General features: G+C 46.5%; 1 protein-coding gene across 2 annotated transcripts; it reads left to right on the top strand.

The window, feature by feature from the left end:
• The first annotated feature begins 40,345 nt into the window (after nucleotides 1–40,345).
• Nucleotides 40,346–106,843, top strand: LOC134969575 (carboxylesterase 5A-like). 2 transcript variants are annotated; one of them, XM_063945619.1, is made up of 13 exons: nucleotides 40,348–40,599; nucleotides 42,792–42,996; nucleotides 43,703–43,841; nucleotides 44,649–44,782; nucleotides 45,628–45,781; nucleotides 46,310–46,420; nucleotides 89,147–89,242; nucleotides 98,778–98,915; nucleotides 98,997–99,074; nucleotides 100,174–100,321; nucleotides 100,484–100,633; nucleotides 106,029–106,101; nucleotides 106,312–106,843. In XM_063945619.1, the coding sequence occupies exons 1-13, from the start codon at nucleotides 40,536–40,538 to the stop codon at nucleotides 106,487–106,489; spliced, it is 1,668 nt and encodes a 555-aa protein (XP_063801689.1). In that variant the 5' UTR covers nucleotides 40,348–40,535; the 3' UTR covers nucleotides 106,490–106,843. The 2 variants fall into 2 exon arrangements, with proteins under 2 accessions (XP_063801690.1, XP_063801689.1); XM_063945620.1 differs by lacking the exon at nucleotides 106,029–106,101 and having other exon boundaries at nucleotides 40,346–40,599; nucleotides 106,312–106,469.
• Nucleotides 106,844–144,179: the final 37,336 nt, after the last annotated feature.

Here is a 144,179-nt window from a genome sequence, read left to right on the forward strand (position 1 = left end):
AGAAGCGTAAACTTACCAATATGCCATTTACCACACGGAGTGGCAAGGAACGGCTGAGGCCCTGGCCTATGTTCATGGCTAGTGGTTCAGCTTCACATGAGGATGGAAGCACTCAGCCTCTCGCTAGAAAAATGAAAAGACTCAAGCTGGCAAAAGCACCGCAAAGAACTGCTTTCTTCGAAATCCCAAATCCACAAGGAGAGTCCAATTGTGTCGGTTGCGATGCCTGACCTTCCCAACACTGGACGTGAAGAGCATGCGCCTTCCACCATTTGCACGCCCCCTGCAAGTGCTGGAAGGAGCACCCGCAGTCCAGTTCCTGATAGTCAGATTGAAGATGTCAGTGTTGAAGTACACCAGAATGAGGAGGATATGGGTGTTGCTGGCGCTGGGGAGGAAATTGACAAGGAGGATTCTGATGGTGAGGTGGTTTGTTTAAGTCAGGCACCCGGGGAGACACCTGTTGTCCGTGGGAGGAATATGGCCGTTGACATGCCTGGTGAAAATACCAAAAAAATCAGCTCTTCGGTGTGGAAGTATTTCAACAGAAATGCGGACAACATTTGTCAAGCCGTGTGTTGCCTTTGTCAAGCTGTAATAAGTAGGGGTAAGGACGTTAACCACCTCGGAACATCCTCCCTTATACGTCACCTGCAGCGCATTCATAATAAGTCAGTGACAAGTTCAAAAACTTTGGGCGACAGCGGAAGCAGTCCACTGACCAGTAAATCCCTTCCTCTTGTAACCAAGCTCACGCAAACCACCCCACCAACTCCCTCAGTGTCAATTTCCTCCTTCCCCAGGAATGCCAATAGTCCTGCAGGCCATGTCACTGGCAATTCTGACGAGTCCTCTCCTGCCTGGGATTCCTCCGATGCATCCTTGCGTGTAACGCCTACTGCTGCTGGCGCTGCTGTTGTTGCTGCTGGGAGTCAATGGTCATCCCAGAGGGGAAGTCGTAAGCCCACTTTTACTACTTCCACCAAGCAATTGACTGTCCAACAGTCCTTTGCGAGGAAGATGAAATATCACAGCAGTCATCCTGTTGCAAAGCGGATAACTGAGGCCTTGACAACTATGTTGGTGTTAGACGTGCGTCCGGTATCCGCCGTTAGTTCACAGGGTACTAGACAATTTCTTGAGGTAGTGTGCCCCCGTTACCAAATACCATCTAGGTTCCACTTCTCTAGGCAGGCGATACCGAGAATGTACACGGACGTCAGAAAAAGACTCACCAGTGTCCTAAAAAATGCAGTTGTACCCAATGTCCACTTAACCACGGACATGTGGACAAGTGGAGCAGGGCAGGGTCAGGACTATATGACTGTGACAGCCCACTGGGTAGATGTATGGACTCCCGCCGCAAGAACAGCAGCGGCGGCACCAGTAGCAGCATCTCGCAAACGCCAACTCTTTCCTAGGCAGGCTACGCTTTGTATCACCGGTTTCCAGAATACGCACACAGCTAAAAACCTCTTACGGCAACTGAAGAAGATCATCGCGGAATGGCTTACCCCAATTGGACTCTCCTGTGGATTTGTGGCATCGGACAACGCCAGCAATATTGTGTGTGCATTAAATATGGGCAAATTCCAGCACGTCCCATGTTTTGCACATACCTTGAATTTGGTGGTGCAGAATTTTTTAAAAAACGACAGGGGCGTGCAAGAGATGCTGTCGGTGGCCAGAAGAATTGCGGGACACTTTCGGCGTACAGGCACCACGTACAGAAGACTGGAGCACCACCAAAAACGCCTGAACCTGCCCTGCCATCATCTGAAGCAAGAAGTGGTAACGAGGTGGAATTCAACCCTATATATGCTTCAGAGGTTGGAGGAGCAGCAAAAGGCCATTCAAGCCTATACAATTGAGCACGATATAGGAGGTGGAATGTACCTGTCTCAAGCGCAGTGGAGAATGATTTCAACGTTGTGCAAGGTTCTGCAACCTTTTGAACTTGCCACACGTGAAGTCAGTTCAGACACTGCCAGCCTGAGTCAGGTCATTCCCCTCATCAGGCTTTTGCAGAAGAAGCTGGAGGCATTGAAGGAGGAGCTAAAAGGGAGCGATTCCGCTAGGCATGTGGGACTTGTGGATGGAGCCCTTAATTCGCTTAACAAGGATTCACGGGTGGTCAATCTGTTGAAATCAGAGCACTACATTTTGGTCACCATGCTCGATCCTAGATTTAAAGCCTACCTTGGATCTCTCTTTCCGGCAGACACAAGTCTGCTGGGGTTCAAAGACCTGCTGGTGACAAAATTGTCAAGTCAAGCGGAACGCGACCTGTCAACATCTCCTCCTTCACATTCTCCCGCAACTGGGGGTGCGAGGAAAAGGCTCAGAATTCCGAGCCCACCCGCTGGCGGTGATGCAGGGCAGTCTGGAGCGACTGCTGATGCTGACATCTGGTCCGGACTGAAGAACCTGACAACGATTACGGACATGTCGTCTACTGTCACTGCATATGATTCTCTCACCATTGAAAGAATGGTGGAGGATTATATGAGTGACCGCATCCAAGTAGGCACGTCAGACAGTCCGTACTTATACTGGCAGGAAAAAGAGGCAATTTGGAGGCCCTTGCACAAACTGGCTTTATTCTACCTAAGTTGCCCTCCCACAAGTGTGTACTCCGAAAGAGTGTTTAGTGCCGCCGCTCACCTTGTCAGCAATCGGCGTACGAGGTTACTTCCAGAAAATGTGGAGAAGATGATGTTCATTAAAATGAATTATAATCAATTCCTCCGTGGAGACATTGACCAGCAGCAATTGCCTCCACAAAGTACACAGGGAGCTGAGATGGTGGATTCCAGTGGGGACGAATTGATAATCTGTGAGGAGCGGGATGTACACGGTGATATATCGGAGGATGATGATGAGGTGGACATCTTGCCTCTGTAGAGCCAGTTTGTGCAAGGAGAGATTAATTGCTTCTTTTTCGGTGGGGGTCCAAACCAACCCGTCATTTCAGTCACAGTCGTGTGGCAGACCCTGTCACTGAAATGATGGGTTGGTTAAAGTGTGCATGTCCTGTTTATACAACATAAGGGTGGGTGGGAGGGCCCAAGGACAATTCCATCTTGCACCTCTTTTTTCTTTCATTTTTATTTGCGTCATGTGCTGTTTGGGGAGTGTTTTTTGGAAGGGCCATCCTGCGTGACACTGCAGTGCCACTCCTAGATGGGCCAGGTGTTTGTGTCGGCCACTAGGGTCGCTTAGCTTACTCACACAGCTACCTCATTGCGCCTCTTTTTTTCTTCTTTGCGTCATGTGCTGTTTGGGGAGTGTTTTTTGGAAGGGCCATCCTGCGTGACACTGCAGTGCCACTCCTAGATGGGCCAGGTGTTTGTGTCGGCCACTAGGGTCGCTTAGCTTACTCACACAGCTACCTCATTGCGCCTCTTTTTTTCTTCTTTGCGTCATGTGCTGTTTGGGGAGTGTTTTTTGGAAGGGCCATCCTGCGTGACACTGCAGTGCCACTCCTAGATGGGCCAGGTGTTTGTGTCGGCCACTAGGGTCGCTTAGCTTACTCACACAGCTACCTCATTGCGCCTCTTTTTTTCTTTGCGTCATGTGCTGTTTGGGGAGGGTTTTTTGGAAGGGCCATCCTGCGTGAGACTGCAGTGCCACTCCTAGATGGGCCAGGTGTTTGTGTCGGCCACTAGGGTCGCTTATCTTACTCACACAGCTACCTCATTGCGCCTCTTTTTTTCTTTGCGTCATGTGCTGTTTGGGGAGTGTTTTTTGGAAGGGCCATCCTGTGTGACACTGCAGTGCCACTCCTAGATGGGCCAGGTGTTTGTGTCGGCCACTAGGGTCGCTTATCTTACACAGCTACCTCATTGCGCCTCTTTTTTTCTTTGCGTCATGTGCTGTTTGGGGAGGGTTTTTTGGAAGGGCCATCCTGCGTGACACTGCAGTGCCACTCCTAGATGGGCCAGGTGTTTGTGTCGGCCACTAGGGTCGCTTAGCTTAGTTATCCAGCGACCTCGGTGCAAATTTTAGGACTAAAAATAATATTGTGAGGTGTGAGGTATTCAGAATAGACTGAAAATGAGTGGAAATTATGGTTTTTGAGGTTAATAATACTTTGGGGTCAAAATGACCCCCAAATTCTATGATTTAAGCTGTTTTTTAGTGTTTTTTGAAAAAAACACCCGAATCCAAAACACACCCGAATCCGACAAAAAAAATTCGGTGAGGTTTTGCCAAAACGCGGTCGAACCCAAAACACGGCCGCGGAACCGAACCCAAAACCAAAACACAAAACCCGAAAAATTTCAAGTGCACATCTCTACCGGAATCCCGACAGCGGGCATACCGACACTTATTCTCCCTCGTGGGGGTCCACGACCCCCCTGGAAAGAGAATAAAATAGCTGTGCCCGCAAGAGGCTCTTTTGCGCTCGCCACACTGTCGGTAAGCCAGCGGTCGGGCTCCGACCGTCGGCATGCCATACTACGCCCCTGTAGGGGGTTGGGTGTATATACTGTACGTGCCCTATATTGACTTGAACTGTAAGTCACTGTTTTTTTGTTTTGTTTATATGTTACGTACTCTGTAATTGTGCGCAGTGGATCCCTTATGGCGCTATATGAATAAAGGATGATAATAATAATAATAATAATAATAAGAAGAAGAAGAAGAAGAAGAAAAAAATAAGATATGCGCAATTGTCTAGATGCAAAATGTGTTATATAATGTAAAAAAATGGATGAATACTATGGGTATAAGAAATATACATGCAATTCCCACTTTGGCCATGGTGATAGATATAGTGGGGAAATGTAATATGACGAGAGAATCAGGATGTGAGAGATTTTGTGAAAGTTTTCCTGTTGCTGTGGGTTTTTTTTTTTAAAGTGGTGATCATTTACATGGCAAAAGCAGGTTGATTTTGCTATGTAAATGATTGCCACTTTAAAAAACAAACAAACAAACAAACAAACAAGCAAACAGGAAAACCCTCACAAAATCTCTCACTTCCTGATTCTCAGACCCTATTACATCTCCCCCCAGTGGCGGAACAAGCAAGCGGTGGGCCCAGGTGCGACAAAATGCTTTGGGGCCCCCCCCCCCCCCATCCAAGTACACCCCGGGGGCAGTGCGCGCCGTAGGCGCGCGCAAAAATACATAGTGGCGTGGCTTCGTGGGGAAGGGGTGTGGCCACAAAATAATACCAACACAGTAGTCTCCATTATTCAAATTACGCCGCACAGTAGCACCACTACACCAGGTAGAGACCCTTTTACACCTTACAGCGAACAGATTCCTCTTTTTACACATTACAGCAGACAGCGTGCCCTTTTTACACATAACGGCAGACAGCGTGCCCTTTTTACACATAACGGCAGACCGCGTGCCCTTGTTACACATTACGGCAGACAGCGTGCCCTTTTTACACATTACGGTAGACAGCGTGCCCTTGTTACACATTACGGCAGACAACGTGCCCTTGTTACACATTACGGCAGACAGCGTCCCCATTTTTACACATTACGGCAGGCAGATTCCTCCTTTTTACACATAGCAGCAGGCAGATTCCCCATTTTTACACATAGCGTCAGGCAGCCCCCCTTTTTTACACATTACGGCAGGCAGATTCCCCATTTTTACACATAGCGTCGGGCAGATTACCCCTTTTTACACATAACGGCAGACCGCGTGCCCTTGTTACACATTACGGCAGACAGCGTGCCCTTTTTACACATTACGGCAGACAGCGTGCCCTTGTTACACATTACGGCAGACAGCGTCCCCATTTTTACACATTACGGCAGGCAGATTCCCCTTTTTACACATAGTGGCAGGCAGTCCCCCCTTTTTACACATTGCGGCAGGTAGTCCCCCCTTTTTACACATTGCGGCAGGCAGTCCCCCCTTTTTACACAGTGCGGCAGGCAGTCCCCCCTTTTTACACATTGCGGCAGGCAGTCCCCCCTTTTTACACATTGCGGCAGGTAGTCCCCCCTTTTTACACATTGCGGCAGGCAGTCCCCCCTTTTTACACATTGCGGCAGGTAGTCCCCCCTTTTTACACATTGCGGCAGGCAGTCCCCCCTTTTTACACAGTGCGGCAGGCAGTCCCCCCTTTTTACACATTGCGGCAGGTAGTCCCCCCTTTTTACACATTGCGGCAGGCAGGCACAAGAAAGAAAGAAGGAAAGAAAAAGAAAGAAAGAAAGAAAGAAAGAAAGAAAGAAAGAAGAATTATACTTACCCTCAGGCTCCTCGGTGCAGCTGCGTCAGACGACGATTCCCGGGCAGTAGAGAATGAGGAGGAGGGAGCCGGAGGACGGAGCCGCAGCAGCGCTTTGTTACTGGTGGAGGCGCTGCTGCTGCTGCCCCTCTGCTTCCCTATAGGCTGTTCTCGGAAGACAGCCTATAGGGAAGCAGAGGAGCAGCAGCAGCAGCGCCTCCACCAGTAACAAAGCGCTGCTGCGGCTCCGTCCTCCGGCTCCCTCCTCCTTCCCCCGTCTGTACCGCTGCTCAGCTCCTATCTCCGGGCGGCTGTGCGCTGCGGGCAGCGGTTGCCTGCAGCGCACAGCGGCATGTAATGAGTCAGTTTGACTCATTACATGCTTGGGCCCCTGGACAGAGGCGGGCCCCAGTGCAGTGCACTGCCTGCACTGCCGGTAGTTCCGCCTCTGTCTCCCCCATAGTCTTTATTAAAGTGAATAAACTTTAATACATTATTAATTGTAATACTTTGCTTTGCAGACATGGCTCCTGAAAAAGATTCCATAACTCAACTTAATGCATACTTGCCTACATCTAGGCTGCTCCCTCTGGGAGGGAGCAGCCAGGTCACAAAGCAGGGGGCGTTGAGGAGGCGGAACGGGGGCGTGGTGACATGAATGCATCATCGTAGCCCTGCCTGCTGCTTCACAATGCCTACATTACCGTAATTGTAAAGCGGAGGGCGGGGCTACAATGACATGATTTAGCACAAATTTTGTCATCACCCCACCCCCTTCTGTCTGACAGTTTGCCGCATAGCCGAGGGAAGCCAGGGGATGAGGTGAGCGGGGGGATGCAGCGGGGGGGGGGGGGGGCAGCATTCCAGGAGACTTGCCCACTTCCCCCGGGGGGGCAGGAGTGCCACACAATTTTCAGGAGCCTCTCGGCTTTTCCTGGAGAGTAGGCAAGTATGACTTAATGCAGCAAATCCAATTTATGGAAGTGTAAGCCACCAGTAGAAAAGTGTATTGGCATACAATTGTGATATTAGTGAATTAGAATGCTTAATATTTGTAGACACTCCCTTACCAATATTCTTTGTAAGTCTGAATCTTCAGTGATGGTCCCTGGGACCAGGGGGATGCTGGTAAGTGGGTGGTCCAGTGTGCAGTGTTCAAGGAGTTGGATATGGGATAAAACAGCACAGCAGTGAACTCACATGTCTCTGTGTCCTTATGACTGGATTTACAAACATATGAACAAAACATGGTGTCAGAAGAAGTTCAACTTGGACTGCTAGTGCTCTCAGAGTGTGAAAGAATCCTGCAGAAGTCTGTAAGGCTGTGATACTCAGTGTCTGCAAAGCCTGCCATGTGCTCCTCTCTTCAAACAGTGAGTAACCATGGATAAACTAGCTCCTCCAACCGGCATGCTGATGTCTGGTAACTTGTCTGAAAACTGGAAAAGATTTAAGCAAAGGTTTAATATATATCTTGCTGCATGTGGAGCTGATACAGAGGCTGACAAAACTAAGGCATCCATTTTCTTCCATGTGATAGGAGAGGATGTGCTGGACATTTATAATAGTTTTCAGTTTGATGAGGGGCAGAATATGGTGCTATCTTCTATAATGCAAAAGTCTGAAGATTACTTTGTGCCAAGGAAAAATGTGACATCTGAAAGATATACGTTTTTCACATGTGATCAGAAGTCTGGAGATGGATTTGATCAATCACTCAGTAAAACCTATGAGTTTGGTGATTTAAAGGATTCACTGATTAGAGATCGTATTGTCTGTGAAATACCTGATAATAGACTCAGAGAGAGATTGCTGAGAGAGCAAGACCTAACACTAGAAAAGGCAGTGACTATGTACAGATCTGCAGAAATAACTAGATTTCAAGCCAAAAAGTACACAAGGAAGCTGATGGTGCTGTACATGTAGTGCAGAAAACAGAGCCAAGCAAACCTCCATTCTCAAGAATGAAGCAGTCTAAGCCACAGTCTAACAAGGAAATGTGTAGTAGATGTGGAAATGCTCACAATCCTAAAATGTGCCCTACTTATGGTAAAACCTGCATGAAATGTGGTAGACTTAATCACTTTGCCAGATGCTGTAAAATGAAAAGTGAAACAACCAAAGTGCATGCTGTTAAACAAACAGAGGAACTCTTTGTGGATTGCATTGAACTTTCCAGTGCAGCTAAGAAAGAATGGATTGTCCCTTTTACTGTGAACGAGATTGTCATTCCCTTTAAGCTTGATACTGGCACGCAGGTGAATTTAATATTGTTTCAAGACTACAAGACTTTTAGAGTAAAACCTAAAATTCATCCAGCCAAAGTGAAAGTTACAGGGTACACTGGGGAGGAAATTCCTGTGAAAGGTACATGCTTAGTGACACTGAAATATAAGGGACAACAGTTTAAAACATCTCTACTGATTGTGGATAAAAATGTGCAACCGATTCTGGGATTAAGTTCCTGTGAGAAGCTAAGCTTGCTAAAGAAAGTTTTTATGGTGACATCACAAGTAGAAGATGACTGCAAATCGATGTTTACAGAATACAGAGACTTGTTTGAAGGTCTAGGTTGTTTACCTGGAGAGCATAAAATAAATATAGACATGCAAGTTTCTTCAGTGATACACCCCTGTAGAAAAGTGCAGTTTGCGCTAAGAGAAAAACTGAAACAAGAGTTAAATTGCATGGAAGCCTTGGGTGCGATACAGAAAGTTGATGAGCCTACTGAATGGGTAAGCTCCTTAGTAATTGTTGAAAAGAAAAATGGACAACTCAAAATATGTCTAGACCCCAGAGATTTAAACAAAGCTATTAAACGAGAACATTTAAAACTACCAACCAGAGATGAAATCATGTCGCAATTTGCGGGAGCAAAATGGTTCAGTACATTGGATGAATCTTCAGGATTCTGGCAAATGATGATGAGGCCAGCTCAAAGCTTTGTACATTTAATACACCAGAAGGTAGATACAGATTTCTTCGACTACCATGTGGAATATTGTCTGCTCCAGAAGTATATCACAAAAATATACACATGATTTTTGAATATATTCCAGGTGTTGAAACAATGATGGATGACATTATTGTCTGGGGATCTACAAAGGTAGAACATGATTCTAGATTGAGACAAGTAATGGAACTTGTCAAGAAAGTGAATCTAAAGCTAAACAAGGACAAATGTGAATTTGGCATGAATACACTTACCTTTATGGGCGACGTGGTCTCGGATCAAGGTGTAAAACCAGACCCAAGGAAAATATCAGCCATAGTGAACATGGAACGTCCTAACAACAAAGACGACATCAGAAGATTCCTAGGAATGATTACTCACTTAGAAAAGTTTATTTCTCAACTCTCTGAATGAACAGCCTCTCTTAGATGGTTGTTGGACAAAGATAACGAGTGGATGTGGTCACATGAACAAGAAGAAAGTTGGCAAAACTTGAAACAGATCATTACAGAGCAACCAGTGCTAAAATTCTTTGATCCTGCGAATAGAATAAGAATTTCAGCAGATGCTTCGCAATTTGGCCTAGGCTCAGTGCTGTTACAAGAACATGAGGATACATGGCAACCAGTAATCTATGCATCAAGAGCACTGACAAGTGCTGAAACAAGGTATGCTCGGATAGAAAAAGAACTTCTAGCGATCACATATGCATGTGAGCGATTTCATCAGTTTGTGTATTGTCAAACATTTACAGTGGAATCTGAGTACAAGCCATTGGTAGCTATCATGACTAAATCATTACATGACTGTCCCATGAGAATTTAACGAATGCTTATCAGACTACAGAAATATGATGTACACTTGCTGTACTGTCCCGGCAAATACATGTACATTGCTGATACACTTTCTCGTGCTGTGGACAAAAGTGAAGGTTCCAAAAGTCTGATGGATGAAGAGATAGAAGCCTATGTTAATTTGATCATAGCTTCTCTACCAGTGTCTCTTGCAAGACAAGAACAGATTAGGAAAGAAACTGAAAGGTTGGCCAGCAGAAAAACATGCGTGCCTGCTGTCTATCCATGATTATTGGATGTACCGCAGTGACCTTACAGTTGTTGATGGTAATATTTACAAAGGCAATAGGTTTGTCATACCTGCACGACTAAGAAAAACTATGCTGTGCAAGATACATGAAAGCCACTTAGGAGAAGAAAAATGTAAGCAGATAGCGCGTGAAGTTATGTATTGGCCAAGAATGAACCAAGACATAGCACAGACTATAGCTACATGTGAATTATGTCTTACGTACAGACCGAAACAATAAGTCGAGCCACTGAGTCCTCACGCAGTGCCAGAGAGACCGTACCAGAAAGTTGGTGCAGATTTGTTTGATTGTAATGGGAAAACGTACATTGTTGTGACTGATTATTACTCTAACTACCCTGAGGTGAAGACACTACATACAACTACTAGTAAAGCCGTAATCAATTGCATGAAGTCAATCTTTGCAAGGTATGGTGTTCCTATGGAAGTGTTCACTGACAATGGGCCTCAGTTTTCCATTGCTGAATTTAGACAATTTGCTGATGAGTGGGAATTTGTGCATACTACGTCTAGTCCCCACTATCCACGCTCAAATGGGTTGGTGGAAAGTTCAGTAAAAACTGTAAAGAGTCTCATGAAAAAAGCTCAAGAAGGTAAAGAAGATTTCTACAAAAGTCTTTTAATCTACCGCAGTACACCTTTACAGAATGGACTTTCTCCTGCACAAATGCTGATGGGAAGGAGGATTAGAGCAAATCTCCCGATACATGATGAACTACTTAATACACATACTGTAACTCAGCATTGATCAGACTGAGTAAGGAACGTCAACAGGCGAAACAGAAACTGTTCCATGACAGGCGAACAAAAAGCTTATCTGATCTAAAATCGGGTGACCAAGTCCGTCTCAGAGATCACGAGAAAGGTATTTGGGTGCAGAAAGGTATTGTGCAAGCACAAGTAGCACCAAGATCTTATACTATACGTACAGAGCACGGAACGGAAGTAAGAAGAAATCGGATGGATTTAAAATCTCAACCTAACCATAATGAAGACAACATGACTGAAGAATACCCTTCATCTGACATGTATGATGATCCTCATAATGGGGAACAAACCAAGATTCTAGAAAGGTCCAACATGGTCGATGAAACACAGACTGTGTATGAAAGACCCAAAAGGGAAATACGCAGACCTGAGAGACTCATTGAAACGTGTTAGATGATGTTCTTAATATGACGTTGTTAATTGTTGCATTGAAGCGTACAGGGCTTATCTTTAAGAAAAGAGGATGTGATGTTAGTGTATTAGAATGCTTAATATTTGTAGACACTCCCTTACTAATGTGTGTAAGCCTGAATCTTCAGTGATGGTCCCTGGGACCAGGGGGATGCTGGGAAGTGGGTGGTCCAGTGTGCAGTGTGCCTGTAGTTGGATATGGAATAAAACAGCACAGCAGTGAACTCACATGTCTCTGTGTCCTTATGACTGGATTTACAAACATATGAACAAAACAATAATCAGCTTGTTGAATTGGCCAAATCCTATCACCCTAATGCCAGTGTTGTGTGGGTGAAGATTAAAATTGCAAAAACTGTTTTCAAAAAGGAGCACAATAACATTTTGGACTTGAAAAGATCAGGTCCAGACACAGACAGCATCTGTACTCCTCACCTGTGATGTAACGACCTAATGACATTTCCATGGGACCAGGAGCTGCCAAGAACATCTCTACACACCTTGGATGAAGATGACGAGGCTTGTACTGAAACCCAGGATGAGACAACAGTAAGCATCTTAAGTAAAGGAAAAATAATGTAATAGAATACACATTCTGAATAAGAACAATTTTAACAGTCTCTTTAAAAATGATTGACAGAACCTACAGGTGTCAATAATGGTGTCAGCAGTGTGTAATGGAGGTCAGTCTACACGATGAATGAGTATAGTGTAAGACGTGCATCCAGGAATGGGTTTAATGCATATTGGGCCTAATTCAGACCTAATCGTAGATGTGCTAAATTTAGCACATCTACGATCAGGCACACATACATGCGGGGGGACGCCCAGCACATGGCCAGTACACCCCACATGTCAGGCCCAACCCCCCTCCCCGCACAAGTACAAAATCATCGCACAGGGACGACGCTTTTGTACTTGAAGAGCAGCTCCCCGGCAGTGCAGCTCCTGTGCGCTGGCAGGGAGCTACCCGTCGCTGTGCTGGTCACAGCGGCTGCGTGTGACGTCACGCAGCCGCCGCGCCCCACCCACGCCTGTGTTGCCCAGACTGTGCCCCCTAAACGGTGGCCAAACGCCGTCGGCCCGCCCCCTCCCGCCCAGCGACTAATTGACAGTCAGAGGCGATCGCAGGGCTGAGACAGCCGTCGGGCTGAGACAGCCATCGGCTGTCTTGCATGCGCAGGTGCACTGCGGCGCCGGCGCTTGCACGGTTCAGACCTGATCGGCTGCTGTGCGAAAACGCTCAGCACCGATCAGGTCTGAATTAGGACCATTGACTCCTATTTATTGTGTAATATACAAGTGTTATTGTGTAATATACAAGTCAGCGACATATCACACTGAGATATCTAAGAATGCAGTCTACGTCCCATTGTAAGAATTCATTCCTTCCTCTTCTGCTCTGCAGGGGGTGGCGAATTTATCCGGCTGTGATTACGATTCTGTGGTAGAATGTTTAAAGAGGAAAATGGAAGATGAGATCCTGGCGATATCTGTAGCGGGTCTACTACGATATTCCCGCGGTGGGGATAGTTTGGTCGCCCGCCTCTGAACCTTTTCTAGCTATCCTTTTTTTAATATTGTGCTTCTTTGTTAATGTGATGCCAGTAGCATCATAGGTCAGTATAGGTCGATAGTGAATTCCCCTCATAAGGGAATGGCACCATGCTATTATATAAGACCCAATCAGTGTGTAGAACATACAGTATGCAGGTATATCGTCTTTTAGAAAATAAGTATCATTTATTTGCACACAGCCACATCTAGTTTTCCCGGTCTGTGTGGACGGCGTCGTTTTACCCAAACCAGTGGAAGAGATATTTGCGTCACACGGAGGCAGCGCTGTCCCCATTATGACTGAGGTGAATGAACAGGAATTTTGTTGGATGATTCTAAGAGTAAAGATTCTGTGTCTAAAACTGTATTTCCAGTACAGGAACAATTGCATAAACTGACCTTGTATGTTTTTGTGGCCAGATGTTAAATCTGACCGGATTTAGGTGAAGGGATGGATAAGGACACCATTGATACAACGTTGTGCTGGCTTCCTCCACTAGTAAGAGTCTTTGTTTTTATTGACCAAAAAAATGTACAAAAAATTGTTAAAATATGTAAACATTAAAGCGGAAATCTTAAGGTCTGCTTATAGGGTAACGGGAAGTTCCCAAAAGTATTACTGAGGGAAAGGATAAGAGGGATAGGACATGCAGGTCCTCTAAGTGACACCACCGTCTGTCGCCCAGGAATCACTTTTCTAAAAGTAGGCCTGGTGACTTGTTTGTTTTGCTTACTAGCAGGGGCGTTGTGTGGGTGGCTCTGGTGGAGTGCGAGCTCCGGGCAACGGAAAAAGTTAGAGGGCATATATAGTGTTTTCATTTAATTTGAAATAAACAAGTAAACAGTTAATTACAACTTCTTTCATAGTGGCTCTACTGTCATGCAAAGCGTGTAAGGGTCTCCACCATGACATAACGTGTATATGGGGCTCTAACATGACGTAACTGAGAAAGGCAAGTCAGATGCTTGGTTGCATAGGGAAAAGAATCAGCAGCAGAAAAAAAAGTAATAATGCCACTGTATAGGCCATTGGTACGGCCTCATCTAGAATACTGTGTTCAATTCTGGAGAACATATCTCCAGAAGGATATAACTACATTAGAGAGCATACAAAGAAGGGCAACTAAAATGATACATGGCCTACATCACAAAACTTACCCAGAAAGTCTAAAATAACTTAACATGTATAGTTTGGAGCAGAGAAGGGAAAGGGGGACATTATAGAAACTTTCAAATATACCAAGGGAGACCAAGGGAGACATTCTTCAAAGGAAGAGAAGTATTAGAACTCAAAGACATACACTGAAAATGGAGGGAGGCAGGTTCAGCGGAAATGTAATGAAAAATTACTTCACAGAAAGGATAGTGGACAAGTGGATTAGCCTCCCATCAGAGGTGGTAGAGGCTAAGACTGTAGAGCAATTTAAACATGCATGGGATAGGCATATGAATATACTTACAAAGAACTAAGGTTCAAAAGGGTTTGAGATTGCCTAAAGAATTTAAAAAAGGGGCAGACTAGATGGGCCAAGTGGTTCTTATCTGCCATCAAATTCTAAATTTCTATGTAACGTGTATAAGGTGCTCTACCATAGCATAATGTGTATAAGGGGCTTTACTATGGTGTAACGTGTATAAGGAGCTTTACCAAGGCGTAACTTGTATAAGGGGCTCTGCCATGGCGTGACATGTATAAGAGATTCTACCATGGTGTAATGGGTATAAGTGGCTCTACTTTAGTGTAACGTATATAAGCAGCTCTACAGTTGCGTACCATGTATAAGCGGCTCTTCTGTGTGGTGTAATGTGTATAAGGGGCTCTACTGTGTGGTGTAACGTGTAGAACGGGCTCTACTGTGTGGGGTAATGTGTATAAGGGGTACTACTGTGTGTTGTAATGTGAATAACGGACACTATTGTGTGGTGTAATGTGAATAACGGACACTACTGTGCGGTGCAATGTGAATTGGTACTATTCTGTGGCCACGCCCCTTCCTCATAAAGCCACACCATTATATTTTTGTTGCACACCTTCGGTGCACACTGTCCCTATTTTAAACATGGGGGGCGACCAAAGGAAACTTTCACCCTGAGCTCCACAAGGTCTAGAACCGGTCCAGGCCTGTAACCAATTTAGGATTTTTAAATATTTTTTCTATTCAAATGTAACATGCCCCATCTGTTTGCCAGGCCCCCAATTCCGTACAGGGGAGGGCGGCGCCAAAACATACCATTGCTCCAGGCACCATGACGCCTTGCTACACCTCTGCTTACTGGAGGTTAATCAGTTGATTAAATACTTCTGAGTGTCCTCATTGTCAATTTTGCATAATTTTATTTTAAACTATATGCCGCTAATGATGGAGGAATACTTTGGTGACACAAGCCTATCTATGTGAGTGGCACTCCATTCCTGAGCAGAGAACATATATTCTGTAGTAAGTCATGCAATTGTGCAAGATATAATAGAAATAATAGTCCCAAAGGATCTCCTATTTGTTACTGTGTGTGCCTGGGTGTGGCTATCTGAGGACTGTCATCTCCAGTGGGAGGGAGATCTGGAGCAGATAGTTTTATGCTTTTATATTAGGAGGAGGTGATTCCGAGGTGGGCGTAGAAGAGTAGCACCTACAACTTTTGTGGCAGCCACTGATGTTGCCTATGGTGTCCTATTGAGATGTCCACTGGCCGCATCGCAAATACGCCAATGTGCGTACAAAGATACACTACTGGCAGATTATCTGCTGAGCCATCGGAAGTTGCACCTGTTTATCAGAAGAACTATGGGGGTCATTCCGACCCGATCGCTCACTGCAGTTTGTCGCAGCGCAGCGATCGGGTCGGAACTGCGCATGCGCCGGTGCCGCAGTGCGCCGGCACATGGCAGTCGTTGGCGCCCAGCGATCGCCTCTGAGACAGAGGTGGTCACTGAGCGGGAGGGGGCTGAACCGCGGTGTTAAGCCGCCGTTTAGTAGGCGTGGCCCGGCCAAAGCAGGCGTGGCCGCACCGTTGGGGGGGCATGGCGCGGCGGCTGAGTGACATCTCACACAGCTGCTGCGGCCAGCAGCAGCGACAGACAACTGTGCGATGCTTTTGTATTTGTGCGGGGGATCCGGCACTGACATGCCCACAACATGCCCGCCATCCCCCTAGTTAGTGCCAAGAAACACCCATCAATCTCCATGCAATTCCAATCTGCATCACCCGGAGGTGACCATTGGGATGTACAGTATGTGCGGTGTGTCTCAGATGTAGGCGCAGAGAGAAACACGGTATTTATCTGTCCATCTCTGAATCATCCCCATTGTATCCAACCAAAAGGAACCCCTATGGGTCTGACCTGGTACTTTGGTCGGCATATGATGTAGATGAAGATTACCCTGCAATCGGCTTAGAGCAGAAAGCAGCTACGAGGCTGATGGGAAACTGGTTCAGATTCTGTACAGAGACCCTCCCTTGGCAGATGTCAGAGGAAGGGGAGACCACAGCTGATGGTGGGGGTGCACAGCTGATGGTGGGGGTGCACAGGTTACCTGCCTTGGATATATTTAGATATAGAAATTTTATCAATGGATTCAAATATTTGTCAGGTTTGGTACAGCTCACAGTATTCCCAGTTATTCAGATTTAGTCTTCACGGGTCACGTCATTTTCCAAAAACAAAACAAAACAAATAGAGAACACTATTAAGAAATCAGACAATAAATTGTCAAAGTCAAACATTTATTGCATACTGTAGTTTCCCAGTACATTTTAACATTTTTAAAGTGTTATTTACCATTAAATATGATTAAACCTTTAATAAAATAATTGTAATATCTTAGTGTTGGGCTTGTGTGACCTGTAAGTGTCACTGTTGCTACTGCTGTCCGGGCAAATTCAATTAGCGGTGAAATCGCTGAAATTTACAGCGATTGCCATTTTTTGCGTCTTTTGTGCTGCAAAAATACCACATGCACGCTCTTGTGATTTGCGTATTCAATTAAAACATTGCAAAATTGGATTACCGCGAAAATTGGTGCAGAAAGTGAAAAGTAAAAAATGGGTAAATTTGCCTGTACCCCCCCAAAAAAGCTAAACTAACATTAGATAACAGTATAGAAGTTTATTATTGGTTATAATAAAAGTATTTTTGGTACTTAAATTGAGTCAAATGGCTGTTATATGCATTTATTTTTTAAATGTAAAAAAGTGATAGAAAGCTATTTTTTTCCAGCAAAATAAGTGCTCTCATTAAATTTGGGGTACAGAAAAACGGGTATAAGTATATACAGTATTTGGGTCATTTTAGGGAACTTTTAATAAAGGGGAAACAGACCGATTACTCCCACCTGCAAGTCTTAAAACACTCATCCCACTCATAAGCACCCCAATATACCTGTCCCATACCTTGTTCCCCAATATCCATCATTTTGCAATTTTTACCCGAAAAATTACACGTCATTATTGGCCAATTAAAAATAATTAAAAACTTTTAAGTGGCAAATTAGTCATTCAGGGGGTTGTTCCAGGGGTTCTGAACCAAATCCCAGCAATTTTAACTTAAATTAGGGATTTCCCACCTGCTCAGAGTTGGCAAATTGAAATTTGTGGTAAAATGACAACTAAACTATTTTCGCGGACATTTGAATAGGTGCGTTTCGCCATTCATGGTAAATTTGCAGTTGAATTGACTTTGCTCCTTAAACTGTGACCAAGGAGACAACTTGTCAAGAGGCGGTTTGGAGGCTGGAAGCAAAAACTGCAGGTTTGGCCTAAATGTCAATTTTTACATCTTCCATTATTTACAAACCCAGTGCTACTGCTACGTGCGTTTGGCGTGTACATCCACCTCTGAGTTCTAACACCATAGAGGTATTACTACAAAATACCTGCATAACCCTTTTTCAATGCCACCTTTTGACATGGAAGACTGTTAGGGGAATATCCAATTATCCCCGGGAAAAAACATTGGGTCCGAAAAACAGCCGCTTTCGGACGTTTTTCGGACTTTTTTCCGATATTTCACCGATTTTTTTTTACAGGCTATCCATATGGATCGCCTGTAAAAAAAAAACCCTTCTCCCGGAAACACACAGGTTCAGTGAAACCTGTGTGTTTTCGTGTGAAACAGCCCCGTTTTCGGACGAAAATGGGGCTGTTTCCGGGGATTCTGCTTCGCCTGCCGGAGGCAGGTGAAACAAAATCCCTGATAAGCCGGCACGTGCTGCGGCTTACCGGGGCTAATTAGCTAGCCCCCGGCGAGACAATTAGCCCCGGTAAATTACCGGGGCTAATTGGATATCCCCCTTAGTGTGCTATTCCCATGTGATATTTTACAAGTACCGCAGAGTGCACCAATATGTGTTTACGTTGTATCAAAATAAAGTGCTCACTTTTATGGCACATCTAGTGAAATCTAACATGGCCTATCTCCATGTGTCTGCTAAGCCGTCTCCCTGTCATTGTCCAGACACATCCGATACATTTTCCAATCATTCCGGCGTGCCGAGATCGCAACTCCGACTCTTTGCACACAAGATCTGGACACTTATGCAGTGCGACTTGGACACGTGCGCAGAAAGATTACATAATAAGAATGAGATGCAGCACAAAATGCTGCAGATAGGTACTACGTCTACAGGACAGTTGTACAAGGTTAAACAAAAAATGAAGGTTCTGTATCACACTCTATCTTCCATCTAGGAAAAGGAAACCAGCACTAACTATGACGTCTGTTTCATACGTACTCTTCCATCTAGGAAAAGAAAACCAACACTAACTCATACGTCCGTTTCATTCACCCATTGTGACTTTTATCAGGGGTTACCAAAACACCACTCTCCACCCCATAGATAGCAGTCAGAGGTGCACCAACCACCATTAAATAAATGTGTCCTGATCGCATGTCTCACCTAGGGAAAACCATTATTCCATATTAAAGTCGCATACACTAGACTGGCAAAAGACGCACTCACTCATGTAAGTCACTAGCTCGGGGACCGATTATTATCATTCTCTATCCACACTTGCCCCTGACTAATCACACATGTGACAGTTGTCACAGCTACTACTGCTGTTATGCTAATGCTGCAGAAAGCGACTTATGTAAATAGACGACCCCTGCTGGCTTATGTGATCCACTGCTGCGTCTTCGGATCCCTCGTGTGAACATTGGCCATCTAAGTAACCCTCAGGTTACTCAGGATGACCGTGTGTTTCTGGTTCCTGGGGACAGTAAATATGCTTCGGAAGACGCAGATACTGCCCTTGGCGCTCCCAGAAAACAAGGCATACACCCATTAGCAGGAACGCTGTCCAGTCCCACCCCGTTACCGCCCCCACACAGCCGTGGCTTAGGGGCATTAAGATAGTGTCAAAGTCGAAAAATATTGCAGAACACACAGCACGTATAAAATACACACACATGCCCACTGCGCGTGCACTTGTTCCGCCGTGCGTGCACATATCCGCAATTTGCGTATTGTCGCTCCCGCGGTCCTGCACGTGGTGTGGGTATTTACGGCGGAGTTTGTGAACGCATGGAGGGCTATCAAAACATTACATATTTAATCCAAATAGTGCACATTGTACACATAGTCCCCCTGCGCCACATCAGCAAATATCAACAGTTTAAATGATTCCAGAACAAAGGGATTCACCTTTGCATGATAGAAGGGGACAGACTAAGGTTATAAGGTGGTGTCTGGTATCCAGCTGTAGGGTATTTTAAGGGTAACATTCCGGTGTTGGTTTGCGGAAGATCGCATGTTCCTGTGGATAGTTATGTGCAGAAGCAGAATATAGATATAAACTGTATTTACTGTATATTATGTATGCGGCGGGAATCCAGAGGAGACCACCCACAAGAACAGTTGAGAAAGACATCGCCCACCTTTTCAAATCAACCTATGACCTCTCCTGTACTGTAAAGATGCATCCCTGTGTCCAATGGACAAAGGGATTACAGTATCCATTGTATTGCTTTTGGAAGACTTGTATAAATAAAGCCTGCTGCAGCCCGGCCACACACAAGACTCTTAACGTTATCTACCTGATAGCGGAGGACCGGACCGGGAGGCGCATGCGAATATTCTCACGTATGTACATTGACTGTAGCCATTTACTCTGTTGTATTGTAGTGCATAATTTGTATTGTTAACCCCCTTTCAGATATATTACTCTGTGGTGTCGGAACCCAGTGATTAACTACAAATCGGTGTTGTGTCCTCTTTTCCCAGCTAGGGTTTAAAGTGTATTACATTGACTAACTGTATAAGGTTTAAAAGTGTATTAATTGGGTGTGTACGCGCTGCGTGTACTTTGTACCCCCAGCGCGGCGTTTATACGCAGAGTCCGTACATGGTACGGGACTCATTACGCAAATAGCGTAAGAGGTACGTAGAGTGCATATTAAGTTTAGCGGCCGCAGTGGCTCCATGGTAAAAGTGTGTTTAAAGGTATAGCTTTATGGTTTAAGATAATATCGACATTATCAATTGGGGGCATCGTCTGGTTTTTCCACATACCCGCAGCCTAGCAGGTTAAAGCAGACTTTATCTATCAGCAAAGGGCGGACAGGTATCCTACGTAAACCTTTTTCTGGCCGCAGGATACACTGGAAACCCTATTTCATTGCTGATTAGATGGCGTCTGCTCTGCATGGTTTGTAGGGATGCTGGTGGGACCCGTAGAGTAAATACGCAAAGCTATTTAAAAAGTCTGTGAATTTCTGTTTGTCGCCAAATGCGCACACAACACAAGCGTACACCTGTACTCTGTATACCTGCTCACATTGTTGCCATAAGTACTGATTACTAGATTAATTTAGACCTGTGCGGAGAAATTTGTTGCTATTTAGTTAAAACATAGAATAAATATTAAGGAAGTAAACATAGAACACAAACACAGTCTGGCCTAGTTAAAAAGGTTTATACGGAAAGAAACTGTGTTGTGTTAAGTGAGCAATTATAGGTAATATCGCTTACATTTATAGAAGTGTGGGATTTGTACTATTGCGGACGTACGGTTTCTGTACACGTGTCTCGGACAAAGGACGGGACTGCATACGCAACGTAAAGACATACACACGGTCGCGTGTTTACGCAACGTGCGTAAGGGTACGACCGCTAAGTACAAATTACACAATAGCATTGTTTAGTGTAGGGGCGGGACAGTAGCCACGCTACATTAGCACAAATTGCTCGGTTTCCAAGATTTAGTTTAAATAAAACCTTTTTTACTGTATTGCCTCTGGTACTAAAGCTGTTTATCTGAATGAAAGATAATTTTCTGTACAGAAAAACCAAAGTGTATTTGAATGAGTGAACGTGAGTGAGCAAACGTAATAAAGGTTTAGTGGACCCAGGGAATTCGGGATCCCGTCGAGTGGTACATCAAGTGAGTGGAGACTTGGTGGCGTGAGTCAGCTGACTCATGTTAGTATAGATTGAAGTACAAAGGAGCAAGGTAGCAGAGCACCGCGGCCCAGGAGGTCAGCGAGGTTTAGAGTACCGCGGCCCAGGGGGTTAGCGAAGGTTTACCCATTTAGTTTTTTTTATATGCTCCGGCTGAGGTTTCGCAGCCTGAAAATCGATTCCAGTGGTCGTACGGCAGATAAGTAACAAGTACCTATACGCTGTGTGATTGGACCGCGCGTTCGTGGGTGCAATATTTAGCGCAACGTGATATCCTTTTTATGAGCTTTGCGTAAAATCGCGGTATCATTAGCGCTGTATATAGCATACGCAAGCGTGATTTGTGTATAATAAAGGTTTAGGGAGTTTTCGCTGGTCTCTCTCAGGAAATCTCCAACAGCTTATATTTACTGGAAAGGGTAAGTTATTCCCAGAAACTTCCAGTAAATAGAGGTTACATAGGGCCCTAAGTTGGGTACATTGCCTTCGCTATCGGCAGTGTATGGTAGTCCTGGCCAACGTGGGCGGTGAGCGAGTGAAGAGCGCTCGGAGAACTTTCACCGTTGCCTTATATTGAGTATTTTGTTTTTTTTGTGGGATTAGCCGAAAGGACAATACCTGCAAAATATGGGGGCCAGTTGCTCAAGTAAGGGACGTTCAACCAGGGTTCAGGTTGACATACCGCTGCCCAGGGGGTCAGCAAGGTTCATAATGTGTGAGAAGCATGGACCACACACAGAAGTTTTGTGCAATGAATGGGAACGTATGACTGCGGGAGATAGGGAACCATTCCCTAAGGTAGTCAGTTTTGAACCAGAGGTATTGCAGAATTTAAGGATTAGGATATGTCTGATAAAATCCCGAAAACAAAGGGTCAGACACACAAATTGTTTAAATTTATGGCAGCAAGAGGGCGATATGCAAAGAGAATTAGCTCACGCAGCAGGTTCCAAACCTAACAGGAAAATGATGGCAACCGCACCACCACCACCGTATATTGTGGGGGAGAAAATGGCTACAGACAATGGCATATTGGTATCCAATAAGAGTATAGATGATAAATGTACTAACGCTAACCCTTGCAAGTTGTATCCCATTTTAAACTTTCCTCAGGACTGTGAGCAAGAAGATGAGCCCAGCACGATATCGGCACTCTCTCTAGAAGCCACCATACAGAATACTCAGGTGGGCACGGCCCAACCAGTAAGAGCAGTAGTAAGGCCCCCTAGTGGAGGGATAAGTGAGGTCGTGTCCACAGGTAAGTACGGCACCATACATTATGCAGAAACAATAGCACCTCAGATTGTGGAGTCAACTCAAAACGACGTAATTAAATTAAATCCTGTCAGGGTGATCGCAGTCCCCAATGGGAAGACTGACGCTCAGGGAGTCACTCCCATCAGGAACATTGCTATGCATTGTCCCTGGTCCCGGACAGAATTGAGGGCAATTATGTCAGAATTTCCCGATCCCAGAAAGGATCTAGTCGCATGCCAGAGGTTCATTAAAGAGTTAGGTAACGCCACCGAACCCACAAACAAAGATTGGCGAACAGTGCTACGAGTATGTTTACCTTCCAATATTGACCCCGCGAAATTCATTACTGATTGTAAATTAGACGCAGAAGTACCTCTCACTGATGAGTACACTCAGGAGAATGTACGACAAATAAATCTGCAATTAGGAGTATATTTCCCTACTGTTGTCAAATGGAATAAATCTTTTCCATAAGACAAAAAGAAGGTGAAATGGCATCTGAATATTTCCACCGAGCACTGCAGGAAATGGCTAGATACACTGGGATCGAGGACATTAAGGACAATGTACATGACAGGGAGGTAGCTGTGTCAGTATTAATGGACGGTTTAAAAGAGACATTAAGAACAAGGGTACAAACCACTCTACCTAACTGGAGAGGTATCTCGGTGGCTGCATTAAGAGAGTCCGCTATCGAGCACGATCGGAACGTCATTAAGCACAGGGAGTCACAGGGGGATAAGCTGATGACAGTAAGTATAAATGCTCTTACAACAAAACCGCATCAGCCAAAACCCCAGACCCCTGATGGTAAGTCACGTGTAGTAGTATGCTATAACTGTCAGAAGGAAGGACATTTTGCACGGAATTGTAGGTATACAAACACACATAAGGTATACCGACCCCCTAGACCAGGATATTAACCACACTATAATACACATAATTGGGATCAGGGATCGCATAGGAGAAGTTATGAGCCACATGCAGGGGAAACAAGGAGGTACCCACCTAGGAGGGACTGGCAGACCTCCGAAAATTCTCAGTTACCCCCCTCACATATTGTAGCTGCCAGTGCGCTGCGGGAGGGTCACAATATACAATAGGGGTTAGGCCACACCTGTAGTCTGCAGCCAGTGAAGTTGATTGCTAGCCTTGGTAGTGAACCTGAGGTCACAGTTGATGTAGCTGGTAGATCATTACCTTTTCTTGTAGATACAGGGGCGGCCAGGTCAGTGTTAAATTCGACGGTAGGTATGAAAACCACGGGTAAAACAATTTCAGCAATGGGAGTAACAGGAATAGTGCAACAGTACCCTTTGAGTAGACCTGCGGAGATTACGATAGGGCCTTTGCAGACCAAGCATTCCTTTTTGCTAGCTGCATCGGCTCCGACTAATCTACTTGGGAGAGATTTATTGTGTAAAATGAGGTGTGTCATATATTGTACTCCTGAGGGTGTCTTCTTGTATATACCCGAGAATCACGTTCAGGAAGTGCAGGATATGTTAGACACCCCACAAAGGCTAATGTCACACTCTGCTGTTATAGACAGGTGTCCATCAAAGGTAGAGGAAATGATCTCACGAATACCGGGATCCCTCTGCACCAAAGATGGACAAGACACTGGATTGATGGCGAATGTAGCTGCAGTAGTAGTGCAAATAAAAGATGGTAGGATAGCTCCAAAAATCCCTTAGTATCCTCTGAAGCCAGAGGTGGAATTAGGAGTGTACCCAGTCATAGAGCGCTTGCTACAACAGGGCATCCTAGTCAGGACGTCCAGCACTGCCAATAGTTCCATCTTCCCTGTGAAAAAGAGTGGGGGGAGGGGTTACAGGCTAGTGCAGGATCTAAGGGGGATAAACAAGATAGTTGAGAGCCAATTCCCCGTAGTGCCAAATCCAGCTGTCATCCTCATGCAAATTCCCCCTACTGCAAAATTTTTCACTGTCATTGACCTCTGTTCTGCCTTCTTTTCGGTACCTCTGCACCCTGACAGCCAATACCTGTTTGCATTTACATACAGGGGAGTACAGTACACCTGGACTCGCCTTCCCCAAGGTTTCATTGACAGCCCAAGTATTTTCTCCCAGGCTTTGCATGACTGTTTACAATCCTTTCAACCTGAGAGCGGATCAGTATTAATACAGTATGTAGATGACTTACTGCTGTGTTCTGATTCACTCGAATCGTCCTTGAAAGACACGAAACAGCTTCTGTTTCACCTTTCTAATACGGGACACAAGGTTTCAAAGGATAAGTTGCAGCTGTGCCAGACCAGGGTAAAATATTTGGGACATTGCTTGACGCAAGGACTTAGACACCTCACCGCTGATAGAATACAGGCGATTCGCGACATGACTCTGCCACAAACCCAGCAACAGATCCGCACCTTTCTTGGAATGTGTGGGTACTGCCGAAACTGGATCCCATGGTTCTCCATACTGGCTTTACCTTTGCAAGAAATGGTCTCTTCGAACAAACCAGATCGGATCTCGCACACAGATGACTCCGAGCTGGCATTTGAGAGACTCAAACAGTGCCTATCACAGGCACCTGCATTAGGCATGCCAGATTATGGGAAACCCTTTGAACTGTATGGTACAGAAAGTGCTGGGTGTGCGGCAGGTGTCCTAACCCAGAGACATGGTGATGCCAGCAGGCCGGTAGCTTACTACAGTGCACAGTTGGACACCGTAGCGCGGTCTATCCCCACATGCTTGCGAAGTGTTGCAGCGATAGCTTTGCTAGTAAGTAAAAGCGAAGACGTAGTGCTAGGACACAACCTGATAATCCATACACCTCATGCAGTGTCAGCCTTACTGAACTCCGCCCAAACAAGACATGTCTCATCGGCACGGTTTACAAAGTGGTAATTAGCACTAATGGCCCCTGTAAACATCACCATAAAGAGATGCAGCGCACTAAATCCTGCAACTTATCTGCCGGGTGTGCCTGGACAGGCACAAAGGGTGGAGGAAGAGAATGATGGTGAAGGAGGATTTAGTGCAGACACTGACACGCACGATTGTATGGAATACCTGAACCAGACTTTCACTGCAAGACCTGACATTAGTGACAACCCACTGGAAGGCGTAGATTTAACTTTTTACACTGACGGTAGTTGCCATAGACAGATGGACTCGGGAGACCTGTGTACTGGATACGCAGTCGTAGATGACAGAGGTATCATAGAAGCTGAACCCCTGGGCCCACCGCACTCAGCACAAGTTGCTGAGCTGGTCGCCCTAACCAGAGCGTGTGAATTGGCCAAGGGTAAGTCAGCCAATATATACACAGATTCTAGGTATGCCTTTGGAATAGTGCATGATTTCGGGGCCCTATGGAGCCTCAGAAATTTCATGACGGCAGCTGGCACACCTGTAGCGCATGCATCCCACATAAAAAGGCTTCTAACAGCGATACAAGAACCAGACAGAGTGGCTGTTATCAAGTGCAAAGCACACACTTACAACCAAGATCCAATCTCACTTGGTAACAGCCGGGCAGACGAAGCTGCTAAATCAGCAGCCAGCACCCCCATACAAACAGATATCACATCACTGATGACATTCAACACAATCAACACACAAAAATTAATTGAAATGCAAAATTTGTGTTCTCCACAGGAAAAGGCGGTCTGGAGGTCAAAGAGGTATGGCCAGGAGTCCTCAGGACTCTGGACAGGTGAACAGGGTAAGCCAGTGGCCCCCAGAGCATATCTTCCAAACTTAGCTGAGGCGGCACACGGTCTGACTCATCTGGGTAAAGAGGGTATGTGTAAGCTGGTGAGAGCCTACTGGTGTGCGCCAGGATTCTCTTCTCATGCGGGTAAGAGAGCAATGACATGTCTTACTTGCTTGAGGAAGAATATTGGAAAGTCAATACTAACAGAACCATCCCTTATCCCTGCGACAGACGGCCCTTTTCAGGTAATACAAATTGATTTCATACAGTTACCACCCTGTAGGAATTAAAAATATGTGTTAGTCTGTATTGATGTGTTTTCCAATTGGGTAGAAGCGTTCCCTGCTGCCACAAATACTGCTACGTTCACTGCAAAGAAAATTGTGCAGGAATTTGTGTGTAGATATGGTATCCCTAGAATAATTGAAAGCGATAGGGGTACCCATTTTACAGGTGAAGTCTTTCAGGTTATGTGCAAACTGATGGGAATTAATAGCAAGCTGCATACTCCGTACCGCCCACAGGCGAGTGCGAAGGTGGAGAGAGTGAACAGCACTATTAAGAACAAGCTGAGCAAAGTGCTGGCTGAAACTGGATTGTTGTGGCCAGAAGCTTTGCCACTAGTATTGTACAGCATCAGAACCACTCCCAGGTCCCCCCTCAACCTATCACCCTTTGAGATTCTTTTTGGTCGACAACCCCATGTAATGATAGACCCCCAGGATGATTTGAAATGCAATAACGAAGTGACTGTAAAATATTTGGTTAAGATGAGCCAGCAGCTGAGGAATCAAAACAGAAATCTAAAGCTGGTGATTCCTGACCTACCGAACAGTAATTGTCATGACATTGAACCTGGGGATTATGTAATGATTCGAAATTTTCTACGCTCAGGTTGCCTCATTGACAGGTGGGAAGGACCGTACCAAGTCTTACTAACCAGCACGACAGCATTAAAGGTTGCCGATAGAGAGACTTGGGTCCACTCGTCCCACTGTAAGAAGGTCGCTGACCCAGAGAGAACCCGTGACAAAGAGCAGAGTGTAGAGAACATCGTATCACTGGAGTGTCTGTTCCGGGAAGGTTGAGAGGCAGGACTGTTGTCACGGCACCTGAGCGCGGAGAACAACAAGACCAGAGGCGGTTGTCGCACCAGTTTTTCTTTTTTTATTATTTTCTCCATCTCCCACTACCCTCCTTCTCTCCTTCCCTTTCTCCCCCTTCTTGTTTCCCTTCTCTTCCCTTAACAAGATGGACTTACCCCAAGAGACTGCGTTCCGTGTTTTCCTGTTAATCCTGTTGTTGACCAGGACAGTCTGTTTCGGTGAGGGTCCCAGAGAGGTCGAGAAAGAATCTGGAATGGGTTCTGATGGCGACGATGGATTTGTAGAATTCCAAGAGCAACACATCACTTGAGCAAAGGCGAGTATCAGAAAACGATCTGGCAGTCAGGGAGCTCGGCGGCACTGTGAAGGGTTATTGGCTGAGGAAAATTGCATTTGTAGGAATTGTGAGAACATAGTCGAGGATGGGTGCATCCAGAGATGTCAGTCCAGCCTTAATATCAACATGGGCCGTCATCCATTGAGTGATTACCACTCACTAGTGGGTAAGGTCTTAAACCAGACAGAATGCCGAGTGTGCAGACAAGTACCTCAAGGTCAGAGCAAGTCAGGATTAGTACCGTACCCTTTAGCAATAGATGAGGTACTTGAATTACGGGGTGGGAGACCGGTGGACAAGAAATTCAATATTTCTAGGCCCCCTAGTTTGAAGCTCCACCAGTATCATGTAGATAGATCCTTAGTGTGTTTCAACATCTCCAATTACCGAAAACCGGGAAATTGGGAGGTGACATGGAATAACCAGACAATGGCCTTTTCACACAGAGCTGATAGGATACCCATAGACTCTGAACTTGTACGCCAAATAGCCAACAGTGGAAGGTATTTTCGGTATAGGTATACTCGAGGAAGCAAGACCATGTGGGTTGGAGAAGTATCACCAGGGTACTGTGCTAATATCATCCAGCCTGATACTTGTACTGAACAGATGGGAGAACTAGGGATTGGGTTTTTCACTTGGAAAGTTTGTAATATGGTAATGTCATATTCTGTCCCATATGTTCTCCCCGATGATGCCTATTTCATATGTGGGAGGAAGGCGTATAAGTGGCTTGCCCCGAACTCAGAGGGATTGTGTTATGTTGGAAGAGTGTTGCCAGAGGTCATGACCATAACCCATGATAAGATGAAAGATGTTCACCGCAGTGCTCAGGCTCCTTATACTCATACTCACTATGAACACATCGTCAAGAGACACCTCATAGATAGGACAGAGCACGTAGCCTCTGATTTGATCCACGAATCCACCGGGATTCAATTCCTTCTCGCATTAGACATCACCCGTACTGCCAGAGGAATTATAAATTATAGGTATATCCATGCGCTAGCGAACTTGATAGATACAGTAATATCACTGAGATGTATGACGACACCTTCAGGTATACTGGCAGGGAGTTACAAGCTTACAAGACAGAACTGATCCAGCACAGGATGGTCCTCAATTATATCACAGCCGTGACGGGTGGGTACTGTGTCACTTTGGCAACTCAATATGGTGTGAAGTGCTGCACGTATATTACAAACAGCACTGACGACCCCACAGAGATTATCGATCAAAAGATGGATGATATATTGCAGTTGAAGTGGGAGTTCCGGAGGAGACACAACGTTATCCTGACCGCTGTGGGTAATGAGCTGACCGGCTGGGTCTCATGGTTGAACCCACGAAATTGGTTCTCAGGATTAGGAGAGTGGGCTCAAAATGTTATTATGAGTGTAGGAAAGTTTCTCCTTTGTATCCTGGGAGTCGTCATAATTATTGGTTTGATATTTAGGTGTGTTCGAATTCTGATGCGGCGCAAGCACGGCACAAAATTGATGAGTTTAAGGAGCGGGGGCATTGTTACAGCAGCAGATTTAATTTATGACCTATCCATAGAGACAGTGTTATGATAAGACATGATTGCAAATGAATTCCATGGCCTGTTTCTTTCACCCGTTTTTCCTTTGTCTCCCCCTCTGCTCAGATACACCGATCCGGAAAAGACATCGACCCTACCCAAGAATGATTATGAAAATGTTATGTGAATGTATTTTAGATATGTGTCTTATCTTCATCTCTACAACCTTCAGTTAATGACACACATAGTCGACAGGTGATATCCACATATACTAGCACTCACATATGTTCCCCCTCCATGTATCATCAACTAAATGTGCACCCCATTTGTTGGAACAAGAACCCGAAAAGAGCTCGGTAGTGTTTGTTGGCCCACTTACAGACCCTTAATACGGGATAAGAAGGATTTAATGTATACTTCGCGATACCTCAAAGCTTTTCTAGAACATATACGGCACGATGATACATGCCCCTCAGACATTGTTTCATACATACATGCTTTTTACTATCCCACTAGGTCATTCATTTCCCGCCTACAACTCTCCTCCCACCATCCAATTGTTTGTAGATATTGTATTGATATTTTTCTGTTTAGTAATTAGATAGTGGCAGTTATTGTTGACTGCCAAAGGGTGGACTGTCAAAGTCGAAAAATATTGCAGAACACACAGCACGTATAAAATACACACACATGTCCACTGCGCGTGCACTTGTTCCGCCGTGCGTGCACATATCTGCAATTTGCGTATGGTCGCTCCCGCGGTCCTGCGCGTGGTGTGGGTATTTACGGCGGAGTTTGTGAACGCATGGAGGGCTATCAAAACATTACATATTTAATCCAAATAGTGCACATTGTGCACATAGGTGGTCATTCCGAGTTGTTCGCTCGCAAGCTGCTTTTAGCAGCTTTGCACACGCTAAGCGGCCGCCTACTGGGAGTGAATCTTAGCATAGTAAAATTGCAAACGAAAGATTAGCAGAATTGCGAATAGACACTTCTTAGCAGTTTCTGAGTAGCTCCACACTTACTTGGCAACTGCGATCAGTTCAGTCAGTTTCGTTCCTGGTTTGACGTCACAAACACACCCAGCGTTTGCCCAGACACTCCCCCGTTTCTTCAGACACTCCCGCGTTCATCCCAGAAACGGCAGCGTTTTTTCGCACACACCCATAAAACGGCCAGTTTCCGCCCAGAAACACCCACTTCCTGACAATCACATTACGATCACCAGAACGAAGAAAAAACCTCGTAATGCCGTGAGTAAAATACCTAACTGCATAGCAAATTTACTTGGCGCAGTCGCAGTGCGAACATTGCGCATGCGCAATTAGCGGAAAATCGCTGCGATGCGAAGAAAATTACCGAGCAAACAACTCGGAATGAGGGCCATAGTCCCCCTACACCACATCAGCAAGTATCAACAGTTTAAATGATTCCAGAACAAAGGGATTCACCTTTGCATGATAGGAGGGGACAGACTAAGGTTATAAGGTGGTGTCTGGTATCCAGCTGTAGGGTATTTTAAGGGTAACATTCCGGTGTTGGTTTGCGGAAGATCGCATGTTCCTGTGGATAGTTATGTGCAGAAGCAGAATATAGATATAAACTGTATTTACTGTATATTATGTATGCGGCGGGAATCCAGAGGAGACCACCCACAAGAACAGTTGAGAAAGACATCGCCCACCTTTTCAAATCAACCTATGACCTCTCCTGTACTGTAAAGATGCATCCCTGTGTCCAATGGACAAAGGGATTACAGTATCCATTGTATTGCTTTTGGAAGACTTGTATAAATAAAGCCTGCTGCAGCCCGGCCACACACAAGACTCTTAACGTTATCTACCTGATAGCGGAGGACCGGACCGGGAGGCGCATGCGAATATTCTCACGTATGTACATTGACTGTAGCCATTTACTCTGTTGTATTGTAGTGCATAATTTGTATTGTTAACCCTCTTTCAGAAATATTACTCTGTGGTGTCGGACCCAGTGATTAACTACAAATCGGTGTTGTGTCCTCTTTTCCCAGCTAGGGTTTAAAGTGTATTACATTGACTAACTGTATAAGGTTTAAAAGTGTATTAATTGGGTGTGTACGCGCTGCGTGTACTTTGTACCCCCAGCGCGGCGTTTGTACGCAGAGTCCGTACATGGTACGGGACTCATTACGCAAATAGCGTAAGAGGTACGTAGAGTGCATATTAAGTTTAGCGGCCGCAGCGGCTCCATGGTAAAAGTGTGTTTAAAGGTATAGCTTTATGGTTTAAGATAATATCGACATTATCAATAGAGACTGGCGTATGTACAGTACAGATCCTTGGCATGCACAGATCTATTCTCTACCCATCGGAGTTGAACACAAACCATCGAAGTTTGCGTACAACTCAGAATCAGGGTGTCTTTCTCAGATGCATGCACATTTATGTCCCTCAACATTGTTATAACTAGAGATGAGCGGGTTCGGTTCTCAGAGAACCAAACCCCCCCGAACTTTGCCTTCCGAGTCCGGATCCGAGCCAGGCTCGGATTTTCCCTCTTGACTCGGAAACCCGAACTCTGCAAAACGTCATCATCCCTCTGTCGGATTCTCGAGGGATTTGGATTCCATATAAGGAGCCGCGCGTCGCGGCCATTTTCACTCCAGTCTCGGAGAGTGAGAGGATGTGTCCTCAGTGTGTTCAGTGTCTGTGTGTTGGGGCGGGAAAGTGGGGTGGCAAGTGTTGTGCTGCTCAGTCCAGTCCAGTGTAGTCACTCAGTGTATTGTGCTGCATCAGTCCAGGCAGTCACAGTGTTGGTGTTCTCTGCTGCCATATATCCAGTGTAGCTGTATAAAGTGGTGCTGTGTTGTGCAGACCAGTGGTAGTGTCCTGTGTCATCAGTAATTCCAGTGACGATATACCCTGCTGCTATATATATCCACTGCTGCAGTATAACAATTATAACAACCTGTTGGGCTGCATCAGACCAGTGGTAGTGTCCTGTGTCATCAGTAATTCCAGTGACGATATACACTGCTGCTATATATATCCACTGCTGCAGTATAAGAATTATAACAACCTGTTGGGCTGCATCAGACCAGTGGTAGTGTCCTGTGCCATCAGTAATTCCAGTGACGATATACGCTGCTGCGATATACACTGCTGCAGTATAAGAATTCTAACAACCTGTTGGGCTGCATCAGACCAGTGGTAGTGTCCTGTGTAATCAGTAATTTCAGTGACGATATACGCTGCTGCTATATATATACACTTCTGCAGTATAAGAATTCTAACAACCTGTTGGGCTGCACCAGACCAGTGGTAGTGTCCTGTGTCATCAGTAATTCCAGTGATGATATATGCTGCTGCTACATATATCCACTGCTGCAGTATAACAATTATAACAACCTGTTGGGCTGCATCAGACCAGTGGTAGTGTCCTGTGTCATCAGTAATTCCAGTGGCGATATACGCTGCTGCTTTATATCCACTGCTGCAGTATAACAATTATAACAACCTGTTAGGTTGCATCAGACCAGTGGTAGTGTTCTGTGTCATCAGTCATTCCAGTCATTCCTGTGACGCATATTGTCTTTTATACCTCACAAAAAATAATGGAGATCAAAAATTTTGAGGAGAAAATAGGGAAAGATCAAGTAGAACCACTTCCTCCTAGTGCTGAAGCTGCTGCCACTAGCCATGACATAGACGATGAAATGCCATCAACATCGTCTGCCAAGGCCGATGCCCAATGTGATAGTAGAGGGCGTGTAAAATCCCAAAAGCCAAAGTTCAGTAAAAAGAACCAAAAAAAGAAATTTAAATCGTCTGAGGAGAAACGTAAACTTGCCAATATGCCATTTACAACACGGAGTGGCAAGGAATGGCTGAGGCCCTGGCCTCTGTTCATGGCTAGTGGTTCAGCTTCACATGACGATGGAAGCCCTCATCCTCCCGCTAGAAAAATTAAAAGAGTTAAGCTGGAAAGAGCACAGAAAAGAACTGTGCGCTCTGAGATGGTATCACAAATCCCCAAGGAGAGTCCAAGTGTGTCGGCGGTTGCGATGCCTGATCTTCCCAACACTGGACGGGAAGAGGTGGCTCCTTCCACCATTTGCACGCCCCCTGCAAGTGCTGGAAGGAGCACCCACAGTCCAATTCCTGATATTCAAATTGAAGATGTCACTGTTGAAGTACACCAGGATGAGGATATGGGTGTTGCTGGCGCTGAGGAGGAAGTTGACAATGAGGATTCTGATGGTGAAGTGGTTTGTTTATGTCAGGCACCGGGGGAGACACCTGTTGTCCTTAGGACGAAGAAGCCCATTGTGATGACTGGGCAAACTACCAAAAAAGCCACCTCTTCGGTGTGGAATTATTTCTCCTCAAATCCGGACAACAGGTGGCAAGCCATCTGTTGCCTCTGTCAATCTGTAATAAGTAGGGGTAAGGATGTTAACCACCTAGGAATATCCTCCCTTATACGTCACCTGATACGCATTCATCAGAAGTCACTGTCAAGTTCAGAAACTTTGGGTAAGAGCGTAAGCAGTCCACTGACACCTAAATCCCTTCTTCCTCCTGTACCCAAGCTCCTGCAAGCCACACCACCAACTCCCTCAACGTCAACTTCCTCAGGCAGGAACGTCCGTAGTCCTGCAGGCCATGTCACTGTCAAGTCTGAGGAGTCCTCTCCTAACCGGGATTCCTCCGTAGGATTCTTGAGTGGTACGCCTGCTGTTGCTGCCCCTTCTGTTGTTGCTGCTGGGAGTCGATCGTCCTCCCAGAGGGGAAGTTAGAAGACCACTTGTACTACTTCCAGTAAGCAATTGACTGTCCAACAGCCCTTTGTGAGGAAGATGAAATATGACAGCAGTCATCCTTTTGCAAAGCAGATAACTGAGGCCTTGACAGCTACGTTGGTGTTAGAGGTGCGTCCGGTATCCACCATTAGTTCAGAGTCACTTAAAGATTTGTTTGAGGTACTGTGTCCCCGGTATCAAATCCCATCGAGGTTACACTTCTCTAGGCAGGCGATACCAAGAATGTATAGAAAAAAGGGGAAAGGGAAATCGGGAATTTTTGGAAACCGCACTGGAAAAACACAATTACCTTTAGTGAGATATTATTGATTAACCAACATTTGGCTCTATCACCATTTAATTGAGCTATGCACTTAGTTGGCGGTGCACCCAGATATTCGGTCCAGAAGACTACAATGAAAGAGAAAAGTCCTCTCTGCAACTGCAGAGAAAACTAAGAAAAAGAAGACCTTATCTTTTTCTGGGGCACGCTTTATGAAATGATTGTTGTAATTAAAAATTAAATCTTTATTAGTCACTATTAAAAATTCCAGGCTTTATCATAATTTGATCCTATCAGGCATAAAGAATTACCAAATATCAAGCGAAGATCTCAATATGAATATCCGTATCCGGGTATCCCTGACATAAATATATCTACCAATAGATGTATTAGGGATATGATCACTTTGTCTCCTCCACCAACAATTGCAATAAAAGTCAAAAAATTGTATAATGTTGGAGTTTGTATGTACTCCCTTTTATTGTGGTCTGTTCAAAATTTGCATAGAACAGATCATGTGATTGTCCTCTCACAATTATGTATATGAGTGGGACACAATACATATGGCTAATTACATAAGGCTTAGACCCGTACCACTGTTAAACATTAATTCTTTGTAAATATAATCTTATTCCACACCACTGTACCGTTATAGTTATTTTGATCAAACACTTATACTTTATTAATTTAATTTACTGTTGTTCCACACCACTGTACCATTGGAATTTAGTTAAATCAAAACTCCAAGAGTGTCCACAGTGTATAACAAATATGGATTTGTTCTCTTATAATAATCAAATTAATTACAATAGGTTACTAACCCTGATGGCATAGATCACAATTGATATGCACCAAATGATTTCATATATATACACACACACATAGAATTTCTAGATCCAGGTATTAAATATTTGGATAAATTCATCTATGTACACATACTTGCTGCAAAACCTATATTTACTGAAAAGCATATATTCCACATGGGAGATTTCCAGATCCAGCTGGTACGTGCCTATCCTAAATTCATCAATGTACACATTTGCTTACAAATCAATATTCACTGGTTAGGATATGACTCTAAATTGATATGAAACTCGTTCCTACTAGGCAGTGTCAAAAAATGAAAGCAATTTCAATTGATTGGTCAATCCTAAACAGTTATAAATGCATAGCTGGTACTTTTCTTGATATTATATTTTGCACATGTAGGTATAGAATAGAGAAAGGGGTAAGCGGGAGTGAAGGGCCTTCTGCTGTCCCGCATCTGTTGCCACATCCAATGCGGGATGAGAGAGGCACCTAATCTCCTACCCCTATCTGAAAATATAGAGAGGAGTCAGCTGCTGCTTTTTCTTATTGCTGCACTGGGAGCCCTGATGTCTGCTGATAATTACAGAGACAGCGCAGGGCGTCCCGGCTGCTGAAATGAGTGAGCATCCTCCTATAGAAAGAAGAAAAAGTAGATACACTGTGGATACAAAATATACAGTAAAAGAGCCGTTTGATCACATATACTTTACATATACAGTGGTGGTACAGCGCAGCTAACAAGTGGGTGCCTGCATCCAATTTCCTACAGCAAGGTGAAAGTAGTAGCCATATCACGGTGGGGAGAAGCGTGATCACCGGCGTCCGTGTCCGTGAAACCGGAAGTCGGAGACGGGCCGGAGCGGAAGTGACGTACGTTTCGCTATCCTAAGCTTGTTCACAGTTGCAACTCCCCACCGTGATATGTGTATCTATGTGTATCTACTTTTTCTTCTTTCTATAGGAGGAGGCTCACTCATTTCAGCAGCCGGGACGCCCTGCGCTGTCTCTGTAATTATCAGCAGACATCAGGGCTCCCAGTGCAGCAATAAGAAAAAGCAGCAGCTGACTCCTCTCTATATTTTCAGATAGGGGTAGGAGATTAGGTGCCTCTCTCATCCCGCATTGGATGTGGCAACAGATGCGGGACAGCAGAAGGCCCTTCACTCCCGCTTACCCCTTTCTCTATTCTATACCTACATGTGCAAAATATAATATCAAGAAAAGTACCAGCTATGCATTTATAACTGTTTAGGATTGACCAATCAATTGAAATTGCTTTCATTTTTTGACACTGCCTAGTAGGAACGAGTTTCATATCAATTTAGAGTCATATCCTAACCAGTGAATATTGATTTGTAAGCAAATGTGTACATTGATGAATTTAGGATAGGCACGTACCAGCTGGATCTGGAAATCTCCCATGTGGAATATATGCTTTTCAGTAAATATAGGTTTTGCAGCAAGTATGTGTACATAGATGAATTTATCCAAATATTTAATAGCTGGATCTGGAAATTCTATGTGTGTGTATATATATGAAATCATTTGGTGCATATCAATTGTGATCTATGCCATCAGGGTTAGTAACCTATTGTAATTAATTTGATTATTATAAGAGAACAAATCCATATTTGTTATACACTGTGGACACTCTTGGAGTTTTGATTTAACTAAATTCCAATGGTACAATGGTGTGGAACAACAGTAAATTAAATTAATAAAGTATAAGTGTTTGATCAAAATAACTATAACGGTACAGTGGTGTGGAATAAGATTATATTTACAAAGAATTAATGTTTAACAGTGGTGCGGGTCTAAGCCTTATGTAATTAGCCATATGTAATGTGTCCCACTCATATACATAATTGTGAGAGGACAATCACATGATCTGTTCTATGCAAATTTTGAACAGACCACAATAAAAGGGAGTACATACAAACTCCAACATTATACAATTTTTTGACTTTTATTGCAATTGTTGGTGGAGGAGACAAATTGATCATATCCCTAATACATCTATTGGTAGATATATTTATGTCAGGGATACCCGGATACGGATATTCATATTGAGATCTTCGCTTGATATTTGGTAATTCTTTATGCCTGATAGGATCAAATTATGATAAAGCCTGGAAATATTAATAGTGACTAATAAAGATTTAATTTTTAATTACAACAATCATTTCATAAAGCGTGCCCCAGAAAAAGATAAGGTCTTCTTTTTCTAAGTTTTCTCTGCAGTTGCAGAGAGGACTTTTCTCTTTCATGATACCGAGAATGTACACAGACGTCAGAAAAAGAGTCACCAGTGTCCTAAAAAATGCAGTTGTATCCAGTGTCCACTTAACCACGGACATGTGGACAAGTGGAACAGGGCAGACTAAGGACTATATGACTGTAACAGCCCACTGCGTAGATGTATTGCCTCCCGCAGCAAGAACAGCAGCGGCGGCACCAGTAGCAGCATCTTGCAACGCCAACTCGTTCCTAGGCAGGCTACGCTTTGTATCACCGCTTTCCATAAGAGGCACACAGCTGACAACCTCTTACGGAAACTGAGGAACATCATCGCAGAATGGCTTACCCCAATTGGACTCTCCTGGGGATTTGTGATATCGGATCACGCTACCAATATTGTGTGTGCATTACAACTGAGCAAATTCCAGCACGTCCCATGTTTTGCATATACAATTAATTTGGTGGTGCAGAATTTTTTGAAAAATGAGAGGGGTGTGCAGGAGATGCTGTCGGTGGCCCAAAAATTGCGGACCACTTTCGGCATTCTGCCACTTTGTGCCGAAGACTGGAGTGCCAGCAAACACTCCTGAATCTGCCCCACCATCAACTGAAGCAAGAGGTGGTAACAAGGTGGAATTCAACACTCTATATGCTTCAGAGGATGGAGGAGCAGCAAAAGGCCATTCAAGCCTATACATCCACCTACAATATAGGCAAAGGAGGGGTAATGCACCTGACTCAAGCACAGTGGAGAATGATTTCCGTCTTGTGCAAGATTCTCCAACCCTTTGAACTTGCCACACGTGAAGTCAGTTCAGACACTGCCAGCCTGAGTCAGGTCATTCCCCTCATCAGGATTTTGCAGAAGCAGCTGGATAAATTGAAGGAGGAGCTAAGACGGAGCGATTCCGCAAAGTATGTGGGACTTGTGGATAGAGCTCTTCATTCGCTTTGCCAGGATTCAAGGATGGTCAATCTGTTGAAATCAGAGCACTACATTTTGGCCACCTTGCTCGATCCTAAGTTTAAAGCCTACGTTTTGTATCTCTCTTTCCAGCATACACAAGTGTGCAGAGGTGCAAAGATCTGCTGGTTAGTAAATTGTCAACTCAAGCGGAACATGACCTGTCAACAGCTCCTCCTTCAATTTCTCCCGCCACTGGGGCTGCAAAGAAAAGGATAACATTTCCTAGCCCACCCACTGGCGGTGATGCAGGGCAGTCAGGAGCGAAAGCTGACATCTGGACCGGACTGAAGGACCTACCAACGATTACTGACATGTCTACTGTCACTGCATATGATTCTGTCACCATTGAAAGAATGGTGGAGGATTATATGAGTGAGAGCATCCAAGTAGGCATGTCAGACAGTCCGTACGTATACTGGCAGGAAAAAGAGGCAATTTGGAGGCCCTTGCACAAACTGGCTTTATTTTACCTAAGTTGCCCCCCATCCAGTGTGTACTCCGAAAGAGTGTTTAGTGCAGCCGGTAACCTTGTCAGCGATCGGCATAGGAGGTTACTTCCACAAAATGTGGAGAAGATGATGTTCATCAAAATTAATTATAAAGTATTCCGGGAAGACCTTTACCAGCAATTGCCTCCAGAAAGTACACAGGAACCTGTGATGGTGGATTCCAGTGGGGACGAATTAATACTCAGTGAGGAGGATGTACATGGTGAAAGGGGTGAGGAATCGGAGGATGATGATGAGGTGGACATCTTGCCTCTGTAGAGCCAGTTTGCGCAAGGAGAGATTGATTGCTTCTTTTTTGGTGGGGGCCCAAACAAACCAGTCATTTCAGCCACAGTCGTGTGGCAGACCCAGTCGCTGAAATGATTGGTTTGTTAAAGTGTGCATGTCCTGTTTATACAACATAAGGGCGGGTGGGAGGGCCCAAGGACAATTCCATCTTGCACCTCTTTTTCTTCTTTGCATCATGTGCTGTTTGGGGACTAGTTTTTTTAAGTGCCATCCTGTCTGTAACTGCAGTGCCACTCCTAGATGGGCCAGGTGTTTGTGCTGCACACTTGTGTCACTTAGCGTGGCCATCCAGCTACCTTATTGCACCTCTTTTTCTTCTTTGCATCATGTGCTGTTTGGGGACTATTTTTTAAATCTGCCATCCTGTCTGCCACTGCAGTGCCACTCCTAGATGGGCCAGGTGTTTGTGCCGCACACTTATGTCGCTAAGCTTAGTCATACAGCCACCTCGGTGCAACTTTTAGGCCTAAAAACAATGTTGTGAGGTGTGAGGTGTTCAGAATAGACTGGAAATGAGTGGAAATGATTGTTATTGAGGTTAATAATACTGTAGGACAGTGGTTCCCAAACTTTCCTGAACCACGGCACACTAGAATATTAGCATTTTCTTCACGGCACCCCTAGGATAAAGTTATTTATTCATAATTTTGGAAAAAAATATTAAATTTAGTAAATTGTGTCTACCTGGCATCCTTAGGGTCAGTTATGGGGTGGTGTACAATTTTGCTTCTAATTGTCCACAAGTTTTATGATTGTCAGACACTAGTTTTGCCTATCACTTTGACTATTAATGATTTGATTTGATCTGGTCTACCAACCCAAGGCACCCCTGCAAGAGCCCCGTGGCACCCCAGGGTGCCTAGGCACACAGTTTGGGAACCACTGCTGTAGGAACAAAATTACCCCCAAATTCTGTGATTTTAGCTTTTTTTTGTTTTTTTCCAAAAAGCATCCAGATCCAAAACCAAAACACGAAAGGGTGGTTTTGTCAAAACCAAGCCAAAACAAAAACACGAAAAAGGAATTAGAACCAAAACACAAAACACGAAAAGTGCCAGCCGCACATCTCAACTTATAACCCTTCTATCCCACCTGTTGCTGCCAATCCAAGCACAAGCCGAGTCCAAAGTCTGACACATTGGTCTCTGCACCCTGACACAATATCAGACCAATGACTTAGCAGCTGGGTGAAATACATATTATTGATCCCACTATCTGCCACAAAGCATCACTGAGACAGCGTTAGTGAGTGACTGTACTGCGCCATTCATCCTCACTGTCAGACTGCTGGTATATAATCTCCTATTATTGTCCCGGGAAGTGATTCTTCTGCTGTGAGAGGCGCGTTCCTGTACACATGGGGTTTCTGATTAGATGCATTTTGCTGTTCTGCATCATCCAGGCAGCCCATGCTGCAGCAGGTAAGGCATACACTCCACATGTGCCCTAGGTTAAACTTATCCTTATTTTAGTGTGTAGTCATATGCAAACGCAGGGGGGTTTTCGGTTGCCCGGAAACCTCTTTCCTCTTGGCAAAGTGGCTCAAATTACAACAATAGCAATGATATATAATACGATTACTAGAGCTGCCGCCACATTATGCAGTTTAAGAGATAGAGCAGAGCTGCTGAACATGCCCAGTGGTCTCAACTTCTTTCTTCTACCAAGTTTGCTGTGTGTGGATCTGAGTCCTTAATCAGTGCACTGGACCAGAGAGTAGCTACCAGGAAGAAGAGACAGAAGTCTTATCATGAGGTGGGAGGATGTGTGCTTAGAAAGTGCAGTACTGGTTGTATTATGTTTAGTATATGTATTTATTATAGTATGTTTAACCTTTTATTTATATTATTTCAATGTTTGATACAGCCTATATAGACCATCTATAGTTTTAAATATTAATACTGTTTTCCATATAGTATCCAGTGTATAAAAAGACCAATGTTTACATTAGTGTCCATGGTTGTTATTAGGTTCTTCCACCGCTCCCCCAGACACCCGCATTTGCTCCAATGTTCCACATAGTGGGAGATTGTGGACTGCATTTGGAAACCCCCCTCTAGAAATCCTGCGTTTGCCACTCTGTGTAGTACAGAACAGGTTACAGCATGCAGTCTAATAAGCAGGGGTATAAGTGAATATTTGATCTGCGTTGCTTTCCCATTAGGGATTTGCTATGTGTTATACATCCAGCAGGAGGCAGTGTTGCTATTGTTGTTTAGAAAGTGAGTTAATGTGTGTCCAAAAGCGCCTCACAAATACAGAAGCTGACAAATACTACATACCTCCCAACATGACCCTCTCCAGGAGGGACAGAATGCTCTGCTTCTGGACTTCCCTCTTAATTTATGATTGCCATCACCTGTGCTGAAACACCTTTTTTATCCAGTAACCTGTTCAACACCGGTGATGGCAATCATACATTAAGAGAAAAGTCCAGAAGCAGAGCATTGTGTCCCTCCTGGAGAGGGCATTGTTGGGAGGTATGATACTATACCAAACCAAAGCTAAAGCAAATATTATTGTATGATGAAAACTATTTGGTGACCGTTTTCTAATAACAAATCTGAGATGGAATTTGTCCCAGCACAGATTTGGCTTCAGCGTTTAAAGGGAAAGCATCAATAACAGTTACATGTAGGGGCCTATGCAATTTATGCCACAAATATAATTTTAAATGACATTATAAAATGCATTCACACACATCTCATCCTGTAACTGCTGAGTATGCAAAATTCATATTTTCTGTAATGTACACAAATTGAGCAAGGTACGCAATTTCCGTAAGCTACGCTAAAGTAGAGATGTGCGACTTATCCTGCACAGGACTATGGTGTATTTTCTACAGTGCATCGCTGTTATTAATCTAGTACATTATCATGCATGTACTAGCAGTATTTACTATATATGTATCAAGGGGCCCAGGCCATGCACTGTCTAATAGTTAGTCAAAGCAATATGGCGGCTGGCCGCAACCCCTCTGGAGACTGGCCACACCTTAAACATGGGCCCCTGCCACTGCATTTCCCCGGTAAGCCCTTAATGCCCCAGTCTGACACTGAATTACAATATGCACTTTTGTTATGCCAGGTGGGTGCCCATTAGATCTTGCCAAAGCGTAGACTGGCAGAAGCCAACCAACAAAGGTGGACTGCTGGGCTGGAGGTAACAGGGGAATCTCACCTGTCAACTCAAGGTTCTACTTTGGGTCGTTACTGAAAGGGTCACATCTCCTGTTAAGATGGTCAGGGACCATACCAGTGATCTCACGCTGAAAGCCTCCAAGGATTTTGACACACTCTAAATCCACAGAATGCAGAAGATGGTTGATATCTTCCATAAGAATCAGTGACAATAACTCTGTTGGGCAGGGTGCTAGTAGCTGGTGAACCTCCGGAAATTTATTAATATGTCGCTCTTATCAAATGCTATACTGAGACTAAAATTCCTGCAGTCTGGCTTATAAATTGATTCCATGCCTGCCACCGGCACAAATTCTCATTCCCACCCGTCTGTACTGATGATGTTGCCTGCTATACGGCATATTTACATTTCTCACATTACACAAAATATCCCCACGAATAAGACTGAAATGACAAATTCTTACCACTTACAGGAGCAGAGGATGACGGGCCACTTGTGAACACAAAGTATGGGAGCCTACGGGGGCGTACGTTGATGGTAAAGAAGACAAATAGAACTGTCCATGGTTTTTTTGGGGTCCCCTTTGCGCAGCCGCCTGTTGGTCCATTAAGATTTCAAAAACCAGAACCTCCTAGGCCCTGGAGCTCGGTCAAAGATGCTTCCAAACATTCCGCTATGTAAGTTCCCAGTTGTTCCAATTGTCTTAGATACTGTATATCTTCAAATCTCTATTTATAAGCTTCAAGTCTAAAATGGGACTATTTTATACGTTGATGTATTTTCTCATCAGCTTCTCATCAATTTTTTCTACAAAATATTGATTTTGCATGAGCAAAGTCTGCTGTTTTTGAATTGAAAATATTATTTATTATCAGGCTTTATTTATAATGTGCTACAAATTTTGTCAGCATTGTATAGAGAAATGTATAAGACAGGGTAAATAAAGTAACAGACAAACACATATACATAATTACACAGTTAAGCATAGTAATGATGTATATTACTTGGCTGAGATAGTGGGCCTAAGGGGTAGGATGAAACAACTGGAGGGATGGCCCTGCTCGCACAAGCTTATGTTCTACAAGTGAAAGGGAAGGAGCGAGGGCATTGGGGGGATACAAGTGGTTAAGGATATGGGATGAGAGACAGGATCTGGCAGAGATCCAGTAGATTACAGAGAATAAGTTGGTTTTGAAGAATCTTTTTAACCATTGGATGTTGCGGGAGAGCCTGATAGAGTGGGAGAGGGTTCCATAGAACAGTGGCAGCAAGGAGAAGTCTTATAGGTGGAGGTGAGAGATGGTAATCAGTGGGGAGGAAAGGCTTACAGGATAATACCTGTCCAAACATACTGTATGACCTTCACACCAATCTCCTTCACAGATGTCCGCAAAGTTTACAAGAACTGCAAGGGATGAAAGATGACTTCAAGGGAAACCTTGAGATACCACCAGTATCAGAGGACTGTCTCTATCTAAATGTCTTCACTCTGGCGGATCGAGAAGAGAATTTAAAACTGCCGGTAAGTGCTCATCTGCTGTATTGTAGAGCAGGGTTTCATTTCTATCTCCTACTGGAATAATGCAGTCACCCCTACAGTACAGTGATGCTGTCTTAACAGCATCCCTGAGACAGTATCCGGTCTCTAGGTCGAGCACACTTAGGTTGACAATGTCTAGGTCAACCACCATTGGTCGACAGTAACTAGGTGGATAGGGTTTCTAGGTCAACAGGGTCTCTAGGTTGACATGTTCTAGGTCGACATGACAGAAGGTCGATGTGAGTTTTTCACGATTGTTTTAATTTTTTAAACTTTTTCATACTGTACGATCCACGTGGACCAAGCAAGCCATGCGAGGTGACACAGTGCACTAATAGGGGTTCCCAGTCACTCTACGGAGAAAACGACACCATTTCTATTTCTAAAAACTCATGTCGACCTACTGTCATGTCGACTTTGTTCATTCGATCTAGAGACCCTGTCAACCTACAAACCCTGTCGACCTACTTACTGTCGACGAACAGCGGTGGACCTAGACACTGTCGACCTAAGTTTGGTCGACCCTATGATCCACACCCCACTGTGACATGGACAATGTCATGATTATCCAGCTCCTGACTTTGTCCATGACTGTTTAATCAAGTTATGTTGTGCTTATTTGGAATATAATAATGATATTCATAGTGACCTGGGTGAGCCATAAGCATTATGTGGTCCTGTATAACGTACAGATAAATAGGTAACAACAGTGACAGGTAATAGGAAAGCCTGTGTTTGTCATTTATCTGTGGTTTGTTGTCTCATCCATGGTGTTATTGTTGTTTTCAGGTGATGGTCTTCATACACCCAGGTGGATTAATAACGGGAAGCTCCATCCAGTTTGAGGCATCTGCCCTGAGTGCCTATGAGAGTGTGGTGGTGGTGACTATCCAGTATAGGCTGGGGCTACTGGGATTCTTCAGGTACCTAATAGAAGAATCCTGCACTGTATAACCATGGATATAATATGTTCCATGCTTTCCCTGGTACTGCACAGCGTTTGTCTTTACAGTGCATACTGATTATTATAATGCAATGTTCCCTTTGGGCATAATGTGTACCTCAGTCTCAGGTATCAGACAGATCAGTTTTCTTGGGGTTTTCATTGTCCCTCTAAATGGGCACTGTAGGGTGCTGTCATGGCTGTAAAGCCTGGTGGAGGGGTGCCCAGTGATACCAGTCCATCACCATGCATTAGCACAGGAGCAGCAATTCTCTGTTTGCCCTTTAATACATCAACCTGAGTTGTTTTTTTCCCCGTTGGCCAATGTTACTTGGAAGTCCTTTAGGAAATATATGTAATCATTAGGGGGCATGGTACCCACATGTACTTCTGGGTCATTCAGGAAAAACACACAACCTACACAATGGACACTGCTGATCTCTTGCTGCCATGTAGTCTTCTTGATTCGGGATTAAGTGAAAGCCAGAATGGTCTGGACTCCGGAACGACGGACCGGACAAGCTACCTGCAGTAACCTTGGCCACTGTGGAGCTCTCTGTGCATGTCTCCCAGCACCGTTTGCTGTGTGACAGCTGTCACATACACAGGGACGGGCACAAAGAGCTCCATAGCAACAAAAGTCGCTGTAGGGAGCCGGTCCGATCCGTCGTTCCGGAGTCCAGACTGCTCCGGCTTTTACCCAATCCCCTTAGATTAAGCTTTATAAGGGTGTATAGCATCTACCATGTGGCGGTACATTTCTGCAAGCTGTTTAATGACCCTTAATAACAGCAATCTCCTACTCACCTCTCATCCATGTCTCAGTACCGGAGATGAAGCGGCACGTGGCAACTATGGACTGTTAGACCAAGTGGCAGCTCTGCAGTGGGTGCAAGAAAACATTAAGGATTTCGGAGGTGACCCCCAGTCTGTCACCATATTCGGCCAGTCTGCAGGAGGAGTCAGCGTCTCTGCTCTGGTGAGTGTTTAGGGCAGATCTATTCTCCATTCCCATTCTCTCCAACTTATGCTGCTCTTAACACTGTTGCTCACTCGCGTCTTCTTCAGACTCTCCATTCCATTGGTCTCCGTGTCTTCTTTCTGCCTCTCTGCCACCTCATCTGGATGTTTCAGCATTTACTCAAATTAAATCATGGGGGCAGCCATTTTGTGGGCTGAACCAATTTTATGCCAATTCAATTCATTACAAACTAAGCTCATTACAAATGATGATTTATGTTAAGGCATTAGAAATCTGAGCACAATAAATAAATTCTGTCTTTTATGGTTTATATTGAAATAATGACTGTTCTTTTATTTACACATTTACCCATCCTCACTCCTATTCCCAGCATAAAATATTTCAGGACAGTCACTATATAATTCTTTGGTTACCCGTTACTGGTCATTATAACCATGTAGAATTAGGTGATATATAGGAACACATAAAATATTACTCATTTAACAAAGCCTGTTTTAATCCTGTCAATATTAATTTTATCTCTAGGTATTATCGCCGTTAGCCAGTGGACTGTTCCACAGAGCCATCGCTGAGAGCGGAGTAGCACTGCTTCCTGGCCTCTACACCAATAAACCCGTAGATGTCTCTATTCAAAATGTGAGTAGTCTGTTACACAACGACGTGAATATATCATACCGGGAAATATTAGTATAAGTGTAGACACAATTGGGTTGAGAAATTCTGAACCAGGGCCTACTGTTTTGAACATTCAGATTTGATTTTTATAGGATTATTGTTTTTTCTTTTCTAATGCAGGGGTGAGGAACCTTTGGTCCTCCAACTGTTGTTGAACTACACATACCAGCATGCCCTGCTACAGTTTCAATGTCATATCTTGATAAGTGTATAACTTGCAACTTTTTGTTCATATAATCATATGTTGCAATGGTTCTATAAGTAAAAGTCTTGTGCTTTATCTTGACCTAAACCACAGCTTCTTTTAATGCCATCAGTAGTCTTGGATTGAAAAAGCAGACAGTGAAACGCGTGCAGTGTTGCCGAGGTGCTAATTACCAGGGCTCAGGTCTGATGGAGGGGCCCATTTCCTCCAACCCTCCACCCCTTACCTGGCAGCAGCAGCTGCAGCTCTTCTTCTCAGCTTCAGTGTGCCAACCCCCAAAAAGTACCTGCGGATAGTCAGGCCTCTCTACTACTCTAAACACATGTTGCATGTTACCTGCGTATGTCCTCAACCTGCCCCCTTTAATCTTACAGTGAATGCTTATGTTTTGAAATATAAATTCACATCGGGGGATATACAGCTGGAGGCAACTGATATTTACTGTATGCCAACAATAATGGACAAAAAGTGGGTGCATTGTACACGCAGTGAGTCTGAGAAATCAGCCAGCAGAAAGAACAATGGAAGCTTCACCATACTTCTCAGGGGTAGTCTTTATAGGATGATGTGTCGTATGCCAACAAACCGTAAATGTGTCGCCAATACTTATAGCTAGAGACCACGAATGTAAATAGAGACCGTTAACAACTGCAGACCGATTAAACGGCTGATGATGATGATAAGAGGAGAGACTGCAGTAGTTTAGTGACCAGCGTTCTATGGGCTACAAAACGGTTCTAGAAGAAAGATTGAAACACTTAATGAAATCTGTAATATCTGAGAAACGTTTCTCTGGAATACTATTACTGGAGAAAACTCCCTTCATCTGTAATCATATACTGTGTCAGCAGGCATTTTATACAAGTGTTACACACTGCAACAAACATTGCCAACAACAAAGCAGAAAGAGCTGGGACCTGCTAGTGAAGGCTTGGAGGGTCACCTGTTGCTGAGTATGGCGGATATTTGCTGGTGTGCCGAGTTGTACACATATGTTTGTTCATGTGTATGGGAGCCCGGGTCAGAGCTAGATTTCATGTTTATGGGAGCCTGGGTCACAGCTAGAGTTCATGTGTATGGGAGCCGGGTCATATCTAGAGTTCATGTTTATGGGAGCCTGGGTCATAGATAGAGTTCATGTGTATGGGAGCCCGGGTCATAGCTAGAGTTCATGTGTAGAGGAGCCGGGTCATATCTAGAGTTCATATTTATGGGAGCCTGGCTCATAACTAGAGTTCATGTGTATGGGAGCCTTGGTCATAGCTAGAGTTCATGTGTATGGAAGCCTGGGTCATAGCTTGAGTTCATGTGTATGGGAACCCAGGTCATATCTAGAGTTCATGTTTATGGGAGCCCGGGTCATATCTAGAGTTCATGTTTATGGGAGCCCGGGTCATAGCTAGAGTTCATGTGTATGGAAGCCTTGGTCATAGCTAGAGTTCAGGTTTATGGAAGCCTGGGTCATAGCTAGAGGTCATGTTTATGGGAGCCCGGGTCATATCTAGAGTTCATGTTTATGGGAACCTGGGTCACAGCTAGAGGTTATATTTATGGGAGCCTGGGTCATAGCTAGAGTTCAGGTTTATCGAAGCCTGGGTCATAGCTAGAGGTCATGTCTATAGGAGACCAGGTCATAGCTAGAGTTCATGTGTATAGCTAGAGGTTATGTTTATGGGAGCCTGGGTCATAGCTAGAGTTCATGTGTATGGAAGCCTGGGTCATAGCTAGAGTTCATGTGTATGGGAGCCTGGGTCATAGCTTGAGTTCATGTTTATGGGAGCCTGGGTCATAGCTAGAGGTTATGTTTATGGCAGCCTGGGTCAGTGCTAAAGTTCATGTTTATGGGAGCCCGGGCCATAGCTAGAGTTCATGTGTATGGGTGCCTTGGTCATAGCTAGAGTTCATGATTATGGAAGCCCGGGTGTTATGATTCCCGTACTCCAGACCAGATGAGATCTTATGGCAGAGGCCTGAGTACTGGAAAGATATGCTGGTTACGGGAGCAGGAAAGCCTAGTAACCCCTGGCGCCCTAACTCCGTTGTCTCGCCCGTGTTATCAGAAATCCCCTGCGAGACTATGGTTGCTTGAGCCCATGGCAGCCGCGTTCGAAGGGCGGATTATGTCTGCCCAACCCCGATGCCCCCTCAGGTCTAAATGGGAGACAAAGGGAAATCCGAGACAGGGTGATAACAAGGGGCCCTCTGACTAAGCAACCAGACCAGGGGTTACAAGCTATCTAACTTAACCAAAAGTATGTGCGGACAAACCGCCAGGGAAAAGGACAACCAAAGATCCACTGATCCGTTACTCCTATCCAGCACCGCTGGATACCAGAGTGGACTAGTGGGAGCGGAATCCTCCGCAAAAGCTCCGGAACACAATAAAACTAAATAATAAATAGTAAGCGGTCAAGCCGCAACACACGGCTACGCCGCGACTCACGAACACCACTGGATGTTAAAGGTGCTCGGTAGGACTCCAGGAAAGATGACAAATTCCGAGTACTGGATCACTGAGGACAGGAACAACCGGATGGAGCAGGACTGGAAACTCTCTGTAGCAGGCACAGCAACAGGAAGCTAACACCGGCGTCTGTGAGAAGTCCTGAGAGTGCTTTTATTTAGAACCCCTCCAATCCGGATCCAGACAGGGTAATGTTAATTATGCCGTGCAGCTGCATGCTGCACGGCCAGGATGCAATTTGACCTGATTCATTAGACCTAGCAACGGGGAACGCGGTCCGACAGTGGCGTCCCCGTTGCTATGGTCAGAGCGGCTCCGTGCGCCCGGCGTCTAGCGTTGCTAGGGAGCCGGCGGCTGTCTGCCTGCGGCGTCCCTAGTTGCTAGGCGCCGGGCCGCACTGACGGGCGGACCCTCGGCGCCTAACAGTACCCCCCCCTTGAGGAGGGGTCAAGGAACCCCTAAGGCCAGGCTTCTGAGGAAATTCTCGAAAAAACGCCCTTTTGAGCCTCGGGGCATGGAGATCCTCATCCAGGACCCAAGACCTTTCCTCTGGACCATAACCTCTCCAATGCACCAAAAAATAAAGCCGACCCCGGGACAACTTGGAATCGAGAACCTTCTCCACTAAGAACTCCTGCTGACCCTGTACGTCTATTGGTGATTTCCCCTGAGAGATCTTGCGAGGAAATTTACTGGACGAAACATAAGGTTTTAACAAGGAGCAATGGAAGGTATTTCCGATCCGTAAAGTTTTTGGTAACCGTAACCGGAAAGCCACTGGATTGACTTTTTTGATAATTTGAAATGGTCCAATAAATTTAGGACCCAATCTGGCTGAGGTTTGTCGAAGTTTAATGTTGCGAGTCGACAACCATACCCTATCTCCAACTTTGAAAGTGCACGGCCGCCGGAGCCTGTCAGAAAAATTTTTCTCCCGAAATGCAGCTTTTCTGAGAGCCAGGTGCACTTTTCTCCAAATGAGTTTGAGATGAGAGGTCAAGGTCAGTGAGGAGACAGAGGAATGTTGAAAAAAGGAATTAGCTCTAGGGTGAAAACCAAAAACTGTAAAAAATGGAGATACATTGGTGGAGGAATGACAGGCATTGTTGTAAGCAAACTCTGCTAACGGAAGAAACTCAGACCAGTCATTTTGGAGTTTGGCCGAGTACAAACGCAAATATTGTTTTAATGATTGATTGACTCGCTCAGTCTGCCCGTTGGATTGGGGATGGTAGCCAGACGTTAAAGATAATTTCATCTTCAATGAGGCACAAAAAGACTTCCAAAATTGTGCAATGAATTGTGGACCCCGATCAGAAACAATATCAGTGGGTAACCCATGGAGTCTGAAAACATGGTGGAGGAACAAGACTGCCAATCCCTGGGCAGATGGCAATCGGGGAAGAGCAATAAAATGGGCCATTTTGCTAAAACGGTCCACTACCACCCATATGACTCGGCATCCGGCTGACAGAGGGAGGTCCACCACAAAATCCATGGAAATATGAGACCATGGCCTAAGAGGAACATTCAAGGGCATAAGTTGACCGATAGGCAAGGAACGGGGAACCTTATGCTGTGCACAGACCTGACAAGAAAAAACAAACTCCTTAATGTCTTTGGAAAGACCAGGCCACCATACCGAGCGGGAAACTAATTCAAAAGTCTTAGCGATCCTTGGATGCCCGGCAACTTTGCTATCGTGAAACTCTGTCAAAACCGTTGCTCTCAAAAACTCGGGGACATAAAGACGACCAGCAGGAGTATTACCAGGAGCTTGATGTTGAAGCTGCTTCAACTGGGTAAATAAATCTTGTGTGAGGCCTGCCCGAATGACTGAAGACGGAAGTATGGGAGTAACAGGACTGTTGTCTTGAACTGGAAGAAAACTGCGTGATAGGGCATCTGCCTTGGTATTCTTGGAACCTGGCCTGAAGGTAATAATGAACTTGAAACGAGTAAAAAATAAAGCCCAACGAGCTTGCCGGGCATTAAGCCGTTTGGCTGATTCAATGTATTGAAGATTTTTGTGATCAGTCAAAACTGAAATGGTATGAGTGGCTCCTTCAAGCCAATGCCTCCACTCCTCAAAAGCCCATTTAATAGCCAGTAATTCCCGGTTACCAACATCGTAGTTGGATTCAGCAGATGAGAATTTCCTGGACATGAAGGCACAAGGATGTAATTCTAGGGAATCCGGATCCTTCTGAGACAGGATAGCCCCTACTCCAACCTCCGAGGCATCGACCTCAACAATGAAAGGCAATTCTGGGTTGGGATGTCTGAGGACAGGGGCTGAGACAAAGGCTTGTTTCAAGGCCTGAAAAGATAACTCCGCATCACGTGACCAGTTGGTAGGATCTGCTCCCTTCTTAGTCAGTGCCACAATGGGAGCAACTAGGTCAGAGAAAGAGTGAATAAATCTTCTATAGTAATTTGCAAACCCTAAAAAGCGCTGAATTGCTTTTAAATTGGTGGGTTGCGCCCAACTAAGGATGGCTTGGAGCTTCTTTGGTTCCATACAGAATCCCCGAGGGGAAATAATGTACCCTAAAAAGGATACCTCCGTGACATGAAATTCACACTTCTCCAGCTTGGCATATAGGTGATTTTCACGTAATTTTTTTAGAACCTGACGCACCTGGGTAACATGTTGTTCTATAGAGTCAGAATATATCAAAATATCGTCTAAGTAGACTACAACGAATTTTCCAAGAAATTCACGGAGCACATCGTTAATGAGATTCTGGAAAACTGCCGGAGCGTTGGACAGGCCGAAAGGCATAACCAGATACTCATAGTGGCCTGACTGAGTACTGAATGCCGTTTTCCACTCATCCCCTGACTTGATTCTGATGAGGTTATATGCTCCTCTCAGGTCAATCTTAGAAAAAATCACCGCCGAACGTAGCTGATCAAAGAGGACAGAAATCAGCGGCAAAGGGTAAGTATTCTTTACAGAGATTTTATTCAAGGCTCTAAAGTCGATTCAAGGTCTGAGTGATCCATCCTTCTTCTCCACGAAGAAGAAGCCTGCACTTAAAGGGGATTTAGATGGCCTGATAAATCCTTTCCCTAGGCTTTCTTTAACATACTCATTCATGGCCACAGTTTCAGGTCCGGACAATGCATATAACCTTCCCTTAGGCAAAGTGGCACCAGGAATTAACTCAATAGAACAATCATAAGGCCTATGGGGAGGCAGAATATCCGCATTGCCCTTGGAAAATACATCAACAAAATCCTGGTATACCACAGGAATGGGTGCGGGAATGACAGCAGCAATTCTGATGGGAAGCGTAATACATTCCTTATTACAGATGGTACCCCATTGTAAGATCTCCCCCAACTGCCAATCAATGATGGGATTATGAAAGGCCAGCCAAGGGTGACCCAGAACCACAGGAACTGCTGGGCAATGGGTAAGGAAAAACTCAATCTTTTCAGAATGCAGAGCTCCTACCGAAAGTAGAACAGAAGGTGTACAGAGAGAAATAACCCCATTGGACAAGGGACTCCCATCTAAACCATGCATGGTGATACACCTACCCAAGGCTAACTGAGGAATACCTAAGGCCTTGGCCCATGTTAAATCCATAAAGTTCCCTGCAGCTCCACTGTCCACAAAAGCCGAGACCGAAGAACAGAGGCTGCCAAAGGAAACTTTAGCTGGAACCAACAGTGAATTATTTGAGGAGATAAGCTGTAGACCAAAGTGAACCCCCTCACAACTCACTTGGTCGAGGCGTTTCCCGACTTGTTCGGACAACTACGGGCAAAATGTCCCTTACCCCCACAGTATAAACAAAGACCAGAATTTTGCCTTCTGGTTCTTTCTTCTGGAGACAGTTTGGAGAGGCCTATCTGCATGGGCTCCTCTATGTCCACAGGAATGGAAAAAACACAAGGAGTAGACCCGACAGATGCTCCTTTTTCAGCCCTCCGCTCTCTGAGACGACGATCAATCTTAATAGAGAGCTCCATGAGTTTATCGAGAGTCTCAGGAGCGGGATACTGAAGGAGACTGTCTTTTATAGACTCGGATAAGCCGAGGCGAAACTGACTGCGCAAGGCTGGGTCATTCCATCCACAGTCGTTCGACCAACGGCGAAACTCTGTACAATAAATCTCTGCGGGATTCCTACCCTGTCTGAGAGCACGCAACTGACTCTCGGCGGATGCCTCTCTATCAGGGTCGTCATACAAAAGCCCTAAGGACCCCAGAAAGGCGTCTACAGACAATAAAGCTGGATCGTCTGTCTTTAAACCAAAAGCCCAGGTCTGAGGATCCCCCTGTAGCAGAGAAATAATAATTCCTACCCGCTGAGATTCCGTACCTGAGGATACTGGTCTTAAACGAAAATACAGTTTACAAGACTCTTTAAAATTAAAAAACTGCTTTCTATCCCCAGAAAAACGGTCAGGCAGATGCATTTTTGGTTCAGGAATGACCCTCGGGGAAGTCCGTAACAGATCTTCCTGTGACCTCACCCGAAGGGACAGATCCTGAACCATCTGAGTAAGCTCTTGGATCTGGCTAACTAAAAGCTGGCCAGGATTTGGCCCAACACCGGTGGGATTCATGAAACTGACAAAATCTCCCAACTGAATAAGGGAAAAAATTAACTCCTGTTAATTTTAAATTTTAGTCTGGCCGGTGTTAATGTTATGATTCCCGTACTCCAGACCAGATGAGATCTTATGGCAGAGGTCTGAGTACTGGAAAGATATGCTGGTTACGGGAGCAGGAAAGCCTAGTAACCCCTGGCGCCCTAACTCCGTTGTCTCGCCCGTGTTATCAGAAATCCCCTGCGAGACTATGGTTGCTTGAGCCCATGGCAGCCGCGTTCGAAGGGCGGATTATGTCTGCCCAACCCCGATGCCCCCTCAGGTCTAAATGGGAGACAAAGGGAAATCCGAGACAGGGTGATAACAAGGGGCCCTCTGACTAAGCAACCAGACCAGGGGTTACAAGCTATCTAACTTAACCAAAAGTATGTGCGGACAAACCGCCAGGGAAAAGGACAACCAAAGATCCACTGATCCGTTACTCCTATCCAGCACCGCTGGATACCAGAGTGGACTAGTGGGAGCGGAATCCTCCGCAAAAGCTCCGGAACACAATAAAACTAAATAATAAATAGTAAGCGGTCAAGCCGCAACACACGGCTACGCCGCGACTCACGAACACCACTGGATGTTAAAGGTGCTCGGTAGGACTCCAGGAAAGATGACAAATTCCGAGTACTGGATCACTGAGGACAGGAACAACCGGATGGAGCAGGACTGGAAACTCTCTGTAACAGGCACAGCAACAGGAAGCTAACACCGGCGTCTGTGAGAAGTCCTGAGAGTGCTTTTATTTAGAACCCCTCCAATCCGGATCCAGACAGGGTAATGTTAATTATGCCGTGCAGCTGCATGCTGCACGGCCAGGATGCAATTTGACCTGATTCATTAGACCTAGTAACGGGGAACGCGGTCCGACAGTGGCGTCCCCGTTGCTATGGTCAGAGCGGCTCCGTGCGCCCGGCGTCTAGCGTTGCTAGGGAGCCGGCGGCTGTCTGCCTGCGGCGTCCCTAGTTGCTAGGCGCCGGGCCGCACTGACGGGCGGACCCTCGGCGCCTAACACCGGGTCATAGCTACAGTTCATGTTTATCTGAGCCCAGGTCATAGCTAAAGTTCATATTTATGGAAGCCCGGGTCAGAGCTAGAGTTCATGTTTATGGGAGCTCGGGTCAGAGCTAGAGTTCATGTTAATGGGAGCTTGAGTCAGAGCTAGAGTTAATGTTTATGGGAGCCTTGGTCATAGCTAGAGTTCATGTTTATGGAAGCCTGGGCCATAGCTAGAGTCCATATTTATGGGAGCCCGAGTCATAGCTAGAGTTCATGTGTATGGAAGCCTGGGTCATAGCTAGAGTTTATCTTTATGGGAGCCTGGGTCAGAGCTAGAGTTCATGTTTATAGGAACCTGGGTCATAGCTAGTGTTCATGTGTATGGGAGCCTGGGTCATAGCTAGAGCTCATGTGTATGGGAGCCCGGGTCATAGCTATAGTTCATGTGCATGGGAGCCCGGGTCAGAGCTAGAGTTCATGTGTATGGGAGCCTGGGTCATAGCTAGATTTCATGTTTATGAGGGCATGGGCCATAGCTAACATTCATGTTTGTGGGAGCCCGGGTCATAGCTATAGTTCATGTGTATGGGAGCCCGGGTCAGGGCTAGAGTTCATGTTTATGGGAGCCCAGGTGATAGCTATAGTTCATGTGTATGGGAGCCTGGGTCATAGCTTGAGTTCATGTTTATGGTAGCCTGGGTCATAGCTAGAGGTTATGTTTATGGCAGCCTGGGTCAGTGCTAGAGTTCATGTTTATGGGAGCTCGGGCCATAGCTAGAGTTCATGTGTATGGGTGCCTTGGTCATAGCTAGAGTTCATGATTATGGAAGCCCGGGTTAGAGCTGCAGTTCATGTTTATGGGAGCCCGGGTCGGAGCTAGAGTTCATGTGTATGGAAGCCCGGGTCATAGCTCGTGTTCATGTTTATGGTAGCCCAGGTCATAGTTAGAGTTCATATTTATGGGAGCCTGGGTCATAGCTAAACTTCATGTGTATGGGAGACAGGGTCAGAGCAAGAGTTCATGTTTATGGGAGCCCGGGTCATAGCGAGAGTTTATGCTTATGGGAGCCCGGTTCATAGCTAGAGTTCATGTTTATCTGAGCCCATGTCATAGCTAAAGTTCATATTTATGGAAGCCCGGGTCAGAGCTAGAGTTCATGTTTATGGGAGCTCGGGTCAGAGCTAGAGTTCATGTTTATGGGAGCTTGGGTCAGAGCTAGAGTTCATGTTAATGGGAGCTTGAGTCAGAGCTAGAGTTAATGTTATTAGGTTCCTGGGTCATAGCTAGAATTCATGTTTATGGGAGCCCAGGTCATAGCTAGAGTTCATGTGTATGGGAGCCTAGGCCATAGCTAGAGGTCATGTTCATGGAAGCCCAGGTCAGAGCTAGAGTTTGTTTATGGGAGCCTGGGCCATAGCTAGCATTCATGATTGTGTGAGCTCGGGTCATAGCTATAGTTCATGTGTTTGGGAGCCCTGGTCAGGGCTAGAGGTCATGTTTATGGGAGCCTATGTCATAGCTAGAGTTCATGTGTATGGGAGCCTGGGCCATAGCTTGACATCATGTTTATGGGAGCCTGGGTTATAGCTAGAGGTTAGGTTTATGGGAGCCTGGGTTATAGCTAGAGTTCATGTGTATGGGAGCCTGGGCGATAGCTAGAGTTCATGTTTTTGGGAGCCTGGGTCAGTGCAAGAATTCATGTTTATGGGAGCCCGTGCCACAGCTAGAGTTCATGTGTATGGGTGCCTTGGTCATAGCTAGAGTTAATGTTTATGGGAGCCCGGGTCAGAGCTGCAGTTCATGTTTATGGGAGCCCGGGTCGGAGCTAGAGTTCATGTGTATGGGAGCCCGGGTCATAGCTCGTGTTCATGTTTATGGTAGCCCAGGTCATAGCTAGAGTTCATGTTTATGGGAGCCTAGGTCATAGCTAGACTTCATGTGTATGGGAGACAGGGTCAGAGCTAGAGTTCATGTTTATGGGAGCCCGGGTCATAGCTAGAGTTCATGTGTATGGGTGCCTTGGTCATAGCTAGAGTTAATGTTTATGGGAGCCCGGGTCAGAGCTGCAGTTCATGTTTATGGGAGCCCGGGTCGGAGCTAGAGTTCATGTGTATGGGAGCCCGGGTCATAGCTCATGTTCATGTTTATGGTAGCCCGGGTCATAGCTCGTGTTCATGTTTATGGTAGCCCAGGTCATAGCTAGAGTTCATGTTTTTGGGAGCCTGGGTCAGTGCAAGAATTCATGTTTATGGGAGCCCGTGCCACAGCTAGAGTTCATGTGTATGGGTGCCTTGGTCATAGCTAGAGTTAATGTTTATGGGAGCCCGGGTCAGAGCTGCAGTTCATGTTTATGGGAGCCCGGGTCGAAGCTAGAGTTCATGTGTATGGGAGCCCGGGTCATAGCTCATGTTTATGGTAGCCCGGGTCATTGCTCGTGTTCATGTTTATGGTAGCCCAGGTCATAGCTAGAGTTCATGTTTATGGGAGCCTAGGTCATAGCTAGACTTCATGTGTATGGGAGACAGGGTCAGAGCTAGAGTTCATGTTTATGGGAGCCCGGGTCATAGCGAGAGTTTATGTTTATGGGAGCCCGGGTCATAGCTAGAGTTCATGTTTATCTGAGCTCAGGTCATAGCTCGAGTTCATGTTTATGGAAGCCCGGGTCAGAACTAGAGTTCAAGTTTATGGGAGCTTAGGTCAGAGCTAGAGTTCATGTTTATGTGAGCCTTGGTCATAGCTAGAGTTCATGTTATTGGGTTCCTGGGGCATAGCTAGAATTCATGTTTATGGGAGCCCAGGTCATAGCTAGCGTTCATGTGTATGGCAGCCTAGGCCATAGCTAGAGTTCATGTTTATGGAAGCCCGGGTCATAGCTAGAGTTCATGTGTATGGAAGCCTTGGCCATAGCTAGAATTCATGTGTATGGGAGCTCGGGTCAGAGCTAGAGTTCAAGTGTATGGGATCCTGGGTCATAGCTAGAGTTCAGGTTTATAGGATCCCAGGTCATAGCTAGAGTTCATGTTTATGGGAGCCCAGGCCATAGCTAGAGTTCATGTGTATGGGAGCATGGGCCATAGCTAGAATTCATGTTTATGGAAGCACGGGTCAGAGCAAGAGTTCATGTTTATGGGAGCCTGGGCCATAGCTAGCATTCATGTGTATGGGAGCCCGGGTCAGGGCTAGAGTTCATGTTTATGGGAGCCTAGGTCATAGTTAGAGTTCATGTGTATGGAAGCCTGGGTCGGGTTAGAGTTCATGTTTATGGGAGCCTAGGTCATAGTTAGAGTTCATGTGTATGGGAGCCTGGGTCATAGCTTGAGATCATGTTTATGGGAGCCAGGGTCATAGCTAGAGGTTAGGTTTATGGGAGCCTGGGTCATAGCTAGAGTTCATGTTTATGGATGCCTTGGTCATAGCTAGAGTTCATGTTTATGGAAGCCTGGGTCAGAGCTACAGTTCATGTTTATGGGAGCCCAGGTCAGAGCTAGAATTCATGTGTATGGGAGCCTGGGTCATAGCTCGAGTTCATGTTTATGGTAGCCCAGGTCATAGCTAGAGTTCATGTGTATGGAAGCCTTGGCCATAGCTAGAATTCATGTGTATGGGAGCCCGGGTCAGAGCTAGCATTCATGTGTATGGGAGCCCGGGTCAGGGCTAGAGTTCATGTTTATGGGAGCCTAGGTCATAGTTAGAGTTCATGTGTATGGGAGCCTGGGTCAGGGTTAGAGTTCATGTTTATGGGAGCCTAGGTCATAGTTAGAGTTCATGTGTATGGGAGCCTTGGTCATAGCTTGAGATCATGTTTATGGGAGCCAGGGTCATAGCTAGAGGTTAGGTTTATGGGAGCCTGGGTCATAGCTAGAGTTCATGTTTATGGGTGCCTTGGTCATAGCTAGAGTTCATGTTTATGGAAGCCTGGGTCAGAGCTACAGTTCATGTTTATGGGAGCCCAGGTCAGAGCTAGAATTCATGTGTATGGGAGCCTGGGTCATAGCTCGAGTTCATGTTTATGGTAGCCCAGGTCATAGCTAGAGTTCATGTGTATGGAAGCCTTGGCCATAGCTAGCATTCATGTGTATGGGAACTCGGGTCAGAGCTAGAGTTCATGTTTATGGGATCCTGGGTCATAGCTAGAGTTCAGGTTTATAGGAGCCCAGGTCATAGCTAGAATTCATGTTTATGGGAGCCCTGGTCATAGCTAGAGTTCATGTTTATGGGAGCCCAGGTCATAGCTAGAGTTCATGTGTATGGGAGCATGGGCCATAGCTAGAATTCAAGTTTATAGAAGCGTGGGTCAGAGCAAGAGTTCATGTTTATGAGAGCCTGGGCCATAGCTAGCATTCATGTTTATGAGAGCCTGGGCCATAGCTAGCATTCATGTTTGTGGGAGCCCGGGTCATAGCTATAGTTCATGTGTATGGGAGCCTGGATCAGGGCTAGAGTTCGTGTTTATGGGAGCCTGTGTCATAGCTAAAGCTCATGTGCAGAGGAGCCTGGCTCATAGCTTGAAATCATGTTTATGGGAGCCTGGGTCATAGCTAGAGGTTAGGCTTATGGGAGCCTGGGTCATAGCTAGATTTCATGTTTATGGGAGTCTGAGTCATACCTAGAGTTCATGTTTATGGGAGCCCTGGTCATAGCTAAAGCTCATGTGCAGAGGAGCCTGGCTCATAGCTTGAAATCATGTTTATGGGAGCCTGGGTCATAGCTAGAGGTTAGGCTTATGGAGCCTGGGTCATAGCTAGATTTCATGTTTATGGGAGTCCGAGTCATAGCTAGAGTTCATGTTTATGGGAGCCCTGGTCATAGCTAAAGCTCATGTTTATGGGATCCCAAGTCAGAGCTAGAGTTCATGTCTATGGGAGCCTTGGTCATAGCTAGAGTTCATGTGTATGGGAGCCTGGGTAAGAGCTAGAGTTCGTGTTTATGGGAGCCTGTGTCATAGCTATAGCTCATGGGGGTCATTCCGAGTTGTTCGCTCGTTATTTTTTTCTCGCAACGGAGCGATTAGTCGCTAATGCGCATGCGCAATGTCCGCAGTGCGACTGCGCCAAGTAAATTTGCTATGCAGTTAGGTATTTTACTCACGGCATTACGAGGTTTTTTCTTCGTTCTGGTGATCGTAATGTGATTGACAGGAAGTGGGTGTTTCTGGGCAAAAACTGGACGTTTTATGGGTGTGTGCGAAAAAACGCTACCGTTTCTGGGAAAAACGCGGGAGTGGCTGGAGAAACGGAGGAGTGTCTGGGCGAACGCTGGGTGTGTTTGTGACGTCAAACCAGGAACGACAAGCACTGAACTGATCGCAGATGCCGAGTAAGTGTGGAGCTACTCAGAAACTGCTAAGAAGTGTCTATTTGCAATTTTGCTAATCTTTCGTTCGCAATTTTGATAAGCTAAGATTCACTCCCAGTAGGCGGCGGCTTAGCGTGTGCAAAGCTGCTAAAAGCAGCTTGCGAGCGAACAACTCGGAATGACCCCATATGTGCAGAGGAGCCTGGCTCATAGCTTGAAATCATGTTTATGGGAACCTGGGTCATAGCTAGAGTTCAGTTTTATAAGAGCCTGGTTCAATGCTAGAGTTCATGTTTATGGGAGTCCGAGTCATAGCCAGAGTTCATGTTTATGCGGGCCTGGATCATAGCTAGAGTTCATGTTTATGGGAGCCCAGATGGTAGCTAGAGTTCATGTGTATGGGAGCCTGGGACATAGCTAGTGTTCATGTATATGGGAGCCCGGGTCATAGCTAGAATTCATGTTTATGGGAGTCTGGTTCAGAGCTAGAGTTCATGTTTATGGAAGCCCGGGTCATAGCTAGAGTTCATGTTCATGGGTTCCTGGGTCATAGCTAGAGTTCATGTTTATGGGAGCCTGGGTCATAGCTAGAGTTCATGTGTATGGGAGCCCGGGTCAGATCTACAGTTCATGTGTATGGGAGCCCGGGTCAGAGCTACAGTTCATGTGTATGGGAGCCCGGGTCATAGCTAGAGTTCATGTGTATGGGAGTCCGGGTCATAACTAGAATTCATGTGTATGGGATCCCGGGTCATAGCTAGAGTTCATGTGGATAAGAACCCAGGTCATAGTTAAAGTTCATGTGTATGGGAGCCTGCGTCAGTGTTAGAGTTCATGTGTAGAGGAGCCTGGGTCATAGCTAGAGTTTATGCGTAAGGGATCCCGGGTCATAGCTAGAGTTCATCTGTATGGAAGCCCGGTTCAGATCAAGAGTTCATATTTATGGAGCATGGGTCATAGCTAGAGTTCATGTGTATGGGAGCCCGAGTCATAGCTAGAGTTCATGTTTATGGGAGCCTTGGTCATAGCTAGAGTTCATGTGTATGGAAGCCTGGGTCATAGCTAGAGTTCATGTGTATGGGAGCATGGGCCATAGCTAGAATTCAAGTTTATAGAAGCATGGGTCAGAGCAAGAGTTCATGTTTATGGGAGCCTGGGCCATAGCTAGCATTCATGTGTATGAGAGCCTGGGCCATAGCTAGCATTCATGTTTGTGGGAGCCCGGGTCATAGCTATAGTTCATGTGTATGGGAGCCTGGGTCAGGGCTAGAGTTCGTGTTTATGGGAGCCTGTGTCATAGCTAAAGCTCATGTGCAGAGGAGCCTGGCTCATAGCTTGAAATCATGTTTATGGGAGCCTGGGTCATAGCTAGAGGTTAGGCTTATGGGAGCCTGGGTCATAGCTAGATTTCATGTTTATGGGAGTCCGAGTCATAGCTAGAGTTCATGTTTATGGGAGCCCTGGTCATAGCTAAAGCTCATGTTTATGGGATCCCAAGTCAGAGCTAGAGTTCATGTCTATGGGAGCCTTGGTCATAGCTAGAGTTCATGTGTATGGGAGCCTGGGTAAGAGCTAGAGTTCTTGTTTATGGGAGCCTGTGTCATAGCTAAAGCTCATGGGGGTCATTCCGAGTTGTTCGCTCGTTATTTTTTTCTCGCAACGGAGCGATTAGTCGCTAATGCGCATGCGCAATGTCCGCAGTGCGACTGCGCCAAGTAAATTTGCTATGCAGTTAGGTATTTTACTCACGGCATTACGAGGTTTTTTCTTCGTTCTGGTGATCGTAATGTGATTGACAGGAAGTGGGTGTTTCTGGGCGGAAACTGGACGTTTTATGGGTGTGTGCGAAAAAACGCTACCGTTTCTGGGAAAAACGCGGGAGTGGCTGGAGAAACGGAGGAGTGTCTGGGCGAACGCTGGGTGTTTTTGTGACGTCAAACCAGGAACGACAAGCACTGAACTGATCGCAGATGCCGAGTAAGTGTGGAGCTACTCAGAAACTGCTAAGAAGTGTCTATTCGCAATTTTGCTAATCTTTCGTTCGCAATTTTGATAAGCTAAGATTCACTCCCAGTAGGCGGCGGCTTAGCGTGTGCAAAGCTGCTAAAAGCAGCTTGCGAGCGAACAACTCGGAATGACCCCCCATGTGCAGAGGAGCCTGGCTCATAGCTTGAAATCATGTTTATGGGAACCTGGGTCATAGCTAGAGTTCAGTTTTATAAGAGCCTGGTTCAATGCTAGAGTTCATGTTTATGGAAGCCCAGATGGTAGCTAGAGTTCATGTGTATGGGAGCCTGGGACATAGCTAGTGTTCATGTATATGGGAGCCCGTGTCATAGCTAGAATTCATGTTTATGGGAGTCTGGTTCAGAGCTAGAGTTCATGTTTATGGAAGCCCGGGTCATAGCTAGAGTTCATGTTCATGGGTTCCTGGGTCATAGCTAGAGTTCATGTTTATGGGAGCCTGGGTCATAGCTAGAGTTCATGTGTATGGGAGTCCGGGTCAGATCTACAGTTCATGTGTATGGGAGCCCGGGTCAGAGCTACAGTTCATGTGTATGGGAGCCCGGGTCATAGCTAGAGTTCATGTGTATGGGAGTCCGGGTCATAACTAGAATTCATGTGTATGGGATCCCGGGTCATAGCTAGAGTTCATGTGGATAAGAACCCAGGTCATAGTTAAAGTTCATGTGTATGGGAGCCTGCGTCAGTGTTAGAGTTCATGTGTAGAGGAGCCTGGGTCATAGCTAGAGTTTATGCGTAAGGGATCCCGGGTCATAGCTAGAGTTCATCTGTATGGAAGCCCGGTTCAGAGCTAGAGTTCATATTTATGGAGCATGGGTCATAGCTAGAGTTCATGTGTATGGGAGCCCGAGTCATAGCTAGAGTTCATGTTTATGGGAGCCTTGGTCATAGCTAGAGTTCATGTGTATGGAAGCCTGGGTCATAGCTAGAGTTCATGTGTATGAGAGCCCAGGTCATAGCTAGAGTTCATGTTTATGGGAGCCTGGGTAATAGATAGATTTCATGTGTATGGGAGCCGGGGTCAGTGCTACAGTTCATGTGTATGGGAGCCCGTGTCGGTGCTACAGTTCATGTGTATGGGAGCCGGTTCATAGCCAGAGTTCAAGTTAATAGGAGCCTGGGTCATAGCTAGATTTCATGTTTATGGGAGCCCGGGTCATAGCTAGAGTTCATGTTTATGGGAGCCCGGGTCAGTGTTCGAGTTCATGTGTAGAGGAGCCCAGGTCATAGCTAGAGTTTATGTGTAAGGTATCCTGGGTCATAGCTAGAGTTCATCTGTATGGGAGCCTGATCCAGAGCTAGAGTTCATTTTTATGAGAGCCTGGGTCATAGCTAGAGTTCATGTTTATGGGTTCCTGGGTCTTAGCTAGAGTTCATGTTTATGGAAGACTGGGTCATAGCTAGAGCTCATGTGTATGGGAGCCCGGGTCAGAGCTACAGTTCATGTGTATGGGAGCCCAGGTCAGTGCTACATATGTATAGAAAATATAAGAACAGTGCCCAATGGTGCGCAGTGGCAGCTAATCAGTGCAGTATCTTCATAGGGGCTATTCCAATCCCCCAAAAACTCGTGATGCAAAAAAAGGAAGAAAGATACTACTTCACCAGCGCCTGCTCCATCTATGGTAGAGCAATCCTCCTCTAATCCTCCATAGGCCTCTCTTATTCAGGAGTTTTCATGTCATAGTTTGCCGGAAAGAGAGGGAAAGGTATATCATAGTGGGATATCATAAAAAACTATTTAACAAGACAACACTTCTAAAATACACAAATGCATATGATTCTCCAATATGAATATTGATACTGTAATGACACAGCATGTGTCACAATGGACATGTGCATAAAATTCTCTCCCATGTCCATTGTGACACATGCTGTGTCATTACAGTATCAATACACATGTGTATTGTGGAGCATAGTACCTCTACAGCCACAACCCCTCCAGCAATTTTGAGAAGTATATGGAAAGAGCTTATTGAGTCTGTCAGGAGTATAATACCAGCGATAATAAATCTTGTATAAAGTCTCTTTGATATTGGTTGCAATAGCTGACAAACGATCTCTCCACCAATGACCCCGTATCTGTATGGAAAGGAATGCAATCCATAACCAACTATAGGAAAACATCAAAGTCCACCGCCATGCACCAAGACCTTGCAGATGAACTGAACCACTTTTATTGCAGGTTCGCAAAAGAAGTCCCCTGCAACCCAAACAATCACCTCTACGATGCCCCGAACACCGACGGCCAACCCCAGGCACTGCAAGTCACCCAAGAAGAGGTGGAGGCATTGTTCAAAAGGGCCAAAACCAGGAAAGCTCCGGGTCCTGACGGAGTGTCACCATCTGCCCTAAGAGCATGTGCGGGTCAGCTCGCCCCCATATTCACCAAGATCTTCAATAAATCGCTGGAGCTACAGAAAGTCCCTTCCTGCCTCAAAAGGTCTACTATAGTTCCGGTCCCCAAGAAACCCACTATCACGAACCTGAATGACTACAGGCCGATAGCACTGACGTCTGTGGTCATGAAAACGTTCGAACGTCTGGTTTTGAATCACCTGAAAACTGTGACTGGCCCCCAACTGGACCCCCTGCAGTTCGCCTATCGCTCGAATCGGTGTGTCGAGGATGCAGTCAACCTGGGCCTGCACTACATTCTACAGCACCTAGGCATTCCCGGTACCTACGCGAGGGTCCTGTTTGTCGATTTCAGCTCGGCCTTCAATACAATCGTCCCCAGCATCCTCCACCCCAAATTACTTCGCCTAGGGGTCCCAGAAGCTACCTGTTCCTGGATAATAGACTTCCTGACAGATAGGACACAGGTGGTGAAAGCGGGGGAATTCACCTCTCAAGCGCGGTCCATTAGTACAGGGGCCCCTCAGGGCTGTGTCCTCTCACCCCTGCTCTTCTCCCTGTACACAAATGACTGTACCTCAGAGGCGCAATCAGTAAGGATCATCAAATTCGCCGATGACACCACCGTCATCGGCCTCATAAAGGATGGGGACGAATCGGCCTATAGACGGGAAGTAGACCGGCTGGCCCAGTGGTGCATCCACAACAACCTTGAGCTCAACCCCCTCAAAACTGTCGAGATGATAGTGGACTTCAGGAAGAAGTTATCTAGTGCATCTCCGCTAACGATTGCTGACAGTGTGGTATCGCTAGTGGACTCCTTCAAGTTTCTAGGGACCACAATCTCCAGGGACCTTAAATGGGGGTCCAACGCTGACGCCACTGTTGGGAAAGCGCAGCAGAGGTTGTTCTTCCTCAGGCAACTAAGGAAGTTCAACATCCCACAGAAGCTTCTGCTCCTCTTCTACTCCGCGATTGTGGAGTCGGTACTGTGCTCCTCGATACTCGTATGGTACAGCTCCGCCAGCGACAGATGCAGGCTCCAAAAGGCTGTCAGAACCGCAGAGAAGATCATCGGGCCGACCTTCCCTCAGTCCAGGACCTGTACTTGTCCAGAGCTAAAAAGCGGGCAATGAAGATTGTAAAAGACCAGCTACACCCCGGCCACAGTATGTTTAACTTGCTTCCTTCAGGCAGGCGTTACAGGGCTGTCCCCGCCAGATCCACCAGAAGCCTCAAAAGTTTCTTTCCCCAAGCGGTCCACCTGCTGAACTCCTGAACATTGACTGACTAGACGTACATGTAACTAACTTGTGTCCCTACGGTATACTTATCTGTGTAACTTTACTTGCCCCCCCCACACACACACACACACATACACACCTGCTTACCTGTTACCTACTTGGCTGTTGTATAGCAAACCGAAGACAAATTCCTAGTATACGCAAGTATACCTGGCCAATAAAGCTGATTCTGATTCTGATAGAGCTCTTTGCAATTCCCAGTCTCATGTCGTCCCAGTTCTCAGCTGCCGGGGGACGTCCAAGATCTCGTTCCCAAGCAGTTTCATGGGGTCAGGAAGGGGAAAGGGTTGCATCTAGTAGGAGGGCATAGAGCTGGGAGATTAAGCCTTTGAAGAGGGGGGAGTTTTTACACGTAGTTTCAAAGGGGGTAAGGCACAAAGTACTTTTAGTGGAGGCAGGGAGCACAACAACTCTGGCTTCCAACATCTCAGAGGGAAAAGGGTCGCCATGGAGTACCTGATTGAAAAGGGATTGGAGGTGAGGGATGAGGAGGTTAGAGAACGTTTTATAGTACAAGGCTGTAAAGCCATCTGGGCCAGGAGATTTGCCAGATGTTTGAATCATTATAGTCTGAGCAATTTCCTCCACAGAGATCTTAGTGTTAAGATGTTCCAAAGCGTCATGAGATAATTTGGGGAGATTAGCTTCAGAAAGGAAGCCAGAGATCAGGTCGGAGTGGGTTGGAGAGGATGAGGGGAGGGAGGGACAGGGGAAGTTATACAGGTCAGTATAGTAGGCTTGAAAGGCAGCTCTAATGGCAACGGGGTCATGAGTCAGGCGGTCGTGAGGTTCTCTAATTGATATGATATTATTTTGTGCCCTAGTAGATCGAAGTCGTGTAGCTAGGATCCTGTCTGCCTTGTCCCCCTTCTCATAGAATGATTGTGAAGCCATTTAAGACGTGGTGCCACTTGTCTAGAAAGAAGGAGATCAAGTTCTGCCTTGACTGTGTGAAGTTCAGATAAAATAGTCGGGTCAGAAGACGCTTTATGTTGTGATTCTAAGTCGTGGAGTTTAAGGGAAAGTGTGTTAATCTGGGTGAGGGAATGTTTTTTATTCTTGGAAGCCATGCTGATCAAATGTCCCTGGAGAACCGCATTGTAGGCTAACCAAAGAGTAGATCTAGAAATTTCTGGGGAGTCATTGGGAGCAAAATAGTCGGAGAGCTGGTTGTGAAGATGGGACAGGACCTCATGGTTGTGAAGAGAATCGTTAAGGCGCCAAGTCATTGGACGAGGGCGAGAGAGTAAACCTGAAAGATCACAAGAGATAGGAGCATGATCAGACCAAATAATTGGGTGAATAAGCGCAGATTGAAGATTCAGATCAAATTCATAACTGAGCAGGATCATATTGATGCGGGAGTATGAATTGTAGGGTAAGGAATAGAATGTGTAGTCACGCACAGACAGATTCTAACAGCCTCTAGGAATCGTAGAGGAGTTGGGACTTCATGAGACGGAGGAGAGATCTAGAATGGAGGGAGTCCGAGGCGGGGGCTGAGGGTACAGAGGCCGAGTGATCCAACATGGGGTTTAGAACAGAGTTAAAATCCCCCAGTGAGGATGAGTTCTCCCTGTCGAAATCGGGTTAGGAGAGTCTAATTTTGAAAAAAATAGATCTTGCCGTTGATTTGGGGCATATATGTTAACTAGCGTACATAGCTTATTATTTAGTTTCCCCACCAATATAAGGAAGAGGCCCTCTTTGTCCGTATGGAAATCAATAAGTTCACAGGTGAGGTGACGAGCAATCATGATTGCGACCCCTCGTTTTTTGGCAGTATGGTCGTATGCATGAAAGGAGTCAGGGTATAGTTTACATCGTAATTCAGGATGGGAGTTGTGTAAGAAATGAGTCTCCTGGAGGAAAACCAGGTCACCCTTGTGGAGTTTAAGAGAGGCAAAGAGCTTACTACGTTTTTGGGGGCTATTGAGCCCCTTTACATTAAAAGAAAGAACCCGCAGACCCATGGGCAACTAACTGAGAGATAGGCAGAATAGAAAAGGTGTTGGACCGTAGAGATGGCATGGAGGAATGGAAAGGTACATAGAAGAAACAGAAAGCAAGAGATATCGTGGTGAAAAGGAGGGAGAAAGGAGAGATAGAAAGAGATCGGAAGGGAGGGAGGGTCAGTTGGTCATCCCGCAATCGAGGCCAGGACCGTTGGCGCAGACAGAAGGAAAGACATCTAGGTCAGCTAAAGGGCTAAAAGCCCTGAGGGGGTGCGGCAAGGTATCCATTTGATGCATCTCAATGGGAATAGTGGGATGTGACATACAAACAAACACACAAACAATCCCTTCTTGGGGAACCTGGGGGATAAGCAAGAAGTAGAGGCAAGACTAAAGAACAGGTGGAGCAAGAACAGAAGAAAAGTAGGGAGGGAGTGAAAAAGCAGGGTATCACATTACAATAGATGCTGGAAACATAATTATTTGAGAGAAATTAAAAGTTTTCAGGATTAAAACATTAGAATTCTAAACTCCGAAGGGGGAGTACGGCCTCTATAGACTGTCATAACTGGATATATCAGGCAACAAAATATGGGGTCTGTTAAGTAGAGATGAGCGCCTGAAATTTTTCGGGTTTTGTGTTTTGGTTTTGGGTTCGGTTCCGCGGCCGTGTTTTGGGTTCGACCGCGTTTTGGCAAAACCTCACCGAATTTTTTTTGTCGGATTCGGGTGTGTTTTGGATTCGGGTGTTTTTTTTCAAAAAACCCTAAAAAACAGCTTAAATCATAGAATTTGGGGGTCATTTTGATCCCATATTATTATTAACCTCAAAAACCATAATTTCCACTCATTTTCAGTCTATTCTGAATACCTCACACCTCACAATATTATTTTTAGTCCTAAAATTTGCACCGAGGTCGCTGGATGACTAAGCTAAGCGACCCTAGTGGCCGACACAAACACCTGGCCCATCTAGGAGTGGCACTGCAGTGTCACGCAGGATGTCCCTTCCAAAAAACCCTCCCCAAACAGCACATGACGCAAAGAAAAAAAGAGGCGCAATGAGGTAGCTGACTGTGTGAGTAAGATAAGCGACCCTAGTGGCCGACACAAACACCGGGCCCATTTAGGAGTGGCACTGCAGTGTCACGCAGGATGTCCCTTCCAAAAAACCCTCCCCAAACAGCACATGACGCAAAGAAAAAAAGAGGCGCAATGAGGTAGCTGACTGTGTGAGTAAGATAAGCGACCCTAGTGGCCGACACAAACACCGGGCCCATTTAGGAGTGGCACTGCAGTGTCACGCAGGATGTCCCTTCCAAAAAACCCTCCCCAAACAGCACATGACGCAAAGAAAAAAAGAGGCGCAATGAGGTAGCTGACTGTGTGAGTAAGATAAGCGACCCTAGTGGCCGACACAAACACCGGGCCCATTTAGGAGTGGCACTGCAGTGTCACGCAGGATGTCCCTTCCAAAAAACCCTCCCCAAACAGCACATGACGCAAAGAAAAAAAGAGGCGCAATGAGGTAGCTGTGTGAGTAAGATTAGCGACCCTAGTGGCCGACACAAACACCGGGCCCATTTAGGAGTGGCACTGCAGTGTCACGCAGGATGTCCCTTCCAAAAAACCCTCCCCAAACAGCACATGACGCAAAGAAAAATAAAAGAAAAAAGAGGTGCAAGATGGAATTGTCCTTGGGCCCTCCCACCCACCCTTATGTTGTATAAACAGGACATGCACACTTTAACCAACCCATCATTTCAGTGACAGGGTCTGCCACACGACTGTGACTGAAATGACGGGATGGTTTGGACCCCCACCAAAAAAGAAGCAATTAATCTCTCCTTGCACAAACTGGCTCTACAGAGGCAAGATGTCCACCTCATCATCATCCTCCGATATATCACCGTGTACATCCCCCTCCTCACAGATTATCAATTCGTCCCCACTGGAATCCACCATCTCAGCTCCCTGTGTACTTTGTGGAGGCAATTGCTGCTGGTCAATGTCTCCGCGGAGGAATTGATTATAATTCATTTTAATGAACATCATCTTCTCCACATTTTCTGGATGTAACCTCGTACGCCGATTGCTGACAAGGTGAGCGGCGGCACTAAACACTCTTTCGGAGTACACACTTGTGGGAGGGCAACTTAGGTAGAATAAAGCCAGTTTGTGCAAGGGCCTCCAAATTGCCTCTTTTTCCTGCCAGTATAAGTACGGACTGTGTGACGTGCCTACTTGGATGCGGTCACTCATATAATCCTCCACCATTCTTTCAATGGGGAGAGAATCATATGCAGTGCCAGTAGACGACATGTCCGTATCCGTAATCGTTGTCAGGTCCTTCAGTCCGGACCAGATGTCAGCATCAGCAGTCGCTCCAGACTGCCCTGCATCACCGCCAGCGGGTGGGCTCGGAATTCTGAGCCTTTTCCTCGCACCCCCAGTTGCGGGAGAATGTGAAGGAGGAGATGTTGACAGGTCGCGTTCCGCTTGACTTGACAATTTTCTCACCAGCAGGTCTTTCAACCCCAGCAGACTTGTGTCTGCCGGAAAGAGAGATCCAAGGTAGGCTTTAAATCTAGGATCGAGCACGGTGGCCAAAATGTAGTGCTCTGATTTCAACAGATTGACCACCCGTGAATCCTTGTTAAGCGAATTAAGGGCTCCATCCACAAGTCCCACATGCCTAGCGGAATCGCTCCGTGTTAGCTCCTCCTTCAATGTCTCCAGCTTCTTCTGCAAAAGCCTGATGAGGGGAATGACCTGACTCAGGCTGGCAGTGTCTGAACTGACTTCACGTGTGGCAAGTTCAAAGGGCATCAGAACCTTGCACAACGTTGAAATCATTCTCCACTGCGCTTGAGACAGGTGCATTCCACCTCCTATATCGTGCTCAATTGTATAGGCTTGAATGGCCTTTTGCTGCTCCTCCAACCTCTGAAGCATATAGAGGGTTGAATTCCACCTCGTTACCACTTCTTGCTTCAGATGATGGCAGGGCAGGTTCAGTAGTTTTTGGTGGTGCTCCAGTCTTCTGTACGTGGTGCCTGTACGCCGAAAGTGTCCCGCAATTCTTCTGGCCACCGACAGCATCTCTTGCACGCCCCTGTCGTTTTTTAAATAATTCTGCACCACCAAATTCTAGGTATGTGCAAAACATGGGACGTGCTGGAATTTGCCCATATTTAATGCACACACAATATTGCTGGCGTTGTCCGATGCCACAAATCCACAGGAGAGTCCAATTGGGGTAAGCCATTCCGCGATGATCTTCCTCAGTTGCCGTAAGAGGTTTTCAGCTGTGTGCGTATTCTGGAAACCGGTGATACAAAGCGTAGCCTGCCTAGGAAAGAGTTGGCGTTTGCGAGATGCTGCTACTGGTGCCGCCGCTGCTGTTCTTGCGGCGGGAGTCCATACATCTACCCAGTGGGCTGTCACAGTCATATAGTCCTGACCCTGCCCTGCTCCACTTGTCCACATGTCCGTGGTTAAGTGGACATTGGGTACAGCTGCATTTTTTAGGACACTGGTGACTCTTTTTCTGAGGTCTGTGTAAATTTTCGGTATCGCCTGCCTAGAGAAATGGAACCTAGATGGTATTTGGTACCGGGGACACAGTACCTCCAACAAGTCTCTAGTTGGCTCTGCAGTAATGATGGATACCGGAACCACGGTTCTCACCACCCAGGATGCCAAGGCCTCAGTTATCCGCTTTGCAGTAGGATGACTGCTGTGATATTTCATCTTCCTCGCAAAGGACTGTTGGACAGTCAATTGCTTGGTGGAAGTAGTAAAAGTGGTCTTACGACTTCCCCTCTGGGATGACCATCGACTCCCAGCAGCAACAACAGCAGCGCCAGCAGCAGTAGGCGTTACACGCAAGGATGCATCGGAGGAATCCCAGGCAGGAGAGGAATCGTCAGAATTGCCAGTGACATGGCCTGCAGGACTATTGGCATTCCTGGGGAAGGAGGAAATTGACACTGAGGGAGTTGGTGGGGTGGTTTGCGTGAGCTTGGTTACAAGAGGAAGGGATTTACTGGTCAGTGGACTGCTTCCGCTGTCACCCAAAGTTTTTGAACTTGTCACTGACTTATTATGAATGCGCTGCAGGTGACGTATAAGGGAGGATGTTCCGAGGTGGTTAACGTCCTTACCCCTACTTATTACAGCTTGACAAAGGGAACACACGGCTTGACACCTGTTGTCCGCATTTCTGTTGAAATACCTCCACACCGAAGAGCTGATTTTTTTGGTATTTTCACCTGGCATGTCAACGGCCATATTCCTCCCACGGACAACAGGTGTCTCCCCGGGTGCCTGACTTAAACAAACCACCTCACCATCAGAATCCTCCTGGTCAATTTCCTCCCCAGCGCCAGCAACACCCATATCCTCCTCATCCTGGTGTACTTCAACACTGACATCTTCAATCTGACTATCAGGAACTGGACTGCGGGTGCTCCTTCCAGCACTTGCAGGGGGCGTGCAAATGGTGGAAGGCGCATGCTCTTCACGTCCAGTGTTGGGAAGGTCAGGCATCGCAACCGACACAATTGGACTCTCCTTGTGGATTTGGGATTTCGAAGAATGCACAGTTCTTTGCTGTGCTTTTGCCAGCTTGAGTCTTTTCATTTTTCTAGCGAGAGGCTGATTGCTTCCATCCTCATGTGAAGCTGAACCACTAGCCATGAACATAGGCCAGGGCCTCAGCCGTTCCTTGCCACTCCGTGTGGTAAATGGCATATTGGCAAGTTTACGCTTCTCCTCCGACAATTTTATTTTAGGTTTTGGAGTCCTTTTTTTACTGATATTTGGTGTTTTGGATTTGACATGCTCTGTACTATGTCATTGGGCATCGGCCTTGGCAGACGACGTTGCTGGCATTTCATCGTCTCGGCCATGACTAGTGGCAGCAGCTTCAGCACGAGGTGGAAGTGGATCTTGATCTTTCCCTAATTTTGGAACCTCAACATTTTTGTTCTCCATATTTTAATAGGCACAACTAAAAGGCACCTCAGGTAAACAATGGAGATGGATGGATACTAGTATACAATTATGGACGGACTGCCGAGTGCCGACACAGAGGTAGCCACAGCCGTGAACTACCGTACTGTACTGTGTCTGCTGCTAATATAGACTGGTTGATAAAGAGATGTCGTAGTATGTATGTATAAAGAAGAAAGAAAAAAAAACCACGGTTAGGTGGTATACAATTATGGACGGACTGCCGAGTGCCGACACAGAGGTAGCCACAGCCGTGAACTACCGTACTGTACTGTGTCTGCTGCTAATATAGACTGGTTGATAAAGAGATGTCGTAGTATGTATGTATAAAGAAGAAAGAAAAAAAAACCACGGGTAGGTGGTATACAATTATGGACGGACTGCCGAGTGCCGACACAGAGGTAGCCACAGCCGTGAACTACCGTACTGTACTGTGTCTGCTGCTAATATAGACTGGTTGATAAAGAGATGTCGTAGTATGTATGTATAAAGAAGAAAGAAAAAAAAACCACGGTTAGGTGGTATACAATTATGGATGGACTGCCGAGTGCCGACACAGAGGTAGCCACAGCCGTGAACTACCGTACTGTACTGTGTCTGCTGCTAATATAGACTGGTTGATAAAGAGATGTCGTAGTATGTATGTATAAAGAAGAAAGAAAAAAAAACCACGGGTAGGTGGTATACAATTATGGATGGACTGCCGAGTGCCGACACAGAGGTAGCCACAGCCGTGAACTACCGTACTGTACTGTGTCTGCTGCTAATATAGACTGGTTGATAAAGAGATGTCGTAGTATGTATGTATAAAGAAGAAAGAAAAAAAAACCACGGTTAGGTGGTATACAATTATGGACGGACTGCCGAGTGCCGACACAGAGGTAGCCACAGCCGTGAACTACCGTACTGTACTGTGTCTGCTGCTAATATAGACTGGTTGATAAAGAGATGTCGTAGTATGTACGTATAAAGAAGAAAGAAAAAAAAACCACGGTTAGGTGGTATACAATTATGGACGGACTGCCGAGTGCCGACACAGAGGTAGCCACAGCCGTGAACTACCGTACTGTACTGTGTCTGCTGCTAATATAGACTGGTTGATAAAGAGATGTCGTAGTATGTATGTATAAAGAAGAAAGAAAAAAAAAACCACGGTTAGGTGGTATACAATTATGGACGGACTGCCGAGTGCCGACACAGAGGTAGCCACAGCCGTGAACTACCGTACTGTACTGTGTCTGCTGCTAATATAGACTGGTTGATAAAGAGATGTCGTAGTATGTACGTATAAAGAAGAAAGAAAAAAAAACCACGGTTAGGTGGTATACAATTATGGACGGACTGCCGAGTGCCGACACAGAGGTAGCCACAGCCGTGAACTACCGTACTGTACTGTGTCTGCTGCTAATATAGACTGGTTGATAAAGAGATGTCGTAGTATGTATGTATAAAGAAGAAAGAAAAAAAAACCACGGTTAGGTGGTATACAATTATGGACGGACTGCCGAGTGCCGACACAGAGGTAGCCACAGCCATGAACTACCGTACTGTACTGTGTCTGCTGCTAATATAGACTGGTTGATAAAGATATGTCGTAGTATGTATGTATAAAGAAGAAAGAAAAAAAAACCACGGTTAGGTGGTATACAATTATGGACGGACTGCCGAGTGCCGACACAGAGGTAGCTACAGCCGTGAACTACCGTACTGTGTCTGCTGCGACTGGATGATAAATAATGATATAAAAAATATATATATATCACTACTGCAGCCGGACAGGTATATATATTATATAATGACGGACCTGCTGGACACTGTCTGTCAGCAGAATGAGTTTTTTATAGAATAAAAAAAAAAACACCACACAAGTGAAGTCACACGACGAGTGTTTAACTTTTTCAGGCAATCACAATATAGTATACTACTAACTATACTGGTGGTCAGTGTGGTCAGGTCACTGGTCAGTCACACTGGCAGTGGCACTCCTGCAGCAAAAGTGTGCACTGTTTAATTTTAATATAATATGTACTCCTGGCTCCTGCTATAACCTATAACTGGCACTGCAGTGCTCCCCAGTCTCCCCCACAATTATAAGCTGTGTGAGCTGAGCACAGTCAGATATATAATATATACATAGATGATGCAGCACACTGGGCTGAGCAGTGCACACAGATATGGTATGTGACTGTCTTGTACTCCTGGCTCCTGCTATAACCTATAACTGGCACTGCAGTGCTCCCCAGTCTCCCCCACAATTATAAGCTGTGTGAGCTGAGCACAGTCAGATATATAATATATACATAGATGATGCAGCACACTGGGCTGAGCAATGCACACAGATATGGTATGTGACTGAGTCACTGTGTGTATCGTTTTTTTCAGGCAGAGAACGGATATATTAAATAAAACTGCACTGTCTGGTGGTCACTGTGGTCAGTCACTAGTAAACTCTGCACTCTCTTCTACAGTACTCCTAAGCTCCAGTAAATCAGGTCAATCTCTCTCTCTCTCTCTCTCCTAATCTAAATCACTGTACTCCCTAACAGCTGCTCCCCGTCCCCAATCCTCCCCACAATTATAACTAAGTCACTCAGTCTTTACTCTTTTCTACTATAACGGAGAGGACGCCAGCCACGTCCTCTCCCTATCAATCTCAATGCACGTGTGAAAATGGCGGCGACGCGCGGCTCCTTATATAGAATCCGAGTCTCGCGAGAATCCGACAGCGTCATGATGACGTTCGGGCGCGCTCGGGTTAACCGAGCAAGGCGGGAAGATCCGAGTCGCTCGGACCCGTGAAAAAAAACATGAAGTTCGTGCGGGTTCGGATTCAGAGAAACCGAACCCGCTCATCTCTACTGTTAAGTCAGGTCACCGGAGGTGGAGCTGAAAAGGTTGCTGTTGCCGGTACCGTAGACCATTCCGAATGGGAAGGTAGAGGTGCCATCCTCTGCTTTTGAGTGATTGGGGGTATGGTGGAAGAGTCTCCTTCAGTGGGGGAGCCTATTTTGGACAGTAGGGATTGAGCCTCAGATGGGGTTCTGGCCGTCAGCAATTTTCCTTGATGCCAGACCATTATTTGATGTTGTGCTGAGAAAGTCTTGAAGTTATGGGTTTAAAGTCTCTGCGTTTGGCTAAGGTGATCGGGGAGAGGTCTTGAAAAATCTGCAAGGGGGTATTCTCGAAGGTAACAGAACTCAGCCGACGAACCACCTTCATAATGGCCTCTTTCTCTGGCTGGGTCCACAGGATTATCCACAGGATAACATTGGGATATTGTCGAGCGACAGCGAAAATGGCACCAACACGGTCACGAGCTTTCTGGCCTACCAGGATGCATTGGGGCCCTCAACATATAGTCCCGCCCACTGACTCAGTCAGATCAGTTTTTTGCTTGGTGCGGCAGGAAGCTGCATGGTCACAGGGCTGCTGTGAGAGCAGCCTCAAGCTTTTATTATTTTATTTTTATAGACTATATTGTTTTTTTGAGCGACTTCTCTTAACAGCGTCTTAAACGCATATAGGAAAGAGTCGCTCCAACAACTCCCCACCGGGTCGCAACAACGCTTACCTTCGGGTATCAGTGCTGTCTCGACGGGTGTCTATGTCGGATGTTCTAGCAGGTCCAGCAGACGTAACCAGGCTGTGGCCGGAGCATGGGGAGACAGTGAGTCTATGGACTTCCTCTTACGAGAGGGGTCAGGACACAGCTACACTGATTTGGTGGAGACTACAAACAGTGTGTTGATGCGCCGAACATCTAGAGTGTGACAGCGCTACGCTCCAGGGATCATAGGCGCCAGGACTAGGTAGAGGCCGCGATCCTGGGAGTTTAAGTCAACAGGGGGATTCAGACGCTCTCCTGGGCGTCCCTCCTCTGAGTTCATGGCCAGTTCCCGCGTGTCTCTCGTTTCATGAACTAAATGACCTCACTTCCGGCTCAGACGCTACCACGAGAGTACTCGGTCGCAGCTTAGACGCTGTGGTTGTGTACACTGGATATAAACCCGCCAGACCGAGTCGCAGGCCTTAGCGTCTGCATACACGTGGAAGTCGCTCAGCGTCCGTGTCCATCAGTGAGCGTCCGTGTCCGTTATCAGTTATCAAGAGCGGCAGTGTACATCAGTAGCGTCTGAATCCACTCAGCGTCTTACGAGCGTATGTGCTTGGATATGGAAGTGTGGTGAGTCTCCCTGTATCCCGCTCTCCGGAGGCAGGGTATACAGTACTAAGAATTCCTTCTACTTGTTAGTATGAATTGTTAATTTTTAGTACCTATTGCATATGAGACCTGTATATTACTTTGTTTTCTGCATGTTATGTTGAAAAAAACAAAAAAACAAACAAAACAGAAGTACAGTTTTCCTACTTATGTATAAGTTGTTATGGAGGTTGTATTCTCATATGACAATGTCTAATGCTTTAACATGTGACTGACTGCTAGTATGTGTGCTGACTTTTCTGTGTAATGTCAGTCCTGTTCTGACCCTCAAATCAGGTGCACTGTGGTCAGATTGATTTCACCTCTATATATTGACATATAGGGTGACTTTCAGTCACAAATTGTGTAGTCAATAACAGATTAATACCATGTCTGTGAGCGGCAAAAGTGATGAGGAGAATTTATCAAGCACTCCTACATCCCTAACATGCTTATCTTGTAAGTCAGGGGTAATTGATATGAATCAATTGGTCACTTATGAGGGTTTGTGTGCAAAGGCAGTGAAAGGACTAAAGGGGGGTACTCACCAAGCGATATTCTAAGCAATCTGCTTAGAATTTCAGCATTATCGCTCCGTGTTTACGCCCCTCAGCGATAGCGATGCGCAGCCCCGCGCATCGCTATTGCTGCTGCTAGATTGGCCTGCATGCAGGCCAATCTAGCGGGTCGCTCACCCGCTGGGTGAAGTGAGCGGCCCCCCGTCTCCCCCCGCACGCTCAGCACAGATCGCGCTGTGCGGAGCGGCGGGAGAGATGTGTGCTGAGCGGTTCGCTCAGCACACATCTCTCCTGCATCGGCCCGTCTATATGGGCCTTAAGACAGATACGTTTATGTGGCAGACTACACAAGATGATACATCGGACGATGAGACAATAGATTCGACTCCGTATGATGATCAGTCGCAGAGTTTTAGTTCAGATGATGTAGCTGAACTTATTAATGCTGTGAAGGCTGTTCTCTCATTGGAAGAGCCAGCCAAGACAGTGTTAAAAGCTAAAGCACCTGTATTTAAACGAACAAAGGCAGTGAAAGCTGAATTCCCAGCGTCAGATGAGCTGACGGAAATGATGGTTGAGTCTTGGGCGGCGCCCAGTAAGAAGTTTAAGATTCCTAAGAGATGGGATTCTTATTATCCATTTCCAGCTGTGGATTGTTCGAAAAGGGAAGTTCCTCCAAAAGTAGATGCACATGTTCTGCAACTCGTGCATAAATCTGCTTTACCACTGTCATCTACCTCACTAAATGATGTCACAGACAGAAGGGTAGATAGTCTTTTGAAAAATATTTTTTCTTTAGTAGGAGCAGTGGTAAGACCTGCTATGGCTTCGGCCTGGGTAGCAAAGGCAATGGGCGAATGGATAGAGGAACTAGAAAATAGCATCCCTTCTCCTACTAGGGAGCAAGAGGATTGTTTTTGCCGTTTAAGACAATCTGCCCAGTATTTGGAAGAAGCAGCAATTGATGTAGGTACAGTTGCTTCTAAAGCTTCAGCCTTGACAGTAGTCGCTCGCCAAGCAATTTGGCTATGTACCTGGAAGGCAGATGCGGAATCCAAGAAAGAATTGGAAGCATTGCCTTTTGTAGGTAATATATTATTTGGAAAACCTTTATCAGATATCCTAGAATCAGAGGCTGAATCGAAAAAGGTCAGATTTCCGGCTACCTATAACCCTAAGTCCAAGGGTTTAAAATTTCGCTCTTTTAGTTGGCAAAGCGAAAGCAAAAGAGGAGCCTAAACAACCCCAGTTTAAATCCAGGGGTAGGAAGCAGTGGGCTAGCAAGAAGCCAGCTTCCAAACCTGAACAGAAACCCTCAGCCTGAAGAGACGGGCCTCCGCCTGGAGGATTCCAGGGTTGGGGGCCGGCTCCTTCATTTTGCACACATATGGCAACAGTCAACAGCAGATGCTTGGGTGCAGAAGGTAGTATCTCAGGGTTATGGGTTCCCATTCAGGAGGCAGCCTCCTTAAAGATTTTTTTGCACCAGCCCGTCTCGTATAGAGTCGAACGCCAATGCCCTGCAAGAAGCAGTTCAAAAATTACTGCAGTCAGGTGTGATTGTCCCAGTACCTCCATCACAAAGGGGACAGGGGTTTTACTCCAATCTATTTCTAATCCAGAAACCAAATGGGTCATACCGTCCAATCCTAAACCTGAAAATGTTGAACAAATACATATGGATCCCGAAGTTCCACATGGAGACGCTACGCTCCATAATGTTGGCTATGGAACCGGGAGATTACATGGTATCTCTGGATGTACGGGATGCTTACCTATATGTGCCTATAGCACTATTACATCAGTGTTACCTAAGGTTTGCCATCCTCCAGGAACATTTCCAGTTCCAAGCTCTGCCTTTCGGGCTAGCTACAGCACCCATGGTGTTTACCAAGATCATGGTGGTTATGGCAGTTTTTCTGCGCAAACAAGGAATAAGAATATTCCCATACCTTGACGACCTGTTAATCTTAGCACAGTCGTAAGATTTACTGTTGAGCCATCTGCAACAGACGATAGTTTGTTTACAGAGACACAGGTGGCTCATAAATTGGGAAAAGTCGTCCCTGAATCCGTCACAGCGGATGGTTCATTTGGGAGCCATATTGGATTCAGACCTACAGAAGGTTCTCTTACCAGAGAAAAAGATAGTCAGGGTGCAGGTCATGGCTCAGGAAGCGTTGCAAGCCCTGACAATGTCAGTCCATGCAGCAATGCGACTGTTGGGTCTGATGGTATCAACCTTCGACATGGTGGAATATGCGCAATTCCACTCCAGACCGTTGCAGCACCTTATTCTGACCAAATGGAGCTGAAATCATCAGACGATAAAGAAGCAGATGATAAAGATTCCAGTAAACGTAAAAAGGTCTCTAGCGTGGTGGCTACAGACAGACCATTTAAACAAGGGGAGACCCTTTTGGATAAAAGAGTGGCAAGTCCTGACAACAGATGCCAGCCTGCAAGGCTGGGGTGCGGTACTCGGAAGCCTATGGTTCCAGGGAAAATGGACCGCAAGGGAAAGTCACCTGCCGATAAATCTGTTGGAGATAAGGGCCGTTTACTTGGCTCTAGTTCAGGCAAAGGACAATCTACAAGGAAGACCAGTCCAGATCCGCTCAGACAATGCGACGGCAGTAGCATACCTCAATCATCAAGGAGGAACTCACAGCAAGAGTCTGATGAAGGAAGTAACTCCCATTCTAAAATGGGCAGTACTCAATCTCCCAGCATTGTCAGCAGTATTTGTCCCGGGTGTACTAAACTGGGAAACAGATTTTCTCAGTCGGCACACCATTCAGGAAACCGAATGGGCTCTACACCCAGAAGTATTTCAGACACTGGTGAACAGATGGGGTCTACCGGAGATAGACCTTATGGCGTCTCGTCTAAACAACAAAGTTCCGAGGTATGGATCGAGAACAAGAGACCCAGGAGCGGTCTTTGTAGACGCACTGTCAGTAGAATGGAGGTTTCAGCTCGCATATCTGTTCCCTCCAATATCTCTGTTACCCAGAGTAGTGAGAAAGATAAAACAGGCAAAAGGAGCAATCATTCTAATAGCTCCAGCTTGGCCAAGAAGGCATTGGTACACAGATCTGTTGAGAATGTCCGTGGAAGCACCGATACTGCTCCCTCAACGTCCAGATCTGTTAATGCAGGGTCCTTGTTGTCACAGTCATCTGGATCGCCTATCTTTGACGGCGTGGCTGTTGAAACCTCTATCTTAGAAGCTAAAGGATTTTCGAAACAAGTAATTTAAACTATGCTTAGAGCAAGAAAGCCTTCTTCGGCCCGTGTGTATCATAGAATATGGCAAGCCTATATTCACTGGTGTACTGGAAAAAATTTAAATCCAAGATCTTTTAAAGTAGCTAGGATTTTGGATTTCCTGCAGGCAGGATTGGATAAAGTGTTGAAAGTTGCTTCCTTGAGGGTTCAAGGCTCAGCGTTAACTGTATGGTTTCAGCAAAAGGTTGCTGATTTACAGGATGTACGTACGTTTTTCCAAGGAGTAGTACATATTCAACCTCCATTTGTTCCTCCTGCAGCTCTCTGGGATTTGAATTTAGTTCTTAAATTTCTCCAGGGTCCTCTGTTTGAACCACTTGAGAGAGCAGATCTTAAATGGTTAATGGTTAAAGTTCTTTTTTTTACTGGCAATGGCGTCAGCCAGAAGAGTGTCAGATTTAGAAACATTATCGTGTAAGTCTCCTTTCCTAAGTTTTTTCCAGACAGAGCAGTTCTCAGAACGAGATCTAGTTATCTTCCAAAGGTGGTATCAAAGTTTCACCTGAATTAAGAGATTGTAGTCCCAGCTTTTCAGGTATCGGGACTATCTGCGGGAGAAGTGTTGCTGGACGTAGTCCGAGCTTTAAGAATCTACATAGATCGTACTAGTGCCATCAGAAAAACAGATTCTCTCTTCATCCTCTACGGATTCCATAGGAGAGGTTGGCCTGCTAGTAAACAGACGCTGGCGAGATGGCTCCGAATGGTAATATCAGAAGCTTATTCTCTTCTCATGCAGATCTCCCTATTCCGGCTAATGTCTCTGCACACTCTACACGTAAGGTAGGTCCTTCATGGGCAGCACAGCAGGGTGCTTCAGCAGAACAGATATGTAGGGCAGCCACATGGTCTTCCATAAAAACATTCATCAGACATTATGCCTTGGATACTTTTGCCTCTCATGATGCAGACTTTGGGCGAAAGGTCCTCCTGTGCAACCAGGAGCGTCCCCACCACTAGAATGGCTTTGGGAATCCCAATGTTATCCTGTGGATAATCCTGTGGACCCAGCCAGAGAAATATACGTTATGGTAAGAACTTACCGTTGATAACGTGATTTCTCTAATGTCCACAAGTATCCACAGGGATCCCACCCTGACGCATCTGATTTGAGGATCTAGACAATCACTAAAAACTCTTCCTTCTTGTATGGAAGGGTGTGCATGTGTGTTCTTATCGCCTAAACAGGTCTCTGCCTGATGTTCCTGCCTAAAATCGCTGTGGAAAGAACTGATCTGACTGAGTCAGTGGGCGGGACTATATGGTGAGGGCCCCAATGCATCCTGGGAGGCCAGAAAGCTCGTGACCGTGTTGGTGCCATTTTCGCTGTCGCTCGACAATATCCCAATGTTATCCTGTGGATAATTCTGTGGACATAAGAGAAATCACGTTATCAACGGTAAGTTCTTACCATAACGTATATTTCGCAGTGAAGTAATGCATTATGAGGATAACATCTCTGGGACGAAGTGCACGATAAGCGCGGTCTAAAAGAAGGTGGTCTTCGGGGGTGTCAGGGGAGAGCTGGGTAAAGAGACGTTTGAGGTATAGTTCAAGGTAGGTGGCTTCTACATCTTCTGGGACACACTGGATCCTCAATTTGTTTCTTCTTGTCCTATTATCCTGGTCCTCATGATCTTCCTGTAGTTGGGAGATATCTTGGCGCATCTCGACGGATTGTTGAAACGTCACCACCTCCTCGACTCGCCTATCAAGTTGATCGGTTCTGGAACCAATCTCTGCAATGTCGGTCTTCATCGAGTGGATGGCTTGAACAGAAGTCTTAATGTGATAGCCGGGGGGGGCCAGGTCCATCCGTCATTTTTAAAAGCATTGCACGCCAGGACGTCTCATCACATAAGCAAGCAGTTTATTCACAGTGCAGACAGGGTTATCAGAACTTGTTCTCCTCTCCAGCACAATATTCATATGGGTTACATCAGTTTACATTTCCTTTCATTTGCTTCCCTGCAATAACAGCATTAACAATGATGGGATAGCATTACAGTACAATATATACTAATGCAGTCTCTGGGAATCAGTAGTGCGGAGTCCGAAAACTGAGATTCATTTCTGTGTGCTCTCCCCTATTCGCTAGGGGCTCTATCTAAACGGGATCTCTCATGGACACGTTACTGGGGGCCTTCCGCCAAACGTGGTTTCCTACCACTCACCCAGATAGTCCTCTCCCAAAGACTCACACCTCCCGTCCTGCTTCTTGGGTACCCCTGAAGGTGGGGATCTCCTGTGTTCCTTCCACTGATTGCTCATGCTGTTGCTGCTCTCACACTGCAAATCTGGATATCTTTTGCTCTTCCTAGCAACACCAACATGCTGTTCCATAATGCCAGGGACTGTGGAGTACCATGCTTGTTCCACAGTCCCCAGACTGCATTTCTCCTGGACACTTAGCCTGTGCCCTCCATCTCAGTCCTCTGCTCACACTGCATTCTAGCCTGTGTTTTTTCCTTGTCCTCTAAAAAACCCCTCTACACTTCCTGTCATAACCCCGAACATGTTGCAGTGTCTGTGAGAACTGGTTTAACTGGTTTTGGGGCCTTAAACTCCCCCACTCACTGATAAGAATTAAATGGCTTTTGGAACTTTCCAATATCTGTTAACATTCCAGTATGCCACATTAACATCCCTGACTTCCTTGAGAAGGGAGAGAAAGTCTCGCCGCGTAATGGGTGCAAGATCGTCAACTTCAGATTCAGAGTTGGAGAGTTCGTGAGAATGGTCGGGATTATCAGGTCTAGATTTGGCAGGGTAGCCTTTTTTTAGTGAGGAAGGGTGTGAGGTCAGCTCCCTGGGACTTTTTACCTCCTTTAGGCATCTTGTGAGGATGTAGAAGGCGAGAATAAATGACAAAGGAGTACGTAGATGGGTTGCTCCAGTAGCTCGGCTCAGGGCCAAGAGGGGAGAGGTAGGACGTTTAGGGGAGAGTCATTGGGGAGTCAATAAAGAGCACCGGGCAAATCAGGTATCAACATAGGGCAGAGATCTTTGATTCTATGGGCGTCCTATTTGGTACGGAGAAATAGGCAGGGTCAAGCAGGTAGTTGGAAATACAAATCCCAGTGCAATTGGAGCCTTTCACCACAGGAGGGAGCCAAACAGTCAAAGATAGAACCTGCAGTGCAGAGCACACAACTTCTCCAATAGAGAGAAGAAAAAAGTATATAAATATATATATATATATATATATATATATATATATATATCAGAAACATTACTCTCCCATTGCGCTATTTTAAAATTAAACGATAAAATTATAAGTGGCTGCCTGTAACCTCTAAGTTCCCTGTTAGAAGGAACTAAGTGTATGAAAATATGAAGCAAATAGAGGTAATGGCGCCAAGGGGGTCGTATCAATGCCCTACTTTAAAACGGACCCTTACAGCATTTTACAGATAAATTTCGTCCGATAACATATATAAAAAAATTTATTCATAAAAACATAAGCTCAAAACCAATGTCCATGAATATACAGAGTTGATACATTTGAATTTGTTGCACAATTTGAACAATCAACTTGTAGTGATGAGGAAAGATGCAGATATGTCAATACAATTTCCTCCTTCTCCTTATTGTAGATTCGGAGGTAACATCAGACAATAGATAGATAAATAAACCAACGCGTTTCGTCTTGTTCCAAGACTTCATCAGGGGGGATATCTACAATTGTAGAACAGTAAATCAAAATAATGTACAGCATTAAGCATCTTAAACTCTAATATAACATGACATATTGGTATGTGGAGGACATGACATAGCAACATGGGGAGGAAAAACAGAATAAATAAATAAAATGGAGAAAAAGGAGACAAGTGAACCAAAAAGCACAAATTGTAAAAGACATACCTCATCAATTTAATAAGTATTGTCTGCACATAAATGATCATTCAAGGATGTTTGGACAATTTTTTTCAAAATTTCAATGGAACTTGATTGGTACAGCAAGGACCAGGCCTAATCAGAAAACATTTGGTAACAATTGTTATTATGGAGTTACTCTCCTTTTTAATGAAACAAAAATTGGAATTATCCCAATGGAGCGGCACATACCTCATAAACCATCAGCTTGAACCTGACATTCGGATACTCAAATATGGGGAAGATTCATAAGGATATAGAATCTAACCGGTTCACAAGCGTAAGAACCTAAAAAATTAATTAATTGGGTATCAATCATAAGAATACCAACACATTCAAAGAAAAAAGACTCCTATCCAGTAGATAAACAAACAACCAAACACCCAGTTATGGAGTGATCCAATATATCTAATCAACAATGAACAAAATGATTCTTTAATATGATTTCCCTATAAATAGCAAGGGCCCGGAATTAGTTATCACAGCCACAAATGCTATCAATCTACAAGGTACCTCTACTGAGTAGTCTAATTATTTGTTGACATTATCAAAGAACCTTTTATTGATATTTGGAAAAAACCAAGACTAGTTAAATTAACCAATGCAATGAGTCAACAAGATACCTATTCTAGGAAATCCAATTGTCCATAAACGATATCATTAACCATAGATTAACGTTTTGGAAAATAAATGAAATACTCATGGTGCTATCCCTAAAAGGTTTCACTCATATTAGTAACAATAATTAGAAAAATCACTATGGTACACTTAGCCTGTACCCTCCATCTCAGTCCTCAGCTCACACTGCATTCTAGCCTGTGTTTTTTCCTTGTCCTCTAAAACCCCCCCTACACTTCCTGTCGTAACCCCCTACATGTCGCAGGGTCTGTGAGAACTGGTTTAACTGGTTTTGGGGCCATAAACTCCCCCACTCACTGATAAGAATTAAATGGCTGTTACATTCCAGTATGCCACATTAACATCCCTGACTTCCTTGAGAAGGGAGAGAAAGTCTTGCCGCGTAATGGGTGCGAGATCGTCAACTTCAGATTCGGAGTTGGAGAGTTCTGAGAATGGTCGGGATTATCAGGTCTAGATTTGGCAGGGTAGCCTTTTTTTAGTGAGGAATGTGTGGGGTCAGCTCCCTGGGACTTTTTACCTCCTTTAGGCATCTTGTGAGGATGTAGAAGGCGAGAATAAATGACAAAGGTACGTAGATGGGTTGCTCCAGTAGCTCGGCTCAGGGCCAAGAGGGGAGAGGTAGGACGTTTAGGGGAGAGTCATTGGGGAGTCAATAAAGAGCACCGGGCAAATCAGGTATCAACATAGGGCAGAGATCTTTGATTCTATGGGCCTCCTGTTTGGTATGGAGAAATAGGCAGGGTCAAGCAGGTAGTTGGAAATACAAATCCCAGTGCAATTGGAGCCTTTCACCACAGGAGGGAGCCAAACAGTCAAAGATAGAGCCTGCAGTGCAGAGCACACAGCTTCTCCAATAGAGAGAGAAAAAAAGTATATATATATATATATATATATATATATCAAGTAAGGTCAGTGCGCTACTTCCCTCCACATTCAATATAGTACGTTTTGGTAGGAAATTCTTTGATCTGTCCAAAGTGCACACAATTTCCACAGGTAAACCTGCTCAGTCCTTCAGGGTGCCACTAGGTTTAGTAGCAAGAAAATCTAGAAAAAAGGAGAGAAGGGACAAGCGCCTGATGATACAGTAACTTCACACTTAGTTTAGTGATTCGACCACACTTATATAAGTAATCTGCGTACCAGATAGTGGATTTTCTATCGTGCACATCAAATACTGTGACTTTGTCCTCCAATCTGTTGTTCACAGCATAAGGGATCTCCAAATAGTTTTGAACTTCTAAAACAGCTTGTGTAGCTGGTACTCTCATTACGCCACCAGCCGATGAAGGATTACTACTCCGCTGCGTCACTTAAGTCTGCTGCCTGTGAGCTCTCCTGAAACTGATGTTGAATCTGATCATATAGTGATCACTGTTACCCAAAGTCTCCCCTACTTTAGTATCCGATATGATGTCCACATTATTAGTAAATACTAGATCTAGAATAGTTATATACCCCTAGTTGGGTCCTCGACTATTTGAAACAAGTAGTGATCGTTTAATATATTTAAGAACCTGCTTCCCCTAGCTTTAACACATGAATCGTTACTCCAATTAATATCAGGATAGTTAAAATCCCCAATCGCTAGCATGTCCCCCAATCCCGCAGCCATTTTGATTTGCTGAAAGAGTTGTTCTTCCTCATGTATGCTAATATCTGGCTGTTTTCATCATAGCTAGAGTTCATGTGTATGGGAACCCGGGTCATAGCTAGAGTTCATGTTTATGGGAGCGGGGGTCAGTGTTAGAGTTCATGCGTAGAGGAGCCCGGGTCATAGCTAGAGTTTATGTGTAAGGTATCCCGGGTCATAGCTAGAGTTCATGTATATGGGAGCGTAGGTCATAGCTACAGTTCATGAGTATGGGAGCCCAGGTCTTAGCTAGAGTTCATGTGTAGAGGAGTCTGGGTCATAGCTAGAGTTTATGTGTATGGGAGCCCTGGTCAGTGCTACAGTTCATGTGTATGGGAGCCCGGGTCATAACTAGAGTCCATGTGTATGGGAGCCCGGGTCATAGCTAGAGTGCATGTGTATGGGAGGCCGGGTCAGAGCTAGAGTTCATGTTTATGGGAGCCTGGGTCAGAAATAGAGTCCATATTTATCGGTTCCTGGGTCAGAGCTAGAGTTCATGTTTCTGGGAGCCTGGGTCATAGCTAGAGTCCATGTTTATGGGTTCCTGGGTCAGAGCTAGAGTTCATGTTTATGGGAGCCTGGGTCATAGCTAGACTTCATGTGTATGGGAGCCCGGGTCATAGCTAGAGTTCATGTGTATGGGAGCCCAGGTCTTAGCTAGAGTTCATGTGTATGGGAGCAGGGCCGGTTCCGGGGCTTCTTGCGCCCCGGGCGGCATTAGGGGGCGTGGCTTCATACAGGGGGCGTGGTCAGTTACGCCCCCTGTACTGTAGTAGGATGTGCGGTGCGCGATGACGTCCTCGCGCACCGCACAGCAAAGGTCCTCTCCACGAAGAAAAACTAGACGCTAAGCGTCTAGTTCCCTTCGTGGAGAGGACCTTTGCTGTGCGGTGCGCGATGACGTCAACGCGCACCGCACATTACAGTTAAGGTCCTCTCCAGGAAGGGAAACTAGACGCGTAGCGTCTAGTTTCCCTTCACAGCGGGCAGCCCACGAAGGGAAACTAGACGCGTAGCGTCTAGTTTCCCTTCACAGCAAGACATCGGGCAGTGGCAGCGGGGGGCACCACAGCAGCAGCGGATCTTGCCATGGTGCGGCGCCCTCCGGATGGCGCCGGCGCCCTCCGGAAGGCGGCGCCCCGGGCAAAAGTCCTGCTTGCCCGTGGCAAGATCCGCTACTGTATGGGAGTCCAGGTCATAGCTAGATTTCATGTGTATGGGAGCCCGGGTCATAGCTAGAGTTCAGGTGTAGAAGAACCCGGGTCATAGCTAGAGTTCAGGTGTATGGGAACCCAGTCATAGCTAGAGTTCATGTTTATGGGAGCCCAGGTCAGTGTTAGAGTTCATGTGTAGAAGAACCCGGGTCATAGCTAGCGGTCATGTGTATGGGAACCCAGGTCAGTGCTAGAGTTCATGTGTAGAGGAGCCCGGGTCATAGCTAGAGTTCATGTTTATGGTCTTTGTTTTGATCATATATTTATATTTTTAACTGAGTTTCAAACCATATTTGATAGAGTAACAGTTATGAATTGTAATAGTGGCCCTCATTCCGAGTTGTTCGCTCGCAAGGCGATTTTAGCAGAGTTACACACGCTAAGCCGCCGCCTACTGGGAGTGAATCTTAGCATCTTAAAATTGCGAACGATGTATTCGCAATATTGCGATTACAAACTTCTTAGCAGTTTCAGAGTAGCTTCAGACTTACTCGGCATCTGCGATCAGTTCAGTGCTTGTCGTTCCTGGTTTGACGTCACAAACACACCCAGCGTTCGCCCAGACACTCCTCCGTTTCTCCAGCCACTCCCGCGTTTTTCCCAGAAACTGTAGCGTTTTTTTCCACACGCCCATAAAACGCCGTGTTTCCGCCCAGTAACACCCATTTCCTGTCAATCACACTACGATCGCCGGAGCGAAGAAAAAGCCGTGAGTAAAAATACTTTCTTCATAGCAAATTTACTTGGCGCAGTCGCAGTGCGGATATTGCGCATGCGCACTAAGCGGAAAATCACTGCGATGCGAAGAAATTTACCGAGCGAACGACTCGGAATGAGGGCCCGTATCTGCTGACATACAATACAATAATAACTGTGCAGCATAACATTACCTGAGGAAATACAGTGGCGCTAGTCATTAAATACCGAGAAATTACATAGTGTCAGTTTGGAACATTATATGGCGAAAATTTTTTGAGCACTATTATTTCTTATCAACACCTCTGTTACTTTTTTAAATGTTTTGATTTACACAGAGGATCCTAAATTTCCTTATCTGCTTGTCCACATTGTAGACGGTGGTTAATATCTCTGGTTGCCATCCTGACGCTGTGGTAGAATGTTTAAAGAAGAAAACCGCAAAGGAGATCCTGGCGATATCTTCGGCCATGGTAACATTTTATTGTCCATTTGGGAGGAATGTGCAGAATTAAGAGGGAATGTTTTGTTTACACTTCTAAAAACTAAACAGGATGCATTATAATGAATGACAAAGGTTGTGGCATCAATGCAGAAAGCGTATTCTCTATATTTATTTATTTATTTAACTATAATATATAAACCTCATTGAGACCTGATCACAGCTGTGCAAAATCGCAAGGCGGGCGATTATCAAACAACTGCACATGCGTATGGATCGTAATACGCAGGCGCGTGGCCAAACTGGGAAAGAAATCAGTGTCTTCTTTGATCGCTAGGAGAACCCAGTCTGATTGACAGGAAGCAAATGTTTGGGAGTGGTAACTGGCCGTTTTTTAGGAGTGTCAGGAAAAATGCAGGCGTTCCCAAACGATTTCAGGGAGGGTGTGTGACGTCAGCTCCGGCCCCAATCAGCCTGTTTCTTTTGCATTGAAGGAGTCAGTCCTGGGCTATGTACAGGCTGCACAGACTGGAAAAATTATTAGATGGTGAGTGAGTTGCGAATGGATTTGCAGCTGACCGGCATTTGGAAAGCTTTTCAGGGGCAAATGCAGGATTTTCCTGGGGGGGTGGGGGGGGGTTCCAGATGTTTGTCAGAGGCAAACGCAGGATTTGAAGGTGGGAAAGGGTGGGTTCCACACACACATACATACACACCCTTAGAACACATACGTATACACACATATAGAACACAAACATATACACATGCACGCATACAGTATACAAACACACCTACATACAGTATACACACAAATACATACATGCTGCACATACAAACACATAAAACACATAAACACATACAGACACACATATAAACACATAAGAACACTTACATATGTGATCCCCTGACGTTATGCCTTATGCTGGAAGAGCGGACCGCACAGACAGGCAGTCAGCAGTCACCGCAGGAGAACAGTCAGCGTGCAGTCAGTCACCGGGTAGGAGCCGCATGCTGCAATACATATGGGCAGGCTGAGCAGCAGCGGAGAAAGGGCTGTGGCTAACTGGCGCTCCGGTCCCCGGTGATTGAACCACTGAGCCTGGGGGGCAGTGCTGTGAGGCAAGCAAGTCATCCAGCTTCTGGGAAGTGCGTGGAAACGGAGGTGGCGGCGGCCGGGAGCTTGGGCAGGGCCCCGATCATGGGCCTTGAGAGTATCCTGGGTCGTGGCTGAGTTTGCATGCCTTGAAGGTAGCTGGATGTGGCTGCTGCGGGCCCTTTAGTCCCCAAGGGCCTCGTTGCAGCGCACCGGCTGCACTGCTGGTTGTTCCGCCACTGGGTAGATGGCGGGGGGAGCCTTAATCCGGCTCTGGTGAGGAGGACATGTGGGAGATGCTGTGTATGAGCAGCAGCTCCCACTCAGTGGCGACGATCCGATCACAAATTCGCAGAGGTGCAATCAGGTCTGAATTACGCCCAATATCCATGCATGATGGAGTGAAGTGACACAGCTGTCTCCGTCTCTAAAAAGCAAATTCAGTCCATCAGGGGGGTTTCTGTGCAACCAGAAACCCCCCCTGCGTGCGATACTGCTTTTCACATGCCGTACGCAGACTATCGCGGGGCGGATTTTCACTCTGGCTGGGTGGCGACGATCCGATCACAAATTCGCAGAGGTGCAATCAGGTCTGAATTACGCCCAATATCCATGCATGATGGAGTGAAGTGACCTGCGCCATATTGGTACCTGGGTGTGGTATGGAAGGTCGACCACACTTAGGTCGACAGTGTCTAGGTCGACCAGTAACTAGGTCGATAGGGTTTCTAGGTCAACATGGTCTAGGTCGACAGGTCAAAAAGTCAACATGAGTTTCTTTTATTATTTTTGGTGTCGTTTTCTCCGTACAGTGACCGGGAACCCCAATTAGTGCATCGTGTCCCCTCGCATGGCTCGCTTCACTCGCCATGCTTCTGGCAAGGTTACTATTCCCAATCGTAGTCCACGTGGATCGTAAAGTATGAAAAAAGTTCAAATAAATAAAACAATTGTGAAAAACTCATGTCGACCTAGAACATGTTAACCTAGAGACCCTGTCCACCTAGAAACCCTGTCCACCTAGTTACTGTCGACCAATAGTGGTCGACCTGGACATTGTCGACCTAAGTGTGATCGACCTAGAGACTGGATACCTTGGGACTTGTAGTACAGCCTAATTTTGTCTTGGATTTAAGCTTTGATGGAAAAAATAGATTATGACTGAAAGTGGACTGGGGTGGATGGAAGGACATACACAGATGAAGGAGAAGATCTAAGAGAGACCAACTATGCAGACAGATCTTCAAAGCAAATCCGTCCTCGGGGTCACATGGTGTATTCTTAAACTTAAAAAGGAGATCTGAGTAAAAAGTAAAGCATGTTTTAATAAAGATCAATTATTAAAAAAAGAAACAAGTTAAAGCTAGGGGAGACCAGTCAGTAAAGAATTAGCAGCATCCAAGGGGTTGTCCACTGTTGGAAGTTTGTAGTGTACGTGGCACCTGGTTGAACAATTCATTCAGCTTATTTATACTGTACCCCCAACATAGGGGGTGCAATCAGAGTTGATCGCAGCAGCAAATTTGTTAGCAGTTGGGCAAAACCATGTGCACTGCAGGAGGGCAGATATAACATGTGCAGAGAGAGTTAGATTTGGGTGGGGTGTGTTCAAAGTGAAATTTAAATTGCAGTGTAAAAATAAAGCAGCCAGTATTTACCCTGCACAGAAACAAAATAACCCACCCAAATCTAACTCTCTGCAAATTTTATTTCTGCCCCACCTGCAGTGCACATGGTTTTGCCCAACTGCTAACAAATTTGCTGCTGCGATCAACTCTGAATTACCCCCATAGTTGCTTGAAAGCAGGATTGGTTTAATAATAAGTCCACTAAAAGTTGGAAATCCAGAATCACATGTAAAACTCAATCCCCAAAGACTGGTGCCTGGCATTTACAAGATCAGGTGGGACCACTTACCTCCGGCTTACGGGGGTAATTCCAAGTTGATCGCAGCAGGAATTTTGTTAGCAGTTGTGCAAAACCATGTGCACTGCAGGGGAAGCAGATATAACATGTGCAGAGAGAGTTAGATTTGGGTGGGTTATTTTGTTTCTGTGCAGGGTAAATACTGGCTGCTTTATTTTTACACTGCAATTTAGATTGCAGATTGAACACACCACACCCAAATCTAACTCTCTCTGCACATGTTATATCTGCCCCCCCTGCAGTGCACATTGGGGGTGATTCCGAGTTGTTCGCTCGTTAGTTTTTTTCGCTACGGAGCGATTAGTCGCAAACTGCGCATGCGCAATGTTCGCAGTGCACCTGCGCCAAGTAAATTAGCACAAAAGTTTGGTATTTTACTCACGGCGTAACAAAGTTTTTTCATCGTTCTGGTGATCGTAGTGTGATTGACAGGAAGTGGGTGTTTCTGGGCGGAAACTGGACGTTTTCTGGGAGTGTGCGGAAATACGCAGGCGTTTCAGGGAAAAACGCGGGAGTGTCTGAAGAAACGGGGGAGTGTCTGGGCGAACGCTGGGTGTGTTTGTGACGTCAAACCAGGAACGAAACTGACTGAACTGATCGCAGTGTAGGAGTAAGTCTCGAGCTACTCAGAAACTGCTAAGAAATTTCTATTCGCAATTCTGCTAATCTTTCGTTCGCAATTCTGCTATGCTAAGATTCACTCCCAGAGGGCGGCGGCCTAGCGTGTGCAATGCTGCTAAAAGCAGCTAGCGAGCGAACAACTCGGAATGAGGGCCATGGTTTTGCCCAACTGCTAACAAAATTCCTGCTGCGATCAACTTGGAATTACCCCCTACATCCGCTGCTCCTGATTGTAAAGCTGCATATACCCATCACTTCTAAATGTCCTCCTGCTTATACTCATCACTATTCAGCTTGATCCTGTTTATACCCATCAATACTCAGCATCCTCTTGCTTATACCCATCACTTCTCTGCTTCCTCCTAGGTATACCCATCACTTCTCTGCTTCTTCCTGCTTATACCCATCACTTCTCACCTTCCTCCTGCTTATACCCATCACTTCTCACCTTCCTCCTGCTTATACCCATCACTTCTCCGCTACCTCCTGCTTATACCCATCACTTCTTACCTTCCTCCTGCTTATACCCATCACTTCTTACCTTCCTACTGCTTATACCCATCACTTCTCACCTTCCTCCTAGGTATACCCATCACTTCTCTGCTTCCTCCTGCTTATACCCATCACTTCTCACCTTCCTCCTGCTTATACCCATCACTTCTCCGCTTCCTCCTGCTTATACCCATCACTTCTTACCTTCCTCCTGCTTATACCCATCACTTCTCCGCTTCCTCCTGCTTATACCCATCACTTCTTACCTTCCTCCTGCTTATACACATCACTTCTCACCTTCCTCCTGCTTATACCCATCACTTCTCACCTTCCTCCTGCTTATACCCATCACTTCTTACCTTCCTCCTGCTTATACCCATCACTTCTCCGCTTCCTCCTGCTTATACCCATCACTTCTTACCTTCCTCCTGCTTATACCCATCACTTCTTACCTTCCTCCTGCTTATACCCATTAGGGATGAGCGGGTTCGGTTCCTCGGAATCCGAACCCGCCCGAACTTCATGTTTTTTTACACGGGGCCGAGCGACTCGGATCTTCCCGCCTTGCTCGGTTAACCCGAGCGCGCCCGAACGTCATCATCCCGCTGTCGGATTCTCGCGAGGCTCGGATTCTATCGCGAGACTCGGATTCTATATAAGGAGCCGCGCGTCGCCGCCATTTTCACACGTGCATTGAGATTCATAGGGAGAGGACGTGGCTGGCGTCCTCTCCGTTTATAGAGAAGAGAGTGAGACAGTAGAGAGAGACACAGTAGTAATTTTGGGGAGCATTAGGAGGAGTACTAGTTACTTGCTGAAGTGATAGATACTAGTGTGACTGTATATTATCTGACTTGTGGGGGAGACACTGACAGTGGGGAGCAGTTAGAGTCTGAGAGCAGGACTCAGGAGTACATATAACGTACAGTGCACACTTTTGCTGCCAGAGTGCCACACTGCCATTGTGACCACACTGACCACCAGTATAATATATATTGTGATTGTCTGCTTAGGAGTACTACTTGCAAGTTGCTGATAGTGTGACCAGTGACCTGACCACCAGTCACCACCAGTTTAATATATATATATATATATATATATATATATATAATTGTATATAATATATATATAATATTGTATACCACCTACCCGTGTTTTTTTTTTTCTTTCTTCTTTATACATACTACTATAGTAGCTTACTGTAGCAGTCTGCGGTGCTGCTGAGCTGACTGTGTCCAGCAGGTCCGTCATCAGTCATTACATAATAAATATATATACCTGTCCGGCTGCAGTACTAGTGATATTATATATATATATATTAATTTCATCTCCTTATCATCCAGTCTATATTAACAGCAGACACAGTACGGTAGTCCACGGCTGTAGCTACCTCTGTGTCGGCAGTCGCTCGTCCATCCATAATTGTATACCACCTACCCGTGGTTTTTTTTTTTTCTTTCTTCTTTATACATACTACTATAGTAGCTTACTGTAGCAGTCTGCGGTGCTGCTGAGCTGACAGTGTCCAGCAGGTCCGTCATCAGTCATTACATGTTTTTTGGAAGGGCCATCCTGCGTGACACTGCAGTGCCACTCCTAGATGGGCCAGGTGTTTGTGTCGGCCACTAGGGTCGCTTAGCTTACTCACACAGCTACCTCATTGCGCCTCTTTTTTTCTTCTTTGCGTCATGTGCTGTTTGGGGAGTGTTTTTTGGAAGGGCCATCCTGCGTGACACTGCAGTGCCACTCCTAGATGGGCCAGGTGTTTGTGTCGGCCACTAGGGTCGCTTATCTTACTCACACAGCTACCTCATTGCGCCTCTTTTTTTCTTCTTTGCGTCATGTGCTGTTTGGGGAGTGTTTTTTGGAAGGGCCATCCTGCGTGACACTGCAGTGCCACTCCTAGATGGGCCAGGTGTTTGTGTCGGCCACTAGGGTCGCTTAGCTTACTCACACAGCTACCTCATTGCGCCTCTTTTTTTCTTCTTTGCGTCATGTGCTGTTTGGGGAGTGTTTTTTGGAAGGGCCATCCTGCGTGACACTGCAGTGCCACTCCTAGATGGGCCAGGTGTTTGTGTCGGCCACTAGGGTCGCTTAGCTTAGTCATCCAGCGACCTCGGTGCAAATTTTAGGACTAAAAATAATATTGTGAGGTGTGAGGTATTCAGAATAGACTGAAAATGAGTGGAAATTATGGTTTTTGAGGTTAATAATACTTTGGGATCAAAATGACCCCCAAATTCTATGATTTAAGCTGTTTTTTAGGGTTTTTTGAAAAAAACACCCGAATCCAAAACACACCCGAATCCGACAAAAAAAATTCGGTGAGGTTTTGCCAAAACGCGGTCGAACCCAAAACACGGCCGCGGAACCGAACCCAAAACCAAAACACAAAACCCGAAAAATTTCAAGTGCACATCCCTAATACCCATCACTTCTCTGCTTCCTCCTGCTTAAACCCATCACTTCTCCGCTTCCTCCTGCTTATACCCATCACTTCTTACCTTCCTCCTGCTTATACCCATCACTTCTCACCTTCCTCCTGCTTATACCCATCACTTCTCACCTTCCTCCTGCTTATACCCATCACTTCTCTGCTTCCTCCTGCTTATACCCATCACTTCTTACCTTCCTCCTGCTTATACCCATCACTTCTCTGCTTCCTCCTAGGTATACCCATCACTTCTTACCTTCCTCCTGCTTATACCCATCACTTCTCACCTTCCTCCTGCTTATACCCATCACTTCTCTGCTTCCTCCTAGGTATACCCATCACTTCTCTGCTTCCTCCTGCTTATACCCATCACTTCTCCGCTTCCTCCTGCTTATACCCATCACGTCTCTGCTTCCTCCTGCTTATACCCATCACTTCTCACCTTCCTCCTGCTTATACCCATCACTTCTCTGCTTCCTTCTGCTTATACCCATCACTTCTCACTTTCCTCCTGCTTATACCATCACTTCTCCGCTTACTCCTGCTTATACCCATCACTTCTCCGCTTCCTCTTTCTTATTCCCATCACTTCTCTGCTTACTCCTGCTTATTCCCATCACTTCTCCGCTTCCTCCTGCTTATACCGATCACTCCTCAGCTTCCTCCTGCCTATGCCCATCACTTCTCCACTTCCTCCTGCTTATACCCCTTACTTCTCTGCTTCCTCCTCCTTATACCCATCACTTCTCCGCTTACTCCTGCTTATACCCATCACTTCTCACCTTCCTTCTGCTTATTCTCATCACTTCTCCGCTTCCTCCTGCTTATACCCATCACTTCTCCGCTTCCTCCTGCTTATACCCATCACTTCTCCGCTTCCTCCTGCTTATACTCATCACTTCTCTGCTTCCTGCTGCTTACACCCATCACTTATCCGCTTCCTCCTGCTTATACTTATTACTACTCCGCTTCCTCCTGCTTATACCCATCACTTCTCCGCTTCCTCCTGCTTATACCCATCACTTCTCCGCTTACTCCTGCTTATACTCATCACTTCTCATCTTCCTCCTGCTTATACCCATCACTTCTCAGCATCTTCCTGCTTATACCCATCACTTCTCAACATCATCCTACTTATACCCATCACTGCTCATCATCCTCCTGCTTATAACCATCACTTCCCCGCTTCCTCCAGCTTATACCCATCATTTCTCAGCTTCCTCCTGCTCATACCTATCACTTCTCAGCTCCCTCCTGCTTATACCCATCACTTCTCAGCATCTTCCTGTTTATACCCATCACTTCTCAGCTCCCTCCTGCTTATACCCATCATTTCTCAGCTTCCTCCTGCTCATACCTATCACTTCTCAGCTCCCTCTTGCTTATATTCTTCACTTCTCAGCATCTTCCTGCTTATACCCATCACTTCTCAGCTTCCTCCTGCTTATAACCATCACTTCCCCGCAACCTCCAGCTTATACCCATCATTTCTCCGCTTCCTCCTGCTTTTACCCATCACTTCTCTACTTCCTTCTACTTATACCTATCACTTCTCCGCTTCCTCCTGCTTATACCTTTCACTTCTCTGCTTCCTCCTGCTTACTGTATTCCCATGACTTCTCCATTTTCTCCTGCTTATACCCATCACTTTTCAACTTTCTCCTGCTTATACCCATCACTTCTCAGCTTCTTCTTGCTTATACCCATCACTTTTCAGCTTTCTCCTGCTTATACCCATCACTTCTCAGCTTCATCCTGCTTATACTCATCACTTCTCAACTTCTTCTTGCTTATACTTATCACTTTCCCGCTTCCTCCTGCTTATACCCATCACTTCTCAGCTTCCTCTTGCTTATACCCTTCACTTCTCAGCTTCCTACTGCTTATACCCATAAATTCTCAGCTTCTTCTGCTTATACCCATCATTACTCAGCTTCCTCCTGCTTATACCCATTAATTCTCAGCATTGTCCTGCTTATACCCATGACTTATCAGCTTCATTCTTCTTATACCCATCACTCCTCAGCTTCCTCCTGCTTATACCCACCACTTCTCAGCATCTTCCTGCTTATACCTATCACTTCTCAGCTTCCTTCTTCTTAAACCCATAACTTTCCACTTCCTCCTGCTTATACCCATTACTTCTCAGCTTTCTCCTGCTTATAACCATCACATCTCAGCTTCCTCCTTCTTATACACATTATTTTCCAGCTTCCTCCAGCTTATACCCATCACTTCTCAGATTCCTCCTTCTTATGCCCATCACTTCTCAGCTTCCTGCTGCTTATACCAATCACTTCTCCATACCCCTAGGCCAAAAATTTCTTATTGATGATTTTTGAAAAATGTTAAATTAAGTAAATTGAGCATACTTGGCATCCTTAGATTCAGTTATGTGGTGATGGACAGGGTTGTACTTCTGCTTGTCCACATTTTTATGATTGGCAGCCATTAGCACTGGTTTTGCCTATCACTTTGATCCATAAATATCTTGATTTGGTCCTGGAACCCCAACTCGAGGTACCCCTTCAAGAGACTCGTCATTTGTGGCAACTGAGGGTGGGAACCACTGACCTAACCCCAAATACAAATATTATCACGCCCATGTCATAAGTAAAGTGAAATTCTCAACTATCTTCTCAATATGATGTTGCAATGAAAATTGGAACATAAGGCTTCTTTGTTAAAATTATACCAGCAGCATCATAGGTGTGGCTCTTATGGTATTGATGTTAGCTATTATATAACTGATTGTATTGAGGATTCAGCACTTTTTCATAGGCGCCCGGGATCAGAATTCCCTTCATATTGCCAAGCAGCAGCCTTTTTGTTTTACACCTGTCTGGACAGAGAAGAGACTCTGAACCCCGAAACCTGGGAAAAATAAAGGAATGGCATCACACAGGAATGGCTCCAGCTATTACATAAGCCCTATCCAGACTGTATAATGTATACAATAGTGAATATTTATAATTGCTCAGTAAATTTATTTTCACACAGCATGTAATCTTTCCGATCTGTGTGGATGGCGTCGTTTTACCCAAACCGGTGGAAGAGATATTGGCGGGGCACGGAGTCAGCCCTGTCCCCTTTATAATTGGGGTGAATGAACAGGAATTTGGTTGGCTTATTCTAAGGGTAAGAGGTCTGTATGTGTTTCCTACAAGTCTTATTGCAGGAGAAATGTAAAGGAACTGATCCTGTCTGTTTTTAAGTCAGAACTTGAATCTGTCCGGACTAGCTGACGGGATGGACATGGACACTGCTGTGAGAACCCTGCGCATACTTGCTCCAATAGTAAGAACTTTCTTTTCCACAAAAATATTATTGAGGGAGTTAGGATATGCAAATCTTGTAAGTGGCACCATGATCTGCTGCGGGACTGGTATATTTTGTTGACAGTCATCATGTCAACATTCATGAATGTCAACGTAGCAGGCAGCTCCAGTGTTGTCTTCTGGGTCTGGTGGTGACATCATGATGACTTCCGGTGGTAATAGCAGTGACTGTCATTAATCCTAACTCCAAGACCTCCCCTTCCACAGCCTAACCCACCCCCTAGTGACTATATTTCCCCCTAATGCTTAACCCTCCTCCCCCAGTGCCTTTCCCTCCCCCTCCCTTACCACAGAATAACCCTCCCCCTGATGCCTAACCCTAACCTACTGTCCTGTAGCTTAACTCTTCCCCTAGTGCTTAACCCTCCAACTCCCTCAGTGCCCTACCCTCCCTCTCCCTTATGACAGCCTAACCCCCCCCTAGTGCCTAATCTTCCCCTCTAATGCTTTACCCAGTGGTTCCCAAACTGTGTGCCTAGCACCCTGGGGTGCCTCAGGACACTAGCAGGGGTGCCTTGGATTTGTGGTCCAGGACCAATTCAAACTTTTTTCGTTCAAACTAAAATACAAAACCAGTGCGTGTGGCTACCAATTAAAAAATATGAGGACAAACAGAAGCAAATATTGTCCCACACCACACTAAAGAAACTAAGGATGACACATAAACATAATTTACTTATTGTGTTCTAAAATTCTCAATAAGAAACTTTTGTCCTAGGGGTGCCGTAAAAAAATACTGATACTCTAGAGCACCATGATCCAAAAAAGTTTGGGAACCACTGGCTTAACCCTTATCTCCTGTATTTTAACCCTCCCCTTAGTTCCTATCTTTCCCACTAACTGTCCCCCTAGTGCCTAACCCCTCCCTCTCCTTCAGAGCTTGACCCTCCCCCTTCCCTACCAATGCCAAACCCTCCCCCCTAAAGCTTAGCCCTAAGCCCCTCCTCAGGCCACCTACACAGTACCTAATAGTAGGCCTGGTCACTTTTATGGTTTACATACTAGCAGCTAATTGGTTCCTGAGCTGGTTCTGAGTGTTCTCATTGTTAATTTCGTAGGATTTTATTTTCACATTTATGCCGCTGGTGATGGAGGAATACTTTGGTAACACAAATGACCCTCATGAAATAAGAGACCGGTTTGTGGATTTGACTGGCGATGCGTTTTTTGTTATACCAGCCCTGAAGACTGCAAATTATCACAGAGGTACGAGGATAGTTACAACTCAGCATAAACTTGCTGAGGAGGTCATGTATTAATATAATAAATGAGAATTAGGAGCGCTGGATCTGGAGCAGGAGAGAAGTAAATATCCTTGATTACAGTATACTATATGTACTGTTCCTTATACCTTTGTATTACCACTAGACGCCGGGCATCCTGTGTTCTTCTATGAATTCCAACACCGCCCCTCGTTATTCCACGATACAAAGCCGGACTTTGTGAAAGCAGACCACAGCGATGAGGTGATCTTTGTGAGTGGCGCTCCATTCTCGACAGGACAACATGTATATAAAAGTAGGTCATTTAAGGTTGCACCCTTGCTTAGGCTTTGTGTGATGTCATGAAATCTATTTCATTGAATGGACTGATAGCAAACACAGGGCCTGACTGACGATGATTGAATATTTTCACCCCAAATTAATGACTTTGGCTTCCTGAGTTTGTCTTCTATGATCACTGTCATGACTAAGGTTTTGTGAACCCGGTGTAGTGAAGTCTGTGCGGGCGACTGGAGGATTATGTGAATACTACCACTGACCTGGTTTGGAAATGTTGTGGACTCGAGGATTCTTCCGATGACTGGGAAGAGGAACCGCGGCAGAGATGGCCGAATCTAGGCTCTCCTCATACAGGATTAGGTCGGCAGACAGGAAGCACGTGGGGGCGCTGAAGGTCTCCTGAAAGACAGAACTGGAAAGGCTCTGATGAATCAGTGAAGAATACCAGGTTCAACTGTGCTAAAGGGCACGGGGTGCTTGGAGACACTGAGGTGCTTGGGGACACTGAGGTGCTTGGAGACACTGAGGTGCTTGGAGACACTGAGGTGCTTGGAGACACTGAGGTACGTGGAGACACTGAGGTGCGTGGAGGCACTGAGGTGCGTGGAGGCACTGGGGTGCGTAGAGACACTGGGGTGCGTAGGGGTGCTGAGGCACGGAAGTGCTGGAAGCACGGAGATGCTGAGGCACGGAGGTACTGAGGCACGGAGGTGCTGTGGCACGGAGGTGCTGTGGCACGGAGGTACTGAGGCACGGAGGTAGGGAGGCACTGATGCACGGAGGTACTGAGGCACGGAGGTAGGGAGGCACGGAGGTACTGATGCACGGAGGTGCTGGAAGCACGGAGGTGCTGAGGCACTGAGGCACGGAGATGCTGAGGCACTGAGGTAGGGAGGCACGGAGGCACTGATGCACGGAGGTGCTGGAAGCACGGAGGTGCTGAGGCACTGAGGCACGGAGATGCTGAGGTGCTGAGGCACGGAGATGCTGAGTCACGGATATACTGAGGTGCTGGAAGCACGGAGGTGCTGAGGCACGGAGATGCTGCGGCACGGAGATGCTGAGGCACGAGGTACTGAGCCCTGGAGATCCCAACTACAACAGTAGTAAAACTGAAACACGACAGCTGTGGTTTTCAGTGGAGAACACGGAATTCAGTACTGTGCCTTTAAGACGAAACATTGCAGCTGTACCTTTACATTGAGACTCAGGGAAATGGTGAAATCAAATGGCAACACACAAGTAAACCAAACGGTAACAAGGGAGCAGAGTTTCCACAGGAACTTAGGTACAAAGGTTACCTTTAGGGAGCTCAGCTTAAGACCCACACAAGGCTGTATGTGACACAAGGAACTGGCCCACATTCCTACTCAGCCTCCTGATTTATACTTCCTGGTCCCTGATGATTGGTGGGCAGGATTAGGTGATGTAGAGAGTCTCAGGCTGGTAGAGGATTGGACAACTCTGGGTCAGGTGAAGTCACTGTCATGTGACTACTCTAGAGGAGGCTGTGAAGTGCAGCGAGGCCTAGCAGGCCGAGAGAACACTTAAGCCTGAACTTCAGATTACTGAATTCAGCCTCACACAGGAGATCACCACAGGTGGAGCTAATTAACTATTACCTCTCAGGCAGAGAACTGTAGGAAAACTGACAAGCTGTTTAACTCCGTGAGTGAAAAGACACAGGATCCAGGACAGATGGCAGGGGTAAGTCACCAAATATAAAACCTACAGTCAGGATTGTGACAGTATCCCCCTCTTCAAGGGTGGACTCCGGACACCCATCTTGAATCTTAGAGGAACTTGAGAAATTCATACAGAAGAATTTAGGACCTTCGTGGATGCAGATTCCAAAGGTTTAGGACTAAATTCTTTAACTACAGCGTTACTAAAAGTCTGTAAGTCATGGAACACAGGATCATTACTCTCAAAGAGCATGTTGGCCCACTCCAAAGCTCTTCCTCTGAATGCCAGGAACAGATATCGAGTAACGTTGGAAGGAGTTATTGCACCCAAAGGATCAGACTCCATCCGAGAGAGAAATTGTTCAACCAGAGCGGCATATTGCAATAAATCTCCATCAAAGTAAATAGGTGGAAAACCATCAGACGAAAGCTTAGAGGATGAAACTGAAGAAAGCTTTGGCTGGACGAGTAGGACTGGATTGGATCCGAAGATACTTGAATTGGCTGGAGCCAAAGGAGACGGACCAGGCTGCTCCTGGAGTATTGCTGGACCGGCTGGAACCGGGACGGACTGACCAGGCTGGGCCTGGAGTATAGCTGGACCGGCTGGAACCGGGACGGACTGACCAGGCTGGGCCTGGAGTATTGCTGGACCGGCTGGAACCGGGACGGACTGACCAGGCTGGGCCTGGAGTATTGCTGGACCGGCTGGAACCGGGATGGACTGAGCCCTTTCTTCACGGGGCTGAACTAAGGCAAGAGCCCCCTCTTCACGGGGCTGGGCTGAGGCAAGAGCCCCCACTTCACGGGGCTGGGCTGAGGCAAGAGCCCCCACTTCACGGGGCTGGGCTGAGGCAAGAGCCCCCACTTCACGGGGCTGGGCTGAGGCAAGAGCCCCCACTTCACGGGGCTGGGCTGAGGCAAGAGCCCCCACTTCATGGGACTGGGCTGAGGCAAGAGCCCCCACTTCACGGGGCTGGGCTGAGGCAAGAGCCCCCTCTTCACAGGGCTGGGCAGCACTCTGTAGAATCTCTGGCTGGGCAGCACTCTGTAGAATCTCTGGCTGGGCAGCACTCTGAAGACTCTCTGGCTGGGCAGCACTCTGAAGACTCTCTGGCTGGGCAGCACTCTGAAGACTCTATGGCTGGGCAGCACTCTGAAGACTCTCTGGCTGGGCAGCACTCTGAAGACTCTCTGGCTGGGCAGCACTCTGAAGACTCTCTGGCTGGGCAGCACTCTGAAGACTCTCTGGCTGGGCAGCACTCTGAAGACTCTCTGGCTGGGCAGCACTCTGAAAACTCTCTGGCTGGGCAGCACTCTGAAAACTCTCTGGGGCTGGACGCTCTGAACCCCTCACTGGGGCTGGACGCTCTGAAGATGCCCCTCCTGGGGCTGGACGCTCTGAAGACGCCCCTCCTGGGGCTGTGGACACGGACTCCTCTGTGACTGTAAATGGCTTGAACATTCTTCTCTGGACACCCAACTTGGGATAAGGTCTTTTAACCACTGGACCCCAGTCATAAATTTGAGTCTCTCTCAGAAGAGTAGCATTCTTGATACCCCCGTCAGCAGCAGAAGGATCGGATACTGTGGATGACTTGTAGACATGAGCACTATGATACTGAGATTTGTCACTATTACCTGGCTTGCGAAGAATGCAGTCTTTAACAAAATGACCAGAATTTCCACAGTAAAGACAGAGATGTAGCTCCTTACGCCGCTGACGTTCAGCTTCAGAGAGCTTGGGCCGTGGATAGCTCTGATGAAAAACTTTCCCTTGCGCAGAGGAAGAGACTCTATTAACTGGATGGGACAAAACAGGATCAACAACGTTGGTAGTATTCCTGAAGAGATCAGGCATCACAGAAAGAATACTAGGCAAAAGTTCTTGTAACTGTAGTAACATCTGGTAGAAAATCTGCAGTTGGTCAGAAGTCCTAGTGCAGAAGGTCAGAGAATCTCTGGAGGACGAATTCCGCTGCAGACACTGTGCCAATCGATGCTGAGTCGACTCCAGACCTTCCAAGCGTCCTGCAATATTGCTTAGGAGGTCATGCGTCAGACAAACACTTTCGGCCGGGTCCATGTGGCCAGTTCCTACTGTCATGACTAAGGTTTTGTGAACCCGGTGTAGTGAAGTCTGTGCGGGCGACTGGAGGATTATGTGAATACTACCACTGACCTGGTTTGGAAATGTTGTGGACTCGAGGATTCTTCCGATGACTGGGAAGAGGAACCGCGGCAGAGATGGCCGAATCTAGGCTCTCCTCATACAGGATTAGGTCGGCAGACAGGAAGCACGTGGGGGCGCTGAAGGTCTCCTGAAAGACAGAACTGGAAAGGCTCTGATGAATCAGTGAAGAATACCAGGTTCAACTGTGCTAAAGGGCACGGGGTGCTTGGAGACACTGAGGTGCTTGGGGACACTGAGGTGCTTGGAGACACTGAGGTGCTTGGAGACACTGAGGTGCTTGGAGACACTGAGGTACGTGGAGACACTGAGGTGCGTGGAGGCACTGAGGTGCGTGGAGGCACTAGGGTGCGTAGAGACACTGGGGTGCGTAGGGGTGCTGAGGCACGGAAGTGCTGGAAGCACGGAGATGCTGAGGCACGGAGGTACTGAGGCACGGAGGTGCTGTGGCACGGAGGTGCTGTGGCACGGAGGTGCTGGAAGCACGGAGGTACTGAGGCACGGAGGTACTGAGGCACGGAGGTACTGAGGCGCGGAGGTAGGGAGGCACAGAGGTACTGAGGCACGGAGGTACTGAGGCACGGAGGTAGGGAGGCACAGAGGTACTGATGCACGGAGGTGCTGGAAGCACGGAGGTGCTGAGGCACGGAGATGCTGAGGCACTGAGGTGCTGAGGCACGGAGATGCTGAGTCACGGATATACTGAGGTGCTGGAAGCACGGAGGTGCTGAGGCACGGAGATGCTGCGGCACGGAGATGCTGGAAGCACGGAGATGCTGAGGCACGAGGTACTGAGCCCTGGAGATCCCAACTACAACAGTAGTAAAACTGAAACACGACAGCTGTGGTTTTCAGTGGAGAACACGGAATTCAGTACTGTGCCTTTAAGACGAAACATTGCAGCTGTACCTTTACATTGAGACTCAGGGAAATGGTGAAATCAAATGGCAACACACAAGTAAACCAAACGGTAACAAGGGAGCAGAGTTTCCACAGGAACTTAGGTACAAAGGTTACCTTTAGGGAGCTCAGCTTAAGACCCACACAAGGCTGTATGTGACACAAGGAACTGGCCCACATTCCTACTCAGCCTCCTGATTTATACTTCCTGGTCCCTGATGATTGGTGGGCAGGATTAGGTGATGTAGAGAGTCTCAGGCTGGTAGAGGATTGGACAACTCTGGGTCAGGTGAAGTCACTGTCATGTGACTACTCTAGAGGAGGCTGTGAAGTGCAGCGAGGCCTAGCAGGCCGAGAGAACACTTAAGCCTGAACTTCAGATTACTGAATTCAGCCTCACACAGGAGATCACCACAGGTGGAGCTAATTAACTATTACCTCTCAGGCAGAGAACTGTAGGAAAACTGACAAGCTGTTTAACTCCGTGAGTGAAAAGACACAGGATCCAGGACAGATGGCAGGGGTAAGTCACCAAATATAAAACCTACAGTCAGGATTGTGACAATCACTGATTACAATATAAAACAATAATTACACAAATACACTGATTCTCATCTCCCGGCTTCTCTCCCGAGGTGAGTTCACAGAGAAAGAAGAGGTTTTAAGCAGAACAATGATGAAATACTGGGCTAACTTTGCACGATCTGGGTAAGGAACCTGCCTTATGTTTTCTGTCTCTTTAGAAAACAACAAAATAATAATCCCAAAAAGTCCTCTAATTTTTGTTACTGTTTGTCCGAGTGTGTCTAATATAGTGTGTGTGACCCGCATCTTGCGTTTCATTATCGGTCATGCGATACCAGCTCACTGTATATGTAGTTACAATGCAACATCCACTTATTTTCTCAACACCTGCAGGAACCCCAATGGACCTGACCTGGTACAGTGGCCGGCATATGACGGAGATGAAGGGTACCTTGCAATCAGCTTAGAGCAGAAAGCAGCTACGAGGCTAAAGAGAAACAGGCTCAGATTCTGGACAGAGACCTTCCCTCGGAAGATGTCGGAGGAACAAGGAGACCACGTAGGGTTGTAGGTTGGAGATTCGTGCAACCTGTGGTCTCTTCTGCTGTTGTGGAACTCTGCAAGTCCTATACCGCACAGCTGTTGGGGGGGAGGAGGAGACAAGTTACCTACCTCAGATATATTTAGATATGGAAAAATTTCCAATGGATTCAAATATTTGTTAGGTTTGGTAAAGCTCAGGGCAATCACCGTTGTTCAGATTCAGACAGCAAATTTAAAAAAAAATAGACAAATAGAGAACATTTTTAAGAATTAAGAGAAAAAATTGTCTAATTCAGTCAGTTAGTCAATATTTTTCATGACATTTTAACATTTTGTAAAGATGAAATATGATTAAATGTTGAATAAAAATGTGTATATATTTTATTGTTGCGCTTGTATGACCTGTAGGTGTCGCTGTTGCCACCGCTGTTCATAAGGTAGGAAGATTGGAGGCTGGAAACAAGCAGTGGGGCCCGGGAGCGGGTTCGGTTTTACTCGGTTTTTCTCGGTTCTCAAAACGGCATCTTATTGGCTATCCAAAACACGTGACATCCGTGAGCCAATAAGATGCTGTTTTGAGAACCGAGTAAAACCGATCCCGCTCATCACTAGGCCCCTGATAATACCCCTAGCTGGTGGGTGCCAGGGTAATGGAAAATCTATTTGATTTGTGTACACATGAAATGCTTGACTTCTTCTTCCCTACCTAGAGACCAGTCTTCCAGCTCGAGCATTTTCTCTATGTCCTCCAACCCATGACACTAATGCATCTCCTTAACAGGTTACTTAGGCCTTTGTAAGAGATCTGCACAAGCATGGATCCTTGAAGGTGGAGGGCTGACATGGGTTAATATTGGAGGTAAAGAGATGATGAAGTTGCACGAATTGGTGAAAGGTAGTCCATGGGAGGCTGCATCGCTCTCAGAGAACTCAGGAAAATGGCTAACAGTGGTTCCCAAACTTTTCTGACTCAAGGCGCCCTAGAATATCAGAATTTTTGTCATGGCACCCCTAGGCCAAAAATTTCTTATTGAGAAATTATGAAAGAAATATTAAATTAAGTAAAGTGTGTTTATATGTCATCCTTAGGTTCAATTGTGCAGTGAGGGACAGGATTTGCTTTTTTTATCCACATATTTTTATGATTGGCAGCCACCAGCACTGGTTTTGCCGATTACATTGACCATAAATAATTTGAACTGGTCCTAGACAACCAGTCCAAGGCACCCCTGCAAGTGTCTTGAGGCACCCCAGGGTGCTACGGCACACAGTTTGAGAACCACTGGGCTAAGGGGATGATGTTCAAAAACAATCACATCATGCTTCATCCAGCAATCTGAGACAGGACGGCCGCTAGATGATGCATTTGGAAGCAAAGTAACTTAAGAGCTCTCCCCATAGCATGTCTGTGGAGGACTCTCTGACTATGGACCTCCTACAAACCAGCGGAAACACGAGTCACTTTTCTGGAGACCTCTAAGAACAGTAGAGGGATCTCTGACTTGCAGAGTTTAGAAGAGGTAGAGAAGCCACAGTATTGGCTCGTGTGCAGAGATCCTTTTTAAATGTATCTATAGGAAAAGGTGAGTTGTGAGTTGTGGGTGGTGGGTGTGGGGATTGCTGCGTACACTATAGTTAAGCAAATACCTGACTATTTTCGTATTTGGAGTTGCCACCTGACGGTAAAGTTATACTGAATGTGTTGCCCATCTAGTGAAATATATAGCACCAAAATAGATTTAACTTTTGCAGAAAATAGCATTGTTCTGCTTATTTCTCCTCCCATGGGCAGAGACAGTCTACCCAGAATGACAAACTGGTTATTTTTTTATTTTAGGTTTTATTTAAATTGCAAGAAAGTGAAATAGAGACAAATGTTCAGATTTTTTTTTTTTTTTTGTAACAACCACCACAAAATGCTTTATAATTTTTTGCAGGGGTTTTACCTAGCACTTTGTGGGTCCCATAGCAACTTTTTGAAGGAGCCTCCAGTGCTTGTAAAGAGCAACCTCTCTCCATAGCGGTTATTCATTTTATGCCACATAATAGTTCCCAAGTTCAATTCATGCCCCTTAGTAGTGCCCTTGTTCAGTTCATGCCTGACATTAGTGCCATAATTCACATTATGCCACACAATGTCCCCAGCTCAAATTATACCATACTGTAGTGCCCTCAGATTACAGAATACCAGTTAGAAATATGCCATGCATTGCCATGTTATGCCACATTGCAGTGCCCCCAGTTCACATTATGCCACATTGTAGTACCCCCAGTTTACATTATGCCACATTATAGTTCCCCAAGCTCACTTAGGCAGGCTCCTGCTTACCGTGCTCCTCAAATGTTTTCTTCTTACTCTTGTGCTCTGTGCACCAAATCTACTGCAGCTGCTTTACTGTGAGGAGAAGGGCTGGTATAAAGGGACAGTCTACAAACTACTTGTCTCGATCTAGTGTATTCACTGTGTTAGTATTGTGGCAAGTAGTTTGTAGACTGTCCCTTTCTGCAGTCAATACAGTGTTACTGTTCTTACAGCCAGGGCTTAAAGTTATCCTGGACAGGTGGTGGAACTCACCATTCCATTCCCCCATATCAGGCAGGACCAGGGGTGGTGCTAGGGTGTTCTGTGTCCCCCTACAAACTATGAATATGTGCCCTATCACAGATACTTTATAAAGGAACTGCATGCTGAAGGTGCGCGTTGCAAAAGGGGGTGTGGTCTGTAAAGGAAGGGGAGTGGCCATATAATAGTACCCCCAATTGAAATTATTCTACGCAGTAGCACAATCTTATTCACATTACACAGCACATAGTGCCTCTTATTAATGTTTCGCTGCACGCAGTGCCCCTTATTCACGTTCCACCACACAGTAGTGCCCACTATACACAAAGTATACACTTAACCAGCGCTTTCCAGTATTCCATAGGATGATTTATTCGCATTAACCCTTTGCGTTTGGGATATACAAGGTGTGCAAAAAGAAATTGAAGGTATATAGTGTAACACCGTTTTAATGTACACAATAAACAGACAATGATTAAAAATGTACTATGATAAACATCAAAGTGCAATACATGGCATAATCAAATTCTTTTTTCTGGAGGTAGGTTTTCCCGTCAATGGTTAATAGTGAATAATTACCAGATTTCATTGAACTGTGGTTTAGACAGTTCAAAACATGCTCAAATCAGATAGTCCCAGGGTATCCCTCCTATAGGATCATAAGAGCTTACAGCAGTAATTCTTGTGTGTCATAGACCGGGTCGCCTCCTCCACCACCAACGCGTTTCTTCCCCTGGATATGGAAAAGCTACTGAAAGGACTGCCGCGCCCCAGAGAGCAGCAGTAGTGATATCTACAGGGGGTCACTCAGCACCCCTAAACATCAATACACAAAAGAAAAGAGAGAGATCACGTCTGCGCTCATCTAGGTTAAATACTAAGAGGATAAAGAAAAAATTATATATGGTATATGATAAAAAGTTTTCAAAGTTGACTGGAGTAATGCGTAATGTCAATAAACCGTTAAGGAACCTGTCATGGTGTCTCCTTAATTCTCCAAACTTGAATATGTCTATTCACTCGACCGTGCTTCGGGCTATGGGGTAGTTTCTCCTTGGCGAAGTCACTAAAATTCGTTCCCTGGATTTCCTCTTGCGTTTCCTTCCAAAGTACTGGGGTAGTTCTTATTCTCAATGGTTGGAGACAGACAAAAAGATGGCCGCTGATAGTGTAGTAGGTGTATTACAAGTCGTGGGAGGATATTATAGAAGAAATCCTAAAAAAGGTGGTGGTTGCTAATTGCGTACCAGTACTCACGTGAAAGACGTGATGTACCCCATACATAAAGGTATCTTTAGTGTTCTTATAATTTCTCCTTTTCCTGCCGGCCGAACCTTTGGTAGTTCTTATCCTCGGGAATAAAAGAGGAGATGGGGCAGATGATAGTGTAGTAGATTATATGAATGAATGAAAGGTATTTTACCCTTCCAAATTTATGGTCTATATTAGGGGAGTGCGTACCGTACTCACATCCATAAAGGAGGGTGTAAAACATATAAAGGTATCTTTTAGGTAGATGTGCTGTCGTACACGGTCACACTCATGCAGGTAAACCAAAATAAAGGAAGAAGGGGCGTACCCAACTCACACTGTGCATTGAGGAAACTTGTATATAAAGGTATCTTTATGGAAATCCTGCTGGTTCCGGGTACTCCTTATTTCAAGATCCGTCCCTCTCGTTTTATACATAAAGAGAGACGAAGCATAGTGTCATGTAGTGACACACAAAAATTTATTGTCTAAAATAACATTTAAAACTGCCAAGGTACTCCAGGTAAGAGCGGGGGATATACACAGGTGAAAAAAGATGTTAATGTCCGGATTATTCTCACCTTAGTGGGTACCGTCCCAATCAGTCCCTGGTAGTCCTGGCCCTCACACCGACGCGTTTCGACTGAAGAAGTCTTTTTCAAGGTGTGTTATGAGGGTACAGGTACCACTATTTATGTCCCCTAACAGGAAGTCATGTGATGGGGGTGTGGATACAAAACATCAATAATAAAAACATATATTGATATACATTACTACACTATGCACTAAACAAGGTGCTGTGGAAACAATTTAAATGGTAAAAATGCATAAAATATGGTTAAAATAGTAAAATACCTTTAATATAGACAAAATATACTTATAAGGTGCCCGTTACGTCACTTCCGGTATTTGGAACGCATTATACTTCCGGAAGTGGCGCAAGTTAAACGGGACCCGTAAGTGTTAATTATATAAATGGAAATAAGTGTGGGGATGCGGTGGTGACCATAAGCAACTTAATGTTGCTGTCGAGTGATCGGGGTATTCCGAAGTGCTGCGCCGCTCGATCGAGCGGTGGAACGCATGTACCGGAAGTGACGGTCATGCGTTCCACCTGGTAGCGGAAAGTGTACTTCCGGCACACGACGTGCAGGGAATGTCAAGTACTTCAACCATATGTGCAGTGGAACGCACGCGTTCCCGGAAATGACGGGAAGGTGCGTTCCACCTGAAGGGAAACAACATGAGACCCCGGAAGTAGCGGGACGGTGCGTTCCACCCGGGAAGAAGAAGTGTCATAGAATATAATTATTAAATCATACAGAGGATAATAATAAGGATTTGGAAAGTGCACAGTTCAAAAACTCATATTAAGAGTTATTACAGTAATCAACATTTGAATAAAAATATAGATAAATATAGATATAAAAATAAAAAAATATAAAAATAAAATCAAAGAGTCACCTGGCCCATATATATACTATTTGATGAGTACCAGGTGATAATAAATGAAATGAAATGAGTATCTCCTTTAGTAACTGACCTGCAAGATGTTCAAATACCTGTTAAAGAATTGGATAATAAATGTGGGTATCGTGGCTTTAGTTAAAGGGTACATTAGGAGGAAGAATATAGCTGGCATAGGAATGGGATTTAGTTGACGAGATGGTCCGTGGGTTCTAAAGAAACCATTTGGTTTCAAATTCCAAATTGAGGCCTTTAGGTTTCAGAGTTCCTAAATTGAAGATACTGCGCATTTCGGTTTGCGCAAGTCTTTCCTCGGTATTTCCTTTTCTCCAATTCCCTGCCACAGCCTGGATGCCGCAAAAAAATGTTATATCAGAGGGTTTGCAGTTGTGCTCCTCTTTAAAGTGGGCCGAAATTCCATGAGTGAGAAGACCTTTCTTTATGTTTCTGAGGTGTTCACTCATCCTTTCCTTTAACTTCCTTGTTGTTCTTCCTACGTATTGTTTATTGCATTTGCATTGTACTAGGTATACCACGTTTTTGCTGTCGCATGTTATGAATTCCTTTATATCGAATTTTTTCTGATTACTTGTGGACGTATAACTGGTTACGATGGAGGTATTGTTTCTGCAATTGCGGCACATCTGGCACTGACCGCATCTATAGAAACCCTTGCTTTTGATGGTGGTAATTCTTTTGGGGATCTCCAATGCACTTTTGACAAGGTGTTTGCGGAGATTATCGGCCTTTCGGTAAATAAATCTTGGTCTATCAGGTATATATTGTTTGAGTATGGGATCCTGGAGTAGTAGTCCCCAATGTTTTCTTACTATATGTTCCATCCCCTTGTATTGACTGCTGTATTTAGTAATAAAAGTGACGGTATTTGTGTCACCTTTACGCCTTGGATCTTCTGTAGATGTGGTCGGTTGAATCATCTGTTCTCTATCTGCTTGTTGATATTTTTCATATGGCGCGTCTAGTAGTTTAGTTTGATATCCTTTTTTTCCGGAATTGATTTTTCATTACGGAACCTTGGTGGTGATAGTCTTGTAGCTTTGAACAGTTCTTCCTGATCCTATGGAACTGACTTCCAGGTACTGATGATAGCCAATTGGGGTGGTGGTTGCTGTTAATAGGAATAAATGAATTACAGTCTGTAGGCTTGGTGTATGTTTTCGTATGTATTGCGCCATCCTCTAAAAATATGGAAAGATCAAGAAAGTTAACGGACTCAGTGCTTTTTTGATATGTGAGCTGTATGTTTTGATCGTTGGTGTTCAGGAGGTCGCAAAAGGTATCAAGCAGGGTTGGATCCCCTTTCCAGATGAAGAAGATATCATCAATATAACGTTTCCATAACACCAGGTTCACCCCATATTCATGGTCACTGAAAACTGTCTTTTCTTCCCAATGGGCCATGAAAAGATTGGCATAACTAGGGGCGAACCTGGTGCCCATGGCTGTGCCATGTAGTTGAAGGTAGAATGAATTGTCGAACCAAAAAAAATTATTAGTTAGGATGAATTCGATGCTTTCCAGAACGAAGGTCATCCGATCATGGTCCATGGACTCAGCTTCTAGAAAATGTGACGTAGCTTCCAAACCATGTTGGTGACTGATGGCCGTATAGAGAGATGTCACATCTGCTGTGACAAGAATGAATTCTGGTGACCAACTAATAAGTTGGAGTTCCTGTAAGACTGCTGTGGAGTCTTTGAGGTAAGATCTTGTATTTCGTACGAGTGGCTGTAAGATATAATCGATATACTGGGATAAGTTAGAAGTGATTGATTCTGTACCGGCTACTATTGGTCGACCTGGTGGATGTACATTGTCTTTGTGGATTTTAGGGAGAGTATAAATAACAGGTAACGATGGATATGGAATGATAATGTACTCTCGTTCTTTCTCTGTGATTACTTTCTTACGTTCATATTTGGTAAGTAGATCGAGCATTCTTTTAGAAGTCGTATCAGATGGATTCCCTCTGAGTTTCTTATAGGTTCTGCCATCATTTAGCTGTCTTTCGATTTCTTTCTTATATTCATCTACGTCCTGGATGACCACTGCGCCCCCTTTATCTGCCGGTTTGATCACAATGGTTTGGTTTTCTTGAAGGCTCCTTAGTGCCTCTCTTTCTGCTTTTGTCATATTGGGTTTGGTGGTACTTTTAAATGTGGTGTTCTCCAGTTCGTCTTTGACAATACGTTCAAAGCTCTCAATAAAGCATCCTTTCTTAAAAGTAGGAAAAAAAGTCGATTTCGGTCTGAATGTAGATGTACTCTGATCGTTAATTGTGATGGCAGTATCCTGGTCATGAAAGAATTTTTTTAGGGTTAGTTTTCTTATAAATCGTTGTAGATCAATATAAGCTTCAAACTTGTCTAGATTACTGGAAGGTGCGTATTTGAGTCCTTTCTTGAGAACATTTTCTTCCTCTTCAGTGAGGACATGATTGCTGAGATTGTAGATTTTAGTAAATGCAATATCTTGATTGATATTATCTGTCTCATTGATTTCTATAAGATTAGTTGAAATGGTGTTTTTAATTTTTTTACGGTAGGATAATTGGTGTTTGATGGAGGATTTCCCTTCAGGTGGAACGCACCTTCCCGTCATTTCCGGGAACGCGTGCGTTCCACTGCACATATGGTTGAAGTACTTGACATTCCCTGCACGTCGTGTGCCGGAAGTACACTTTCCGCTACCAGGTGGAACGCATGACCGTCACTTCCGGTACATGCGTTCCACCGCTCGATCGAGCGGCGCAGCACTTCGGAATACCCGGATCACTCGACAGCAACATTAAGTTGCTTATGGTCACCCCCGCATCCCCACACTTATTTCCATTTATATAATTAACACTTACGGGTCCCGTTTAACTTGCGCCACTTCCGGAAGTATAATGCGTTCCAAATACCGGAAGTGACGTAACGGGCACCTTATAAGTATATTTTGTCTATATTAAAGGTATTTTACTATTTTAACCATATTTTATGCATTTTTACCATTTAAATTGTTTCCACAGCACCTTGTTTAGTGCATAGTGTAGTAATGTATATCAATATATGTTTTTATTATTGATGTTTTGTATCCACACCCCCATCACATGACTTCCTGTTAGGGGACATAAATAGTGGTACCTGTACCCTCATAACACACCTTGAAAAAGACTTCTTCAGTCGAAACGCGTCGGTGTGAGGGCCAGGACTACCAGGGACTGATTGGGACGGTACCCACTAAGGTGAGAATAATCCGGACATTAACATCTTTTTTCACCTGTGTATATCCCCCGCTCTTACCTGGAGTACCTTGGCAGTTTTAAATGTTATTTTAGACAATAAATTTTTGTGTGTCACTACATGACACTATGCTTCGTCTCTCTTTATGTATAAAACGAGAGGGACGGATCTTGAAATAAGGAGTACCCGGAACCAGCAGGATTTCCATAAAGATACCTTTATATACAAGTTTCCTCAATGCACAGTGTGAGTTGGGTACGCCCCTTCTTCCTTTATTTTGGTTTACCTGCATGAGTGTGACCGTGTACGACAGCACATCTACCTAAAAGATACCTTTATATGTTTTACACCCTCCTTTATGGATGTGAGTACGGTACGCACTCCCCTAATATAGACCATAAATTTGGAAGGGTAAAATACCTTTCATTCATTCATATAATCTACTACACTATCATCTGCCCCATCTCCTCTTTTATTCCCGAGGATAAGAACTACCAAAGGTTCGGCCGGCAGGAAAAGGAGAAATTATAAGAACACTAAAGATACCTTTATGTATGGGGTACATCACGTCTTTCACGTGAGTACTGGTACGCAATTAGCAACCACCACCTTTTTTAGGATTTCTTCTATAATATCCTCCCACGACTTGTAATACACCTACTACACTATCAGCGGCCATCTTTTTGTCTTTCTGTCTCCAACCATTGAGAATAAGAACTACCCCAGCACTTTGGAAGGAAACGCAAGAGGAAATCCAGGGAACGAATTTTAGTGACTTCGCCAAGGAGAAACTACCCCATAGCCCGAAGCACGGTCGAGTGAATAGACATATTCAAGTTTGGAGAATTAAGGAGACACCATGACAGGTTCCTTAACGGTTTATTGACATTACGCATTACTCCAGTCAACTTTGAAAACTTTTTATCATATACCATATATAATTTTTTCTTTATCCTCTTAGTATTTAACCTAGATGAGCGCAGACGTGATCTCTCTCTTTTCTTTTGCGTTTCTTCCCCTAACTGGGGTCTTTATCAAGGTGTAAGTATGCCTCCTGTCTGGTCCTTCTTCCCTTTTAAATCGACAGTGTCCAATCACTTCTCACCGTGCACAGCTGAACCCCTTAACACATGAAACTACAAGTCCCATGGTTCCCTGCTGTGCACGGGACTTCCTGCTATGTCACTTCCGGCATCGCAGGGTGTTTGAGGTCGAATAGGGTTCACAGACACAGTCCGATCATCCCTTTCTCAACCTCAGTATACTTATTGTCTGAAAAAACATGTCCCATGAACAAACTGTGATGTAAACGTCATCCTTTGTGGAGGACTTGGATTTCTGGTCCCGAACAGTGCGTCGCGTCACTTTCGGTGACGCGCTGGCATAGCAACTCTGTTGCTAAGGATATCCTGGAGGTCGTCTAGTGGATGATAGAACACCATAATAGAATAAAGTGCATAGTAGAAGCGATCATAGCATATAAAAGGTCATAACAAGCATAAATAACAAATTTAAAACTTTATAACACTTAAAAACTGTATATAGAGTAACCACGGAAACACGATTCGTCACTGACGTACTGGTGTTGATAACCGCGTTGCTATGGTGATCTAACTACTGATAAATAGAATAGAGGAAATAGTCAAAACAGAGCGGTTTTTTTTTTAAATCTAATAAAATACAGAGTCTATTATAATGGGGGAATTAATTAAGACTTGGTTTAACAACTTAATTTAAAAACCATTTTATTTCAAAGTCTGTGTTCAGACCCCAGGTTTCAATGTACCCAATTCGTAAATGGATTGCCTCTCAGCTCTTGCTAATTGACTTTTACTTTTACGGTCTTTCCTCCTCCATTGATTACTTATATGTCTAATGGCACAAAAGCGTTTGATCACTGCAATATTACCGCTGTGATGGACTCTAAAATGGTCCGATAGTGCATGAGTCGTTAATCCTAAGCCGCTCATAACTTTATTGTGATTACATAAACCTTTTACTTAAGCTAGCTTATCACTAAATAAAACCACACCACACACTGAAATAAAGACACGGACACAGTAGCTGGAGTTAAAGGTCAGACGATGTTTATTAATCGCTGACCAACTCTTTAAACTAATAATTGAGGCCGAATTAGAATTGAATTGAATATATATTAACTTTAGTTTGGAGGATGGCAAACAGAAAACCGCTGCCAAACACCAGCACCCGTCACCTAGATGACAAACCACCAAACCAAGGAGGGGAGTACACATACCCCGCCTCCTTCCCGCATAACCCGCATTGTGCTGGCCTTACCCCTCTTTCTCTGGCAAACGTTCGGTTCCCGCAGGGGAACGTCTAAATGTCCAACCGCAAGAAAAGGACACACCTGCCGTCCATTTAAAGAGGGAGCCCCACAATGACCACTTATGCCTGTGTGACAGCTGGTTGGCAGCGATTTCCCGCCAATCTGGCTTTCAATAGCCCACAGCAAGAACAAAAAACGTAGACGCATTCTGGGAGGGCGGGCGGGCATAAACTGAAAGGCAAGAGGGAGTCTAGCAAGATGGCCACCCCCTATATACTAACCTAAGACCCTCCTCTTCATCCTGATGCACAACCCCTTAAACCAATAGGAAAAAACCAACCGGGAAAACTGATCTGCCTAGCAACTGCTTAGTCATTTAACAACCAATCACAAAAAGTTGATCGCTTATATGGCCTCAGGCTTATGCAGCCTTCAGCTTATCTAAGCCGCTCATAACTTTATTGTGATTACATAAACCTTTTACTTAAGCTAGCTTATCACTAAATAAAACCACACCACACACTGAAATAAAGACACGGACACAGTAGCTGGAGTTAAAGGTCAGACGATGTTCATTAATCGCTGACCAACTCTTTAAACTAATAATTGAGGCCGAATTAGAATTGAATTGAATATATATTAACTTTAGTTTGGAGGATGGCAAACAGAAAACCGCTGCCAAACACCAGCACCCGTCACCTAGATGACAAACCACCAAACCAAGGAGGGGAGTACACATACCCCGCCTCCTTCCCGCATAACCCGCATTGTGCTGGCCTTACCCCTCTTTCTCTGGCAAACGTTCGGTTCCCGCAGGGGAACGTCTAAATGTCCAACCGCAAGAAAAGGACACACCTGCCGTCCATTTAAAGAGGGAGCCCCACAATGACCACTTATGCCTGTGTGACAGCTGGTTGGCAGCGATTTCCCGCCACCAAGGTTTTCCAAACCGCCACCGCCATCCGCAAATAGAACCTTAACCAACCAGAAACTAACTAGCTCTAACGAAAAAGACCGAAAATATCTTCCAGAAAAAACTGCACTCCTTCCGGAGAAAGGTGAACCCCATCGTCTCTATAGAACTGCCTGTTCCGCAGCACCAGCAGAGGATGCTTAATTGCCACTCCGCCTATGGCCTTGACAAACAGAGACACCGTCGAGTTCACCTTTTTGCGTGCTTTCTCCAGCGCCGAGAAACGCACCGCACCACGCCAATGGAAACGGGGCACCATTTCCGACCAGACAATGCATACCCCAGGCCAGTGACAACGTATCGCCACCACATCCGCCTTTATAGACAAAATCAAGTCTATGCCTTTAACTCGGCCCAGATCATTACCACCCAGATGAATGATAATACAACTGGGGCGACCCCAGCGGCGCTCCCTAGAAAAAAGGACGCGCAACAAATCACCCCATAACATGCCCCTAACACCTAACCATCTAAATTGCCGGGACCCAAAAATCTCAGTCGCCCTAGATGCCATGGGATGTTTCTCCGCCCAAAAAACATATGAATGACCAACCATCCATATGTGGTCTCCAAAATTGCTGACAGCTGTAAAAGAAAATATCCTAATGTCAGATTATGCACATAATCTGTAACTTAAACACAACGTAACCAATAAAACCCAAGTGAAGGAGAAAACTCAAAAAACCTCCCGTGGACCTTGGTAGAACAGCCAATTGAAATTAGGCCCCCTCGGAGGAAAAATTTTAAAAATTCGCTTCACACCCTCGATTCCTGAACGGTAAGCGTTCAAAAACCGACGAGTAAACACGTTTTTGGGTTAGCGCAACAGGCGCACTTATAACTTATCTATACGGACATAGGACTTATAGGAGGCCGACTTCCAGCGACCCAACTCCCGAATAGCCGCTGGTGATGAACCAGCGGCCGCCGCATGGGTAGCCGCCCCAATCCGAAAGGAATGAGTACCGAAGTCCGCCTCCTGCAAGCCCAACGCCGTCAAACATTTCTTGAACACCGATGAGAACTGAAACTTTGTCAGAGGGTCCAACTGCGCGTGCACCAGCAACTGGTTGCCCCCCGGAGGTCTTAACCGCACATACTCTTGCGTCAACCGCAGCGGGCAAACGCCCATACCTCCCTGAGCCTCCAAGGACAACCAGCGACCCCGACCTGTTTGATCTGTCTTGGACCGCACAATCCTACAGAGCAACAGGCCCTCCTGCAAGCGCACATTCTCGTAGAGCAGACCCGATTCCCGGGACGCCTTGCTGCTCGCCACTAGCTCGCTCACCCGAAAAGCCCCGAAAAAGGCCAGGGCATACGCGCTACTAAACAATGCCACCTCAAATTCCGAGGACGCAATCCGAGGTAGCACACGCAGCAATTCCGCTAGCAGCTGCAACGTTATAGGCCTACGTGAATCCGCAGGCGCCGGGTGCAACCTAGCCCAACCTTTCAGCGCTCTGGAAAGGACAAACGACCCCGTGGGGTCCGTTGTCCCGTGGAGTCGCGAGTGAAAGGCGATGCCCGCAAGGGCAGTAGCCATGGCCGCTTTTGACCTACCGTTTTGGTAATGCTCCCAAACAAAGGTCAACAGGGCGTCGGCCGAGGACTCACCTGCTACCCCGTACCTACTCTGAAAGGCTGACCAATCCCGCCATGCAGCATCATACGCTCGTAGCGTAGAGGGAGCCAGTGCACACCTGGCCAACGCCGTTAAACCGCTTCGACCATCTGCCAGACAGAAGGTGGGCACTGTAACCCCTCTGCCTCCGCTCCCGGAACCAACGTCCTGAATTTGTCAAACTGGAACCGGGACAATGCATCCGCAATTCCATTGTCAACTCCAGGTACGTGGCGAGCCCTAAAATTAATATTGCGCTGCAAACAAACCAACACTAAATGCCTTAGCAATCGCAGCGCCTGCGGAGATGAGGAACGCTGGTTATTAATCGCATGCACTACCCCTAAGTTGTCGCAAAGAAACAAAATGTCCCTATTTGCGAACCGTCCGGCCCATAACTCAAGCGCCACTAAGATCGGGAACAATTCCAGCAGAAGCAGGTTCTTGGTAAACCCACGCGTTACCCAAGATGCCGGCCAGGCCGCAGCGCACCATGAGCCAGCGAAGAACGCGCCGAAACCTCGACTGCCTGAAGCATCCGTGAACAACTGCAGCTGCTTACTGGAACAACAAGGAGCGGGCCACAACACTTCCCTGTTGAAGGACACCAGGAACGAGACCCAAATCCGCAAATCATCCTTGATCTCGCGGGAAAGGTACACGGAGTGATTCTGTCGAACCGTCCCCGCGGTGGCCCGCTCAAGTGTGCGACAGAAAATCCTACCCATGGGGATAATCCGACACGCAAAATTGAGAGAACCAAGCAAGGACTGCATCTGTTTAAGCCGAACCCTGCGTTTTCCTAAACAGTCTGTAATCAAACCCAATAGTTTCCGCACCTTATCCTCGGGCAAGCGACAGCACCCCCCTACCGTGTCAATCTCGATACCTAAATAGCTAAGACAAGTGCAAGGACCCTCGCACTTATCCTGCGCAACCGGTACCCCTAAAGCGCAGAATAACGACCTGGCCACCGAGAGAATGTCCCCACAGACCGAACTGTCTCCGGGGCCTACAAAAAGAAAGTCATCCAGGTAGTGAGCCACCCCCATCTGCCCGGAGGCGGTCTGGACGCACCAGTGCAAAAACGTGCTAAAGCACTCAAAGTAGGCGCAGGAGACAGAGCAACCCATGGGGAGACACCGATCGACGTAGAATTCGCCCCCTATTTTGAAACCCAGAAACCGCAGGGAATCTGGGTGTAGCGGGAGTAGCCGAAAGGCCGACTCCACGTCCAATTTTGCCAACAGACTCCCCGGACCACAATCCCGCACTAATCGCAGCGCGTCGTCAAACGACTGATATCGAACTCTGCATTGGGCTTTCGGGATAGCGTCGTTGACCGACAGCCCCGGCGGGTGCGACAAGTGCTGTATCAAACGAAACTTACCTATGGCCTTCTTGGGCACTACCCCTACTGGGGAAATGCACAAGGAGGGCAACGGGGAAAGGGCGTAGGGCCCAGCCATGCGCCCCAGCCCAATCTCCCCGTCAACCTTCCGCCGGACTTCCTGCGGGAATTCCCGAGCCGATCTCAAATTCTGGCGTGCAACCACATACACCGAATCCGGGATTGGCAAACGAAAACCGTGCTGAAAGCCCTGCAAGAGAAACGATGCCGCCGACTCATCGGGGTACAAGGTAAGCCAGCGCTGCAACTCGGGAACTATAATCGGGGAGAAGGCCTTACTTGCCAATTCCACCGGCCTCGGTGGAAGCGGCAGGCTTACCGCCTGTCGCCGCGGTGCATTCCTCGGCCGGGTGACTGGCTCCGCCCAACCTGCATGAGTGGCGAAAACGACAGCCCGTTCCTTTGCCGCATTTGCCGTCGTTGTAGGCAAAGCACTTGCCTTTTCCCGTCAATCGAGAAGCCACCGCCCCGGCCGCCCCGGGCTTCTTGGCCGTGACGTCCGGGGTGGGTTTGACCTGCTGCGTGACCTCCAACCACACCTCAACATCCTTAAAACCCGCGGGCAGGATGGGGTTGCCATCCTGATTGCGACGAAACTTCTCGTCGTAATCCCGCCACGCGGAACCCTTGGATTTTAAGTACATATCGTGTACTAAAAACAAATATTTCACCAAGTTGGCATACTCCGCGGGACGCGATTCCGTGTAGCAAGCCATGAACACCAAAAACCCACGCAGCCACTGGTGAAAATTGCGAAACGCATTTTCCCCAATACCACCCGGTTTCTTGGCCGCGTCAAAACCCTGCCGCATTTCCTCTGTAAGGGTGAATATGTCTACATACTTCCCCTTACGTATTTTTTCCCGCATGCGCTTACGAACCCCTCTTGTCACTGCCGTGTTGGCGCAATGTACCATCTCGCCGTAACGGGGAGGGTCGGAGGGGACCACCTGCGCAGGAGCGGCCACCTTGTGCGCCTCCTTGGCCATTCGCCGCGCGATGAGCCTAGCTAATTTACGCGGGCGCCGCGGAGAGCCGGATGATACGCTGCTAGAAGACGAGGAACTACAAGTTGAAACGTGTAAAGGAATATTTAGCTCACCGGAGTTTGAAGGACCCGGAACCGCGTCGTCCGCTGCACCCGCCTCCGCTGATGGCCGTACCTCCACGTTCGCAGTCGCGCTTGTCCGTGACCTTCGCCTCGTGACGGGCGTAGCCCCTGAATTAGACGGAACCTGCAAGGGAGAAAAAGAGGGGACAACCGGCACCGGGGGAACCAGAACATCATTAACACTTGTCCGCAAATGCGGAGGCGGAGAGCCCGTCCCCCCGTTCCGTGGCGGATGGCCGCCCGGCAGCTGCAGGGAGGGGGCCCCCGCCGAGGTGTACCCGATCGACTGCGTAAAGGCTGACCCGCTCACTGCACCGAAACTCGCGGGGTAAGACGGCCGCCACGCCGTATGCGGCGGGCAGCCGCCCGCCCCCGCCCATCCGTATGACGCCGTAAGGAACTGAGGGGGCGCCGCGAGAGGGGGCCAACTCTGTGCCACCTGATACCCACCGCCCGGTGCCTGCCCTGACTGCAGGCCCGCAAAGGCCGGCAAGGGCACCGCGACTCGGGGGCCACCGACCGACCACGTGGACTGCACACCGGCGCCCGCGCTGGCCCCTTGCGGGGAAAACTGTGTGCCGGACACCGTCATGAAGCCCATGGAAGGCATGCTGGCGGCTAAGGGGAATGCTGGAGCCGGAGGCCACGCAAAACCCCCGGGGAAGGACTGGCTCCCCGCGAAGCCTTGCTGCGCTGCTACCGAAAGCGCCCCGCCGGGCGTCATATAAGCCGCCGAGACGGATGTCTGTGTGGACCCAAACTGAAAAGGACCGGGAAGGGCGTGGAGAGGGGTTTGAAAACCGACGAGCGGGGGCGCCGTTAATGGCGTCGGGGCGTCTGACACCCAGGAGGAGCCCGAGCAGGCCACCGAGGCCGGGGGAAAACCCTGCCATGTGACTGCCGCCGGGGCGGGTGTGGCGGCCGCCGCTGCCACGTCCCCCGCCCCGGCGACACTAGGCCCAAACGGCCCAATATTATTTAAATTGAGGTGCGGTGTGCTAAACCCCCCGCTGGAGGGGCGTAGTATGGGGCCCTGTATTGTCCCGGGGACAGCGGGAGCCGCTACCCGCTGCCCTGGGCTCATATCCCCCAGCTGCATATTGACCCCCCCCTCGCCCCCCGCAGCTCTGCCGCGGCCGTCCGGCACAGCTTGTGCCCCCAGGACGCCGCCGAGAGCCGACCGCGGGGATGGAGGAGGAGGGCCGGAGGCACTTATGGAAGGAGGGAGGGAAGTCGTTTCGCCCGCGGGAGGCGCCGGGGAGCGCAGCCCAGCCGGACCGCGCGCACCCGCGCCACGTGCAGAGCGGCCGCCGGCCGCCGGAGGGGAAGTGCTGCAGACGCCCGAGGCAGGAGGGAGAGGAGAGGCCCGTCCCGCTGCGAGCGCCGGGACGCGCGGCCCGGCCGAGCCGCGCGCATCGGCACCACGTGACGAGCGGCCGCTGGCCGCCCGTCTCCGTGCGGCAGGGGAGCGGGCTGTAACTGCCCGTCCCCGCCGCCTGTCTGAAACAGGGGGAAGTCCTCTCTGTGGCGCAACGCTCGGGGAGCGGGAGCGGAAGGCGCTCCCCGCATCCACGAGGCGCCGGGGGGGGGGAGCTGCACGTTTTGGACGAGGCATGGCAGAGGGGGGAGAATCTGCAAAAGTAGACAATGACACGCAGAGAGGGGGCACAGCACTGTATAATGCCCTAGAGAAGGCCAATGAAATTCAAAAAACAAAAAAAACAAAAACAATTTACAGGCAGTGAAAATAAGCAATAGTACTTATCCTTCCTGGGGCATAAACTGAAAGGCAAGAGGGAGTCTAGCAAGATGGCCACCCCCTATATACTAACCTAAGACCCTCCTCTTCATCCTGATGCACAACCCCTTAAACCAATAGGAAAAAACCAACCGGGAAAACTGATCTGCCTAGCAACTGCTTAGTCATTTAACAACCAATCACAAAAAGTTGATCGCTTATATGGCCTCAGGCTTATGCAGCCTTCAGCTTATCTTTTTTGATATTCCTCAGGTGTTCACTGATTCTAGTTTTCAAAGCCCTTGAGGTGCGCCCTATGTACCATAAATTACATGTACATTCAATGGCATAAATAACATTAGTGCTATTACAGGTTCGTTTGCTGTTGACAAAGCCCACTGTACTAGAGCCCCTTATACACAATGCCCACAGTAGTGTCACATACACATAATGCCACACACCCTACTCCCCCTGGCCCCCAAACATTCAGAACCCATATCCCCCCCACCTGCACCTTGGTGGTGACCTCCTCTGTCTTCCAGTCGGGCCACAGCTTACACAGCATTTACATGGGGATGGCCCCTTCCTGGTAGCCTCTCTCAAAAACGGTCAGCTCTATAAAAGGCACTTTGGGAGGAGCCAGGCAGGACGTACATATTAGCCATGACAGGAAGATAAGGCTGAGACAGCTGCAGTGTGCAGCCGGAGGTACTGCTTGTGGTGACCGTCTTCCTCCTCTTCCTGGGTGTTTAAGGTGCCGGGTGCATGAGGTTTCGGGGAGCGGGTGCCAGTACAGGGCAGCAAGTGTACTGTATGAGGTACCAGAAGGGTGTGTGAGGTGCCGGGCACAGTCTATACTATGCCAGTGCAGGTGGAGAGTGCGGTATATATTTTGTTGCTGCGGCAGGGCAAGGGGTACAGGTGGAGGCTGGACTGAAGGGTAAAGAAATTAGACGTATTTATATTATAGATGAGCGGGCTTGGTGTGTGGGTGTGTGTGTGTGTGTGTGTGTGTGTGTGTGTGTGTCCCGAACTTTGCAAACCGAATCGGGATCCAGGCCCGGCTTTGGTTTTCCTGCCCACCTCGATGACGTCATTGAGGCAAGACGTCATCATCCCGCTGTTGGATTCTCGCGGGATTCTCCTGAGTCCGTCTCAGTACTGCGTGGTGAGATGTGTAGTGGGTGGGGGTGCCCTGTGTGCTGTATCTGAAAAAGGGGTGCTCTCTGTCAGCTGTATCTCATAAAGGGGTGCTCTCTGTCAGCTGTATCTGATAAAGGGATGCTCTCTCTCTATCAGCTGTATCTGAAAAAGGGGTGCTCTGTCTGCTGTATCAAAAGCAGATTACTGAGGCCATAACAGCTATGCCGGTGTTAGACGTGTGTCCAATATCCGCCATTAGTGCATTTGGATTTTGACAGTAGGTTGATGTGTCCATGATACCAAATGCCATCTTGCACCTCTTTTCTTTGGATTATGTGCTCTTTGGAGCCACTGCAGTGCCACTCCTAGATGTGCCAGGTGTTTGTGCCGCCCACTGCTGTTGCTAAGCTTAGTCATGCTGTGCAACCTTTTGGCATAAAATGGATAAAAACAATATTGTGAGCTGTGAGGTGTTCAGAATAGACTGGAAATGAGTGGAAATGAAGGTTAATAATACTGTACGAACAAAAACACCCCCAAATTCTGTGATTGTAGCTGTTTTTATGATTTATTTATTTTTTTATTACGACAAAAACCAAAACACACAAGGGTGGTTTTGGCAAAACCAATTCAAAACCAAAACATGAAGAAAAACAAAACAAAACAAAACCAAAACCCGAAAAATGGGCATCTCTAATAATAACAACACTACTGGACCATTTAGTTCAAGAGGACATACTACACCAGTGATGGCTAACCTTTACACTCCAATTGTTTTTGAACTACACATCCCAGCATGCCCTGCATCAGTTTTAGCAAGGTCAAATAGCAAAACTGTAGCAGGGCATGCTGGGATGTGTAGTTCAACAACAGCTGGAGTGTCAAGGTTAGCCATCACTGTACTACACAGTGGCCCTCATTCCGAGTTGATCGCTCGCAAGGCGATTTTAGCAGAGTTACACACGCTAAGCCGCCGCCTACTGGGAGTGAATCTTAGCTTCTTAAAATTGCGAACGATGTATTCGCAATATTGCGATTACAAACTTCTTAGCAGTTTCTGAGTAGCTCCAGACTTACTCGGCATCTGTGATCAGTTCAGTGCTTGTCGTTCCTGGTTTGACGTCATAAACACACCCAGCGTTCGCCCAGACACTCCTCCGTTTCTCCGGCCACTCCTGCGTTTTTTCCGGAAACGGTAGCGTTTTTATCCACACGCCCATAAAACGCTGTGTTTCCGCCCAGTAACACCCATTTCCTGTCAATCACACTACGATCGCCGGAGCGAAGAAAAAGCCGTGAGTAAAAATACTATCTTCATAGCAAAATTACTTGGCGCAGTCGCAGTGCGAACATTACGCATGCGCAATAAGCGGAAAATCGCTGCGATGCGAAGAAATTTACAGAGCGAACGACTCGGAATGAGGGCCCGTGACTGTATTGTAATAAGAACACTCATACGGTAATTCCGAGTTGATCGCAGCAATTCGTTAGATTTCAGTTTGAACATACCCCACCGACATCTAACTCTCTCTGCACATGTTATATCTGCCCCACCTGCAGTGCAAATGGTTTTGCCCAACTGCTAACAAATTTGATGCTGCGATCAACTCAGAATTACCCCCATCCTGCAAATTATAAAGTCTCATTATGCACTCTCAAATCTGGAAATGAATATAATAATAATAATAATAATAATAATAATGTTATTTATATAGCGCTCTTTCTCCAATAGGACTCAAGGCGCTTAACAGATACATAGCATAATATAGTACAGAAAGTAATAAAGTACAGAACAGCTTTTCATAAAATACAGAAGCATGTAGATACTAAAGGGACATTATAGAAATGGATTGGGTAAACAGGAAAGTCTTGAGTCTATTTTTGAAGAATTCTATAGTTGGGGCCTCTTGCACTGTGCGGGGAAGTAAGTTCCATAGAGTCGGAGTTGCATGACTAAAAGCTCCACCCCCAGATGAATTATGGGAGATTCTAGGTACTGCTAAAAGTCCTTCATCTACAGATCGCAGTAATCGAGTGGGGAATTATGGGGTCAGAAGCTGCTTCAGGTACCTTGGGCCTTGGGTGGTCATTCCGAGTTGTTCGCTCATTGCCGATTTTCTCTATATCGCGATTAGTCGCTTACTGCGCATGCGCAAGGTTCGCAGAGCGCATGCGGTTAGTTATTTTACTCAAGAGTTAGGTATTTTACTCACGGCATTACGAGGAATTTTCTTCATTCTGGTGATCGGCGTGTGATTGACAGGAAGTGGGTGTTTCTGGGCGGAAACTGGCCGTTTTATGGGTGTGTGTGAAAAAACGCTACCGTTTCTGGGAAAACGCGGGAGTGGCTGGAGAAACGGGGGAGTGCCTGGGCGAACGCTGGGTGTGTTTGTGACGTCAAACCAGGAACGAAAATGACTGAACTGATCGCAATGGCAGAGTAAGTGTCGAGCAACTCAGAAACAGCTAAGAAATTTCTATTCGCAATTTAGAGAATCTTTCATTCGCAATTTTGATAAGCTAAGATACACTCCCAGAGGGCGGCGGCTTAGCGTGTGCAAAGCTGCTAAAAGCAGCTAGCGAGCGAACAACTCGGAATGAGGGCCTTGGTCATGTAGTGTTTGAAACTCAGTAAGCCAATCTTGAAGATGATTCGAAGGGAGTAGAGGATGGGTGTTGTGTGGCTAGAATGGGGCTGGTTGGTTAACAAACTGGCTGCTGTGTTTTGCACCAGCTGTAAGTGGTGCAATTCTTTTGCTGGGAGACCAAGGTAGAGGGCATTACAGTAGTCTAATCGAGATGATACAAATGCATGTATGACTTTTGGCAGATCATCTGAGGGAATTAAGTGGTTGATTCTGGCTATGTTCCTCGGGTGAAAGAATGAGGATTTGTTTGTGGCTGATATCTGATGTTTAAGTGTCAAGCCACCATCCAGGACAACGCCAAGTTTCCACACACGATCAGTGGTTTGTAATTCTGATTCTTCAAGTGTAAGTCCAGTTGGTTGGCTATGCTGCAGTCTTGTCCTTTAATGTTGTGGTCCTATCATAAGGACCTCTGTTTTATCAGGGTTCAGTTGCAGCCAACTGGCACTCATCCACTCCTGGAGCTCAGCTAGACAGCCATTTAGGGTTGCTATTGGGTTATCAGTGCCCGGAGCAAGGACAAGTGCAGTTGTGTGTCATCTGCATAGTAGTAGTAGACCAGGCCATGGCGCCTAATTATTTCACCCAGTGGGAGCATGTATACTGCAAAAAGCACGGGGGATAGTATTGAACCTTGTGGGACACCACATGGTAATGGCACTGATAATGAGTAAACTCCAGACGATACTCTCTGTGAGAAATGATTTGAAACAGCTTAGGACTGTGCCATACAGTCCACAAAAATGTATCAGTCGCTCAATCAGAAGCCCATGGTCCACGGTATCAAATGCTGCAGAAAGATCCAGAAGGATTAAGATTGAACAGTCACCTCTGTTTCTTGCCATCGGAAGATCATTTAACACACACACCAGGGATGTTTCAGTGCTATGTCTTCTGAATCCTGATTGGAACGGATCATAAATATCATGGGTTGTCAGGGGGGTTTCCAGTTGATTTGCAACCAATTTCTCAATAACCTTTCATAGAAAAAGGAAGGTTTGGTACCGGTCTGTAGTTGGTCATGCAGTCGGGATCTAAATTAGGTTTTTAAGAAGAGGTTTAACAATTGCTTCCTTTATGGGTCCAGAAAAAATGCCTGTCTGCAAAGAGCATTGAACAATTTTTGCAAAGACCAGACCAATTATATCCATACAACCTATTAGAAGCTTGGTTGAAGCAGGGTCCAGATCACAGGTGGTATGAACAGTTTATTGCTCCAGAACCATATCTGAATCCAGTTCAAGTGCAGCATACAGTATATGTATATGACATGTCATGGAAGACTTTTAGTGTGCTATTCCCATGTGATATTTTACAAGTACCCCATAGCACACCAATTTGTGGTTAAATTGTATCAAAATAAAGTATAACAAGGCCCATTTCCATGGATCTGCTAAGCTTCCTCCCTGTCAATGTGGGTGATTCAGACCCGATGGTACATCTTCGATTAGTAGCTCTGACATGCGGGGAAAACCCAGCACAGGGCTAGTCCGCCACATGTGTCAGGGCCACCCCCCCCCCCCCCCCACAGGTGCAAAAGTTTTCCACCCCCCAAGTAGCTCCCTACCTGTGCAGCCTAGCTGCTCTGGCAGGCGGCTACCCGCCGCATTCTGGGGCACAGCATGTGACATCACACAGCTGCCACGGCCCACCCCCGCAACGGTCTGGACACACCTGCGTTGTTCGGACCGCTCCCCACCAATGGTGTTCTAGTGCCATTGGCACACTCCCTCCTGCCCCGCGACTGCAGAGGCGATTGCAGCAGTGAGTTGCTTTCGCATCACACTGGGCCTCACTGGGTGCGCCTGCGCAGTGCGCCCGCTGCGTGGGTGCACTCTCCAAAGGGCATCTGGCTACGATCACTTCAGCAATCAGGTCTGAATTAGGCCCATTGTCCAGACACATCCAATACATTTTCCAAACATTCTTGAGTGCCGAAAGCGCAACTCCGACTCTTTGCACATGAGATCTGGACGCTTATGCAGTGCGACTTAGATACATGTGCAGAAAAATTACATATATAGGAGACACAGCACAAAATGCTGCACACAGGTACAACAGATCAGTTGTACAAGGTCCAAAAAAGTGAAGGACCTGTATCACACTCTATCTTCCATCTAGAAAAAGGAACCCAGCATTAACTCATGATGTCCGTTTCATTCACCCATTGTGACTTTCATCAGGGGTTACCAAAACACCACCCTCCAACCCACAAATAGCAACCAGAGGTGCCCCAACCACCGTTGAATAAATATGTCCTGATCGCATGTCTCATCTAGGGAAAACCATTATTCAAGATTAAAATGGGATTTTAATTACCTACCGGTAAATCCTTTTCTTGTAGTCCGTAGAGGATGCTGGGGTCCACATTAGTACCATGGGGTATAGATGGGTCCACTAGGAGCCATTGGCACTTTAAGAGTATGAGAGTGTGGGCTGGCTCCTCCCTCTATGCCCCTCCTACCAGACTCAGTCTAGAAACTGTGCCCGAGGAGACGGACATCTTCGAGAGAAGTATTTAACACAGATAGTTGCGAGATTCACACCAGCTCACACATACATTAGCACATCAAGCTAACTAGCTTGAAAACTCAGCAACCGCTGAAACATTACTTACCCAGTAATAATGCAGTACGTAACTAACAACAAAGTTGTACCGATCTATATAATAACTGCAGGAAAACGATGCGCTGGGTGGACACCCAGCATCCTCTACGGACCACGAGAAAAGGTTTTACCGGTAGGTAATTAAAATCCTATTTTCTCTTACATCTTAGAGGATGCTGGGGTCCACATTAGTACCATGCAGATGTACCAAAGCTCCCAGAACGGGAGGGAGAGCGCGGAGGCTCCTGCAGAACTGATGTCCTCAGAGGCCAAAGTATCGAACCTGTAGAACTTTGCAAACGTGTTCAACCCAGGCCAATTTGCTGCTCGGCAAAGTTGTAATGCCGAGATACCCCGGGCAGCAGCCTAGGAAGAACCCACCTTACAAGTAGAGTGGGCCCTAACATCTGATCCAGCGAGAGGTCGTCTGCTAAGAAGCAGGACACCCAATTTTCTTGGGATCATATTGGACAAACAGAGAGTCCTATTTCCTGTGATGAGAAGTCCTCTTCACATAAATTGTCAAAGCCCTCACATCATCCAAGGACTTTGACGAATTTGTGAAGTCAGTAGCCACTGGCACCACAATAGGTTGATTGATATGAAATGCCGACACAACCTTTGGAAGGAACTGCCGACGCGTCCGGAGCTCAGCTCTATCTTCATGGAAGATCAAGTAAGGGCATGTACAGGACAAAGCCCCCAACTCCGACACATGTCTAGCAGAAGCTAAAGCCAACAAAGTGACAGCCTTCCATGTAAGAAACTTGACCTCAACCTCTTGTAGAGGCTCAAACCAGTCTGACTGGAGGAACTGCAACACCACGTTAAGATCCCAAGGTGCCGTAGGCGGTACAAAGGGAGGTTGGATGTGCGGAACTCCCTTCAAAAAAGTCTGAACCACAGGGAGGGCAGCCAACTGTTTCTGAAAGAATATGGATAGGGCCTAAATCTGGACCTTTATGGATCCCAACCTCAGATTCATATCCACTCCTGTTTGCAGGAATAAGAGAAAACGACCCAGTTGAAACTCCACCGCAGGAAACTTCTTGGACTCACACCAAGATACATATTTTTTCCAAATACGATGTTAATTGTCAGGTTCGGTCTGGTTTGTGTCCCCGGAGGGGGCGCTAGTGGGTCAGTGGAGGTAGGATGGAAGAAGTGAGGATACTGGATTGGATTCCTGCGCATGTGCGCAATGTTGTTTATTAAGCAGAAAGATAAAACAATATGGCAGCAGGAATACTTGGAGAAATAAACAATAATAAATGCAATGGGTATGATGCAGCGTGGAAGCTGAGAGTCTATGGCAATACAGTGAGAGTCTATGGCAATACAGTGAGAGTCTATGGCAATATGCTGGTATGGGAACCAGAGATGATAAACACGTGGAGCCAGCAGAGGTGATGATAATGGTAGCAAACCTGGTAGCAGATGAAGAAGACTTGATGCAGGGTTCACAGTGCTATTGGAAAGCACAGGCAGCTTGCAAGCTGATTCACAGGTGAGGTGATGAGCTGCACCTGGAGATGGAGTCTCTACAGCTGAGGCTGAAGCACACTGTGTTGGAGATTGGTGTGAAGCCTGTAAATGAATGCAGGAATTGCTGATGCTTGTAGTTCCACGGAGCTGTAGTAGGATAACCAGGAACACGGAGTAACAAGCAGGTAACCAGGAACACGGGGATCTGGAGACTGGAACACAGGAACTTACACACTGAATGCAGCAGGAGAGCTGGAGTGGTTGCTGGAACTTGTAGTTCCACAGGAACACAGGAACTTGCACACTGAATGTCGCAGGAGAGCTGGAGGGGTTGCTGGAACTTGTAGTTCCACAGGAACACAGGAACAACTGGGAACTGGAACAGCTGGGACCTGTAGTTCCACAGGTCTAATACACAAGGAAATCTCTGTAGACAGAGGATTGCAAACAGGAGCCGCCTGTTCACGGGATGTGACGTGTTGTCCAAGGCGATGTGAGAGAGCCACAAACTGGAAGTTATACCACCTGCCCAGCAGTGATTGGACACAAACTGCAGGCGGAGATACTAGCTGGATTGGGTGTCCAGATCAGCTGTGAGTTAGTTGAAGCACTATGTACTCCAGGCTGCAGAGGACTGAAAACGAGAACTGGAACAGAACTGAACTGCTGGAACCTGTAGTTCCACAGCAGTGATGTGATGGAAAATGCAGATTCCTGACAGTACCCCCCCTTTTATGGGTGGGCACCGAACACCCACGCTGGAACTTGGAGGAACCTTGAAAAAGAACTTAGAAATACACAAAAGCAGAGGTCCTCAAAAGGCTTCCCAACTTTCATCTTCAGAAGACAGATTTTCCCCGTCAGAACAAGTAGACCATTCATGGTCATTTGAGACAGAATTTACTTCCTTGGAAAAGGCATAGCTAACACTTACATCAACAGATGGTAGACTTTGAGCTGGTTTTTGAGCTCTCCAATTCTTGTAATTCTTGAAATCTCTGATACATTGATGCAACAGAACCTGTTCATGTTTGGAAGGAGTTGAGTCGAAAAACTGAGAACTGGAAGACTGATCAGATGTTGAATCCGGGGAGTCAATACTTTCAGAAGTGTTGCTGTAGGATGGAGACACGGGAGTATATGCAACTTTCAAATCTGAAGTCTGAGAACCTTGTCTTGACTTTACAGCTTGGAAATCTTTAATAGCTTGGTCTAATGTATCCTGATCTTGCACAGACAGAGATGTTGGAGAGGATTTAGCAGTAGACAAACTGTTGACAAATTGGCCAGAATGCCCAGATGACTCTGAATGCATAAACTTTGGAGCAAACTCCTGTTTTACGGCTTCGCAGAAAGCGGGAAGATCACTCAGTAGCGGATCTTTAGATTCAATGAGAGGATTCGCCCAGTCCAGTGCTCTACCTTTGAAGAACAGGAGGAAGTATCTGATTGCATTGGCTGGAGAAATAGTCACTGAAGGTTCAGACTCAGTAAAAGCGAGGTATTGGCTCGCCACTGCACGAAACTGAGCATAGTCACCATCAAAGTAGACTGGAGCTTTTGTATCTGGTGGACACTTGGAAGGCTGAATGTCAGATGAAGTCTCGGAAGACAATGTAGGACACTTGAGAGTTGAAGACTGGAATAAGCATTCAAAAGCAGGAGTAGAATCAACTTGAAATGCTCGAGGGTGGAGAGAGGACGTCATCTCCTGGATTGACTGACGGGAATTCTCTGCTGAGGTTGACAGAACGCTAGAAGCTTCATCTTGGGGTAAGATGCGTAGAGCCTCCATCTGGGTTGAGGCAACTGCAACATCTGCAAGAACTGTAGACTCTGGACATAGCGACAGGAGTTGTTTACTTGAAGCACCGGAGAGAACCACACCGGGTTCAGAGGAACTGGAATCGGTAGGGACCGATGGCAACTTTAGACAAATGGATGGACCTGGAACTTGTACAGGACTATTTGAATTGACTTGAACCGAAGGAGGCTGATCTGGACAGACGGATGGGACCGGATTGGGTCCAGAAAAGCTTGAACCGGCTGGAACCAGAGGAGTCTTCGGACTGACGGATAGGACCGGATTTGATCCGAAGAGACTGGAATCGGCTGGAACCGAAGGAGGCTTACTGGAATCGGCTGGAACCGAAGGAGGCTGATCCGGACAGACGGATGGGACCGGATTGGGTCCGGAAGAGCTTGAAGCGGCAGAAACCGGTGGAGTCCTCGGACCGACGGATAGGACCGGATTTGATCTGAGGCTTCTGGAATCGGCTGGAACCGAAGGAGGTAGCCCATCATTGGAGCCACTCAGGCTGGCTGGAACCAGTGGAGACTGATCTGGACAGACGGATGGGACCGGATTGGGTCCAGATAAGCTTGAACCGGCTGGAACCGGATTTGATATGAAGAGACTGGAATCGGCTGGAACCGAAGGAGGTAGCTCAGCATTGGAAACAGAGCTACTCGGGCTGGCTGGAACCAGTGGAGACTTTGGACCGACGGCTGGAACCGGGCTAGGTCCATTGACACTTGACTCTGTATAGACAGAATCCGGATGTTCTGATGATCCCTCTTGGAGTGGTACTGAGCTGGTAGCACTCTCAGAAGTTGGCAAACAAAAGTTCATGTCTGTATCTGTGGCTTTAAGAATTCCTCCTGGGATCTTGGCCCTGGATTCCTCACTTGAGGATGAAACTCCAAAGACCCCTCCTGGGGTTAATAGATCAGACACACTTCTTTGAGTTGCATGCCCGGATGCCACTTCTGGAACCTGAACATCAGATACCCCTACTGGGGTCACAACATCAGATGCCCCACCTGGGGCTGTAGACACAGACGCCCCTTCTCGGGCTGTAGGCACGGACGCCCCTTCTCGGGCTGTAGACACGGACGCCCCTTCTCGGGCTGTAGACACGGATGCCCCTTATCGGGCTGTAGGCACAGATGCCCCTTATCGGGCTGTAGGCACAGATGCCCCTTATCGGGCTGTAGGCACAGATGCCCCTTATCGGGCTGTAGGCACAGATGCCCCTTATCGGGCTGTAGGCACAGATGCCCCTTCTCGGGCTGTAGGCACAGAAACTATTTTAGTTATGGGTAACGTAGATAGTCTCTGTTGATTTCTGAACTTGGGATTGGGTCTATTTGTCACAGGACCCCAATCGTATACTTTTTGGACACTCCTGTCCGGGGTAAAGGAACTTGAAACTGTAGAGGATACGTTGGAAGGTTTGCAGGTGAAAACTCTGTGATGTTGAGACCTGTCACCAACTTTTGAGTTGCGGAAGGAACAGTCCTTAATAAGATGACTAGAACTCCCACAGTAAAAGCAGAGATGAAGCTGCTTGCGATGGCGGCGTTCAGCTTCCGTGAGTTTGGAGCGCGGGTAGCTCTGGAATCTGCCCTCTCTCTGCATAGGAGAAGAGACTTTAGCTTGAAGAAAAGTTGACACGGAGGTCGCACTAGTCTCAATACTTTGAGCAGTACTCTTCACTGTGTTTAAAGCACCACCCAGGATTTCTGGCATCATTGGAATGATTTTTGTTAGGAGACTTTGAAGTTGTTCCAATAGATGATAAAGAGTGCTTATTGGCTCAGAGTTCACAGCAGACAACAAAGGAGTCTTGAAGCTTTCAAAGGAGGAAGTCGCTCTCTCTGGATAGTTAGCTGTGAAGGGACTGCCATAGGACTGACTTGAGCAAGATCCATCCACAGGAACGGATTGTGCAGGGAAAGTTGAAATGACTGGAGCAGGAGTGACTTGAACAGGAACTGGAGAAACAACAGAACTTGGAAGGGATTGCTGCAAGGTATCCAAACGGATAGACATTCCCTGTAGAAACAGGATCATCTGCTGCTGCGCAGCCTCTTGACCATCCAAACGGGAGACCAGATTTTGTAAGGCCCCTGACCCCACATTCTGACCACCATCCAAGTCCATGGGCCTTGGACAAACTGTCAGGTTCGGTCTGGTTTGTGTCCCCGGAGGGGGCGCTAGTGGGTCAGTGGAGGTAGGATGGAAGAAGTGAGGATACTGGATTGGATTCCTGCGCATGTGCGCAATGTTGTTTATTAAGCAGAAAGATAAAACAATATGGCAGCAGGAATACTTGGAGAAATAAACAATAATAAATGCAATGGGTATGATGCAGCGTGGAAGCTGAGAGTCTATGGCAAAACAGTGAGAGTCTATGGCAATACAGTGAGAGTCTATGGCAATATGCTGGTATGGGAACCAGAGATGATAAACACGTGGAGCCAGCAGAGGTGATGATAATGGTAGCAAACCTGGTAGCAGATGAAGAAGACTTGATGCAGGGTTCACAGTGCTATTGGAAAGCACAGGCAGCTTGCAAGCTGATTCACAGGTGAGGTGATGAGCTGCACCTGGAGATGGAGTCTCTACAGCTGAGGCTGAAGCACACTGTGTTGGAGATTGGTGTGAAGCCTGTAAATGAATGCAGGAATTGCTGATGCTTGTAGTTCCACGGAGCTGTAGTAGGATAACCAGGAACACGGAGTAACAAGCAGGTAACCAGGAACACGGGGATCTGGAGACTGGAACACAGGAACTTACACACTGAATGCAGCAGGAGAGCTGGAGTGGTTGCTGGAACTTGTAGTTCCACAGGAACACAGGAACTTGCACACTGAATGTCGCAGGAGAGCTGGAGGGGTTGCTGGAACTTGTAGTTCCACAGGAACACAGGAACAACTGGGAACTGGAACAGCTGGGACCTGTAGTTCCACAGGTCTAATACACAAGGAAATCTCTGTAGACAGAGGATTGCAAACAGGAGCCGCCTGTTCACGGGATGTGACGTGTTGTCCAAGGCGATGTGAGAGAGCCACAAACTGGAAGTTATACCACCTGCCCAGCAGTGATTGGACACAAACTGCAGGCGGAGATACTAGCTGGATTGGGTGTCCAGATCAGCTGTGAGTTAGTTGAAGCACTATGTACTCCAGGCTGCAGAGGACTGAAAACGAGAACTGGAACAGAACTGAACTGCTGGAACCTGTAGTTCCACAGCAGTGATGTGATGGAAAATGCAGATTCCTGACATTAATGTTTAAACGTTACTCCTTTCTTAGCCTGTATTCGGGTAGGAATAACCTTGTTCGGTATGCCCTTCTGAGCTAGTATCAGACGTTCAACCTCCATGCCGTCAAAGGTAGCCACGGTAATTATTGATAGGCGAACGGCCCCTGCTGCAGCAGGTACTCTCGAAGAGGAAGAGGCCTCGGCTCTTCTCGTAGTAGATCCAGAAGGTTCGCGTACCAAGCCCTTCTAGGCCAGCCTGGGGCAATCAGGATCACTTGAACCCTTGTTTTCCTTATGAGCTTTAGGATTCTTGGGCTTAGTGGGGGTGGTGGAAACACTTACACTGACTGGAACATCCACGGAGACATCAGGGCATCCACTGCCACTGCCTGTGGGTCCCTCGACCTGGAACAATAACGCAGAAGCTTTTTGTCGAAAAGAGAGGCCATTAAGTCTAACGGCTGTTATATCCTTGAACAACTCTGGATGGAGACCCTACTCCCCTGGATCGAGATCATGTCTGCTGAGGAAGTCTGCTTCCCAGTAGTCCACTCCCGAAATGAAGAATGCTGACAGCGCCCACGCGTGTTTTACTGCCCAGAGGATGATTCTTGTCACTTCTGACATTGCAGCTCTGCACCTCGTTCCGCCCTGACAGTTTATGTAAGCCAGTGTTGTTACATTGTCCGACTGCACTTGAATGGCCCAATTCTTAGAAGATGGGCCGCCTGAAGAAGACCGTTCACCACCATCCTTGGAAGGTCTCGCCTTGAGTGACTGCTTCCCAGACCTGGAGGCTTGCATCCGTTGTTAGAAGGATCCAGTCCTGAATCCCGAACCTGCAGCCCTCCAGAAGGTGAGGTAATTGGAGCCACCAGAGGAGTGACACCTGGCCTTTGGCGACAGACGAATTCTCAGGTGCATGTGCAGATGAGATCCTGACCACTTGTCCAGGAGATCCACCAGGAAGAACCTAGCATGAATATTCCTGTACCAGAGGGCCTCGTAAGATGCCACCATCTTCCCCAGAAGGCAATTGCAGTGATGAACCGACACCCGGGCAGTCTTCAGGACATCCCAGACCGATGTTCGCATCACCAACGCTGTTTCTCATGGAAGAAACACCCTCAACACTTTTGTGTCGAGGATCAATCCCAGAAAGGCCAACCTCCTGGATGGTTCCCAATGTGATTTTGGAAGGTTCAGAATCCAATTGTGGACTCTGAGCAGATGGGTCGTGAGAGCACTGGACCACAATAGCTTCTCCTTTGACAATGCTTTTATCAGCAGAACGTCCAGATATGGAATCACGTTCACCCCTTGTGTGCGGAGAAGAACCATCATCTTTGCCATCACCTTGGTGAATACCCTCGGTGATGTGGAGAGTACGAATGGCAGGTCCTGGAACTTTAAATGACAGTTCAACAGAGCGAATCTGAGAATTGCTTGATGCTGCAGCCAAAATGGAATGTGGGGTTATGCCTCCTCGATATCCAGGGATACCAGGAAAATCCCTTCTCCTGATATTACCGCCCTTAGAGACTCCATTTTGAACTTGTACTCCCTCAGAAAAGGTTTTTTTTAGGTTTAGAATGGGTCTGACCGAACCATCCGATTTTGGTATATGAAAAGGTACGAATAGAAACCTTTGTTTTGCATATGAGGTGGTACTGGCACAAGAACCTGTGCCTCCACCAACGTCTGGACGGCGTCTTGCCGGACAGTCCTGTCTGCCAGCAGAGCTGGCAGGCCTGAATTGAAAATCTGTAAGGAGAGAACTGAAATACCAGCCTGTATCCCTGGGACACAGTATCTTGCATCCAGGGATCCAGGCCGGACGACACCGAGACATGACTGAAACGTCTGAGCTGCGCTCCCACCGGCCCCACCACTGGGGCGTGCAGTCCACCGTCATGTGGAGGACTTTAGTGCACCTGAAGCAGGCTTCTGTTCCCAGGAACCTGCAGCAGCAGGTTTTCTGGACTTGGGCCTACCTCCCCGAAAGGAGGCATTGGATGGCCTGGCTTCTCTGGTTTGGCAGCCCCACAGGGCTGTGATGCAGTTGAAGAAAAGGGTTTCTTCAGAGCAGACGTAGTTGAGGGAAGAAAAGGTGACTTACCCACTGTAGCTGTGGAGATCCACGCATCTAGCGCTTCCCCAAGGAGAGCCTGACTTGTGTAGGGTAGGGTCTCCACACTTCTCCTGGATTCTGCATCGGCAGGCCACTGACGTAGCCACAGTCCACGACGAGCTGAGACTGACATGGAAAAAATCCCTTCAGAAATGGAACCCAGGTCCTTCATGGATTCACAACAGACAGAGAGGGGTGTGGGGGGGGTGGGGGGGTGCAAATCCCCACCCCTTAATCCCCTTCTGCACACTGAAAATTATCTGTAACTATCCCTGAACCTATCTGGTAATAAAATTCAGAGAATTAGTCACAAATGTTTGCAAACACATGTTTAAGCTGCTGGCCACTTCACGGCTTCTCCGAAACAGCAGTCCTAACCTACATAATAGCAGTGCCCAAGTAGGGCCATGTAATTTGTCACAGTAGGCCTCATGATAAAGGCTATTACTAAAACACTTCCAGACATAGAGCTAACTTACCCGCGAGCCACTCCCAGGATCTCCCATTGGCACTACAATGAACAGCATGCCTACCAAATACTGCTCCCATTCAATGCCTCTTGCACACAAGCAGACAAACAATTTGGCAGCAGCTCAATCATACCTAGAGGTAATTATATATCAGGTGCTGGAAGGGGGAGGGGTCACAGACAAACAACAGACAGAGAGGGAGGGGGGGGGGGGTGCAAATCATTCATGGATTCAGCCAGAAAACCTGCCGAATCCTGAATGTTACGCAAAAACAATTTAACATCACTTTTCTCCATGTTATCCAAATCCTCAAGTAACGTGCCTGACCACTTTACTATGGACTTGGCAATGCTTGTACTGGCAATAGTGGGACTGGCAATAGTGGGACATTGCCCCTGAAGCCATGAACACTGATCTAAGTGTATTATCCCTTACGGTCAGCCGGCTGCAATACCGGTTGGGTTTCCCACTCAGTCCTATCCTCCACAGGGAAAGGAAAAGCCACCTGGATCCTGTTAGGGATCTGGAATTTTTGGCAGGATTAACACGTGCTTTCTCAAACATAGCATTTTTGACGCAGGGAAGGTTAGTGAGGTTCCCTTATCAGTGAAGGAAGCCTCCTCAACCTGCTCAGGTGTTGTATCAGAAATATTCAACACATCTATCATTAACTGCACTTGTGTAAGAGATGCAGTCCCCCCAAACATATCCCCATCACCGTCCGCAGTGTCAGAAACGGTGTCCATGTCAACCTGCCTATTCTGAGCAAGAACACGTGTTTGGGAACATACAGAGGAGAGCCCTGATGCGACAGAACTGGGCCAGACTGCCATAGAGTCCTGTAAAGCATACTTACCTACATTGTATTTCTCCTCTCCGGGAGAAGCCCGGAGAGGAGACGCTGCAGGTGCCTTCGGGGGGTGGGGCCGGACTGTGACATCACTAAGCCCCGCCCCGCATCAGGAAATGCCGCGATTCGCGGGTCTGCGGGAAGGGGGTGGGGCTAAAATTATGCGATTTGCGTCATTTTAACCCCTTCTCCACCCGACGGACCCATCACTAGGGTGCGAGCAGGATGCGGGAGACCTGCCCACTCTTCCGGGGGTGCGGGGGGCTACCCCAAAAAACGGGAGCCTCCCGCAGCTTCCGGGAGAGTAGGTAAGTATGCTGTAAAGCCTGAGGTGCAAATTCAGATTGTGCAGCTCTATTAGAAGTCTGAGAAATCACAGATTCGATAGAGGAAAAACACTCAGGTTTCCTTGCTGGTATCTGTGCTAAACCAGTGCTATCCTGATTACATGGAATGGGATCACCCTGAGAGGACATATCCTCTGCAGCATATGACACAGAGACCCTGGACATTGCTTAATGGAGACCACAGACACTCCACACACACACAGGGGAGGACAGACAGAGTTTCCCCCAAAGAATGGCAAGAGAGACACAGAGATTGGAGCCAACCCACACACAGCTCTTTTAACACAAAAGGTAGATCCCTTACCAGCGCTGACTGTGCACCTTAATAGGTTGCACAGCCATTTTGCAGCCTCCCCCCCTTCTACAACCCCCTGATACCGTGAGAGATAGCTGGAGTTGCTGTGGAGGGACTTGCTTCTATCTGGACAGCGCTGTGCAGGCAGGAAGATGGAGCCGATTGCTGCTGGGTCCGCTGAGGAGAAGCTCCGCCCCCATAATGGCACTGTTTTCCCACTCTTCATAAGATTATACTGGCCTGAGGAATTATGCTGGCTGAGATCCTGTATGACCAGTGTAGGGTGTAGGCGCTGGCACAGGGCGCCCCTCACAGCGCCGCACTATGTACCGCTGAGCCTGCTGGAGCGCAGTTAATACTGCGCTCCTACCCTGATGCCGCCATCTTCACACCGGCCCCCAGCTTGTTAGGGGGGTCGGTGACTCACTCGCCACAATCTTCAGCTCTGCAAGGGGGTGGTGGCATGCTGGTGGGGTTAGCGATCCCCTGAGGCGGGGAACGATCTATCCCCTCTAGAGCTCAGTGTCCAGTCAGCAGAGACAGTGGCTCAGACACCGCTGGGCGGACACTACTGCCCACCTCAGTCCCTCGCTGCAGGGAGGCTGTTGCCAGCAGCCTCTCTGTAAAATAATAAACTCTAAAAATAAACTTTACCAAGGAAACTCTGGAGAGCTCCCCTAGCTGTGACCGGCTCATCCGGAGGGGCATAGAGGGAGGAGCCAGCCCACACTCTCAAACTCTTAAAGTGCCAATGGCTCCTAGTGGACCAGTCTATACCCCATGGTACTAATGTGGACCTCAGCATCCTCTAGGACGTAAGAGAAAGTTGCATACACTAGACTGGCAAAAGACGCACTAACTCATGTAAATCACTAGCTCGGGGACCGATTATTATCATTATCTATCCACACTTGCCCCTGACTAATCACACATGTGACAGTTGTTGTAGCTACTACTGCTGTTATGCTAATGCTACAGAAAGTGACTTATGTAAATAGATGCCCCCTGACGGCTATGGCGATCCACAGCTGCGTCTTCGGATCACTCACGTGAACATCGGCCATCTAAGTATCCCTCAGGTTACCCAGGATGACCGGGCTTTTCTGGCTCCTGGGGCCAGTACATTTGCTTCAGAAGACGCAGATACTGCCCTTGGCACTCCCAGAAAACACAACATACCCCCATTTGCAGGAACGCTGTCCAGTCCCACCCCATTTCCGCCCCCACACAGCCGCGGCTTAGGGGCACTAAGATAGAGACTGGCGTATGTACAGTACAGATCCTGGGCATGCACAGATCTCTACCCATCGGAGCTATATGCAAGCCATTGGGTTTGCGTACAACTCAGCAATAGGTTGTCTTACTCAGGAGGAGGTGCATACACATTTATGCAGAGTTAGCCCTAATCAATATGATGCCCTAGGCAAGATTTTGGCTGGTGCCCCCTAGCACCGCTGCTAGTTCCGCCTTGGACCTTGCACTTCTTTCACTTCACCATCACCCTTCAGTCATAGCAGTCTTTATTTTGTTGCTCCTACCCTCTATTTTTTAAATAGGAACAGTGCACACATTTGGCGCGCAGCCCAAAAAGGGGCGTGTTATTTTGGGAAGGGGCATGTCCATACAATAGTACCCACAATTCAAATTACGCCATACAGTAGTGCAACTTTATTCACATTATATGTACATATAATACCACACAGTATTACTAATGTCCTTATAAACATAATGCCCCTTACACATTATGCCAACCTTTATTAATGCCCTTTTACTCATAATGACACACATAATGCCCCTTACACATATGTTGCACATTATTAATGCATTTATAGTTACACATGACACACATAATGCCCCTCAGTGGCGGTTCTTGCCACGGGCAAGCAGGACTTTTGCCCGGGGCGCCGCCTTCCGGAGGGCGCTGGCGCCATCCGGAGGGCGCCGCACCGTGGCAAGATCCGCCACTGCTGCCCGCTGTGTCCCCCGTCCGCCTCCGCTGCCCGCTGCCGTCCCCGTCCTCGCGCCTCCTGTGAAGGGAACTAGACGCTATGCGTCTAGTTTCCCTTCGTGGAGAGTAACTGCTGAGCGGTGCGCGATGACGTCATCGCGCACCGCACAGCAAAGGTCCTCTCCAAGAAGGGAACTAGACGCATAGCGTCTAGTTTCTCTTCGTGGAGAGGACCTTTTGCTGTGCGGTGCGCGATGACGTCATCGCGCACCGCACAGCATTCAAGCGGCGCTTTCAATGTACAGGGGGCGTGACTCACCACGCCCCCTGTATTAGGCCACGCCCCTTTCCTGCCCGGGGCGCTCTGCGCCCTTGAACCGGCACTGATGCCCCTTACACATATGCCCAGCAAACCTACCCACACAGACAGTGGCGCACGCAGGGGGGTTTCTGAGTAGCCAGAACCCCTTCACCGTTAGGGCAAATTCATGTTTTCAGAGACGGAGACAGCTGTGTCTCCGTCTTAATGCAAACCGCAATCGCGACCGCTACCGCAATCGTGATCACAGCTTCTGCTGCTGCAGGGAGCTCTATTCGTCAGAGCTCTCTGCACAGAATACTATATACCCAAGAGCTGTTGCGCGTGCTCAGCGAAACAGCAGCTCCCTCTTTGTTATGCTTGATCACATGATCTCTACAGGGACCAGGCGGCATACAGTATGTATGTGTGTGTGTGTTTATAATTATGCATGTACAGCATGTGTGTGTGTGTGTGTGTTATGTATGTGTGTGTGTCTGTCATACTGTATATAGTTTTTTTTATACACACAAACACACACACACACACACACACACACACAAATATATATATATATATATATATATATATATATATTAGGGATGTGCACTTGAAATTTTTCGGGTTTTGTGTTTTGGTTTTGGGTTCGGTTCCGCGGCCGTGTTTTGGGTTCGAACGCGTTTTGGCAAAACCTCACCGAATTTTTTTTGTCGAATTCGGGTGTGTTTTGGGTGTTTTTTTCAAAAAAAACTAAAAAACAGCTTAAATCATTG

This window comes from Pseudophryne corroboree, chromosome 11, assembly GCF_028390025.1.
Source record: "Pseudophryne corroboree isolate aPseCor3 chromosome 11, aPseCor3.hap2, whole genome shotgun sequence".
NCBI classification, from domain to species: Eukaryota; Metazoa; Chordata; class Amphibia; order Anura; family Myobatrachidae; genus Pseudophryne; species Pseudophryne corroboree.

Excerpts from the sequence above, each read along its gene's own strand:
- LOC134969575 (XM_063945619.1), top strand. The coding sequence starts at position 40,536 with ATGGGGTTTCTGATTAGATGCATTTTGCTGTTCTGCATCATCCAGGCA. Across the intron at positions 42,997-43,702 it reads GCTTCCAAACATTCCGCTAT|ATGTCCGCAAAGTTTACAAG; the intron begins GTAAGTTCCCAG and ends TCTCCTTCACAG. Across the intron at positions 45,782-46,309 it reads GAGTCAGCGTCTCTGCTCTG|GTATTATCGCCGTTAGCCAG; the intron begins GTGAGTGTTTAG and ends TTTTATCTCTAG.